Source organism: Diabrotica undecimpunctata, chromosome 7 (assembly GCF_040954645.1).
Source record: "Diabrotica undecimpunctata isolate CICGRU chromosome 7, icDiaUnde3, whole genome shotgun sequence".
Lineage (NCBI taxonomy): Eukaryota > Metazoa > Arthropoda > Insecta > Coleoptera > Chrysomelidae > Diabrotica > Diabrotica undecimpunctata.
This window is the reverse complement of record NC_092809.1, coordinates 118717118-118858046: the sequence shown is the minus strand read 5'-3', so window position 1 is coordinate 118858046 and position 140929 is coordinate 118717118. Positions and strand designations below refer to the sequence as shown.

The 140929-nt window shown below is 33.1% G+C and overlaps 2 protein-coding genes and 1 non-coding gene across 3 annotated transcripts; all 3 read right to left on the bottom strand.

Moving 5' to 3' along the window:
* Positions 1 to 32552: 32552 nt before the first annotated feature.
* Positions 32553 to 64397, bottom strand: LOC140446617 (odorant receptor 94b-like). Its single transcript, XM_072539195.1, has 7 exons — positions 63978 to 64397; positions 58054 to 58279; positions 47385 to 47598; positions 43446 to 43545; positions 42563 to 42667; positions 38790 to 38945; positions 32553 to 32603 (listed from the first exon to the last, which is right to left on the bottom strand). Exons 1-7 carry the CDS (start codon positions 64395 to 64397, stop codon positions 32553 to 32555), a joined length of 1272 nt encoding a protein of 423 aa, XP_072395296.1.
* Positions 60733 to 60836, bottom strand: LOC140447083 (U6 spliceosomal RNA). Its single transcript, XR_011951581.1, has one exon. It is a non-coding gene; the product is annotated as a U6 spliceosomal RNA (small nuclear RNA).
* Positions 64398 to 75050: 10653 nt separating the features above from the next.
* On the bottom strand, positions 75051 to 136869 carry LOC140446616 (uncharacterized). The gene is given in 16 exon segments (XM_072539194.1): positions 75051 to 75229; positions 75293 to 75448; positions 79189 to 79293; positions 87693 to 87792; positions 88384 to 88597; positions 90729 to 90954; positions 93453 to 93734; positions 93736 to 93884; positions 108434 to 109019; positions 110205 to 110246; positions 112691 to 112846; positions 119127 to 119231; positions 119394 to 119493; positions 124598 to 124811; positions 130529 to 130751; positions 136459 to 136869. Coding segments are annotated over 16 exon segments (3120 nt in total). The 3' UTR covers positions 75051 to 75178.
* Between the last annotated feature and the right edge of the window lie 4060 nt (positions 136870 to 140929).

The following is a 140929-nucleotide window of genomic DNA, read 5'->3' as shown; positions in this document are numbered from 1 at the left end:
TAAATCTAGTGGTTCGCCTCTCATTAATAGTCCAGGAGTCAGGGCTGTTTCATGGCCAATTAGTCCACGAAGTTTCATATTGTATTTTTATGTATTTTGACCAGCTAAATTCGAATGTCAAACTTGCTTTTTTACAATTTATTTGTATAAATGATTATAATTCGTAAACTAATAAGTAGATATAAATTATTTTTACAAAATGCAATTTGTTCCTTAAAAAAATCTACAAAATGATGTTTGTAAACCTTGATCTAATAATTATCAACGGAGATATTGCAAAATAAGTGCAAAAACATTAGCGCATAAAATTATTTTATTCTCCTTCGCGGATAACTTTAAATCTGCTTTATGCATTATAGAATATATTTAAACATACTTATAGTAGATAAAATGTCTTTGTAATAAAATATCCGTTTATAATTGAGGAGTCAGGAGGAAATCCGAGTCAAATCTGAGTCCACAAAAACAGTTTTTATGGAAATCGAAATTTAATGTTTCAAATTAAAATAAATTGTTTCAACTCAACCGTATAATTCGATAAATTTTTTCAGTGACATTACATTTACGTGGACATGTTTACAGAGGAAAGTACTTCATGCTTCTGCGTCACAAAATGTTTCTTCCTCCGAACTTCCCTCTTGTTTAGCACCTTGTAAATCAGTGTAGAATTTTCTAGAGTTTACATTTTCCAAATATTTGGTCAAGTGGAGACGATCTTGTAACTCAGAGCTTTGAAGTAAGCCGTTAAAAAGGTTCGTGATGATTGTGGCTAGTAATTTCTGGATTTGTGATGTTATGAGCTTTCCTTAAATTTATTTTCGGGTTTCGTTAACTTTACATTCAAACGGCGAGTTTTTAAATAACTCAGAATAGATATTCTTGTGAAAGATAAATTGAAAGCTATTTTTCCTGATTTTCAACAGTCGAATATATCTCGTAGACATTGGGCATTTCTTAGGATACTTGTTAGAGAAATGCTTAGTCCAATTCAGAAATTTGATATCTTTCCCACAGTCCAGGACTTGGAACGGTTTCAGTTTCACTTTGTTGTTGCCGAGGACTTCTCTCCAATCATCAGGAGTTTCCGTATAAGCTTTGTTATTATTTAAACTCATGTCCGGGTCGCACTCTAGAGGAACAATTACTTTCATAAACTCAAACCGTCCTTCTGTTGGAACTAGTTAATGAAGGAACCGAAAAACTGTGTAATTTTTACTTTGCCCTCCACAAGAGTCGCAAAATATTATCAAATTTTGAACCTGAGATGACAGTACGTTCTACACAAAGTGATGCATCATCGAACACACATCGTCAGCCCCCTTTTTTGCTACCGATTCGTCATAAGTACAGAAAACAGAGTACATGTACACGTTACTCTAAGAAGTTTCATAATGTCACGAACACGGCCTGTTTTTCTTCTTTTTTCAGCAGCAGTCCCCATATATACATCACTACAATCGCTACCACTACCTTCCATTTTAATCCGTATGTTCTCACTACTTTACTATTGTTCAAATAGAATCAATTGGCAAACTAGAATACACCAACGAAGTCGCTAAACTAAAAAAGAGAATCACAGAAATGCTGCACCCGTCCCGACCTGTTGAGACAGAGAGGGGGCAACTTCGGACCCTGACGGTCATTCCCTCACAGCCAGTGCTGCCAGGTCTACCGTTTTACGGTAGATCTACCGTTTTCCACCTCGATCTACCGCTCTACCGTTTTAACACCTTATTCTACCGCATTTTTTAATTTAAAGCATTTGACAAAACATAATATACTTATATTTAATTGATGATTATCTTTTTGAGATTTTTTGTTTCTAATTTTGATATTTTTTTAAAGAATAGTAGACGTTGGAACGTTTGTAAAATCCCTGAATCCTACGCGGTGCGTGACGAGACGACGATAATTCAGTATTATATTATAAAGTTATACTTATTGCACACATTCAAGTGCTCTGTGGGTAAATTATATTAAGTGTAAAGTGTATATTTAATACTTAATAATGTCTGACAGTGATAGCAGTATAAGTGACACTATCTTAGTGCCAAAGATGTGAAAAAAAGAAAATATTCCCAGGTATATAAAATCTCATGGGAAGATGAAAGTAAATTTAAAGGCTGACTTGGAAAAAATAAAAGTCATGAGTCACCACAAATTAGTTACCTATATGTAAATGTCAAATCTCTCATAAAAACTCTTTTGGACTATTTTATAAAAAGAGACATTATTCATCACTATAAAACTTCGTCATATCAATTTCGACCAAAAGCGGACTATGATTGTTTTTCCTCCTCAATTGTTATAACTTTGTTATAAATAATATTCCGATTATAATGAAGGTTCAGTTTTAAAGTTGGTAGCGTTTCCTTTAATTTGAGAGTTTGAGCTATTATAAAACGTATTTTACTCAAAATGCAGCCGAGTTACAAGTGAAAAATTGACTAAACACCGTAATTTTGCAATGTTTTTGCAATATCTCCGGTTCTAACCATTGGATCAAGGTTTGATCAAATCAACAAACATCAAGGTTTGGTGAGAATTAGATAATTCTTGGCGCATTTCAGAAAAAAACATTAAAAAGATCCCATTAAAAGTCAGTGACATTTGACGTTTTGGAATCTACAAACAGTACAGTCAGTGACATTTGACGTTTTTGAATGTCAAATTTTAAAGAAAGCGCTTCTACCGGTATATGAACGTCGCGTCGATAACCCTCATACCTAAAGCTGTTATTTTCGTTAAATAATAAACCGGGCCTTTGAACCTACTTAAGTAACAATCTAAATAGCAAAAAAAATGTATATTGTGTTCTAATCCTACTAAAGAATGCAATATCTTGCCTATCGGTAAGTATAAAGAGTAAAAGTTAAATGAAACATTTGTTGAATAGGCTGTTACAATTTCCATCAAGCTTCAAGTTCATCAACTTTAACATCAAGTTTTAGCTCAAATTCATTTACACTGCGATTCACTTCCATATATGAAATACAAGAGATATTTGTTTTGTATTAAAAGCTACTATTAGACCTGAATAATAATAATAATAAACTTAAATTATTTACGTAACAATACATGTACTAGGAAACGAAAACGTTAAGACATACTAATTTCATTTACTGAAGGTTCAATCTACATATCTCTATGTAGCCCCATATATTATTTAACCAACCTGTGTTAAGCATATGTAGACTTAATATTTACTTAAGCTTTGACCATTTTAGAGCATTAATTTTATATTTGATTATATACCATTTCGTTCTATTGTGAATAGTATAAGGGGTACTCCGACCTTTTTAATACTATTGTATAAACTGTAAACGTCCCTATTACAAGATAATAATCGTTGAAAACCGAAATATAACCACATATGTAAGTTTCCACCTTATAAACAACAATAACTTAATTATGAAAGTCAAATTACCAAAACAGATATGTGCACATATCTTTGTCGGTTTAATACCATTTACCTACATAATTTTTATTTAGGTAACTGACTGTTTTGGTAATTTACTTTCATAATTAAGTTATTGTTGTTTATAAGGTGGAAACTTATAAAAGCAAAAAAATATATATTAAATCTTCTCCTTTTTGTGCCATGCTTGTTTTCAAGCGTTACGTTAACAAGCTGCTGAAAGCTTTCTCTGTCGGTAGCTACAAGAAACAATTTGTCGACTGCTCGACCCGTCCACTGTTTAATGTTACACATCCAGGACAGTTGTTTTCGTTTGACCTAGTGTTTTCGTTCTTTTTTGCCTTGAATAATTAACATTAGCATTAAGCAATATTTAGGCCCGTTCTGTATACGGCTGTATCTTTTTCATTTTAATGGTGTTGATCAACTCTAATGCTTCTAATATATTTATCTGCTTCACTTCTAAAAAAGATGCAACCTTTTTTTCTAATTGATCACGTATATCCAAGTATCCAAGGCAAGGATGTACCTTTGTTGGAACGATCTTTACGTTTTGCTAAAGGATATTTCTAAATCTCTAATTTACTCCAGTTAACGATGCCGAAAAAATAGTCCAGCTGAGTGCATGCTTATATATTTATTGTGTCTTTATAAGGTGTATAATTTATTAGATGTTTTCTTAACATTTATTTACAATAGTTCTTTACCCTTCGTATAAATGTAGTGATCAGTTCGGTTTTATACCGTAGTATTTCTACGAATCGTTTATAGCCAAAGCCTCTCTATTTTGAAGATCAAATTCTCCTTCCTCTGACTTCTTTAGGTACCTATTTGTCTATTCCAGTATATAATAATAGTAATAACAAAAAGAAAGGAGAAAACAACCTAGTTCTAATACGGAAAGAGTCCAACGAGAGCTCAATCCTTTTGATACTGTAGGTAACTGGGATGAGTGAATTTTCTCCTTCGAAAATCTGATAAAACAGCTAAAAATCCATATAAGATCACGCCGAACGCAATGCTTCTCACATCGTCCAGGTACGTACGAACATTTTTAGGGAATATTGCGGCATACCAGCTTATCTGGAACTCGATAACAAGGTTATAATCCAAGATAATAATATTCCTCTTAGAACTCAATCCTTTTAATATCATTGGTATTTGGGATGAGTGAATTTTTCCCCTAGGGAAAAAGAGAAAGAGAGGGAGAGATAGCAAATAAAATAATATGATTTTCAAAGAAATCCGACTTATGAGCCAAGCGTTTCTATTACTCGTCAAGACCAGAAATGACTTTTAAAATTTTGCCCATCTGCGCAGATAGCAGACCAAGAAAGTATGTGGAGAGAGTAAGATGTATGAATTCCGGGACTCGACTACCTAAGTTTTAAACGTAGTTTACAGGTCGCGATTACTTTTACTGAGATAATTTCCGGTAATTTTGCTGCACATCAAGTGGGCGCGCCGATTGTGGGATTTTCAAAGTCATTCCTGGTTTTGACAAAGTATACTCTCAAGAATATTAATATTTAATAACCTACGATGTTCTATGAATACCTACGCCCAAGTTATTTGTGTAGTTTAAAGCAAGAACTGTATACTTAATGCCCGTCGGCTATTTTCAAGATTTTCTATTGATTTCAGTAATTTTAACGATTCTGAATATCTCTCGATGATTCTTATTACACTCAATGATTCTCAATCATTGATGCTCAATGATTCTTAACTAAGCTCAATGATTCCCAATGGATTCTCAATGATTCTACATGATTCTCAACGATTTTCAATGATTCTCAATAAATTTTAATGATTCTCAATTTTTTAACGGATCTCAGTAAGAATCATGCATTTGTCAGATATATCTCACTTTAGGGAATAACTGAGGTGTAGGTATAATCATTTATTTAAATTTAAATGACATCATCAAACAAAACTACAGTAATTTGACGTAACTCATTGATTATTTAAAATGTTTAGAATATACATTATGTTTAAAATTGTCCAAGAAAATTCTTGTACTTAAGATTTTAACAATTTTAATAAACATTCCAATTGGATTTGATTAGTTATAACACTTCTTTAAATCCTATAAGTATTAACAAAATGAAACATTTACTCGTGTATTTCATTCTATGAGAGTAGTGAATTGCGATTGTATCCTTTCTAGATGTAGAAACTTAATTCTTTATCAAGAGGTTTAACGGAGACGTAAGTTGTAGTTAGGCAGTAAAATTACTTACTCTATGTTTACTACTTGTTTTTAATATCTGCAAAGACAAAGCTGTTTGATAAAAACGTATAAGATGCATGCGTTCTTCCTAGAACTATGCTCATATATTTATTTTAGTTTAAGTCATATCAATATCTTGATTAGCACTACTTTATTTTATCACCAAAGTAATACACAGGTCATGCATTCAATATACTTGTACGGCAATAGCTCCCGATCAAATCAGGTAAAAATTTTTGGTATATAAGTCGTATAATTTCAAAATTGGGGACTAAATTTCTTAGACATGTGAATGCGTCAAAAGGAGAAACTTGTTGCCAAATTGTTGTTGATATTTTATGATCTATTTAATCAATTACTATCAGCAAACTAGTCGTAGGGTAACGGACGTGTTCTATTCGTTAAAATATCTAAGAGAATATAGTCAATAATGTCAATATTTATTAAAAAAATCTAAAAATACTAAATAAAAAATATCGGTTAATATTAAAATTATCACGAAGACGTTTGTATACTTGGGTCTCTCCGCAATATTAACCAGGAAACATAAGGAATAAACATAAATAAGGAATCAAATTGATTACATAATGGTGAACAAGAGATTCCGTAATGGATGCCTATCAGTTAAAAGTTACCCCGGTGCTGATATAGCGTGTCAAAAAATGTGATATGAAAAGACTAAAAGTTTTTTTTTTCAGAAAAGTTAAGTAACATGGAGCAAACATATGATCCAGAAGAATTACTCCAGAATATAATTATGTGAAACCTTTAACAAGATCAAAGAAGAACATCTAATAGAAAATAAAGAGAAGAGAAACAGTTGGATGAATGGCAATATACTGCAACTCATGGAAGAAAGAAGAAAATCAAAGAATAACAAAAGAATGTACAAATAAGAACCGAAATACCAAAGGCCAAAAAAAAATGGTTAAAAACACAGTGTGAAGAGATATAGTTGTTGGAACAAAAACACGATACATTTAGTATGCATAAAAAGGTCTTCAAAAATCCAACACAGCCAGCAAACTGAAAGATCAACAGAACATTATTACAGATTCAAATCAAGAATGAGCCAAATACATACAAGAACTCTCTGATGATAACAGATCCGAACAACCTCAGTCCTACATATGTAATGACCACTTACCAATCACATCGGATGAAGTGGAAAAAGCAATATCACAATTAAAAGATGGCAAAGCTCCTGAACCTAACAATGCATATGCTAAACTCATAAAGCTATTTAACACCGATAGTACTCAACGACTAACAAAAATATTCAATGACATATATTTAAACGGAGTAATACCAAGATCATGGCTGAAGTCAACGTTTATTGTTTTACCAAAGAAAACAAAATCCGTATCCTGCAATGATTTCCGGACCATCAGCTTAATGAGCCAAATTTTAAAGTTATTTCTAAAAATCATACATCAAAGGATTTATAGACTATCCGAAGAAAAAATCAGAAGTACACAGTTTGGTTTTCGGAACACAGTGGGTACGAGAGAGGCTCTCTTTAGCATACAAGTGCTATTTCAACGATGTAGAGATGTGAATTGCGATATTTATGCATGCTTCATTGATTACCATAAAGCATTTGATACAGTAAAACACGACAAAGTGATGGAGATATTAACAAATATTGGAATAAACACATGCGATCTAAGAATTATTAGCAATCTTTACTGTAATCAAACATCATCTATCCGTATAGAGGCAGGAGAATCCGATGATATCAAAATCAAACGTTGAGTCCAACAGGGATGTATACTATCACCCTTGCTGTTTAACATAGACTCTGAGGAAATCTTTCAAGAAGCAGTAGATGTTGCAACGTCAATGAAAATTGGGACCATTCCCTAGAAATAAAATCTAGGATAGAGAAAGCAAGATCTGCATTTCAAAAAATTGCTAAGCTATTCAAATGCCACGATTACAATGCCACGGTACAAATATCAGTACCTACCCATAAAAGTCAGGTTACTACGATGTTATATCTTTCCTATTCTATTGTACGGAGTTGAGTCGTGGACACTCACATGCGCTACCTGTAAGAAAATTGAGGCTTTCGAAATGTGGCTTTATCGTAGAATCCTGAAGGTATTCTATACCGACCACGTTACTAACCAGGACGTTTTACCAAGAATGGAAAAAGGAAAAGAGTTGTTAATCATAGTAAAAACAGCCAAAGTCGAATACCTCGGTCACATCATGAGGAACAGCGAAAGATATGGGTTGCTGCAAGTAATTCTTTAAGGAAAAGTAGAAGGAAAACGAGGACCAGGAAGGCAAAGAATTTCCTGGCTGAAAAATCTACGTACGCGGTTCAACACAACAACGACAAATCTTTTCAGAGTCGTAGTTTGCACAATACAGATTGCCATGATGGTCGCCAACATCCGAAACGGATAGGCACTACAAGAAGAAGAAGGTTAATATGGTTTTACAATAAGAAACTAAAGAGGCGAGATGCTGGCTAATTATCATAGTAGTGAAAACCTATATTGGTTTAATCCATTATTTAAAAAGAATAAAGCAAACCAAGCAAAATAGACCTGAAGTAGTCCGAATATATAATAGTCTCCCGTTTTATACCGCTTCGCGGCTTTGGGAGTATAGCAGGGTAGTCTGCTATATCTAGGGCCTACGGTATACAAGGAAGGTAACATGGCCAGTGCTACGCTTCAACCGCCTATTATTACCCCTGGTTTTACTCAAGGTACTCATTTTATTCAGGCTGAGTCGACCTGGGGCCTATAGACAATTTTACAAATGTCTAGTTGTTCTTGCCGGCGGTAGGATTCGAACTTCGGACCACCGGCGTGCGAGGCTAGCATCCTACCGATTGCGCTACGTAGTCCGAATAATAAAACGAAAAATAAAACGGAACACATACTTTAGTAACAACAAAAAGGTGATTCTACATCTAAAGTAATCCTAAACTAATAAGAGCAGCTACAAAAAATAAAAAAACTGCGTGTGGCACATGGGGAGTGCATTTATTGCTGTTACTTCTGCATCCCCATGCAAGAGATGCGTATGTAATTATTGGTAATATGATGCTGTTTATCAGTATCAGTTTTATTTTCATGCGAAGTTTACTTCTTCTACCTGTGAGTCTTCTTAGTGAAGCTCTGGCCCTTGTTGTTTTTTGGACTGTTGCGTCTACATTAGGCATAAATGTCAATGCTTGATCCATTATAAATCCGAGGTTTTTCGCTTCTATTTCCATTCGATGGTATTGTTTTACACTGTCAGCTCTTCTTCTCGATTTTCTCATCTTTTTTTAAAATTCTTCTTTTTTCTCATTTCTTCTATGTTATCCAATGCAGTCTGTAGGTTGTTTACCACTATGGATTAACCAAAATATTCACTACTTGGTTTTTGGACTTGAGCCCATATAAGGTGGAGAATTGGAAAGTTACATGATAAATAGGGAGACGGTGTCATTATAATTGTTGAATCCAGGTAAAGTAATTATATATAAACCTTATTTACGAAAGAAAATACAAGTGGGTCAAACTAATGGGTTTATATAATTATTTTATACTAATAATGTTTTAATAAAGATATCATTTTTTTATATTCTCCGTGTTGTTTATTAAAATAAACAAATTTGACAAAAAAGAATATCCCGATTTAGTACCAGCGAAAAAACTGATGTTGCGCGTTTATTGACTTGTGATAGTAAATATAATTGTTCGTTTTTACATCATGTTACAAATTAAATATAAAATTCCTAGTTTTAAACTTGGTTATTTGTTTTACTTAGGGTACTTTACTTCATCCATCAGATTTATATGTGTACTATTGATCCTATTATTATTCTAAATTGACCCTTCTGGTAAATTTCATGATTTTGGATTTCTGAGGACTCTTGAAACTGCAGTCAGAGCTTGTTAAATTCTAGCTTTGGCTGAGCTATTCAATTTGCTGTGGATTAAGATGCCGAGGTCATCTGCATAACCCAAGATCTGATGTCTGTTGTTGCTGAGTCTAACTATCAGCCCATGAGCAGAATTCACAAGAGAGGAGATAAGAGCCTCTGGCTACCTATACTTATATTATATCCTCAAGTAACGTTGCTGACGTTGCAGTATTTCTTCCACCATCTTGTCTAAATATATGAAAAGACTACTGTTCCTACTTAATTTTATATATTAAAATTATCTATTTTGGCATCGTCTTTGATGTGGAATCTTATGTGGAGTTTCAGAAAAAGAAACATGCAATTTCGTCCATAAAATAGTATATTTGGTGTCATTTTAAGGTTGAATGCTTTTTGCTCTGGTTTCAATGTTTTTCAGATTTTTTTTTAGATACCCTGAACAGTTCTCGATACTTTAAATCGCCACCCAACGTAACTATATCTAAAAACATACTTTTGTAGATAGTTTTGCAGTAGGTACAAGTAACTGTGCCTAAACCCTATCAAGAAATTTCTTGTACGCCATTGGAATCCAGAATACAAGGTCTCATCATTTCTGGGAATTTAGTATGCACAGGTTTCAAATTATACTGCGATTCCTTGAATTCAATATTATTTTACCTGATCAGACATCTCAGAGAATTGGGATATTTCAGTTTGGGAAAGGAAACTAAAATAAAAAAGATAAAAGAATCTAACAAGCAGGTATAAATTTCAGAATGAAAAATAAAGAAATCAAAATATTCCTCTATAGGGATAATGAATAATAAATAGGGTTAACAAAAACTACCTATACCACAAAAACAGAAAAGTAGTTACTATTGAAATGTTTTTATTTTACATATTTTTGGGAATTATTATCAGAAATAAACAATTTAGCAGCTACTGTTACAAATATTTTGTCAGTTTTTTTAGCAATGCGATTGTGTGATTTATTTAAATTAAAAAATGTGTATTTTTTATCACTTTATTTTATTGCTAGTCCGAAAATCTCCGAACATTAGCTCGCAAAGAATACACCTGGCTCTATAATATTGCAGCAGAAATAAGTATTTTTAATAATGATCACATATAAGTTAATATTTTTCTCGTATACATTGTATCTATAGATTCACAATTCTCCCTTTTGTAGCGATAGAAAATGACTTGGAATTATCGAACTACGTAGTGTCGATATGGTGCTCGCCTTAGGCGAAATTTGGAATGTGATATGGGATTGAATCTATAGATTTACTTTTAAACATACATTTTACCTTTAGTCTGCTTTAAAATTGGTTTTCAACTACCTACAACTTACGTTACCTAAGAAGTAGATAACTAAAAATCGATGCTGTGAGAAAAACCGTATTTTTATGGTAGAAGTATTTTTGGAATAAAATTATTTTTCACATTTCACAGATCATTTTCACAATTATAAATAGGTAATTACAATGAAAAACTTACATATTTTATCTCGTAACTTATTTATATCTAATATAAATGAAATATCGATGGAATAGCAGTAATCAGCCAGCCAGCTGCCCATCTTCTATGGTGAAATTAATAATGAATGAAACCTTTAACTAATTTTAATGACAAACAACTGTTTAAAACATATATATATATATATATATATATATATATATATATATATATATATATATATATATATATATATATATATATAAAACGTTAATAATTCTGGTCCAGATGTAGATCGGACCTTTTTGATTATATAAAAATACAATACAAATAAAAAAACTTAATAATCAATCTTTAAAAGATCTTAAGAGAATTTTCATTTTCTAAAAGTCTATAAAGATATAACAGACAACAATTATACTGAAATTTCTATAAACAGTATTTAAAAGCAACTTCTTGGCAGTATTTTGTTGACTAACTAAGACTTGCAGTAGCTAACACCAAGAAAACACATTATTGCTACGTCGTCAACCAAGCAACACCACGTAACTCATTTTCTTAAACTATACAGGAGATCAATAACAAAACAACTTATTTTTGTTGACGACGAATCCAGCAAACCAGCTATCATTGGTTTTGGTATGGAAACTGAATGAGATATGTGGTGTTATAGTTAGAAATGTTATACGTGGTGTTGCCTTATTGCGATTACAGCGAAATCTTTTCGAGATTTTTCCAAATCTAAAGTTATTCAAATATACCGCGTGGGATTTCGCAGTTTTTGCAGCTACATCTAAAAATCCGGTCACTTCGGGTCTGCATATCTGGCCGATTGACCGGTTAATCCGACGTGTACTAACAATGTGTATAGCATAATAATAGATTAATAATCTGAGTATGTACAGCTGGTTCCTAAAAAAAAACTGATACGGCTCTTAGTAAGATTTGATCATTTTGAGCAGTGTATTTGATTGGTCTGACATTATATTATATTTAATATGACAGACAAATAATAAAATAAACAAACAAACAACAAACAATTGATTACATATGTTAATTCATAAATTGTAATAATTATTAAGGTCTAAATTTTGATATTATTTTGAATTCCTGCATTTTTTAAAGAGTGTATAAATAAGCAGAACCACAGTTTTTCTAGTAATAAAAAATAGAGGGAACAAGAAACTCTCGGGAGAAAGCGAGTGTCTAGAAGACCAAAACTATACTAAATTTAGGTATGTAATTATAAAATTAATATTTTGTAATATCTCCATCAGCAATGATAAAAACTTGAAGTCTTCGGTCCATCTGCGCGAAAGAAATTATAAAATTGTCTTCTATAGAGAGCTCTTCCCAAACCTGTTGTATACCGTGCCACAGCTCTTCAGCATTATGAGGTATAAAATTACGCCGATACAACCGTTTTATAATTACTCCCCACACATTCTCGTTAGGGTTTAAATCTAGACTGTAGCTGGGCTATTGTAAGGTTTAAATGTTGTTATTCTGGAGCCACTGGTTTATTATATTTGCAGTGTGAATAGGACAATTATCTCGTTGGAGGATAAAATTATTTTCTGTATACAACTGTTCTACACTGGGAAACATGATGTTTTCTAAAATATTTAGATAAGTCTGCCCAACAAACCTGCCATCAATAACGTCATACCATTCCCATTCCTCTGGATGAAATCCATCCCCATAGAAAGTCTTTTCTCCTCTTTACCGCCACTAGTTTTCTCATTTTTCTCTGGTTCTTTGGTTCTTAAATATATGGTTTTATCATTATTCAAAAATTGATTTTCAGAATGATCGTCACATCTTAACATCCAATTTTCCACATCCTCTGGCTGTAATGCTTCTTTACCCTATAACTTTTCAAGATCGTACATAATTGATTTGTTTTCTCTTCTTCTTTAATTCCTGCAATATGCGAGATCACAAATAGGTTATCACCATCTGGTTAAATTGTTCTCTAAGATTTAAAAAACGTTGAAGAGGACATCTCTTGAAACGCTGTAGCTAACATATAAATAACGTACTTAATCTTCGTGATAACTTCTAAATGACCTACATCTTCACTCTCCCAATGCTGCAGAATTTGAGAAACAAGTTTGTACCTGTATCGTCTTTTTAAGCTTTCTATCACTCCTTGGTCCATCGATTGCACTAAGCTCGTTATATTAAGAGGAAAATATCTAATTTTATGTCATCTACATGGCAGTTATGAAGATGTATTGAAGTATTATATAATACTAGAACTGGTTTGATCGCTGACCGCTCTTGAAACAAGTTTGAATTAATTCACGCTGATTTTTGTGACTTTTACTTGACTGAAAGGGAGGACGGATTCAAAATTTTGAAGACCATCATTTCGCAGACTTGCCAATAACTAAAGAAGGTTTTTGTCAGTCCCTGTTGCATTCGAACAAAGCGCTACTCTAATACTTTCTTTGTTCTTTTTAAAATCAGAGACAGACTGTTCATGACTGCATAGAAAAGTTGTTTTTGGTAACATTTTAATGTTTAGCCCGTTTCGTCTATATTATAAACTTGCTAACAAGGTAATTTCCCTGTTTTAACCATTTTACCAATCTCTTCGAAACAGAAGTGAAAGATCAAGTGAATAGAGCTAACAGAGACGCAGGTTGTAAGAATGAAACAATATGAAAAATTAAAAATAACGGGAAAGAAACGAAATGCAGAATTTAAAAAAGCAGTCATCAGACCAATAATGACATATGTGGCAGAAACACGACTTAACACAGAGAGGACAAAAAGAATGTTAGAAACACCAACTTACTGAAGGCACATTGAAAAACAGATAGAGTTATGTATACATAAAAAAAAGAAGAAGGAAAAGAAAAAGAAGACCAATCTCTCTGAATTCTGTTGCCCTAGAAATATAAGCAGAAATTTTTTTCAACTTACATGCGCGAAATGAATTCTGTGTCACTTTTTCTTTAGATTACGCGAACTATCACTTGTCACAAAGTCGCCTCCATTCTTAATCTTCTGGTTAATCTCCATTCATTAGAATCACGACGTCTTTTTGTCCCTTCCCACAAAACACAGAGGAGTATTTAGATCTTGCTGAGTTTCATTCAAATCTGGTAGGTCTTCTCCTTCTGATTGCTCTAAATTAGAATCGTGATAATTGTTCTCCAAAACGTCATCTTGGTCTTCAGGAGGTCCACCTATCTCATCGTCGCTCTTAATTTCAGCCCATATGTCTAAAATACGCTTTATTTCTTTCTCGTAAGAACACATAACCTGCAAATAAGAAAATACTATTACAAATCACCATACACGTGACTATATTTTCCACTAAAATACTAGACTTAAGAAATATTATAAAAAGAACCACACACAGGGTTCACTTACCGTATTATTAACTGCAAAAAGCACACCTGTGAAACTGCAACCGCACCGATTACAGAAATATTAAACTGTATCTCTCAAAGGTCAAATACAAACGGAAATAATATAACGCCAGTCGGTAAGGAGAAAACCGCTTGGAGCATTCCAGGAAGCTCAGTACCACCACCACTATACAAGCGGCGTCATTATAAAATTTATCAGGGCTCAGTCCTTTCGACCGACACGCGTGTAGTCCCGGGTTAATGAAATAATTAGGAAATTGGTAGAAGCAACCTAAACTGATCCTACAACATAAGCCTATCTGTTAACAATAACAACGGTGAATCCCAGCCGAATCGCCTCGCCGTGCTGGTAAATTTTATTGCATTACCGTTCGTATTTACAGACGGTTAATCCGTGGGCCGGTAAATGAGAAGCCGGTTTAGAGGAATTATACTGTATGTTTAAGTACTTGTAAAGTGTAAAAACGAAAAGTCTTGTACAGCTTAGTTTGAATATTAAATGACGCAATGACTAAATATTTTACGAAGAGGTAATGTGAGGTATCATCTTGGTGTCAAGTTAAACTGTTAAATAATACTTCTGGTATTAGGGTGTAATAATGTTTATTCTTTATCCTAGCTCTCGCGATACTGAGTGATACACCGTCTGTATCATCTTAAATAATTTATATTGGATAAAAGTATGTAAGTTTTTCCTGTAATAAATTATAATCATTAATAAAATTACTAGACATTCGTAGATACCCAAAGATCTGTCACCAGTGCATATTAAAAAATCTATGCTTAAATTGCTTCAACTTATCTACTAAATGAGGAATTTATCGAAATTGACAAAGTTTTACAAAGTAGAAGATATTACTATAGCTTTTTGGAACTTTTTATATATAAGTAGAAAGTAGGATAGCTTACCAGTAATGTATTGACTGTGATAGACTAATATTTTTCTTGTACGACACCGGAAAGAAAATGTTTGGATAAAAAATTACAGGTAAATATTAACCGAAGGCAAAACAAGATGTTTTTATTATTTTTAAAGTTTTTATATGTTTAGAAAAACGTGAAAATTAGTTCTGTTCATTAAACATTTAATCTCAGTATTTTCCACTGATAAAACCTACCTATCTGTCCAACTAATTGAAACGTTCATGTTTTTCTTCACGAGAACTCTTAGGCAAGTCGCATAAAGTAGTATACTTTACTAATAAGTGTAATGTATTGAATTGGGAGGTCCATAACAGAGAAAGTCTAATTATTACCTCCAATAATAATAACTTAGACATTAATACACTTCGAGATATTTATAAATTATTTTGAGATTTTAGTATCTCTTTTAAAAAACCACTACCTATATAGAACTAGATAAAAATATGCAATATAACTTAACAATTAATTTGAAATGAACAGGAAATTTTCATGTTTTTAAGCGATATTTATAATCACTTAAATAATATACTATTATAGTACGTTTCTAATTGTTTTCGTCCATCTTCCGTCCTTTTATGCTATAAGATATGCTGTAAAGTATGCTTTCATATTTCCAAAACGTATCTTTTAATGTTAAAAAGACGTCTTTAAATTTTTGGAATGTGTCTTTATTATTTCGACCAAATAGATCTATTTCTATATACTTAATGTTTTAGGAGAGAAGTTACATTGCGAACTATTCAATCAATTGTATGACTTTTTTCTTGACTTCTCTGGTGGTAGTGATTAGGGTAAAGAACTCTTATTCCTTCGAGAAAGTGCAGTTTACAAATGCTTTATATTAGGAAAATACTCTACTTTTAAATGCCATATGGTCCCAGATAACGTACGAGTTCTTTAGGGTGTAGTATTTTGAGAGTATATATGTAGAGGCTTTAGTTTCTCTCTACATTGCAATCGCTAAATCTGCCACCTTCAATATCAGGTGCTTTCTCAGTAGCCAGTATCTTGTAAGTATTCCTGTTTAAAGAACTAGTCCTTTTTTGTTTAAAATAATACAATCTTTAAATCGTCTATTGTAATAGTAAGTATTTTTGAAGGTCTCATTCCTTGTAAGCCTTTTCAATGTTTGGATCTTTTGGTGTTTTTGCACATCTTTTGGCCAAATCGTCAGAAATTTCGTTTCTCTTCACTCCGATCTATTACGGAATCCAAACTAAAATTTTCTTACTTACTTCATTTAATTTCTTTAAGGGTTTTTAAGCTATTTTAAAACTAAACAAATGTGATTCAATGGTTTGATAGCTGCTTGACTATTGGACAATATAACAATCTCTTGTGACAGACATTTCTTGTTAAAATTGATCATGTCAGTATCTTCCAGTAACGTAAGATGAAAGATGTTTAACATTTTGCAATAACGCAATAGTACAATAACGTGACTCGTTATTGCATTGTAATTCAAGAAGAATTAGAAGTAAGAACTGATTTTAAATATTTTTGATGCTGTGTTTTCAAAAATGTCTTTTTTTTTGTAGTTGCTCTAGATTTTAGGATAGCTCTGGAGATAAACCTTTTGACTTTTAAGGAATAAAAAAAGTATTTCTCAACAACCAAAAAAATCTTTGTTATTTAGACTCTTAAAGTAATTGAAGATTTTGGTAAGGCCCCACTTGGTGTACTCCTCTTCCAGTTATCTAAGCATATAGTCTATATCACTCTCCTCTTTAGCTAGAATGGCTTGGTCGTCAGCGAAGTATATTGTGTACAATCTCTCGTCTTCGATTGGGATGTTCATATTGCAGCATTTTCGTCTCCACACGAAGAGCGTCTTATTCAGATATATTTTGAAGAATGTAGGTGCTATGGAGGAGCCTTGCTAACAGGAATTTCTCTAGTTAATTTGTTTCCAGGATTAATGTTTACCGTCATATTCTTGTAAAGCTGTTGTTGTACTTTCATATTTTTTTGTTTATTCCTTGATTTTCCATTGGCACCCAGAGTATGTACAGAGCAAGTGGTACACTGTCGTATGCCTTTGTCAGCTCTATAAAGACTACATAAATTAAAAGTTTGTGGGCTAATGCTTTGGCTAAAGCTTTGTTTACTCCAGAACATTTACGTGAAAAGTATCCAAACCATTTTCCATCTTGATATAAACTCTTACAAATTTCTTTATAAATCACAATTTATTTGGCAATAGGGTATGGAAAGGTGGCAATATACTTTGTTCTTTTGCATCTAAAGATTCTTCGATTATTACTTCTTTTCCTTGAATCAGGACATTTCTCAAATCTGCTGCCCAATCAAGAGAAATCTCTTTCCATCTAGTACTGAGCTTTTACTTTGGATAGATGCAATTTCTGACCAAGGAGTCAGTTCACCATTTTTTAATTCGACATAAATTACCACTGATGTTTTTCATACTTAATTTTTTTAAGATTTGTTATTATTTGATATTCCTCTTTCATACTGGTAGAATGAGCAATGGTTATTGAACCAAATTTATTAACGTTGTGTAAAAGAACACATTTCAAACTAAAAGAAATATTGGACTGGGGCCCTCTGGGAAGAAGACGGAGAGAAAGACTTGCTATAAGATGAAAAACGAAAACGTACATAGGCAATGCTAGAATATATAGAAACCTCAGAGAAGATAACTGGGAGAATAGAGTGCGGTGGAGGACAAAAACGGCGAACTCATAATGGGAAAAAGCCGAAGAAAAAGAAGAAGTGTCTTTGTAATCTTATGGGGGTGTAGGTACACTACTCATTGTTGGAATAGATATTTCTTGATAATACGGTACTGGCTTCTTTGCAACATCTCGGTCATGTCCAAATCTGCTTGTTAGAGTCGGAAATTTTATCTGCAAAATTTTGAGTTTGATCTGTAAAAATATTTCCTTATTTGTACATTTTAACAAAAATATAATCGATTCCAAAATGAAAAAGTTGCTACGAATACACGAAAGTCAAAAATATTTAAAATTCATTATTACTTCCTCTTCACCAATTTTTTTTTCATTTTGTTGGGCTATGCAATAGCAGATCATTCTCTATATATTCAACCAGAATATTCGGTGTCTTTGTTCCGATTGTTAATTTTTCCTAACCATTTTTTATACTCTTGTACTGCTATCTAAAAAGCTTCCAGCAAGTTTCAAGTAGACATTGCCCGAATGGTCTAATTTAATTAATATTGACTATTAGATTATGCAGCGTCGCGGTGTCCAAAAGTTTTCTATTTCTTTTACAAGAAAAAACTAAGTTTAATTTGCTTTATTAAAAACATCTTGATTTGCATAAAGCCTGTAAAATATACAGGGTGGGCGCACACATAAATTAATGGCACTTGTTTATGTTATATTGGATAAAAATGTTAACTTCTTTTTTACATTTTTACGTTATTTTTAAGCTAATTAATTCAACGTCTTCCAAATTTTATCGCTTTTATTTCAAAATTTATATAATGTAATGTATCTATAAGTTTATTTATATTTTTGCATATTGTTGGTAAAATATAAATATCAAAAGATATAAATTTCATTTAATTACAGGTACTTTTATATGGTTTCCTTTAATGTTTTTTCAGGATTGAATCTAGTTATATCCTTTTTTTAGTTTATTTCACCATACTTTTGCATCCTTTTTCTTCTCGAAATCTTTTCGTTCGCCTTATATCATCCATTTACGAGGATTTCATCTTTCTTTGTTTCTCTGTTAATCGACACGTTTTCTGACATATTATTCTGGTGTTAATTGTTTGGTCATTTGATACTTCTCGATTCAGTATTGTTTCTAAATATTTGTATTCATCAACAGTCGTTTTTGTTTTTATCTAGTACAAGATTTGCTGTGTCTGTTTTAATGCTGAGATCTTTGGTTTTTTCGGTAATAAGTATTATTCCCCATTTCTGATTCTGCGGCTAACTTTCTTATCGTGTATTCCATATCTTCCTTGCCGTTTGCTGTGACGACCTAATCCTCTGCAAATTGTATTGTATTTAAGCAGGTATTAGTCAATAATAATATTCCAGTGTAGGGTGTTGCCTATATTAATTCGAGATGTCGACCTATTATATAAGATTTGTGGTGCATTTATGAGCGTGTAAACTAATTTTAGGAGACCAAACTAATGTGTTTGTACCACATTTCGGCAGTTGTATTTTCTGCTTTCCCTAGGTATTTAAATTCTTTGCATTTAATTTATCTCTAATCGCCAGTTGTGGGTATCTTTCTTCGTTCTTTATTTTAAGATCCTCCATTTTGTTAATGTTGATGGTGAGTCCCCAATTTTCGTATTCGGATCGGTTAACTTTCGAATCAGATAATCCATGTCTTCCTCATCGTTTGCCATAAGCAATTGATCGTCTTCGAAGAAAAGATTTGTAATATACTTGTTCTAAAGTTGTATCTCTGTGCATTTTCTCGTCCAGATGTTTAATGTTTTCTGAATATAGATTTTGAATAGAGAAGGAGATAAAGAACATCCTTGTCTCAAGCCTTTTCTGACAGAAAATTTGTCTGAAATTTCATTCTCCATTTTAACGACAATAAGGTTCACTGTAAAGGTGTTCATAATCCGTTTTCTTGCAAACCTTTGTAAATATGTCTAAAGATTTTACCTTCAAAACAGCCTAAATGCTCTTACATCATTTAGTTTGGTAAAAAATTGGGCTTTTGCAAAAATTGGTTAATTGTCTGATGGGGCCTAGGCACCAATAACTATAAACTTCTTCTACATCCAATCGATGTTCATTTTAATAAGGTTTTCATCGATCGTTTCCTGGTCAGTTTATAAGGTTTTTCCCCATTGGTATTGAAACTGCTTGCTTTTCGTTCTTTCGGTACTCAGCTATATACATGAATGTAATCACCTCCTGTTTCTAACTTCTTTTTTGTTTCTGTGAAAACCATTATATCCAATTTGAGATCATACATTATCTTTTACTATAAGTTCACGTTTGTTATCGATTCCCAGTATATTTTATGCTGTCGTTGCCGATTTTGTTTATTGTTTATTCTGTTCCTTGTTTCGAGAATTTATTTGGGCTTATTAATAGTATTGGTGTTTAAGGTTACGAGTACTAGTCCATCGCTTCAACCTCCAACTCTGAGCCAGGTGATTTTTCTCCAGGTTCTTTTTCCTCTGGACTAATTGTAATTTAAGACTTTAGAGTTACCCCAACCATTGTGATCGAATTGTTTTCTTTTTGGACCTTTGACATTCTTTTCGTCTGTAACCCTAGACGGGGCCCTTACGAAGTTTCATCAGTCGGAGCTAGCCGAGCTTTGGTTTTTTTACGAGGTTGTTACTCCTCCCCTCCCCTTTTAGCTGGGTTTGGGACCTGCAACAAAACAGCTAAACCACTCAGTTTATCCAGCAGTGATACAGGCAGAGTTGTAATAGGGTTTTCTTGGGTATTTAATTAAACCCAGGTGCTTCCCTGGGATTGATGTTTTCCTTAATTTTATTTTCTACGTCAATATGATTATTTTAATTTTACCTTCTTATTTTGTGGGGTTTTTCCAGTTTAATGTACTATCACCTGTTAATGATATGTCCTATCTTGTCTTCTTTACTTAAAACTTTCCCTGTGAAGTCCCTTACCACACAGTCCTTTCATCTTTTCAGTATTTTCTTGACCTTCCTTTCCATTAACATCTAACAGCTCTATCCTTCGTCCCATATAGTTTTCATTTCTACGCGTGACATGACTAAACTATTGCAGTCTTTGTTTTTGAGTCTTTATTGAGATTGTAGTTACCCCAGCTCGTTCCTTAATTAAGTCGTTCCTGATCATGTCCCTTCTAGTCTTACCTAACATTCATCGTGAAATTTTCATTTCATCGTCTTTTCCTGAATCTAATTTATAGGCCACACTTCATCGACGTACACTAACGCAGGTCTCACCACACTCTTGTATATCTTTCCTTTCAGTTCTGCCCTGATTTTTTAATTACAGAGTATCCCGCTTATTCGCCTCCAGATAAACCAACCTAGCTCATTTTCCGTTTTGTAAGAGCCAAGGTATGAAAATTCTCCTATTCGTTCTAGTTTTTCTCCAAGCAATTCAATGTCTTCAACCAATTCTCTTTCTTCCAACCACATATACTCCGTTTTCGAGAGGCTTTCGATAACCTTAAGTCTTCCTCTTCAATATAGCCTTCTCCAACCCTCTAAGTTCTCCTCCAACATTCCTTTGCTCTCCTCTACCAACATGATATCATCAGCAATAAGCATTGACCGAAAAGCCTCTTCCCTTACCTTCTCTGTCAGTACGTCTATAATAAGATTAAACAGGTAAGGACTCAGTAAAAAACCTCCAGCCTTACGTACTTCTCAGGAACCCATTTCTCCCTCATACATCTCCAAGGACTGTGTCGTATGCCTTCTCAATATCTATAAATATCAAATGTAGCTGTCTTTTCTTCTCGCCGTATTTCTCTATTAACTGTCTTAAGCAAACAAGGCACCCGTTGTCCTCTTTCCTTGTATAAACCCAAACTGTTCTCCTATCGATGTCTCTCTCCTTAACTTTCGTTCTACAGTTCTCTCCCAAATTTTAATTGTGTGTGACATTACTTTTATTCCTCTATAGCTTCCTCTTTAGCTTTATACAATGATACCATATAAAATAACTAATCGTTTTTTTTGTGGACAATAAATATACTAAAAACATTCCATATCTAGTCTACTATTATTTGTTATAATATTACTATACTAGTTTAGTAGTATAAACCAGTTTATTTATGTATTTACTAGTTTCTCTTTATACTTTTTGTTGTTAGTTTATTCTAATGCTCAATTAAAACATAAGGCCCACCCTGTATAAAGTATAATTTCTATTTTGTAAAAACTGATCTCGAACTAGGGAGAAAGTATACTTTTCATTACTGGTTCTATTTTGTGTACCGTGCGCTAGCCACTCGTAGGACAGAATTTATTTCTCCCGAATATGAAACTAAAATGATAATGACGTTGATAAATTGTCGACAAGAAAATGAGTGATAATACCAGAAAGGCGGATTTCGTTCTAAGGTATAGTGCTAAACTTTTATACTCTATTGACTAATTTTTTACAGGTTTATTTTAAGAATATTCTTTTAAACTGTGCTGTCTAAAAATGTCGTAACGTATTATTTCTTTACACAATTATAAATATATTTGTTAGACGCAGAAATGTCTTAGAATTTGGCATCTTTTTATTTTTATTTTTTACTTTCTACACAAAAGAATATTTCATAATGGCGGTATTAGATTTTTGTTTCGATACAGGGCAGCGGCAAGCCGCTTATACGTATTTCGACCTCTTTAGGTCTCATCAGAGCGGTATATGCCACTGCTTTGAATTGAAACAAAATCTATCCCGTCGTAGGCCAATAATTATTGAAATAACTATTTACAGACGTAACAACGCCATCTAATAACAACAAGAGAAATCAGACGATTTCCTAAAGAAGAATAGAAAAGAATATTTATGTAAAAAAACCTTGAAATTTTTGTGTTATGTACATTCACTTGAAATTAATACACTATAAAGGATATATTAAACAGAAGCGATACTATCTTAAACAGAAGCGATACTTCCGAGAGTAACGACAAACTATAGGTAAATATTAACTATAAACAGTTAATACAATTACTAAATCGAAATAAAACCACAAAATTGTAAAAATCTTTATTATTTAAAACATTGGACGCGTTTTGACATCTTTTTCATCCTCAGCTACAAACTTAGGAGAAGGTAAGTGCTTACTTAACCCGGCATTCGGCAGGTGAAAGTTTGTAACGCTCTTCGACACGCACGGTGTGACAAACTCCAAGTTGAAAATATACTCATTCCTATATCTCGTATACTTTCACAATAATATGTAATATTATAGCTTCAAAATATATTACGGTAATCAATTCCACAACATTTGCTAATAATAGTTTACTATTGAACATATAGCCAATTATATGAAATAACAATTTTTTTTAGAGAAAAAAATGTAGATTATGACCAGAGAATCTATACATTTCGATAGAAATTAATAGTATTAAAACAAGAAACTACAATAATAGAAGGAGTATCTAGCTTATCAAAGAAACAGAATCCAATTCTTCAGATTAATTATTGAGTTATCAGTTCTTAAAGTTGGGGCAATTTTTGCAGTATGTCACACAGTGTTCTAAACACAAAAAACTTCACACGCCTCACACACGTATCTAGTTTTTCTGTCTCTATTTCTGGGACATTTTGAACATCGTCCTTGCTGATTAGGTTTCCTCTTCTTTGCAGGCGGTTCGAAATTTTTACCCAAGATCTTTCGGATACTGCTTCTCAACTCTCTATATAATCTAGGGTCACTCATTCTTTCTCTTTGATGTTATTCGATTAATTGGAAACACAGTTGCTACAGGAAAAGCCTTCTAGCAATGTTAGGACTATCGTTGTTTTGTCTGTGAATGATCTGACTATTGATTCCTGCATTGTTCATTAGAGAGAAAAAAATTGTCAAAGGCCAGCGACGACTGTTGCGTGCTACATTGTACATTGTAGATAGCTCGTCTTTGTCAACTCCGCCTTTGGTCAAATTATAAAAGGAAATAATTTCAGGCAGCTTATCATGAGTATCTGTTTTATCATGGTGAAGAGAAGATATATGTAAAACAACTTTTCTTTTCTTCTTTTGTACAGACGAAAGAATAGTGTATCCGTTCTGAAATCCAAATATACCGGAAAAAACTTTTTTTCCCTTCCCTTGCAAGAATGCTATGAGCAAATCAGGCTAATTTTTCTTGATAGTACCTACTGCAGTTAAATTATTAGTCTCACTCAATTTCACCAAGAGATCACGACTAGTGTACCAGTTATCAAACGTTATATTGCGTTTGGTCCCAGACACGAGAGCAACCAATCTTTCTACAATGTCGTTCAGGGAATTGCTAACTCGGAATGGACTTTCCGGCTGTTGTCCCACATACACCTCCATATTGAGTAAGTAGTTCGCACGTGCGTCAACTAATGCATGTATCTTGATGCCATATTTCGATGGCTTATTTGGCATATATTGCCTGAAAGCACATCTCCCCCTGAACGATTTAAGCTTCTCGTCAATTGTCAAAAATTCAGAGGGAGAATATGCAGATTTACAATTTTCCACAAACCTGTCGAAGAAAGCTCTGATATTATCTAACTTGACTCTTTCTTCACGGTTTTTTTGTTATCGAATCTTGGACATGAAATTAAAATTAGCTCATTGTGCAACAGAAAACGACCATTCCTGTTCCGTCAATGTTCCACAATTCATATAAATGACGATGGCTATTTTTGAATGCACCAGGCAGGTAAAGAAGCCCCAACACAGCCTTAATTTCTATTACAGATGTATTCCCATAATGTGGCGATTTCTTGCAACTTTCAGATTTTTCTGCAATTCATTGGTTAGTATGCTTAATCAAGTCAGCAATCATTTGTCCATCAATAAATGGCAGAAAGCACTCAATTGGTGTCTTGGCATGCTTTGCGTGATTTTTGACTTCCGGTAAATGTGTAATTAAGTTTTCTGCTCTTGTTCGAACATTTCGGTTATTGGGTTCTTTACTCCATTCCATTACATTCTTTCCGGAATAATAACAACCTTGTCTGATACTTTCTACAACAGCTTGCTGATTTCCATTCTCTTCTTCGGGATCTTGTTATATATCGGGATAATCGTTGTTGATACTTTTGATTGTCAATATTGTCTTCTGTCTCTGAATCATCTTGGTCAATAAATTCGTCTTTATTTTCACACTCTTCCCACATACGCATGGAATGAGCTTGCTCTTTTTCAGAATCGCCCATTATTTCCAAATCTACGAGAGTAAAATTATAAACAACTCAATATAAATAGTATGTATAAGATGGCTCACCAAATATGTAGGTATTCGAAAGCTATTGAAGAGCTATTGGCGTTTGGAGTAAAATTTGAACTTATAACGGGTACTCTTTGAACTCTGGGGTTTCTCACACCTCACGTATCGGATGCCGCGTTAAATCTGAAATGCACAAGAACACACAACTTTAAAAGAAAGAACTTAATAAATTATAATATTAAAAACTATTTAATTTAAAAATTTGCTACTTACGGAGTAACTATAATTAAAAGAAAAAGGCTAGGTTGCCATAGGAAATAATTATTAAAAAGGACTTAAAAAGTCCAATTGCCCTCTTCTGGATACCATTTTGAGGAGGTAGGATGAGACCAAAATTTGTGACATGTGTCAATATTGTCGTAACTACTGTCAATCGACATCCAAACTATTCGGCGATACAATCGGTAATTCTGATCTTTAAAGGGGTATGGACATTTATATAAAATCTAATGAATGTCAACGATATGTAAAATAACTACAACAGCTGTTAAAACCAAAAGTGCAGCTGGGTGATTTTCGAAAGAGAATTTAGTTGTAGACTTACATAGGCAACCAACCTTATTTTCGAATTTAACAAGAAACTGATTAAAGGGGAACGGTAGCAATTTATTATAACTAAGGATGACAGAGATGTTGAAACGCGTCCAATGTTATAAATATTAAAGATATTTTATATGTCGTTTTACTTCGAGTTAGTAATTGTATTATCTTACAAACCACATTAGAGAGATACTTTTCATTATAAAAAGTTAGTTTTTTGAGCGCATGGATCAACAAAATCCCAGATTCTAAGAGGCGGAATCGTAGAGAAGATGTACCAGACAGATTACGACTTGATGGTTTGTCAAGGTATTCGAAGTGGCAATTTAAGCAATACTTTTTGATTTTTGCAGTGCGGACACTAGATCATCATTATCATCTTCAATCAGCCCTGAATTTTCCCGTTGTTAAACATAGGCCTCTTCTAGATATTTCATTATATTTCTGTTCACGCCTCTGCTATCCAATTGGTCGCAATTCTTTCAAGGTCTTCGGTCTATCGTGTTGGGATCTTCTTCGACTTCACTTGTGGTATCCACTGTGTTTCATTCTTACAACATCTTGCTAGTTGGTTGTTAGAATAAGTGCCAGTAAATAAACATACACACACCTTCTTACATATCCCGCCCGTCTTCATTTTTGCATTGTAATACGTTGGTAATGTCTTCCACTCCAGTTAGTCTACGAGCTTCCTCATTTCTTAGTCTATTTTTCAAACTTATTCTAAACATTGATCTCTCCATTTTACGTTGGGTCCTTAACTTTTCCGCTGATGTTTTTCTGTGAGTTATGGTTTCTGCTTCGTATGCGAGAATTGGTAGAACACACTGGTTAAAAACTTTCCTTTCCAAATAGATTGGGACATTTATTTTAAACATTCATTTTCCGAATAACTTTTCATAAATTCTATGAACGATTTCTCGATTTCTATTAGCTCATTGGGGACAAGACTCATTATCATTTTTGTTGTCTAAGTTGTGTCTTATGCGAATAATGTTATCGGATTGAATTTCTACCCTTCGATGATAACACCCTTTGAACCCACTCTAATCCACTCCGTCTGCCAACTTCTATTTTCTCAGTCATGTAATAAATGCTTATAGTTGTTTTATTTTCGTATATATTTCAACTAATATTCGCATACCTGTGATCTATTCTTCTTTCTGATATTGCATTTAAGATAGCAAATGTTTTTGCTGTGTTAAATGGTCGAACTTGTTCTTCTAATTGGTAGTATACAAGGTTTACTTCCAATACGTTTGCCAGTATTCGAGTAAAGAGCTTGTATAGATAGTTGATTTACCTAATTATTTAGCTAGCTAATTTATCTCCTTTTTTAATAAAGAAGGACTGTACCCAAATTTTTCCATTTATTTGAGATCTTTTCGTTATGCAGACAAATTTGTTGGGGTTTTTGACATCAGAAGTGGACCACCTAGTTTTATTGCCTCAATGATTATACGATCTTCCCCCGGAGCTTTATTATTTTTCATATTTTTGAGAGCATGTTAAATTTTCCCCCGTGATATATCTGGTATTTCATGGGAGACTAGACAGTAGGGGTTATATAGTAAACCCTGTTTCATTAAATTGCATCGCTTTCTGTGATCTTAATAAAAGCGAGTAACTTTATTGCAAAGAAGACAGGTTAATGTCATATGCCCAAACATCTCTTCTTTTTCTGCAAAATAAACTGCATAAATATCTGCATTTGTAAATGGAAAAAAATGAAACGGCTGCGTATACCTTTTATTACACTTTTGCAATTCTTTTTCTTCCTGCAAATCGCACATTTTATAAACTGTATTTCCAATTGTATTTGATCCATGGTACATGATTGATTTGATTTATAATAATTGTATAAAATCCAAAGTGAATCTGAAAGTTTAAACTAAAATTCCCATATAAATATACTCGTTAGATGACTAGTACGGTGGGCGAGGATCTTGCGATTACGATAAGAAATATAATCTCGCGGTTAAGTGACGCTCATTTAATAATTCATATCGAAAAGCGTTAAAATACTAGACAAATATACAATCTTCTAAATATTCAAGTTAGTTTATTGATAACTATTAACTAACTATACTAAAATCACAATCAATATCCACTAGAAATAAACAAACGAAGACACTTGAATTTTACGAGGAACACTTCCAAATCATGGTTTACAATGTATAAACTTTGTAAATCATGATTTGGGATTTATACAATGTATATACATTGTAAATCATTATTTGAGAGTGCTCCTTGTAACATTTAACGTGTATTGGTTTGTTTATTTCGATTGCATCTTGATTGTGATTTTAGTATAAAGTTCATTCGCTTAGCAAATTCCCATCTGTCAACAAACGCACGTGTTGATATTCGCCGTCCCATTCGTCAAGAGGCTATTAAATATGATTTATTGCCTTAAGCCAGACAGATTCTCATGTTACAGATCCAAACTTGCCAGCATCTTTAAATTCAAATTGTATAGTTGATTTTTAAGTTAATATATTGTGTTATATTTATGTTATAGTTATTGTTAAGTTATTTACTGGTCTTGTTATTTTTAAGAGTTTAGTTTATTTGTGATTTAATGATTAAATTTCATGAAATTCTTACACTAATAGTGTAAGTACACTATTAGTATTTTATTACACTAATAGTCAAAAGTACATATTTTTAAAAATCATATGATACACATCAGTACGACCCCGTTTGGCTTTCACGTGCTTCTGTTGACAATTGGGAATATGTAAAATGAATTTAGTTTAGTTAGGTTTACAAAATTATATACCAAATCTAAATTTAATTTACTTTTTTCTATCGTTGGCTTCCTGTTTTTACTTATCGACAGCAAAGTATCTCTTTTCGACCTTTCTTATCAATTTTTTATTTTAGTTGCTGTAACTTTAGTTCTGTAGATCGAAGTATTTAGTACGTTATTAATTTTATCTTGAGGATAGGTTATTATTCCTAAAGAACCTAAAGTTGATCTCAAATCTGTAAAGTAATATAATATTTATAAAATACAGGAAAATCTTTATTAAAAATAACTTAAATTATGTCTATTTTTATATTATAGTTGATATTTAATATTTATTATTAGCACGTATTTATTATAAGAATAACTTTAGATTTAAGTCAGTTTATTCATTATACGAGTATATTACGGTTTAGCACTATAGTACTAGAGGACAACCAATACTTTATGTAACTTGTATGTAGAACTATTGGTTTTTTATTAATTATTTTTAACATATGTGTTCTATCTTTTAAAAATTTGTATTAAAATTATATTTTAAAAGAATTGTTGTTTTACTATATCCTTTGTACCAATTTAACCAAAGTACATGTGGCACGTGTATGTCACAATAAAAAACTTCTTTATACATATCGCTTCTCCGAAGCAACAATAATGTAAGTGCAATTTTTTGCAGTTTAGAGTTAAATGTGTAAAAAAAGTCAGAACGTGCCATTCTATCGGATGGAACAATACTATAAAGGTAGTACATTTATTGGCCGCTGGGAAGCAGTTGCGTCGTTGTCAAAATTATGTACTTTCGGCCATATTGTTGGAACCACAAATCACCTGTTGGAACGAAATCGCCGCAAATGTGAGTTGTTCATAGACTGTCGAACGGAACACTTTGTTTATATTTCTACAACGACATAAGTGTAGATTTTGACAAAATAAAATAAAGTTTTGGTGTAATATCAGAGGACCATCGGCGTAACGAACAGTTGTGTCATTGTTCGCGTAGAAAATTTGATATCTCTGGTGACTTGCTAGATTGTTAAAGCCGTAAGTACACATTTACGTCGTTATGGTTTTTGAGTAGTAGTTTTTATAGTCACTTAACCAGTACTTATGCCATTGTTAACTAAAATAACATTAAAAATTTGTGTGAAATAGTGTGTGTAAAATAGTCAATATAATATATTTGTATTTCAGTGAAGAAATAAAACGCGAGTATAATCTTGAATAATGAAAAGGACTAAGCTGATATTTCATTTAGCTACTTACAATTTACAAGAAGATAACAGTACTCCAGAGGAACCATCAGTATTGGAAGACAATAATATTTCAGAAACACTCAATGATGCGGTCATTTTAGCAGAATTGCAGCCAGTGAATTTAAATCCGAATTCCTCGAGTTTTGACCCTGAATGGGAATGAAGAATGGCGTCAAAATAAAGCTACACTCCTTAAGAATTCAGGAAAAAGTTATATTTCAAAAACTGGAAAAGTTGTGAATACAAAAACAATGGGACCTTCTTGCTCCAATCATTGCATTCAGAAGTATTCAGAGAAGTTTAGCGAAGACCAAAGAGCTGATTTTTTCAGCAGTATCGGAAGGAGCAGTCGAAATTGGTTCATGTGTCCTGACAGTTCTTGAAGAAATCGCTAATACACATCCTCAATCTGACATTATTCTTTATTCCTAATTCCTATAACTGCTGTGGTCAACAAAACAATAGATTTGATCTTGCAATGTATTACTACGCAATTAAGAAGTTTCGGTTAAATTCCATAACACACAAGTACCTTATCCGAGGCCATACACAGAACGAAGGTGATGTAGTCATTGTGTAGTCATTGATCAAATCTTGTCAATTATTAGAAACGCAAAGAAAAAAGAAAACCCTCTTATAGTAAAAGAATTAAAATACAATGACTTCATCGATTTGAAAACGCTTGCTACCGACATCGGCTTCAACTACCTGAAAAATATACATTCAAAGAAGATTTAAAGGAAAATGTGTTAAAATAAAATATTCATTAACTGAGAGATACATAACAAAGTAAACATTTTGAATAAAAAAACAACACGCTACAATTTGAATTTAAACAGACTGGCAAGTTTGGATCTGTAACATAAGAATCCGTCTGGCTTAAGACAATAAATTATATTTAATAGCCTCTTGACGAATAAGAGGGCGAATATCAACACGTGCTCATGTTTACAGATGGGAATTTATAAATGAATATACTTTACATAATGTATTCGGTTTCGCCAGGTAGAAATCGTTTGATTTCTCTTTTTGAATATACTTTAGTTCGCAATCACATTGATTTTCGACAGCTCTAAACATCTTAAATTCATCTGCAAACATTAAGTAAGACGAAAATTTGAGACAGCTATATCAGATCATTTAGATAAATCATATATAAAGCAACTAGAGTGGTCATAGGTTGCTGCCCTGAGGAACTCCAAATATTCCTCTGAGAAAGAATGACATGACTATTGTTAAACTTTTGTCTTTTAGGTATTGGTTGTTCAATGCATTTAAATATTTTGTCATAAAAAGGTTATGCAGCATTATTTACATTAATAATGTTTTAATTTATTTCAATATATTGATCTAATGAGATTATACAGTAGCAGACAATTACCCTTAGAATGTTCAAAGGATGAGTGAATATTGCGTTTATTTCTGTGAGCTGTACTGTCAAGTTAGGAGAATTATGATAGCTACTTATTAGATATGACTAACTCTAACTTTCTACCCAAATAATTTACAACTGAATTCATTTGGTATAGATCACAAAAAAAGTTTAATTCTCAAGCTTTACCACATGTGTTTTACCACATGTGTACATAATTGGATATAATAAAATCTCCAATAATAAAGACATCTACATTATCATAAACAATATTTTCGAGATTTACTAAAATATTATTAAAAACTAAAATAGAAACAGAAGGTGGAATATACACTCATACTTTTGTGATATTTCATTTTTACTACTAGCCATTCAATTTTAATGTCAGTGTTAAAATTAACATGTTCAAACACAATATTTTTCTTAACTGCAATGATCAGATCACCTCCACAGGATTATTATTATCTCCATCTGTTCTGGCTACATTATACCTTTTTTCAACGAGTTCGGCATCTTGGACTTTAGTATTTAACCACGATTCAGTAATTCAAATGATGTCATGGTTACCAAGATAACATACTGGTATACAAATCATGTACTTTAGTTCTTAAACCACGATAATTCTCATAATATAACTCTAGGGATCTAAAAGAGTTTTGTAGATTACTACTACAAGGACTATTTGCGCTAATAATATTTACCTTTTTACTAGGTTTTTTGGTTTTATTATGCAAGAAGATTAAGATTAAAATTGGTAGAGGTTACGATGATTATTATTTAAATTATTCAGCATTAGTCTGATTACCAAGTGTTTAAAAGATTACAGAACAACTTAGAAACAACTTAAAATGCAGGTTTAATAATAATTTCAAAAAAATATTGGCAACTTTACATGTTTGATGAAACATCAGCTTTCTTAGAAGAATAATAATTTTTTATAATAACACAAGTTACATATTTAGCTTGCGACATCTATCGTAATAGAAATGAAACATATAGGTAAGCAACAAATGACGTATATTACTGTTATTACTATACTAGGTCAGTTCTAGCCCAACTTAAAAGAGTTTCGATACATTGACCTAGTTCATTAATCAGTCGTATTATTCTTTATAATCTTCCTCGCCTATAATTCCTCGCTCACTCGCCAAGGTAGTAATATACATGATCCAGCCAGAGGAGCAGCTTTTATTGCAGACTTCCGAATCGTTTTACTTTTTTTATTTAGAACCTTGTGCCGAATTTCCAAATCTTTACTTCTATAAAACTGATAACAACAAAAGAATAAAAAAGTGTTCAAGATTTATTAGGCAACTTTGAATTCAATGTAATTGCTTATTTACTATACATTATTTTAGCTACAATTCCTAATTAGAGACTAATAACTAGATTAAGCATATATGTGGACTACCAACATCATTATTATCTGATATGTGCTCTTATAAAACTATTGTATACTTTGAAATAAGGCGAAGTAGGAAAGTGATCCTCTAAACACCTAAAAAATACTCAGAATGAATAATATATAATTTAAATAATTTGATTTAAATATTATGTTTATATCGGATTTAACCAAAATTCATTTTAATAAAAATTATATTTTTAATTGCTGTTTGACGTTTCGATTTTCACTTTTTTCACAAAAAAAGATTATTTAAAAAATTCTGCCAAAATGTATAACAAACAAGTTGTTAGTAGGTCATGTTTGTCAAAATTGATGTAGACCACTCTGGTTAAAAAAAAAAGGTGGAAAAATGTTTCGCAGATATCTGAAGCTTTTAAGACATAGGTGGGGGATACTAGATGATGAATAGATGAAAAGATACTCCTAGTTTTACCTTGCGTTTTTTTTAAGCAATAATTTATGGTCACAATTTGATTTTTTTTCTATAAATTTTTTCCCTTATATTTTAAATAAACAATATTTATGTCATTTTTTTATGTCAAGAATATCTTTATTTTCCCGTTTTTTTTTATTTAAAATTGATAAATAATTTACAGAGATATTTGCAAAAAAGCAGTTTTTTTGCACTAATTTATAAATTTAATTAATTTTTTATTAACAAAATAAAATGATATTAATACATTTAAACATCAAGGAATTACCATCTTTTAGATTTGTGCGAAATTTCCCCCCGATCAGTCAAATATTTTATAAGTTATTTAATTTGTTTAGCCCTGGGGCTAATTATTTAAACTATTGAGCTTGCCCTATGCATGATGCTAGACACATTCAGCAAATTTCATAGGATTCTTTAAGACTTAGACTATCTCAGAAGTTAAATGCATATTGAGTTTTCGTCGAAATTATTTACAAAATAAACGTTTGAAAAGGGGGTATGTTTTTTACTTATAAACAATTGTAATAACTTCTACATTTTTCAAGCTACAGACTTGTACGTACAACCATTGGATAGCTGGTAAAAAAGCTCACCTTAAAAAATAAAAAATCTTCTATGACCAATAGGAACGAAGTTAGTGACTATTTTTAAACAAATCATATCTCCATTGTTTATAAACATTAAGAAGTAAAATTTGCACAAATTTTGAATGAAAATCTAAACTTTATATTGAAACTTATAGCTATAAAATTTATCTAATTTTTCGAAACGACGGTACTTTCGAAAGATCGACATAGGAAAGTGGAGAGGATATCTGTTTCAGCTCCGTTTTTTCTCGGCATCGGAACTTCAAATTGCAACACGTAGGAAAAATATACATTATCTCGGCTTCCTTTGCAGCTGCAAGCCTCTTTTTTTTATTCTGGGGTAGCTCGTCGAAATATAAATAACTACATAGTTTTCACTGGCCGGAAAATATGGGAAAACTCGGAAAAATTGAGTCCATTTGAAATTCACCCTAAATACTTACTTTTTTTTTTGTTTGTATTTTTATAATGAACAATATTGATTTTTATTCTATTTTTCTTACAAATATGATATACAATATTAATCTAATCTGCCTTACTCCTTTGATAAAATAAGTCGATTTTTTCATCACTTGCTTATTAAATTTTGCAATGTTTATTGAACTTTACTTTTTTTATTTTCTTTACATACATTGGTTTAAAAGTTAAAATTTGGATCATTTATTCGACTTCACTGTCAGGTCTGAACCTTTTTGTTGCAGGTTGTTTGTCTTCACTTATTAACTCAGTCTTTCCATACATTAACATATTAATGGGCGATCTTAATGCCAAGGTGGGTCAAGGTAAGGTAGGAGAACAAGTAGGAAAATATGGGCTTGGAAACAGAAATGACAGAGGAGATCGATTGATTCAATTTTGCCAAAGTGAAGACTTCGTAATAACAAATACCTTTTTCAAATTACCTCCTCGACGGTTATATACATGGACATCTCCACAACATACCAAAGAAAAAATAGTGAGAAATCAAATAGACTACTTTATGATAGCAAGGAGGTATAATAATGCTGTTAAATGTACTAAGACGTACCCAGGAGCTAATATAGGCTCAGATCATAACCCGGTAGTTACTGTGATAGAGGCGAGACCAAAAAAGATTAAAAGACCACACAGAAAGGCACTAGATTTAAATAAACTTAGAAACAAAAATATACGACAAGAAACAGGAGAAGAAATAAATGAAAACCTCCGTTCAGTGCAGCAACAAATTAAGGATACAAACAACGTTAACCAAAAATTAAAGTACATAAATACAGCTATACAAACAGCAGGAAAGAAACATCTTACAAAAACAACATCAAAGAATAACGGGTGGATGACAAAAGATATACTAGACTTGATGGAACAAAGAAGAAAGATGAAAAATTACCCAGATAAATACAAAGAAATAAATAAACACATAAAAAAGAGAATAAAAGAAGCCAAAGAGGAGTGGATTAAAGAACAATGTGAAGAAATGGAAACCTATGAGAAAAAGTACGATGCGTTCAATATTCACAAAAAAGTAAAAGAGATAACAGGAAGCATAAAGAAATGCCAAATAGATAAACTTAAAGACAAAGATGGGAATCTTATTGTAGATCTAGAGAATAAAATAAAAATATGGACAGAATACCTGAATGAATTATTTAAAGACGATAGAAACAACTTAACTCAGATAATCAATGCAACTGGGCCAGACATATTGAAAGAAGAAGTAGAATACGCAATAAGAAACGCTAAACGGAAAAGCAAATGGACCTGATGAAATTCCTACAGAACTGTTGAAGCTTTTGAATGATAAATCCGTAACCATAATATTAAATTTTGCAGCGAGGAGCTAAAACAGTTTCCCCTCCACTTTCCTATGTCGATCTTTCGAAAGTAACTTCGTTTCGAAAAATTGGTTTGGATGAATAGCTATAAAATTCAATATAAAGTTTAGATTTTTATTCAAAATTTGTGCAAATTTTACTTCTTAATGTTTATAAACAATGGAGATATAATTAACAAAAAAATTGTCGTTAACTTCGTTCCTATTGTTCATAGAAGGTTTATTTTTTTTTGTTAAATGTGAGTTTTTTTACCAGCTATCTAATGGTTGTACGTACTGTAAGTCTGTAGCTTAAAAAATATAGAAGTTATTACAATTGTTTATAAGTAAAAAACATACCCCTTTTTCAAACGTTTATTTTGTAAACAATTTTGATGAAAACTCAATATTCATTTAACTTCTGAGATAGTATAAGTCTTAAAGAATCCTATGAAATTTGTTAAATGTGTCTAGCATCATTCATAGGGCAAGTTCAATGGTTTAAATAATTAGTCCCAGTAATAAACAAATTGAATAACTTTTAAACTATTTGACCGATCGGGGGGAAATTTCGCACAAATTTAAAGGACGGTAATTCCTCAATGTTTAAATGTATTAATAACATTTTATTTTGTTAATTAAAAAATTAATTAAATTTATAAATTAGTGCAAAAAAACTGCTTTTCTGCAAATATCTCCGTAATTTATTTATCAATTTTAATTTAAAAAGCGGGAAAATAAATATATTCTTGATATAAAAAAATGGTATAATTATTGTTTATTTAAATTATAAGGGAAAAAACTTATAGATAAAAAATCAAATTCTGACCATAAATTATTGTTTAAAAACACGCAAGGTAAAAATAGGAGTATCTTTTTATCTATTCGTCATCTAGGAACCCCCACCTATGTCTTAAAAGCTTCAGATATCTGCGAAACATTTTGCCGTAAAATCGATGATTTTTGTATAACCAGACTGGGCTAATGGTTTATTTACTTAGTCTCAATCGTGCAGTTAATAACTTTTGGTTGAAAACAAATTCTGAGAGTGGTGTTTTTACTCTCGGAATATCAAATTCTGATTGTTTTGTATTGTTTGTTTGTTTAATGTCTGTTTACGTAGATTGTATGTTTGTGTATTGTGTGTTGCATATATATTGTGTATAAATTGTAGTGATATGTCTCCTACCTTCCATTAATTCGCTATTGTTGGTATGTTCTTGTTGTTGACCTATTTTTTTAGTATTGGTAACCAAAGCAGCTATATTCTGCTAATGGGTTTGCTATCCATTCTGTCGTTAATTGCGTCGAGGGGTCTACCGAACCCCATTTTTTTTTGTAAGCCCATTTTCTATTTATTTTTCATTAATAATGACAAATGCTAATAAAATGTAACATAACTTATTTTTCAACGTTTTCTTACACCAGAACATAATTTTTTACAACAGAAATATAAAAAATAAAATAACTATTTCTTTCTTGATTTTTTTCGTTTCATATAAAAAAACAAGGAACTAAAATATACAAACTCTCTAATTAAAATATATTATTATCAACAAAACTGCGAACTATTTACAAGTAACATTTTTCTAATGCAATTCTTGCAAACATATGCCCTACTGTCACCGCACATGGGTCGGGAAGATTTGTTGCATATCACTTTTGTTTTTTGTCATTCTTTCGATCACAGATACCACATCTCTTTCGTTTTTGGTTCTGATTATTTTATTTTCTTCTCTCTGCTTCATGTAAAGCTTTCTTTAGTATTCTACTGATATCCATGAGCTCCTTAGGTAATCAAAAATTGAACACTCTTATATTGAGATATGGTTCTGCAAGTTGTCTTGCAAGATTTTGTAAAAGGCTTTTCTCTCTACGGGTCAGTTGTTTTTAAAACATCCGCGTAAAATGTCTGCCTTGACACTTTTAATATTCAATATTGTAAAAAATAATTAGTAGCCATCACCTAGTTCGCCGGTTTGTAGAATATGTGGTACATTTTTGATCTAGTGCATCCACACCGCTTTTTGTTTGATTCTCAAAGCAAATGATTTCTGGATTACCAGATTCTATGTCCTCTCATTTGGTATGGTGCAATGATGATATTAACACAACTGACTTCTCTTTTTTTTTTAACGTGTAGTCATTTGTAAAACCATAATTGGAAGATCTTGCAGCTCTGCTCCGACTTGGAAGGAACTGCATAGGTATTTGCTTTTTGTTTCGCTTGAGCGTACCGATGTGAATCAGCAATTGTATGACACAGTCTCAACACCACCTGTATTGGTTTCATGAAATATCTCTCCTTATTTGTTAGAGAAAAACCACCACTATCATTACCACAGTAAATATAGCCATTATAGAAATAGTGGGTACTTGCGTCTGTTAGGGCCATCATTTTCAGTCAATATTTCCGGGGTTATTAGGTATTTTCATGCGGAACCTACATCTACCGCGAAATCATATCAGCATTTCGTCGATACAACACAATTCTCCCACAGAATAACAGTCTTGGCAATTTTTTACAAAATGCTCAAATAACCAAGACATTGCTGCAGTTCGATCATTAGTTTAACGTTCTTCTCGATCATCTGCGTTATCAAACCTAAACCAAAAGCAATGAAATATTTACAGTAACTATTCAGTTAACAAAACTTCGACATGCGAGCAACACATATACTCTTTTCAAAGACGTAATGGATCTGAATATGTCTCGTCCCTGAAAACTGCAGAGTACTACAAGATAGCGAGAAATGCTCTAAATTCTTCCTTTGTTAGTTCTCTCAGTTCTGTTCTATCAGAATTGGTAAATTTATCTTAAAATGACTATATTATTTCGTAGAATTATTTCGTTTTCCATATCCTTCTTGAAAACAAGGTTCCATATTTTCAAGAGATCAGGGACATTACCACATTTTGCAGGCCCTTTCAACCGCGGAAGAACTTTTACCAGATTGTGTATTTTTGTTCTTATATTTAAATCTGGATAGGCCGGAACAGCAGCCGGAACTTGTATCGATTTTTACCAAATGAAAACTTTCCATTTATTGTTTCTGGCCCCTCTTCTTCTTCACCTATAGCCCGACTTTCTTGTGTTTCAGCATTGTCCCCCTGATCTTCCATCTCAGAATCAAGAGTTATGGTCACTCTCTGAAAAAAATTTTTTGTCATTGTAGTTCTCATAATCACTAAACTGGCTTTGTAATTCATCACACTACCGCCTTACACTTTCATCGAAATAAGGCTCTCCGAAATGCACTTTTTTGCTTGCCATTTCAGAAATAAAACACTTTTAGCGTCGTGGTACCACAGAGACTCCAAATGAACTTTACCGCTGGCTACTCAGAGCAATACTGAATCACAGTTGACGTGTGTATCGGAGTGGCTTACGAGTGCACCAACTTACAGGTAGATGGCACGGCCAGGCATAAATGCTAAATTTGCATCGGTAAAATATATATACTTACTGCAACCAAAGTAGCTAATGTAAGGCGAGAAAATTTTCCAATGGTCAAATAAATTGGTCTCTGCATTCTTGTCATAGTTAGAATTAAAGACTTTTTGAAACGTGTGCTACTACTTAACCAATCACTCTCATATAAAGATAACCTTATTAGTTCACTCTAAAATGTAAATAGTTTAGTAAGCAATATTATAAAGGTAAAACAAAACAAAGAATTCAATTAAGATACGGAAAATTTAATTTCCTCGACAGTATCCTAATAGGAGATCCCCTAACTGGAAAGATCTAGCTACAAACAGAAGTGGAATATTATTAAATAATTATGTTGAAAACAGGGAGGATACCATGGTGATTGGGCCTATCAAACCAATACACTTCCGGGGCAAAATACTTCACCCACTCATCTGGTCATAGTCAATTATAGCACTACAAGCAGAAATTTAATCGAGAAACGAAGCATCAGACTAATAAGGAAAGAAATAGTAAACTTTCCAATAATAAAACACCCACAAGATCTAGAGGAAAAAGTCCTAGCGTTTGAAAATATTATAAAATAAGCTCTAGGGAACACTGCCAATGAAGAATAACATAGGATCGATATGAAAAGGTTTAGGGAAATAAACCCGGAACTAAGAGAAGTGATAAGAGAAAATAATAGAGCCAGAAAAACAAAAAAACCAAGGAGATAAAAGAGCTGATCAACTAAGTCAAAAAGGCACTAATAGAACACAAGCCAAAAAAGCACGTGAAAGAAGTGGCAGAATGAGACCACAACATCAAAGAAATCTAGACGCTTCAAGGATAATTAAGGAATTACAGAAAATCTGTGTCACCACTCCACGGAGAAAACGGATACTCCTCAGAAAAAAGGCAGACTAAAATATCACCAAGAAGAAGTCATCAACTTTATCGAGAAAGCTGAAGAGCTACAAGCAGAAATGCCCAAAGCCCAAGAGGATATAATAACCCTAACATCTACAAGTGAAATAAGCCAGCCAATCAAGAAAAGTTTGTCAGTAAAATCTCCTGGATCAGATGATATAACAAACAGGGCTCTGAAGTATCTACCAATCAAAACCATTGTTTACTTAAAAAATGTAACAAACGCAATATTAAGATACAGGTTCTTCCAAAACTGATGGAAAGAAGCCCATGTGATAATAATTCACAAACCAGGAAAGAATAGCACGTTTACGCAAAACTACAGGCCGATTAGCTTACTTTCAGCAGTCAGCAAAATAGTCGAAAGCGTCATACAAACTAGACTCTGAATAGAAATATAGCAACTAGGGATAATTAATACCTAAAGCACAATTTGGCTTCAGATCATAGACCTCTAGTAAACTTCAAGTATTCCTCCTAATCGTATCGAAGGTTCAGGGTCCGGATAGAATAAGTCCTGTCCAAATACGGAGCCCCGAAGGCCGGAATAACTCAGGGGAAAGGTGTTTCTACTCCTACTGTTATAGCATATACACAGCTGATGATTCAATAACACCCGGAACCCTACTCAGCCTATATGCAGACGACACGGCTATAGTGGTGAAACACAAAAACGGATGTAGCCATAAGAAATCTACAGACGGCACTAGATACAATAGAGGACTAGTGTATCAAATGGAAAATAGCCATGAATTCTGAAAAAACGCAAAAAATCATCTTTAAAAATAGATTTGATAACTCAGAAGAAAAACTAACAGTGGAAGATAGACATATCGAATGAAAAAACCAAGCACAATACTTTAGATTCACAACGGATAAAAACCTAACGTTTACACCACATATAGACGCAACAACAAAAAGAACAACCCAAAAGATAGAAGCCGCAAGAACGGCTATTAGAGCACTCACAGGAAGAGAGAGCAAATTAACTATAAAAACAAAGGCGATAGTAATTAACAGCATCATTGGTACGGTTATGGTATTAGAGCAGGGCCCATTTGTAAGCCCTTCAGACACAGACCAATAGCAACATACTACCTATAATAGCAACTACTACCTAAAATAAGAAACTCAATTTGAATTCCGTAATGGCGTAGGTACCCGTGAAGCTCTATTTGCATTCAACGTACTAATCCAGAGATGCTTGGATGTGAACCAAGATATGTACGTCTGTTTCATAGACTACAACAAAGCTTTCGACAAAGTCCACCACAAAGAGCTAATGGATATCCTTAAAGCAAAACAAATACAACACAATGACCTTCGAATTATAACAAATCTATATTATAAACAGCAGGCACACGTACACATTAATGAACACACATCAAAAGAGTTCGAAGTTAAAAGAGGAGTACGACAGGGGTGTGTATTGTCACCACTACTATTCAATGCATACTCTGAAGAAATTATGAAAAGAGCTCTTGAGGGAGAAACAGCAGGAATCAAGGTCAATGGAACACCAATTAACAACATTAGATATGCGGACGATACTATCATAATAACAGACAACCTCCGAGACCTCCAAAAGCTAATGAACAAGATAGTTGAGTATGGAGAGGAATATGGATTATCAATAAACACTAAGAAAACCAAATTTATGAGGATATCAAAAACCCAAAATAATGGTGAAAGCCTGATAATTAACGGTAGTGCTTTAGAACAAGTTGAAAACTACCACTATCTTGGCACAATAATTAATCACACAAACGATTACTCCAAAGAAATCAAAGTTCGAATAGAGAAAGCACGTACAAACTTCAATAAAATGAGAAAGGTACTTTGTGCAAGAGAACTAAAATTGGACGTAAGAGTTAGGCTGGCAAGGTGCTATATTTTCTCGACTCTGCTTTATGGGATACAAGCATGAACACTTAACGCGTCGACTGCTAAAAAATTGGAAGCATTTGAAATGTGGGTGTATAGAAGAATCCTGAAGATATCGTGGACCGAGCATGTAACAAACAACGAAGTCATGAGAAGAATCAACAAAAGAATGGAAGTATTGGAAACCATCAAGACACGAAAGCTGCAATACCTGGGGCATGTTATGCGTAATGAGAGATACAACCTACTTCAATTGATTATACAAGAAAAAATCCAGGGCAAGAGAAGTGTAGGAAGAAGAAGAATCTCATGGTTGCGTAACTTGAGGGAATGGTATGGTACCGATATGGTATGGTACGGATGCACATCAATTGAACTATTCAGACCAGCAGCATCTAAGATTAGAATAGCCATGATGATTGCCAACCTCCGTCGCGGAGATGGCACGTGAAGAAGAAGACCTATAATTATATATGTATCACTCGCATGAGAACACACGTGTAAAAAAAAAGAAGATACAAGCAGCTTATAACAAATGTTTAAGAGAAATATCGAACGTGTCCATGCGTAGCTGAATGCTTTCTGTACAAAGACCGAAAGCAAGTAAGAGTACTGGATATAATGGAAGAAAAAGTCAGAATAAAATTCGCTGAGCTTGAACAAAAAACATAAAGCGTGTCGAATGGTCCCTCACACCTGAGCACCGAGATGTGCACTGGACAAGGCCTGGAGCAGGGGCTTGGCTATCAAATCAGCGTTCTGTTGGGAAGAGGGCTGATATATAGCTTTGGGCTCGAAGGAGTGATATGTATGCAATTCTCTGCAGGTGGGGTTAACTACTATTGCTTGCTTACTTACTGCAGTTTTACAGGACTGTTCAGAGCAGCGGCATAGAAGATTCGAATTGCTATGATGGTTGCCAATCTTCTAAAAGGAGACGGTACGTAAAGAATAACTATTTTTTACCAAGTATTGTCAACATACTATTCTAATTTAGACAAAAGTACTTACTGCAATAGTGATTTCATTTCCAAACCAACATATCAAAGCCAGTTCAAGTAAAATACAGATAAAATACTCAAGTTGGACAAAAAACTCTGTAGAACCAATTGGTGTCTGCAAATAAACAATAGCAACTCAATAAACCGAGTTAAATTAACGTGTGTTTCTTTTGTAGTACATGAAAGTCTTCTGTATGCTTAAACATGATAAACATGATCGTAACACGTAAAAATGATGAGCAAGTTTAAATACCTATCTCGAATGGAATAGGTAACCAATATGTAATCAATTTACCCTTACGTTTCATTCAATGTTATATTTACTCAGTCTTAAAAAAAGCTCAAGATGCTACAAGTCTTTAACATGCTTTCAAAATCTCAGTAAAGAAAGGGAGTTGATAAGAAACACAAAGAAGAGAAAAACTTTATTCCTTTTGCATGTTATAAGAAGCAGTGGAAGGAAGCTTTTGAAACTAATTCTTCTTGTTCTTTTTCTCATGGCGCTACAACGCTTTGTGAGTTTTTTGGCCTGCTGACAATGTTCTTCCATTCTGCCCCGTCAGTTACATTCGTTATTTACCATTTGATGTTTATAACTCTAGTTGCATCAAAGATACTTAATTTTTTATTAGCACAAGTTTTTTGGCCCATTCTTGTTTTTAAACACATAAATAATTAGTTAGAGTTGGACACGTCCTTAATTTACTTCTTTTCCAATACTCCACCTGATTAATAGCTTACTTGCTATTGTATTTTCTGCCTATTATAAAATCAAAAATGCTGAAAGTTTTGAACTTTAGTCATATAGTTTAAATCAAATAGTAGCAAGACTCTATCATTTACCCACTTCGACTATTATATGTCCCGAAATTTTAAAGTGAATTTAAACTTACCTTTGATATATTATAAAGTGCAGAAGAATATATAAATAAACAGGCAACTGTCTGACATAATATGACAAACGAAAACATATCTTCAATTTCATCTCTAGCTCTGCAAAATAATTAAACGATTAATATTATTAATTATTTTATTTGCCCAAACAGGATTTGTTAAGTATAAGTGTGTACCCCGGAGGTAAAGGACACTATGTCCATTTTTGTCGAAATTTAGATTATTGCACTTTTGAATATAACTTTTCTGGCTCTATACATGGGTAAATCATACTATGTCCAGAGACAATTTTACGGCAAGTTACCGACTTTTTAATAAACACCAAGTCCACTTCCAGTCAGAGGTAAACAACACCATGTGGACTTGGTGTTTACCTTGGTGGTTTACCTCTACTATATGTGTGCACCGTCATTTATCATCCGGACATAGTGTTATGTACCCTTGTACACTTCCTGTCTGGGAAATAAAACTGGTACACTTTGTTTTCCTATGTAAACCAGTGTTCAGACTGGACACAATTCGCTACAAGTTCATTGTTCAACTGAATATTACAATGTCATCAGCGTATCTTAAATGACTCAGTTTTCGTCCATGATAATGAACGAAAACTGAATCAACTTACTCCCTTATCTGCCCAGTTAATGTCTTTGAACACATCTTCAAGTCCAAGTGTGAATAGCTTTGGTGAGATAACATCTCCCTGGCGAACTCCTCTGTTGATTGGTATAGCTTTGGTTTTCGCATCAATTTGTATTTTCATTGTAGCTTTCTTGTAAATATTCTGTATGAGTATTCTTTATCGGGAGTCTATCTTGCAGTTGTTCATAGCTCTCTCTATTGCCCAAAGTTCTATGGAGTCGAATGCCTTTTCATAATCAACAAAGTCAATATATTAGTTTAAGTGATATTCATTGGCTTTCTTTCTTAGAGTTCTGACTGTAAGAAGATGATCCGCTGTACTCTAACCTTTTCGGAATCCTGCCTGCTCTACCGATTGATAGCTATCGAGCTTCGACGTTAACCTGTTAGTTATTATTCTCATAAACAGTTTGTACATTTGGGACAACATGGGGGATTGGCCTATAGTTCTTGAGATCTCCCCTGTCTCCCCTTTTGAAGAGAAGTATTGTCAAACTTTCATTTCAATCATCTGGGACTTCTCCTCTGTGAAGACATTCGTTGAAAAGTTTTTTCAATTCTTCGAGAATAATTTCATTCCCTTCCTTCAACATCTCTACAAGTATTCCATCTGGACCCGGAGCCTTATTGTTCTTTACTTGTGCTATAGCTTGTTCTATTTCGAACGCTTCTATGTTAGGGAGTATTTCTGAGTTGACATTCGTTATATTTCTCTTAAGGTCTCCCTTTGCAGTGTTATCTGGGTTCTTGTTTGAGAAATATAAATAACGATAAAATGTCTGAGTAACTTTTAGGATTTCGTTCTTTTCTCTTATTTTTTTTCCATCTTTATCCTTCAATGAGATTAGTATAGGCTGTCCTAAGTTTGATCTTAAACATTTTAGGCCTCGGTTCTTTTCTATTATTTTTTCTACCTTGTTTTCATTATAGATCCTTAAATCTTCCTTTACTCCCTTCTTTATTTGTTTATTCAATTCTTTGAAACCATTGGTGTTTCGCTTTCCTTCGCTTAGAAATGTGCGTTTTTCCATCAACCGTTTTGTTCCTTCACTTATTCGGTCTTCTTTATTTTTCGTTTTCTTTGCAACAGTCAGTCCTGCTTTCAAGAGCTTTCGTTGCATAGCATACTAACCTACATTCTACCAAATCTAAAAATAATACACTAAACTACCATCTTACAGTGAACAATCAGCGATTGAAGGTGTGCAAGGTTATGTTTTTAAATACACTTTGTATATCTAATTTAGTAGTAGTAAATATGTTGAAAACAATTGAGCCAGGAGGTTAAATAAAAGCTGATCAAAGAGGTAGACACACGCCAATCAATAAAACTCCTACCGAAACCATAAATAGTGTACATCAACATTTTAAATCATTCCCAAAGTATGAGAGTCATTATTTCAGAGAAAGGAATAAGAGCGATTATCTGAGCATAGAACTTACAATAGAAAAGATGTATCAACTGTACATTGATAAATGCAATGAAATACATGTAGATCCAAAGCTCAGAGCAAAAAAGTGGTTGTACGCTGGTTTTATTTTTAATAAAGACTTCAAGTTGTCGTTTAAGCCACCCGAAAGAGACATTTGCGATACATGCAGTACATTCACCGCTCAATTGAAAAATAATCTTACTGCAGATGAACTAACCAGTATACAGGCTGATCATGATGCTCACCTAACTGAATCTAAAACTCGGTATAACTTAAAACAATTGGACTTTATAATGGCTAAAGAGTCACCAAAATACAAAGTACTAACTGGTGATTTGCAAACATGTGTGCCTTTACCGCTAACAAACAATTGTATTAGTTTTTAAAAAAAGGAAGCATTGGACATTAAATTTTACATTATATGACGCCAGTGATTCTTCTGTACAATGTATGATATGGGACGAATCGAAAGGGGCCCGAGGTGCAAATGAAATTGCCTCGTCAATTTTGAAATGGGCTGACAATACAATTCCAGGTAGTTAAAGTAGAGGACATCACTCTTTAGACCGATAACTGCTATGGACAAAATAAAAATATAAGTATTATTATGTGTTATTTTTGGATACTGCGAACGTACCCTCAAATAAAGACGATCACTAAAAAGTTTTTACTGAAAGGGCACACACATATAGAAGCAGACAGTGTTTATGCTTTAATCGAAAGAAAAAGAAAGAAACTCTTCAATTTGACCATTTTAACACAATGAGACTGTCAACAACTAGTTTGGCAAACATCAGGTAAATACACAGTGCACAATATGGAACTTGTAGATTTCAAAAACTTCAAAACGCTTTTCGATAAGAAATTGTCATCTAATCCTCCTTTTGTGAGTAGAAAAAGGAATCTTAATAAAGACACTGTTCTACTGTCAACATGTGGTTTTTTACAAGTCCAACAAGAACACATTGGAAAACTCTTTTATAAGGCCGATTTCAATAATCAAAATGTGTATGATGTGGACTTCATGAGGTATCGAAGACAGCAAGTAATGTTTCCAGCCCAATTAAATCAAGTCTCAGTAATCCCATTACCAATCACAAAACAAAAGTACAATGACTTAATTACACTACTGCCTTTTGTTCCGTCAGTTTGTCATGCGATTTATCGTAGCCACAAACGATTACCCACAAGAAGATAAAGATGATATGGAGCATCTTTAACAATTTTGAAATTTGTCTATAATTTTACTTATTTATTATAACATTATAATATTTACCTCTAATAAAATAATAGTATAGGCTGTTTAATGTGTTTGTATTGTTTATTTTGTATACACCCTAACATGCAATGCCACATTATTTAAAAAAGTTGTTAGAGGTAAACAACACTATGTCCAACTACACATTTTTAAAAGTTTTTTTTAAATAATGAACAGTAAACTTCAGGTATATAGCACTTCATGGAAAGAAAAACGATTATACACACCACAATAATAATATATTCATCTTGGTTAAATACAAGAAACATTTGAGTATTTACTGATTACAAATTTAAAAAATGTTAAAACTGCTCTCTTGAAAAAGTAAGAAAATGGACATAGTGTTCTTTACCTCCGAGGTACCGTGAAGTATAATAAGAAACTAAGTAGTTTGGCCTTTAGATTGCGGTTCGTAGAATTCTATGTTTGTTCGCAGCTACTATATGGAGTAGTTGGATATTAAAACAAATGAAAACTTTTTGAGTGATTTGTAGAAGTCTTGGACTCTGTTTTTTTTTGAGTTCATTGCTATGATGATAATTTTACTGCTTTCTTTTTAATATCAATATTTAGAATACAAATATTCTAGTATTGATTTATTTACTTACTTTAATAAAACTTTTAAATGAGCTGTGTAGTGAGTGAGTTGTTTGTACATTTCGGATTCAATCTCTGGATGGTCTTTATCAGAAAACACCTTAAATTTTTTTGGTAAATTCAGAGCAAGTAAACTTCTGAGTCGAATTGAGCGAAAAACGTGCCCCAGGATGATAAGCTGACAGCGCAAAAAGTTCAGTAAGGCAACATATAGCCCGTCGTGACCTAAAATATTAATAAATATTAAATTAAGCACTAAATCTATTTATTTTCTGCAGCAGATGAATCACGGTGTCGTTGCAGATGCGGTCGTAGCATTTGCGATCACGGCTATTATCGTTGCATTTGCGGTCATACAAAAATATGTTGATTTTATCGTTGCATGTGCGGTCATTGCCTAATAATACAAATAATAATAAATAATATTTTTACTTTTTCTACTATGTACTACCACATGAATAATTCTATAACCAAATTTTTGTAAGATTTAAATATTATTTACCACAGACGTTGATAAGAGGAGAAAATGTTTACTAATAATTTTATTACGGCAAAAAGTATTTTGATAAAAAAAAAACTTGCTTCTTTTGAGAGTTAAGTGGGATTATGTGCACTAATTAAAAAAAATAAAGATATAGAATTTTCCATATAAAAATGCTTGCACGTCACAATTTATATAAAGTGACGTCGCTTATATTTAAAATTTCCAGAACGTCAACCTTAGAGTTCAAATTTCCTGCACAGCTAATAATACGAAACCCATACAGAACTGCTCAATCTTTCATAGGCGTCAACATTTTATGAAATATAATATAACATTATTTTGTTTATGTTTTGATTTATTACACAAAATCTGATCATAATATATTAATAAATTGTATTTATAAATACATACTAAATTTAGAGTAATAGCTTTAAAAACTAATTATTGTTGTGTATTGTGATTGTGCTATGCCAAAACAAATAAATAGTCTGTAGAAAGCTGATAAGCTTTTATATAAAATAGAATATTTTGAACAAGAAATAATTGGCGGCACGTTTTTACTATTAAAGCCCTAAAAGAGGTAAGTATAAAATTTAGAATATATAATTTTGTATTAAAATGTTTTCTTATGTATTTTAGTGTGTTACAGTAGTCTTAAAACTAAGTGTATTTACTGTTAGTATAATAGTTTGACAAATAGTTGACATTTTAAAAATTCCTTACTTACTAACTATTCTGATCTTTTTGCAACGCTGTAGGGTTTTGACGTCGTAAATCTTGAATGACGTGCAAGCATTTTTATATGAAAAATGCTATAGTTGATTTAACCTTAGTGTCACATAAATAAAATATTGTTCTGAAGCTATTTCTTTGTGGCATCTTACTATATATTTTAATGGGAAATAAGCCACAATTTATGTTAAAAATTAAATTTATTGACTGATTAAAATGTTAATTGCATCCATGCAGTCTAACATCTGGAAAAACAATTTGAGAGATTAAATAACAGCATCTTCAAAATCAAGCGTCACTGTTGTTGGTTTCCATCCGCCTAGTTTTTTTGTCAGTATTGTAAACAGCCTTCTATACGTTTTCATTTTTTTTGTTTGGTAGAAGCGCATACAATATAGGAACAATTCTTCTTTCGTCGTCAGTGCTGCACATATCAACATGCATGGTATACAGGGTGTTTCAAAAAAGGTAACCCCGTCTCTAGGGTAGGTAAAAAACTAAAAAATAATTGGGGTTTGCTTAGTAAAAAATGTTTGTAACGCCATCCGTTTTCAAGATATAGGGCGTTGAAGAAAAAAAAATTTACGCATTTTTTACGATTTTGCCGAAACTACTAGCAACATTGTAATGACATTTTATACGAATTTATTTACAATTACAGTAAGCGTTCAAAATGCCCTCCGTTTTCGCGAATACACAAGTTTATTCTTTTTTCATTATTCCATTAAATTCCATTAACCTTCTAAACGGTAGGGGATCAGCTATGATGTCATTAAATTGACGTTGAATTCTTTCTTCTAATTCTTGGCCTGAATTTACCTCTGAAGCATAGACTTTTTTCTTAATATACGACCAAACTGCGTAGTCCAAAAGGTTAAAATCGCATGACCGAGGAGGCCAATGAATCGGAGCTTCTGTACCTCTACCAATCCATCGATTCTGAAAATGATTTCTCAACCAATTACGACACCTTCTATTAAAGTGTGGTGAAGCTCGATTGTGCATAAAAAATAAAGATCTTCGCTCATTTAGCGTTAAATCTTCTAATATCTCGAATAAGGAATTGTTTAAAAAATCAAGATAAATATCACCATTTAAATTTCCAGGTAGAATATGATACTATTAATATATTAATGATAACCTATTAATTTGTTACCTAAAGTTGCTGCCCAAACATTAACTTTAAATGAGTATTGGTAATGTGATACCCTTTTGACTCGTGGATTCTCATCACACCAGTAGTGTGCATTATGGGAATATACCTTGTCGCGTAAAGATGGCCTCGTCCGTAAAAAGAATGTATTTTAAAAAATTTGGATTGTGGGCTGTCCTTTGTAGCAATGTTTCACAAAAATCCACTCTAACCGGTAGATCATCTGGCAAGAGCTCTTGGACTTGTCTGTAATGATAAGGATGTAATTGCTGTTCTTTCAGTATCCGCCAAGTACTTGAAGAAGAAGTATTTGTTTGTCTTGCTATATTTCTTACGCTAACTGTTGGATCTTGATCAAGTAAATTTAAAATATTATTTTCTTTATTAATTGCTCTTGTTGTTCTTGGTCTACCAGAATTTATTTTATTTGGTCTCACATTCCCAGTTTCTCGACAACGTCGTTCAACGGCTCTAAATGTTTTTTTATTTGGAAAGATTCTTCTAGGAAACTTTTCAGCATAACGTGTCACAGCTGCACTAGAACATTCTAAACATTCGCCTAAGGTTAACAACATGTCAGTGTATTCAACATTTGAGTACATTTTGATTTGATTTTACCAATAACAAGGTTTTAAAACTCTAGTTATTGTTCATTTATCGTCATAACAATCAATAAATGTCAGATTTCCATGGCACACTTGGAGAAAATAGAGGTATACCTATTAGAACTTTATCATTACTACCAGCATCAATTATTACTTCATAATTTTAAAATCAAAATATTCCGAAAACGGTACACAGTATCGAGTTTTACCAAGAGTAGCTTTTTCGTGTAAAATTGAATGATGTTTAAGTTTACTTGAAATTTTGATTAATAATTATACTCTTAAAAAAGTTATATTGACTAATACTTAGCACGATCCGTGTAACTAGCGCCCTCTATGAGAATCAGATATAAAACCAAATTCATGGGATGTATTAGCTTCCAAAACATATTTGTATAAAATTTCATTACAATGGTGCCAGTAGTTTCGGCAAAATCGTAAAAAATGCGTATGTTTGTCTTGCTGTATCTTGAAAACGGATGGCGTTACAAAAATGTTTTACTAAGCAAACCCCAATTATTTTTCAGTTTTTTACCTACCCTAGAGACGGGGTTACCTTTTCTTGAAACACCCTGTATATTTGTGTAAACTGTTTGGAGGAGCTCTTAAATGTACTGTCGTTAAAAAATCTGTTTTTGTTGCTAACGTTTCCTTTGCATTTAAAGTCGAAAAACATAAAATTCTTTCTTCTTCTTCAGTGTTGTCAAACCACAAGAAACTGACCATCTTCTAATGTCAACATTTTCAGTGGTATATCCATTTCAATAGACGACGCTGGTTCTGGTCCGACACCAGTTTGTAAATGTCTTGAACGACAAAGTGTAGACTTACGTGAGGCATACAAAGGAATTTTACTCACAAAATTGAGTCCTGTTGTAAATAGTTTTTCGAACTCTTCCCTATAAATGTCTGGGGTTGGAGTGTCTTCTTTTTGAGCTCTCTGTTTTGAAATCTACGTAGCCTTTTTTACTTCTAAGTGACACAGGTGACACAGATGTGTTGGTTGACTTCGAGTAATTCCGTCAGTTTTGTCTTCATCCTTTCTTTACAGTTGTGGTGACGTTCTTTTACACATACCCAAGTTACAACATCTTCCTTATTCTTCTTATATTTTCGATACTGATATCGAGCGTGAAGAGCAGAAGGTTTTCCCTTGGTGGTTTCAATCACTTTAAAATTTTCCATTATTAAAAGTTGTTATAGTTCGTCCCAAACCCTTCTTTCAGTGCGTCATAGTTGATCGAATTCTCTCTAACACATTAAGCTAGAAGTGACAGAAAAAAACGTGAGTCTGTGATTATTATACATAGAACTTAGAAAATTATTTATCTTAAAGCTAATTCTACTTACGGATGTATAATTGGTTGGAGTTTAGAATACGCTAAATAGATATCCAATCAACGATGCGCATAAATATAATTTGACGCAGATTGTCTCGATCGTGACAGTATTTTCACAATGTCAACTGATAAAATGATAACTGTCATTCCAGGTTAGCATTATCAGATATTTTACAGTGAAAATTTAATTTTGTATTTATTGTCATAAAAATATTTTAAATATGCCGAAATATATCGAGAACGAACAAAGACTAATATTAAAATTATTAAATTATTTTCAATTAGAAAAAGAGAGATTACGATTCTGCAAATGTCAAATTTAACTAAAATATCATGCAATAATTCTCGACATTCTTAAAATCCTATATGACGTCAAAATTAGTGACGCACTGAAAGAAGGGTTTGGGACAGACTGTACGTACTGCACTAAACAATCTCTCAAACTAACAATATACAAATAATATGCATTTGTTTTTATATTTGGATTTTGGTAATTCTCTCCCCAACCTTTATAATTAGGCAAATACAAACTTTCCAAAAATCCGTAATGACGGGATTATTGTGGTTTAGTCATTACTGTTTTCATTACCTATTGTTCGAAATATAGATAAGTGGATTTGCTTATAACCGGGCCTGCTAATAACTCGGGTGGTTACTAATTTACGACCTTCTTAGATTTCTAGCTTTTAAGAAAAATGTCTGATCGCAAGTGCAACGTTACCTGCCAAAATATTTTGCTTTGACCACTTTTGCAACGAAAATTACCTTGACCGCATATGCAACGACCGCATCTGGACCTATTTCATGAATCACTGTGCAACTTTTTGCATTCGATTCGGGAAAGTGTCCAGAAAAGTTTGTGAATAATTTTCATGGCGATAAAATGAACATTGCGTTTTGTGCATAGGGCAAATGTATTTCCAAAGTAGGTACATAAAAAATGAAAAATTTTCAACAGGAGTTAAATTTTTTTTACTTAGGTTTTCGAAGTCGCTGAATACGAATATTATAACAACGATGGTCCTCGAGCTACTTGGTGTCCAAGATGGACCTCGTTTTTGGAGGTTTGATACTCGATGATTTTCGAGGTCGCTGACTACGAATATTATGAATATTATTAAAAATTGTAAATAATAAATTAACAAAAAAGGAGACGAGGTCCACGCTGGACACCAGATACCTAGGAGATCATCGTGGTCGTAATATTTGTGATCAGTAGAGCTCGGGAAATATCCACTTAAAAAAACCTAAAACATGCATGCAAATGTGCACAATAAAACAGTTAAAATATGCACTAAAATATGCTTTTTATGCTTTTATGAATTTAATGCATATAAATAAAAACGCATTAATACTTGCATTGAAGGTATTTAATTTATTTTATGCTATATATCACAAAAAATGTTTATTGAAATTTGTATTATCTACATCATTATATTCATTTATTCGTTGATTCATCATCATCATTCTTTATTATACTATTATTACAGTTAAAATTATACACCTAGTTCATCAAGCGAGCATACCTCGACTTCTTCGCATGCTTCAGTAGCCTCTTTTTGTGCCCAGCAAGGACTTGTATTGCTAGGTACTATCTCTGTATTTTTGTATTCTTCTGAAGGTCAGAAAGTTAACGCTAGAGCCCTTATTGATTCTGGGAGTCAAACCTCCTTCATAACAGAGGATTGACTTAGTAAACTGAAATATTTGCCTTATCAGAAATCCGTCTTATCCATAGTAAATTGTTTGGTCTTAAATGGTCTCTTTTTGACGATTGTTTTTTCTTTACCTCCCCCACTATTAAGGTGTCAGGAGCTATCACAAGGAGGGTGATTTTGTCAATTGTAGCAAAGTGCTTCGATCTAGTGGGTTTCCTGTCACCTGTTATACTGCTCGAAAAATTGTTAGTTCAAAAGGTGTGGACGCTCCGCGTGGGGTGGGACGATACAGTTACTGATATCATAGTACTGACCGAATGGAATACTTTCCTTAAAGAGTTGCCCCACATATGTAATATCAAAATTCCTCGATACTTTCTACATCCTTTTGATACTTCTACTATCGAATTGCATATCTTTTGCGATGCCAGCTCGATAGCATACGCTACCGTGGCGTATATTCGTGCGTTATACACAAATAATTCTGTATCTGTACGGATGTTGACTTCACGAACCAAAGTAGCCCATTTAAAAAATCCCCTAACAATTCCTCGTTTGGAGTTATGTGCCATGCTTTTGGGAGCGGAATTAGCTTGTAAACTTGTGAAAATTTTCAAAAATAGAATTCAGTTGTCATCAGTTCTCAAATCAGTTCTCAAATCGCCCTTCACTGAGTAAATGGCTCACCTCAAGGTGGGAGTTGTTTGTGGCCACTAGGGTAAAACGAATTCAAGACTTTTTATTGGCATCATGTGGCGTCTAAAGACAACGCTGCGAATATAGCTTCGCTGGGAGCTACTCCCGGAACACTTGAGTCAACGAAAGCTTGGCTTTGTGGACCCGAATTCTTGTCGACTTATGATATTGACTATTCTAAGCATTCAATTAATTTAGATTTTACGAATGTAATTGGGTTAAAAGACCATAGAGTAGTGTTTTACTCAACTCAGGATTAACATTCTGGGAAGACATTTTCAAATTGTATTCAACTTTTTAATACAAGTTGGGGTCAATCCAAGGCCAATCACTCAATTGTCAAGTGATCCTAATGATTTGGAATGCCTGACACTTGCACACTTTCTAATAGGAACATCTATGACGGCTCACCCTGAGCGAGTCGTCATCAGTTTACCTAAAAATAAATTGTCCTTGTATCAGAGGCTATATCATATTTAGCAGTTGTTCTGGAAGAGGTGGCATGTAGATTATCTCAACCAACTTCAAAAACGACCGAAATGGGTAGAGGAAAAAGCAAACTTAGAGCCTGGTGTGGTGGTACTAGTCAAGGGTGAAAACACCCATCCATTGCCGTGGCCAATTGCTAGGATCGTGGATACGTTCCCTGGACCGGATGGCAGGGTGCGATCTGTAAAGATTAAAACAAGTGCAGGGACATATGTACGTCCTATAGTAAAAATGTGTCTACTTCCTTTTAATGATAGGGAGCTCGAGTCTTAACCTAGATAGTAAACTATACAATGAAGTTTTAGGTGAGCGCATATTTGCTTGTTGTTCTGTGTCTGTCCATTTAGGTTTTGTAAATTTAGTATGTAGTTCTGTATTTCTATTCTATTATCGTTTGTTGTATAAGTTTATTGTTGAATGTATAAGTTATTGTTTTTTGTGCTCTTTTGTAAATGTATAGCGTTGTAGTATTGTAACGGTGGCGTTCGTTTCGTAACCGAAGAAGTATTTACGGCTTCGGAATTTGTACAGTGCGTCGCGAGTACAAAGTAAAGTTATGTTGTATTGGCACGTATGCTAACGCGGGGAGAATGTTGCAGTTTCGCAACTGTGTATAAACATTTATGAAATATTAACAGACTTTTTGTTAGTTTTGATTCTCCCCGTGGTATATTTAAACGAGATTTGAGTGTACAAGGGCACAGCAGTTTTAAGGGCTAAATATTCCAAGACGAGCCATCTGCGAGATAACAAGGGCGAGTTCCATATGCCATATGAGGAGATGTGTTTTTGAAGTTAAGATCAGCGCGTCGAGACACTTCATTGCGGTCATGTAAGTGAGTCGAGTTTTGTCTCCTAAACGTCAGACACGTGTTTTTTTGGTTTGAGGGTTGTGCATCCTACCACAAAAACTTTGCTTAAGTCTTGTAAAAAAGGCGAGTTTTTTTTTATTCCTGAATTTTCACCGAACCAGAGGGTTCGCAATCTCATCGTGGCTGGAATAATTTCATTGGGTAAGCTACAATACACCATAATTTTGTTGCTGCATGTGCTAAGTACGTTTATTTGGTGCCCAATTATTACATATTGTGTAGCGATTTTGAACTTTTGAACTTTATTGAGAACATTAAACGTTATTACCTTTACGTAGATTTGTATATTTATTAGAATATAATAATTTCACTATTTGTTTTTGTATGTAAAGGTTGATTCATTTAGAGGTACTTTTTTCAACAAGAAAAAATAATGAAAAAAATAAATTTTATTTGAAAATATTTATTATCATACAAAAGAACTATTCTTGACAATTACTTCTTAAAGATAATTTCTTTTAAATGTTGGCCATGACTACGATTAAGTTGGTTCATTCTGAAGTTCCAATTCTCGATGACTCGTTCCAGCATTTCGATTGGTATTTTACCAATGACTCGAGTAATATTGACCTTCAATGTCTCAATCGTAACAGGTTTATTCATGTAGACTTTGTACTTTAGATAGCCTCGAAAGAAAGAGTCTAGAGGTGAGATGTCATAGGATCTAGGCGGTCAATTCACTGGTCCAAAGCATGAAATAATTAGTTCACCGAATCGTTCTCGCAGTAAAACCATGCTTTCACGGGCTGTCTGGCAAGTAACGCCATGTTATTGGATCCAAATGTCGCCAAGACCACTAGATTCAGTATTTTAGGTACCAAATAGTCTGTTATCATGGCACGATAACGATCTCCATTCACAGTAACATTTTGGCCGGCCTCTGTTTTAAAGAAATATGGGCCAGCGATTCCACCAGCCCATAAACCACACCAAACAATTGTTTTTGCAGGGTGTAAAGGCAACTCTTGAACCATTTTTGCCCATTAAGCCAAAAATGGCCCCATCTAAAAACAAAATTTTTCTCGAAAACAGTGGATCTTCTGACAGCTTATCAAGAGCCCATCGACTGAAACGGTGACGACTCGGAAGGTCGGTCGGCTTCAGATCTTGCATTAATTGAATTTTGTTTTTTAAACCAAGATTCTTACCTAAAACACGCCTAATAAGTTTTTGCATATGACAAGCCAAGCTATTGAGAACGGCAACGAATCGATTCTTCATTATTTTTGAGTACACTATCCGTTACCGCCGCTATATTTTCTTCAGTACGTGCTGAATGTGGTCTATTTGGTCGCGTGTTATACAATAATGAAAACTGGGTTTCAAACTTACTAATTGTAAAGCGAATTGTACGTTCGGTAGGCCGATTATGTGGACCATAAACTGCTCTAAGCCCACGAAATATATTCCTCACAGAACTCTTATTTTCAAAATACAACTTAATAATTTCTAGACGCTGTGCCAGGCTGTCTTTCTACCATGAAATGTCAAACAATACTGAATAAAAGTGAAATGTCCGTTTGACAGTATTCATGATCTTCATGATCTTCAATCAAATCCCTACCAAAAAAGTACCTCTAAATGAATCACCCTTTATATCATAGCGTTTACGTGATAAGTTTATTAATTGCAATAATTTTATTATTAATTTAATGTGTATTTTATTACCGAGTATACGTTTGAATTGAGTTTATTAATTTGTTTTTATATGACATATATATTCACATTTTTATGTTTTTTTTGTATATTATTCACTAAAATTAGTTCACTGCATTCGGTCAGTAATTTTTTTTAGAATCGACAGTTTTGTTTTGTTTATGGTTGTCTTTTTGTGTGTCGTTTCGTATTGACTAATATTTAAGTTTGTATATATTCTTCTTTAGTTATAATTGTATGTGTTTATGTATATTTATGATTGCTTTTACTTCTTGTTAAAATAGAGTTATACAGTCCCCTAACCTTCATTTTTTTAATTTTAATATACATTCCCAATCCGAAAGGGGGAAACTAGCGAGTTCTAGATTGAACAGAATATCTTCTCTCCCCCTTCAGGATGACCCCAATTGTTATATTGAGGTCATCGTATGTGCAGAACGCAACACTCCCTGCCTCGCCCTCGAAATATAAAATATTATAAAGAATATTAGCGATGTCTCTACATGCTAGTAAAGAATGTATAATTAGCATCTCGATTAACACAAGATAAAGAAGATACTATTTTATTAGACATAGGTATTTGAATGATGAATCTGAAACCAAGGTAAGATTTTCATAATTTTATAAATACTGCTACTTTATATTTTCTTCCTTAATATTTCAAATAGGTTTTTCATATTTCAACTATTAAATTTTCTACAGACCCATAAATTCTCTAATAAAGCAGGTATATGGATTAACAATTTCTAATTAGTTTCATTGTACCTATATAAAAACTTTCTTTTCTTTTTTCATTAATTCAGTAATTTTATACATTATGTAATGTATTTACAAGTCAAGGATAACTGTGTTCGTTGCCTAAATATAGCAATATTTAGCAGTAAATTATAGTGTTAATCTGAATTTGGCCTTATAAAATGGATATTTATGGACTAACTTTACAAACACGTAAACACCCATTGTTTTTATCAAACAATCAATATTTATATACTTACAGGCTATTAACCAAGCAAAAATTCCAAAACTTATGTCCATAAACGTAAAAGCTAATTCACATTGCCATTTCTTGTCCGTATTAAATGGAATATAAAAAAAGAATGGCATAAAATCTTGACATGTTTTGTTCGTTTCTAAAAAGTTGTCTCCTTTGATTTCAGTGTTAATAACCATCAAAGACGAAGTATGTGAAAGAATCCCAGCAAAACTATACATCACGAACAACTAAAAAAAATCAATAAATCAAAAATGTAAACATAAATCACTGCCAAATAATATATATTAAAAAGATTAAAGGAATAGTAAGCGTAGTAAACGTAGACATTAGGAGAAAAATGGAAATTGACCTTGACATAATAGAAACCGTCGAGGCCAAAAGACTAAATTGGTAACGACACCTGCAGAGAATGCCTGAAAATAGATGGTCAAAAAAGGTAGAAAAATGGACTCCACCGAAGATTGCTTCGACAGAAAACACTGGAAATTAGGATGCGAGAAACAACGCCAGCTGTAGAAGATTAGCCTATAATATTATATATTTAAAATATACAAAAAAATAATTTCAGGACGCCTACGGTGTGAAAACAATTGATTGTTTAAATGATAAGCCTAACCTCAATTAAACTTGATATATATTTCAATTATATATGTGCTGGCTTAGTGTGTAATGCCTTGGCATCCTGGCATCTTTCGGCCAAGTAGGATACTAGGCCAGAAGACCCCAAGGTAGTGTCAAATTAACCAAGATCCGGCTAAAACCTTAACCACCGTTCCAGAGATTTGGTCTTGCCACTAAATGAACAACTAAAATAAAAAAATAAAAATTTATAAATAACCATAACTATTACCGTAAATCAGAAAATGTTTCAGACGTTAGGCCATAAACTGCTCCTTCTTCTTTATCACCCCAGAAATCAGACAGTGTACTTCTCTCCATTCTTTCTCTCCTCTCAACATTATGGTTACAACGTTTCTTTCATCCAGCTCGAAACCCATTCGCCTCTCGAAATCTCCCTTCTCATTTGCCCATCTCCGGCAGTTAAAAATGTACCCCACAAAAAGTACAGTCTGCCTAGGCAGATTTGCCTATTCTATTTGTGAAGGTGCCAAAACTACCATGTCCGGTCATAAACTGCGTCAGCAAGTAGTCTAGTTTCCTGAACTTACATTCCTACCACGGCCTCAGATCGGTAATAAGCTCCTTCGTCCACCTTGCCTTTCCGCTACCATTCGCCCATTCTCTCTGCCACTCTACTATGGTTCCTTCTCTCTTATTTTCATCTATATTTACATCTATCCTCCTCGCATACACCCTCGCTCACTGTTTGCACAACAAAACGTTCGCTATCACCGCTCCAATGACATATAGAGCCTCATTTGAAACTGTCCTATATGCGTTAGATACCCTGAGGAGCATTCGGCTTTGCGAAGTCTCCATCAGCTTAGCGTATTTCGCAGTGTTTAGTATGCTACACCATACGGGGGCAGCGTAGGTTACCACCGACTGGAAAACTCCATTTAACACCTATCTTTTGGTGCCACCTGGGCCTGAAATATTTGACATCAGCCGTATCAACGCCTTCAGATTTAGGTTCGCCTTCTGTACCGTCTTTTGGATGTATACTCCAAACCTTAGTCCTTCCGATAACCAGAATCCCAGATACTTAATCGATTTAACTGGTGAAACCTCCACATCTTCCACTACAAAGCAAAGAGAGGATTTTTCCCGGCGCCCTTTTTAGAACTAACACCTCAGTTTTCTGAGGAGCTAGCTGTAGATCGTTCTCTCTGATCCACCTACTAATGCGACACAGGGCTGTGTTAGCCGCATTAGTCATGACCGTTTTCTAACTCACCTTCTTAACCAGTGCGAGATCATCGGCATAAGCTACAAGAGTGCATTCCCTTGGCATCTGTAGCATCAACACCCCGTCGTACAGGACATTCCAGAGGATGGGACCTAGTACTGAACCCTGCGGAACACCCTGCGACAAACTGATGCTGGTATCTTTTTTTTTATGGACCTGTAAGTAAAGTATCTGTCAATTACATTGACCAGGTACTCACTAACGCCTAATTCTCTCAGCCTGGACATGATTTTTTCCCATGATGCCGAATTAAAGGCATTCTTGACGTCAAGCAGGATAAGAGCCACCCATCTCTTTGTATCCTGCGTAACTAAAGAGGTTATTACTTCTGTGACCGCATCTATGGTAGACCTTTTGGCCCTAAAATCATATTGGCGATTGCTCAGTGCATGCTTTTCTTCTAGCTCTCGCTCAAGGCGGCATTTTACAAGCTGTTCGTACAATTTAGCAATCGAACTGACAAGGCAAATTGGCCGAAATCGTACCTCTTCCTCTTCACCTCTACCTTTCGAGATAAGGACAACCTTAGCTTCTTTTAACATTGTTGGAAACTGCTGTTGTTCAAGCAGTTTGTTTAGCAATCTCAGGAAAATCTGCGGTTATCTTAGTGCGGCGAGCCTTACTGTCTTCGCCATGACTCCATCTATGCCAGGTGCCTTTCGAATCTTCTACCGTCCAACAGCCTCGCCGAGTTCCAACTTAGTAAAAGGTTCCGCATCTACGAAACCAATAACCCTTTCACACCTATCCTTCACCTGAGGAAAGAGTTTCCGTATTAAACGGAGTTTCTCATCCTCAGGCAGGGGGTAGAACAATGTGGAACGCTTCACGATTTTGCGTGTTATCCTTGCGCAGGGGCCATGCTAATCTCTGTATCGTTCCAATTTTAGTATATGTACCGCCGAAGCGAGTACAGTGTGTAATGACTAAATGGATCTTCTTCTTCTTATTGCGCCGTGTCCTTTCGAAGGTGTTGGTTATCCAAATGGCAATTGTAGTTTTGTAAACTGCTGCACGAAAGATTTCTGTGGATGAGCGGTCAAACCATCTCCTCAGCTCTTTCAGCCACGAGTTCTGGCGTCTTCCAATTGATCTTTTTCCCTGCACTTTACCTTTTAACATGATTTGGAGTAATTTATATCTTTTACCTCTCAACACATGACCCAAATATTGTATTTTTTTTTATTATGCTAATCTTTTTTTTTTAAGTAATCCTTTTTGTTTACTCATGCGCTGAAGTACCTCACCATTGGTAACTTTTTGTATTCATGGAATTCTCAGCATCCGTCTGTAAATATACATTTTAAAGGCATCTATTCTTTTTTCTGTTTCATATTCCATTGTCCAACTTTTACAGCCATACAGCAAAACAGAGAAAACGTAACATCTGATCATTCGAATTCTGAGCTCTAGACTAAGGTCTGATCTTGTAAAAAATATTTTCATGTTCATGAGTGTTTTCCTCGGTTGTACAATTCTTGATAGGATTTATTTTTTTTGGTTACACTGGCTATTGATATTGGCTCCCAAATATTTTATGTAAGTTACCTGTTCTATTATTTGTCCCTTGGCATACAAATGTACGTTTGTCGGTATCTTTGAAAATACTTGAATTTTAGTTTTGGAAACATTTATATGTAAACCAAACATTTCGCTATGACGAACTACCGCATTTATTATATTTTGTAGTTTTTGTGCGTAGCTTGCTATTAGGACAATATCATCAGCGTACCTGATGTTGTCTATGCTCCTTCCGTTAATCTTGATTCCACATTGAACCTCATCTAATACTTTTCTAAATATAGATTCCTAATACAAATTAAATAATAGCGGTAACGAGACGCAACCTTGTCGTACCCCTCGTGAGATTGTGTGCTCTATTTTAATTGTTACCGTTTGGTGCCAATATAGTTCTGAGATAATTCGAAAGTCTTGTTTGTCAATTCCAGTTGTTCTCAGAATTTCGATCATCTTTTGATGGTTAACGCAGTCAAATGCTAATCGGTAATCAATAAAACATGCATATACATCTACATTCATGACTCTGCATCGTTTTGTTAATACATTTAAGCAAAAAGAGCTTCTCGTGTTCCCAATCCATTTCGAAATCCGATTTAAGTGTCACTCATCTGAAATTCACACTTCTTGTAAATTCGTGTCTGAATGATTCTGAGAAAAGTTTTAAGGACATGAGACATCATGCTTAATATTCGATAGTCATCGCAGCGTGAGGCACTGGATTTTTTGTCAATGTTACGAATGTTGATTTTAGCCAGTCTGATGGTATTTTATCTGTGTCATATATCTTATTGAATAGTGCTATTATTATAAAGTCGATCTGTCCTATATTTTTACCAATATTTGAATTATTGTAATCCTTAATTATGTACTTTTTTGCAACCAACGTTTACATGTTTTATAAGACACATATTCTTTTTAAATCTTATTATGATTTTTAATAAAGTGTTTATTATGTAAATAGCTCATCAGATAGACTTGCTAGGTCTATCTGACAAGCGAAACACGTGTCATAGCGTTGGTTTAACAGGATGATAATATTCTGTCTCGTATTTTATTTACATATAAGTGTAGTTTTATAGCAGCTATATTGGGAACCAGTTACCTCAAAAACAATTCATATTACCAGATTAGATGGGTGAAGCTTGTCTTGACGATGAAACATGAAGACCCAGTCGAAAATAGATCTTTGAAAACCTATGGGACAGAGATCACGCAGAAGAGCAAAGTAATTATTTCTGAAAGATATAAAGATAGTAATAAGAAACACATGGAGAAGACTGGCTCTAAAGTAGACAAGGTAAAAAGATCTTTTAAGGAAACCAGGGTTAATCGTAGGTTATGTAGCTTTACCGAAGAAGAAAAGCAACTTTAAATTAAAGAGCAAAACGCAGAGACAGAAAAGTTTTGAATAAGTACTCTCATAGCTAGGACACATCAAAAACTATAAAAAATATGAAAAATACACTATACAGCGTCTGCCATAATATTACAGGACTGAAAAGCGTGAATTATGGTGATGATTATTATTGTAGTGAACTAAATAAACCCACTATAAAAAACCTACTCTATAAAACTACTTGTTAAAACATATTTATTTAAGAGTAAAACACTAAAAACTTTTGTTTTCAAAACTTCCACAAAATTTATTATAATTTATTATCACTACATCTGTTTTGACAGAGCGCCTTTCTCAAGCTTGCGTAAACTTTATAGTCTTTAAATGAATACGTTAAGGAGGGGCTTTTTGTCCTAAGTTGCTCATTCAGAATTATGAATTTAATAATTTCCATCGATTCTAATAAAGATAGCTTAAGACCTTTATTTTAAATATCAAGAATTTGAAATTGATCATTAAAATTATTGAAAGCCCCTTTATGTTCTGCTATACAATTGATAAAAGTACTGCCAGTTTGACCGATGTAAGTTTTTGGACAGTCGCCATATTTAAGTTTGTATACACCGCTATGTAATTGCTTTTTCTTTTGGTTCTTGTTGTTCTTAATATATTTGCCTAAGTTGTTGTTTGTTCTAAAAGCTGCTGTTATTCCTTTCTTCTTTATGTGTTTGGCTATTTTTTTATATCTTGCCTGTATATATACCATATCTGTATATGTAATCGAGCAAAAGGTACTGAGTTCTTTCTCTGGTGGTGAAATTACTAATTTCATGGCTTTCTTATGTAGTTTTTGATTTAAAATTTTATTTATTGTTTGTTCGTTTAGTTGTGAAATATATTTACTTATCAATACCAAAACGAAGCCAAGGCTAATCAAAGTCTAGAGATCTATAACGAAGAAGAAGAGCAATATTGAATCGAAGTACAAAAGGCAGAGATAGAAAAGTTTGGAATAAAAATACTATCACAGCTAGGACACATCAAAAATTATAAAAAATAAGAAAAAGACGCTATAAAGCGACTGGCATAGTATTACAGCATTAAAAGCCGTAGATGATGATGATCATTAAAAAGAACCGAATAAACCCTAAATAAAAATCTATTGTTTAAAACTATTTGTTGAAATATATTTACTTACCAATACAGAAAATTTCGTACTTAATTTTTTTCCTTCATTCAAAAATTGAGCTGGAGAAAAATTATCTACAGTTTCGTAGTAATATTGATCATCTTTTAGCATATCCATTATTCTTTGAATTTTTTTGCGACCAAAAACTAGGATATAAAATTTCAGTATTCCAACCGTGTGTGTCAAGAGCATACCGATATGACCGACAAAGGTATTGATATTTTTGACAGTTTCGTTTAAAATCATATACTCGCATATGAGAAAGTACACCCCAGTTCCATAAAATACTGTAACATAAAAGAAGTATATGATTCTAATAAATAAATTGTAACTTTTGTCCGGAATCCATACACCTGCGAGCTTGTATATGAATTCGTTGGTTTCAAATAGATTACTTGGATAATTAAACTTATTTTTGATTTTTAACATTTTTGTTATGATTTTAAATCGTTTTAAAAGGAATGTATCGGTCTGAACGTATTTATACAATAAATTGCCAATAGAAACGTCATATTTTAATTGCATAGTGTAATAAATGGCACTTGAGGGAACTGAAACCTACTTATTAGGTAAACATTGAGGTAAATATTCACACCTTTTCGTACTATTCTAATTGGTAGTTAGATTAAAATTCTTGAATCTTTAAATTTGACTTTTCACATTTGAAATTACTACAAAAGATACAATTACACAAAAAATTAATTTTAATGAATAAAATTATGTACTGACCATACTCTCTTCTTCTTCTATATTTATATCGGCAAATAATTGCCTGTTTTTCTTTTACGTCACCTCCTACCATAATGGAATATTATTAATACATCTTTTTGGTGAACCACTTATCTTTTTTCTTCCAATTGGCGACTTACCCGCGCTGTTCTAATTACTCTGTTTTCTGCCATTCGACTGGTACAGCTATTCCATTCTCTTATTTCTTTGCACCCATTCATTATTGTTTCTTATTCTGCATAGATCTCATTACTCCTTGTTCTATCTAGTAGGTTTTCCACAGATTCTTCTTAGGATTCTCATTTCATTTTTGTCAATTCAATTTCATTTGTCTCCAAATATCTTCTTGTCGTGTCATGACAAGTTAGATTAGACTTGTATATTTGCTCTTATTATGTCATATTATGTCGTTAACACATCTCGCTGCTGCGCTTACTTTTGCCACTTATGCCCTTACTATCGTTTCAATGTTATTTTCGCTCGATAAGCTTATTCCCAGATATTTATCAGATTAATCTGACTGGTTTCCTTGGTACTACTAAGCTTTTCGTTATATGTGACGACATTTTTATGTTTAATTCATTTTCTTTAATCTTCGGATTGGTCTCTGCTGTAGGATTCATTGTGAATCATCTAGTCTCTTTGCTATTACAACTGTGTTGTCTGCATAGCATATTATCTTTATTTATTTGTTTCCCATTTGGTATTTTTTTGTGTTTTTACTTATTTTACAGCCTCAGAACCAGACGGAACCTAAGATGACGAACCACGCAAAGAAAAGGAAAACGAGAAGGAAAAATAAGACCACAATCAGATTAGCAACATGGAACATTACTTCTTTTAACAATAAAGACCAAGAGATAATAATAGAAGATTTGATACATAAAAATAATACATTTGTGTAATCCAAGAAACCAAGTAGAAAGGTAAAGGCCAAAAAGACTATAACCAATATATTAATACCTTATGAAGAACCCTTAATTTTTATGAATAACTATAATGCACAAATCGGAAATAAAATAGTTCTAGGAGTAAAACAAAGATTTAATGAAAACCATGTCAACGCAAATGGAGAACTCAACGCTAATTTCTGTGCTTTTAAAAACTGAGAATCAATAATACATTTTTCGACCATAAGCTCCAGTATAAATATACATTTGAAAACTTCAGGAGGCACAAATCTATGATTGATTTTGTAGTCACTAATAGAAAAATCCAAGAGAAAATCCAATAGAAAAGACCAAGACATAAACGATCCGGTTAAAGAACAGCATCAGCTTAGGTCCTTGCTTTGATTCATATCACAGCAATTCAACCTAAAAATTTCTTTCAAAATATTATATATATATATATATATATATATATATATATATATATATATATATATAGGGCCTGCGTAGCGCAAGCGGTAGGATGCTTGACTCGCAAGCCGGTGGTCCGGGGTTCGAATCCCACCGCCGGCAAGAACATCTAGACATTTTAAAAATGTCTATAGGCCCCAGGTCGACTCAGCCTGAATAAAAATGAGTACCTTGGGTAAAACCAGGGGTAATAATAGACGGTTGAAGCGTAGCACTGGCCATGTTACCTTCCTTGTATACCGTAGGCCCTAGATATAGCAGACTACCCTGCTATACTCCCAAAGCCGCGACAGCGGTAAAAAACGGGAGACTATTATTGTATATATATATATATATATATACAACGATTTCCACAGTTTTCACTGTATTCCTTCACTTAACCGTTTTTTCCAATTTTTCCTGTTTAGCCAGTCCCCTTCCTGTAGGTTTCTTCTACTCATTGCTTCGTCCACTTTATCTCTGAAAGATCTTCGGGGTCTGCCTCCTTTTCTTCTTCCTATCGGGCTCCACTCTGTTATTCTATTTATCCACCGATTTTGGTCTGCTCTTCTGACATGTCCGTACCAGGTTAACCTCTTCTGTTCGATGTAGTCTATTATGTCGGAGTTCATTCCCATTCTCCTTTTAATCTCCATGTTATTTATTCTATCTCTTCTTGTTACTCTGCAGCTTCTCCTTAGGAATTCCATCTCTGTTGCTCTTATTTTGTTTTTGGTTTTCTTATTTATTGTCCAATTTTCACACCCATAAGTGAAGATACTTCTTGTCATGGTATTATATATTTTTTTCTTTGTTTTCATGCTGATGTTCTTATCAGTCTCTTGTTTGTCCTAGTCTATTTTTTATATCTTCCTCCGTTGTTTCTTTGTTTGATATTATGAAACCTAAATACTTATACTTGTCTGTTCCTTTGATTTGTTTACCTTCGTCTATTTCCAGCTGTTTTATTTCTGTATTCTCCGTTGTTAGGTATTCAGTTTTCTTTAGGTTTATTTCCATCCCATTCTTTGTATATTCCTGCTCCAGTTTTCTCATCATAAAACTGAGGTCATCCTCGTCTTGAGCGATCACTATTTGGTCGTCGGCAAAACTTAGCGTATATAGATATTCGTTCCTGACTGGTATACCCATTCCTTCGCACTTTCTTTTCCATGGTTTCAGGGTTTTTTCCAGGAATATTTTGAACAGGGTGGGGGATGTGGAGCAACCCTGTAGTAGTCCCTTTGTCGTCTTAAATGGACTGCATATTCTATTGCCCGTTTTGATAGCTACTTCGTTATTCTTGTAGAGTGCTTTTACAGCGTTTATTAATCTTCGTGGAACTTCGATGTCTTCCATTGCTTCCCATAGCTTGGTTCTAGGTATTGAGTCATATGCCTTCTTAAGATCAACAAAAGCCAGATGGACGGATATATTTTTGGCCATATTTTTTTCTATTAGTTGTTCGACCGTGTAAATGTGACCTACGCATGCTTTACCCGCTGTGAAACCTGCCTGGTCTTCTCCGATTTTATTCTTTCAAAATATTCTGGCTTAAATTATTTAAAACAAATATTTAAGGTTTTAGTATTAAATTTGTCTTCATGGCAACAAACAATAAGCCACAGTTTTTCCACTACCGAGTCCTTGAGAAAACCATGAAACCTACCAGATTGATCGATATCGCTTGTCTAATTATCACTCAAACAACCAGCTACCGCACAATGCATTTTATGTTCGGTTTATAAACTATTCCTAGCGAAAGTAGGAATACAGGAGGGGTATGAGTATGGTTGAGTATTAAGTACTGACTCAATAATAATTAACATCTCCCTCTCTCTCTCTCTCTCTCTCTCTCTCTCTCTCTCTCCAATGACGTTAGAGCCCAAATTGAGCCTTGTTCTCCTCCAAACTATATCTTCAACCTTGGCGGTCATACGCCGATCTTCTCCAGGTTCTCACGACTAGCAAATTTTGCTCGTCCGCTGCCACTTCATCCTCCCACCTTTTCCGTTGCCATTCTCACTACATGAATAGCCCATCGAAGTCTCAGAAGTTTAACGAATTCTGAGATCGGTGCCTCTTTGAACAGTTTGTAGAGTTCATGGTTATACCTGGATCTCCATACTCCGTTTTTTTCGTTAAAAGGTCCAAATATCTTCCTTAGGACTTTTCGTTCGAAGCTTGAACTTTGATCAAATAAAAGGCAGATATTGAGCACAGTTTATTAATTAAATCTGGTCCAGGTACTTTTGCTTCTTAGAGCATCTTCAGGGACATTTCGTCAATTTCGGCATATCCAACAATCTGTTGAGAATGTCATAAACATCGTCAAAATAAATCCTTTTGTAGTGTAGTGTAATGTACAATTTTATGTTTAGGACATTCTCAACAGATTGTTGGATAGTCCAAAATTGACGAAATGCCTCTGAAGATGCTCTAGGAAACGAAAGTCGTTGGGCAAGATTTAATTAATAAACTGTGCTCGATATCTGCCGTTCATTTGATCAAAGATTATTTTTTGTTCACCGTATTATTTATTAATCTTTTAAATCAAAATAATAAAACACCTATATTTCAATAAATCCAAAATAGTTCAATAGAAATTCTATTAACCTATAAAATGACTTTTAATTGCTAATTAAAAATGTAAGCACCGATGTTCTTACAAACAATATTTAAAATCACTCTCATTGTGACGTAACGCGAACTCATCCCAATTTCGCACTCGAGAGTATCACACCTGTTATTCTTTGTACCATGGGAGGTGCGAAGTGCCGGCCAACCAGATGAGAAATTTCCAGGTAATAAAGTAATAAAATAAAAAATAAAATTCAATGAAATTATGGGAAAATAATGATTTATTAGAATGTACTTCAAGAACTACCAAATATTATCATTAGGAAATGAATGCAGACGTATTTGGAGAATATTTCTTTCAGATGGTTAGTAACATTCTAAAAAATTTTGCCAAGTAATGGATAATTTGAGTAAAAACTACCAACTTTGGGCGTGGAAAAAATATTAGGGCGTGGAAATAATATTAGATAGTTAATTGGTTAAAAACAGGAGAGATCTCATTTGATGATACGATGGTTAAAAAAGAACGTATCAATATCGTTCAATAACATAAATAAAAATATAAAAATATGTAATCGATGAAAAAGCTGAAGATCGCGAGATAACTGTACTTCGTTTACCCCCATATCATTGTCAACAAGATTCTGTAGAGCTGTAGGCACAAGTAAAGGGCGACATAACAAGAAACAACAGTACATTCAAATTAGTTGATGTCAATATAGTCAAATTTTTTGAACGACTCCTTAGTGTTTCGGACACTAATATAGATAATGATTTATAATTTCGGACTCTATAATGTGGTGCTGTGTTGTCAATCTTAACTAACTATCTCTTTTTTAGTGATTATATATAAGTATAAGTTATAAGTATCCAGGGAGCTTATTATGGGCTGAAAATTGTAAAGCCGGAAACATGTCGTCCAAAGTATAATAAAACCAATTTGTAAATAAGACTTTTCTAATCTTTCCTACCCATTTATTCTGTTTATTTTAGATAAAAAAAATGGCTCTTTAACTTACCTGCATTTAAAATATTTTCTTGTTGTTTAACATCTTTCGATCTGTTTGTAATATTTCTTGGAAAGTAAATTGCCATCTATCCCAGTTCTATTTGAGTTTGTCACCAATTGTGTGCGATTTATAAGAGGTATTGATGTCATATCTATGTTCTTTATCATACTACATACTACACTGTTATGTTTTCATTTTTTTATCCTTCTAGTTTCGCCTGCGATACGTTTTAATCTTTTTGTTTTCGTTATTTGTACTTTAGTTTTGTTGGTATTACAAGAATGATAGTAGTTTTGTATATTCTGACTTTGCTCTTCCATTTTATGTATTAAGATCTTGTAATGATTTATTTGCTTATAGAGGGCTAAAAAGGGAACCGAACAATTACCGGGCTTGGAGATAGGGTAAGCAAAAAAATTGAAATGTTTGAAAGCGACTAATCGTGTTTTGTTTGGAGAGCAAGGTCGTGGATAAGGATTCCTTTTTTTGGGATACTGGGAGAACGAACTACAAAAAAGATATTAAGAAATACTTACAGAGATGTTTTGGGCAACACGATACAAGAATATTTCTTAACTATTTAAAATTAGGACGATGTTTAAAAAAATCTTCTTGCTGCTTAGAAAGAAAGGTTTAAAGTTTTCTTTCCTTAGATTTGAACAAAAAACATTTTCCCACAAACTTCAAACAATCAAAATCTGACCTTTGGAAGGCACAAAATGAAGGCGAGGAAAATCCTGGAAGAAATCAAATCAAATACCAAAACTGGACTTCAGGTTATGCTGGATGATAACAATATGAGATCTTTCAAACTCAGCTGCTTATTCTCTACTTAATACCATGTCGTCTTACTAAGCCCTCAGGACGCTGTTATAAAATTCCTTAACACAGGATACAGCTTACAACATACGATGATTAAATCACAGTACAAAGATTTCCATACTGCATTTTAAGCTCAAATCATCTTCTTACCACACACTTGGAATTACGGGGCAATTTGCCGGTTTCTCAAAACCTCACAAAAATGAACTTTAGTCGCTTATTCCGTCTATTGCTTCTCTACCGATAGCTATCACTTTCCTTGACCGTAGACCTTCGTACATTGTCGTACCAGGTTTACCCCGCTGCCAATCGGATCTCTCTTGGGCTATGCTTTGGATACGAAATTAAACCCTAAAGTGCTGGGTTAAAGGTTAAACTTATTTAAAATTAAAACACAATTAGATGAGGTCAAATTTGACAATTGCGACGCTAATATTGTTTTCAGATGATTCGGCTAAAACAGTGAGAAGTCAACAGTTTTAAGTCACTGTTACGTCATCAGCCAGGGACGTATCAAATCATTTTTATATATTTAATATTCGATGTTTAAAGGAAAACAATTATGCTACAGTTTTACTTATGTGCTAAACTTATTCTCAATTTGTAGAGATCTAAAATGTAAGCCAAACTATTTGTATATCTTGTACCATTATTGTTGTTTCTCCAGTGATTATTAATACTACGATACTTCTGTTTACTTGTTTAATTCAGAATGCTGCATTACTGAAACCAATCACATAAACAATAATGGATCAAAACCAACATATTATAAATGACGAGAAAGGGATTGCGGAGGTATGGAGAAAATATTGTCAAAGTCTATATGCAGATGATCTCCAGAATGCAAATCACGACGAGTTCACTGTAGAGAGAGAACCAAACATTCTAAAGTTAGAGGTAGAAAAAGCAATCAAAAAGTTAAAAAATAGAAAATCTCCTAGCGCAGACCAGATCACCGCAGAAGTTTTAAAAGAGACTGGAGATGTTTGAGTAAATATTATGCATATGATCTGCAAAAAGATTTGGGAAACCGGAGAGTGGCCCAACGACGGGACAACATCCACTTTCATCCCTATATTCAAAAAAGAAGCTGCTAGATTGCAGCAACTACAGAACGGTAACCCTAATATCCCATGCAAGCAAGGTTCTACTTCATGTAATACATGAAAGACTAAAAGCTTTTCTATTGCCTCATATATCAGAAGAACAAGTGGGATTTGTCCCAGGAAAAGGCATAAGAGAATACATTCTGAATGTCAGACAGCTAATCGAAAAAACTCGTGAATTCAATACTCCTATGCTTATGTGCTTTGTGGATTACACAAAGGCCTTCGATAAAGTCAAATGGCAGCAGTTATGGTCCATACTAGCGGAAATGGGAACACCCCACCACTTAATTCAACTAATTAGAAGTCTATATGAAAATAATAAGTGCACAGTAAAAATAAACACCCATTCCGATCATTTCAGAACAGGGGCAGGTGTCAGGCAGGGATGCATAATCTCGCCAACTCTGTTTAATATCTACAGCGAACATATTATGCGAAAGGTATTACACAAATGGAAGGGTAGAATATCAGTAGGAGGTCAAAAAATCAGTAACTTGAGATATGCTGATGACACTTTAATAATCGCGACAAATCAAGAAGAAATGGAAGACATAGCGAGATGTCTGGAGAAGAAAAGCAAAACATATGGACTAAAGCTAGATAGGAGTAAGACAAAGATCATGATAGTAGACAGAGCTCGGAATAATCTTTAACACATTAAAGAAATTAGGGGCTTTGAAGTAGTAAATAGTTTCATATAGAGTGCAACAAATTTAAGTTTGGGAATGTGACGTAGTATTTAGCGCAGGTGGGCGGACTGTTTCTACCGGTGGCGTACGGAAACAGGTAGATTTAAAATAATTTTTTATAAGTATATCCAATTAAGTTAAGAATAAATTTGTTAATTTTGATTTTCATAGTTCTTAATCATTATGAAGTTTATAGTTAGTTGCACTCGAAAAATAATGAATAAAATATTAGGAGTACTTTAATAAATAAATTGCTCAATATTTACACTTTATTAACATTACCCCGAAGGAAGGGTTTCAATAATACAAAAAAATAAGTAGTTTATTTTAACTAATTAAGTAATATATTTATTTGTGTAAACAAGAAGTTAGTAAGTTAGTTATGATTCCTCGCATGGTTCTAAGATCTCTATTCCTGCATTTGAACCACTATCTTCATCCTCAGAAAAGCTTTCTTCGGATAAACCAGTATTAGCAACAAATTGCGTAAGTGGTCCAGTGTAGTGTCTAACCAATATTCTTTTTCGATTTGAATGTTTTTTTATTTTTGCGCGTGTTTACATATATTAATCCACTCCTCTAATAAGACTCCAGAAAATTTAGCTTTTGCTATATTTTCAACATCATTTATATTAAATGTTGTATTACGAGTTGTCACTCTACCTTTTACAAAGCCCATATTTTTTCGATAGGTTTTAACTCTGGGTGATAGGGAGGCAAACAAAGAACTTGATGTCCATGATGTTTAAGCCCAAAATATAATACATAAACAGGTGGAAAAACAACTTGTCGTACAAATTATTTTGGAGCATTTTTCGGCGAATTAAAATAATCATTGTATATTTTTGCTGAATGACCTTTATCTCGTTATTAGTTTCGTAGACAGTCGTCTGCATAATTACTTTTAAAGTTATGAAACTTTAAAAGTAATTATGGCTTACGTTACTTTTATTGTTATAACAATTGACTTTTTAATTATAAACATGCACCTGATTTAAAAATTTACACGCACATAAACACACACAGCGTTAGATACAAATCCACTCTCTTTTCCAGCATAAACAATAATCAGCGTTTTGCCCTTAAAAATCGGTTTCTTTAGATCAAAGTTTTGCCACTTTGATCTACCCAGTGATATGGTGCAGTATGGCTGCTGTGTACGTACCTATATATATCTTTCATCGATATAAATTATGGTTCTACCCTCAATTCAAAATTGAATTAGCTGTTGTAAATATTCTATTTGTTTTAAACGAATATCATAACTTTTTATTAGGACACTCCTATTGTCTTCGGATTTTCGCCACCTGCAATTTGTTCGAGATGATTTGGAGAGTATCTGTTCAAAAGTATGATGGTTTTTTTTGTTCCTTTCTTTTTAGGAGACATATTGTTAAATAACTATTATTAATAACTAAAATAAACACACTATAGATACACTAAATGACTTAATAATACACTAATTACTACTAGCAATATACTAAGCACTAATCTGAAAAAAATAATAAAATATCCAACACGATCAAATCAACAAGTCAAACACTCTCTGTGATACGTACTTCTCAAACTACGACACTGGCAAGCAGTACACTGGTCGTTTCCATGGTAACAATAGTAAACACGATTCACTGCGCATCGTCGAGGTATGAGTCATATTCCCAAACTTAAGTTTGTTGCAGTATACCTGGGGTCCTTAATAACAAATGACGGAGGGTGTGACAGAGAGATACGTAGAAGGTTGACTATTGCTAGAACAGCTATGATGAAACTGTAACAATCTGGAAAAATTCTAACATAACAATACACACAAAACATTTTTCCCATAACCACTTATGCATCCGAAACGTGGACCTTAAAGAAAGCGGATAAAAATAAACTAGACGCTTTTGAAATTTGGGTATACCGTCGCATGTTAAGAATATCCTGGATTGATAATCACCCTAACGTAATAATAATAGAACAACTTAAAGTAAAGAATAGATTGCTTAAACAAATACAACAGAGATATTTGCAGTATTTTGGACACGTTGCTAGAAGAACAGGTATGATGGAAAAACTGATAGTCGAGGGTAGAGTTGAAGGAAAGAGACCTAGGGGAAGATCTCCAAGCCGTTGAATAGATCAAACAAAAATATTCATTAACCAAGGGATACATAAAGCCGAACAATTAGCCCAGGACAGGGAAGAATGGAGGAAAATCGTGAAAAAACTGTAAAGGCCTGATGGTGTCACCACATCCCAAAAGAGATTAGGACTGAGGAGGAGGACTATCTCCATGTACTCGCAAGTCTTATTAATTTTGAATTTTAAAACTGCTTAAATCATGCATTACCAGTTCTATCTTTAACAGTTCCTGTGAAAATTATGAGTTTCTGGTTTTACTAATTGGTGTATTTTGTTTAGAAATAATACCACAAATACAATCATTATTAACTAGTTTTGTCCTTTAGAGTTATTTTTGTACACTCTATATAAGTATAGTGCAACTATTATTATGTTTATTATGAAATTAATAACGTGTTATTTTCAGGTTATTGGCCCAAGTGGTTTTTAGATTATCTCCGGAACCGCTCACCACCAATATTGGAGGATAGGCCCAAATTGGTCCACTAAATAAGAATTTTTATTTGACACATACCTTGTCACTGAGTGGAAAATATGTTTATTTTACTATAAGTATACTATAACTGTTCTAATAGTTCTATGTCCAAATATTTTTGGTTATTGTTTACATCATTGTTGAATCTAAACTCACCAAAATATTTTCCTTTCTGGATTTTAGTTTTGGCTACTTTAATTTCGTTTTTTCGTCGTACTACTATGGCTGACTAATTGTAATGATATGATAAAGCATAAATGATAATTATTTGGCAATATCGCTACCTGTTTACGTTTATCTGTTGCTAAATTCTAAAATGTGATTTATAACATTTACTGTACACTTTTAAATAGGGCAAAATATGAAAATGATCCTCTGCATACCTAAAATGTATAAAATAAATAAATACCGTTCATAGTTATGTTACCAATTGCCCTTTTACTTACAGCAACTAATGTTGTTAATGTGAGTGGAGAAAATTTTCCTATAGACACGTATACTGGACGTTGCATTCGGATCATTGTCAAAATCATAGAGTTTTTAAAACGGGTACTGCTGCTAAGCCAATCACATTCATATAGAGCCAGTTTGATTAGAGCACTCTAAAAATATTATATTTTAGATTCAGGTAATATAAATAGTATTAATAAATAATATATATCTATATAAAAGGCTGTGATGACAAGTCACACGGTTTGTCCAGTAAACTAACGACGCCATCTAGGAAAGAAATCTGAACTACCACCTTTACCCCAACTTTATGCTGGACTCTGTCTATGGTATCAATATTGTTCTGAAAATAGGGTGACCAAATAACTGAACAGTATTGCAAAATAGTTCTAACTGAGCAACATTACAATAATCTTGTTGAATCAATGGAGAAATACTTACAATTCCTAGTAACGAAACCAAAAAGTTTAAATGCCTTTATTGAAATAAAGTTTATGTGCAGTTTGTACCAATTTTGTAGTCGGTCTAAGTCATCTTATAGCAAGGCTTGATCTTTTAAGCTATATATATCTTTCCAAAATTTTAAGTCATCTGTCAACATTAGACATTTGCTATTTAGAAAAGAGAAAGTGATGTCGTCAACGAAGATATTAAAAAGCAGTAGAGAAGTGTGGTCCCCTTAAGGAACTCCAGATGTTACTGAGATACTGTCAGACAGATGACAACCTATCTTGACTCTTTGACTTCTCCCAGATGTAGAGTTTTTAATCCATTCAACAAACCTGACAAGAAAGCCTACAGAACAATTTCTTGAATTTTAAGAACGCTGCCCTTGCTATTTCTATTCGTACCCTTATCTCTTGGTCTGGATCTAATTCTGTGTTAATGTAAGCTCCCAGATATTTAAATTTTGTCAATCTCTCTCTATTTGCTGTCCACCAAGAGTTAGTTGTTCATTATTTATTGGACTCCCTGATACGATCATAATTTTGGTCGTATCTGTGTTGATTTTAAGTCACATTTGAATGCATTCACTATTTATTGCATCTAGTAAACCTTGTAGTTCTTCTATACTCTCATCCATAATTACCGTGTCATCTGAAAATCTCATGGTGTTTACGATTTCTCCACCAATTCTTATTCCCACTTTTCTTTCCCATAAGGCTTTTCTGAATATGACCTGTGAGTACACGTTGAAAAGCGTCGGAGACAAGACGCATCCTTGCCTGACCCCACAATCGGTATATTATTTGTTTCTATTATAAATAAATAAATAAATAAATTATAGTTTAAATAAATGTAGGAAAATATAAAAATAATTTAATCTAGCATTCAATTAATATGCGTCCTAAATGTAAGTTCTACTCATTATATTTATGAATGTTATCAAACCCTACCTATACAATATGTCGTAATTTTTTAAAAACGAACTTTTTAAATTTTTTTGAGTAAAATTGAGAGCAGTGGTATAATTATTCATAACTTGGGCTATATGATATGTAAAGGATCGCTTGTAGTGCTGTGTAAGCATTGATATGCTGTGATAAGGGATAGAAATGGTGTTTTTATGTCTAATGTTAATATTACGTACACCAGTACGGAATTTTATTTTATTATAGAGATATGGTGGGTTTTTAAAAATAATAATTTTTTGGAATTGCCAAGCTGAATGAAAATGTCGTCTGAGTTTCATACTTAACCAACCTGTTTCTTTAAGTTTGTAACTTATTGGTTGATTTCTACGTATACCATGTATCAAACGAAGGCAAGAATTTTTTGTATCCGATAACTATCACGTTCTGTAATACATGAATTATAAATAGTATCACAATAATTAAAGTGTGATAACAACAAGGTATCACACAGCAATTTTTTAAGCCTTTAGTCAATATATGAGGAGATTGAAATATAAATTTCAAATTTACATAACTTTTCTGCATGACCACCAAATCTTAAGTTTTGATCTATATGTAAGCCTAAGTTTTTGACAGTTGCCTTAAATTCTATCGAAGAATTTTCAATGGTGATCATATGAGCAAAATCTCTCAGAAATATTTCTCCTTGTGTCACTGGACCAAAAACTATACCTACAGATTTATTGTTATTAAGACGAAGACAATGGCTAGAAGAAAATTGAGAAACTTTTTCTAAATTATAATTAATTGTAGCCACTGCCTGTTTAAACTCATCGTTGCTAGGCAACGTGACGTCACTAGAATAGAATTTTATTTTGCGTGCTCCTTGTACAGGCTTAAAGGATAAGTAGATCTGAGTGTCATCAGCAAAATAGTGCTGATTACAGGAGAGACAATTAGCAGGAAAGTTTGAAGTATATATACTAAATAATTTGGGACCCAATATAGAGCCCTGTGGTACCCATTTGTTTGTTTTGAGATAGTTCGATGTCTTACCATTGTAATGAATAGCTTGACTTCTATTATTGAGATAACTAAATAGCCCATCAGATGCCTGCTTAGACATACCAATATACTTAAACATTAAAATCAACAGAGAATGGTCAAGCGTATCAAAAGCTTTGGAATAATCCAAAAGAATCAGCACTATAATTAAGCCATTATTGCAACCACCAAATATGTCATTAGTTATTTTTAAGAGGGCACTAGTACAGCTATGATCCTTTTTAAAACCGGACTGATTTTCTGCTAGAATTTTATGTTTATTTAAGTGAACCTGTAGTTGCTGATTTAAAATTTTCTATAGGATTTTTTAAAACGTAGATAGTATACTAATTGGCCGTATTTCATTAAAATCTGCCTGATTATTAGTTTTCGGTAACGGTACAATTTTAGCAACTTTACACTTCGATGGGAATAGGATGTGGAAGGCACGTGAGAAACTACTAATGTTAAAACTATATACACATCTGCTTCACGCATTAACATCAGAAAGTACAGATGATTAGTTAGATATATTCTATTCTAAGGTTCAGGTAATCAAAAACTATAAAACTTTGTAAAATCGTTCGACATAACATGTTTATATGAAATTGATATAAGGTTGAATGCTGGAATAAATGAACTTTAATCAAATAAAAGGCAGATATCGAGCACAGTTTTATTAATTTAATCTTGCCCAAGTACTTTCGCTCTCTAGAACGTCTTCAGGGGCATCTGTAATAAGCCCAAAAACGTTTTTTTTAACTGAAGAAATTAATTAACTTAGAAATTAACGAAAGAAAGAAATTAAAAACTCGAAGTTAATGGTTGATAAAAGTTTTTATGTGATTAACGTTTTAGACTTACTTCGTCAATTGCGGCCTATCCAACAAGAATAAAATGTTATAAACATAAAATTAAACATCACACTACAATACACAAAGACAAACACTTTAAATTTTTTTTTAAAATAGGCGAAGCTACATTATGTATGGAAACCGGAGACAGAATGGCTCCCGGTCAACGGAAATGTTAAAGTGACATGTGACATATGACAGCTTGGATGAGCAGTCAAAATCATGGATATGTGATCTGCACATTTTAAAATTCTATGAAACTAACCATTGACCAAAGGTCCAACTGACACTACTATAGGAAGTCAACTGATGAAATATGAAATTATGTAAAATATTTTTATGTAGATTGCATAATCCAGATCTCACACTCAAACCTGTCTATGATAATTAGGGTGTTAGTTTGAGAGCAACTGAAGTCGACGTAAAGTATGAATGCAAGAAATAGACTAAACAATATACTAGACAGTGGGTAGTTGACTAAAATGCAATGGTCTACCAAGCACTAGCAATATTGTAAAAAAAAAAGAAATCTGAGGGAAGAGGACTACAAAGCACATAAAACTTTAGGATGCAAGATCCGTTAGTGCATAATCAGCATTGATGAGCCAGCATTTAAAAGTGCCATATGTATATACTTACAGCTGACGTAATTTCATTACCAAACCAACATATTAATGATAATTGTACCAAAACACATGAAAAATATTCCATCTGCGCGAAAAACTCGGGTGAAGTCATCGGCACCTAAGATATAAGAAAAATAGTTAATATATGCATAAATAATCATTGTGCCGAGCTTTCGACATCCTCTTTGATGTCTTCTTCAAGGCTTTCGAGGTCTCAGTCTCCCGAGCGCCCAGACACTATTACGCTGATCTCTAACCAATGCATTACTGCTACTGGGAACTGAGGACGGTTCATTTATACCATCGATGGTGACGTGATTTGGGTGGAGGTTGGCGGGTGGAGCGAACGACATTTTCTTTATGAGAGGTCTTCATGTCGAAGGTAACCGTAAGCCATCATCTCTTTTATTGTGACAATTTGGCCTTTTTTTCAATTTCTATGGCTTCTCGGATAATTCTTGGTTTATTGAAATGGATGTAGCTATGGTTTTGAAGTTTTCAAAATCAATTTTGTGATCTGTATGAAGATGGTGTTGACCTAGAGCTAAAATTAAATCGGAATTGCGAACAGAAATGGAATGTTCATAAATCCTATTTTGCATTCTATGATTTGTTTGGCCTATATAAGATAGAGGGCAGTCTGCACAAGACATTTCATAAACTCCGTGTTGTTCATTTGGAATGTTTTCTTTGATTGATCGGACAAGAACTGAAAGTTTCTGTTGGGGGTAAATATTGTCTTTATTCCTCTTGATTAAGAAATTTCGTCGATTTTGTCAGTGAAACCTTTATTTAAGGAAGAGAAGCTGTCGTATGATGAGAGTCTAAGTCTTTACGTTAAGATTAAGTGGGAGATTGATGTCTGTGGATGCTCTTATTGATGTGATTTTGGATGAGGGCTTGTTTTAAACTAGAGAGCTCAGCGGGTCTACTTGCATCATCGCAAAGGCGTATTGATCTGGAGACAAGGGTATTAATGACTGAATTAATTTGTGTAAGTGGCTGATGAGAATTGGCTTGAAAGTAACGATTTTTATGGGTGGATTTTCGATAAACAGAGTGATGGAAACTTTGAGATTGGGTTTTCTTTATAATGACGTCGAGAAACGGTAGGAATGAATCAGTTTCCACCTCCACTGGAGACTACGACGTATACCATTCAGATGGGTTTGAAAAGACACCAAAGCATCCCCCCATGAGGCCAACTGACGAATGAGTCGTCAACTCGAAGACCTTGGAAGCTATGGAGAAGACATCAAAGAGGATGTCGAAAGCGGAATGATAATCGACGCGGTTGCACCCTGAAGACTGTTGAGTTTAATATTAATTCTTGTAATAGTATTAATCGTAACTCTAGATTTAATAGTAACCTCAGAGATCTTTTGATATATATATATATATATATATATATATATATATATATATATATATATATATATATATATATATATATATATATATATATTGAAATGATATGAATATAGGAGAAAGAAAAATAGTGTTTAAAAAATTAATTTATAAGTTATATACTAGAGCATTTTATAAAAATTATTTATATAAGGGTATTCTTAAGAAATTAGCATATAATAAGTGTAAAAAGTTTTATTTTAATAATTATAATATTGTAAATATATTTAAGTGAGCCATGTGCATAGGCAACCAACTATACATTTAAGTGACAGTTACAGAAATTAATAATTACGAATATAAGGGGGGTTATAATAATATGTTAGTTTAAAATGTTTATTTTACATATAGTTACTGAATTTAAGTTTATATTCTGATCTGAAAAGCCTAAATGTCGATAAAATTCTCTATAGAAAAGAAAGGAATTCTCTAGAATACAGAATTTAACCTTTGTTTACGGTAGAACTTTCTCGAATATGGTTATGTCTATGGACATAATCGAACATATTTATACTGTTTCGAGAACATTCATATGGAGGAAATGGAACAATTCTAATAGGATTTCTTGCCAGATGGTTCTGGAAGATTGAAAAGGTATAAATACTCGGTGATTTGGATTCAAAATAGGCAGTCAGTTAGTAAGAAAGTTAGTTACAGTTATAAAGTCAGTCGGTTCTATTTTCAAGATAGTTCAAGATAGAATACAGTCAATCAGTTGGTGAAATGTTCAATATAGTGAGTTCACTGAAGATTTAGAAACAGAATAAAGAAAATATTATTGAAGATTAAAAATTTTGTTATGTATAAATGGTGATTGGATAATGGAAGGAAGTATTAATTGAAAATTGAAATTATATAATATATTTGGTGATTGGATATTGGTATATTGAAAAGAAGAATAAATATAAATGCTGTTAAGAAGAAAAATATTTTAAATTGGTGGAAGCTGATAATTGTAAAAAGTAATTTCACAAAAACAAGGATAGCCGAAGCTGAGAACGAAGACATTGAGTGGTGATTAAAATCTTGCTTTTGGAGAACATTTTCATTTAGGCATTCAGTGAAAGAAAGGTACAAAATTTTTTTTTTTTTTTTTTTTTTTTTTTATTTAAACAAATATACCCGCATCAACCACTAAGGGTTATTAGCGGGGGGACATACACAAACAGTAAGATACATATTGTTGCATAAAAAAAATATTTTTTACAATCTGGTATATAGTTTAGTCATTTTAAGATAACTTAATAAAGACTGTAAATTTGACGTTAGTATACTTTTTAAATTATCACTAAGGGCACACGCGATTCTTTCGTTCTGGTACACTGGACACTCAACAATTATATGTTTCACTGACAACTGAGTATTGCACTTGGTACACAACGGAGCAGCCTCCTGGTTGAAGATATGCTTGTGTGTAAGGAAAGTATGTCCTATTCGGAGTCAGTTAATGATGACTTGGTCTTTTCTATTATTTGGTAAGATGAGTTTGGTTCCTACTTGACTTAGACATTCTTTGAGTTTATTAGCAGTGTGATCCCAAGTAGTTTGCCACGCTCTGTATACGTGGGCTTTGATATTTACTTTGTGATCAGTCCAAGGCATTTGATTTATGATAGCAATACTTTGGTCGGTGGTTGCATTGCTTGCCAGAGAGTCCACTTCCTCATTACCACTTATTCCCATATGGGAAGGTACCCAGATAAAGGAAATATCTTTTTGTTGAGTCTGTAGATAAGATAACTCTTCTTTGATCTTGAGAAGTATGGCGTGAGTTGTATATAGCTGTTTTATTCCAAGTAATGCGCTCATTGAATCGGTGATGATAACAAATTTGCTTTCATTGATAGAACAACATTTTTTCACGGCCTGATGAATTGCCGTAAGTTCTCCGGTATATATACAACAATTTGTTGGGATTCGTATGGTAGACTTGACGTTTTCGTAGATGTAGGCTGCAGCATGTCCTTCATGACATTTGGAAGCATCAGTGAAGATTTGATGGGTTGTTGGGTATTTGGATATTACATTTTTATAAGCTTGCTGTATAAGGAAAGGATGTGTGGAATGTTTCGGGAGTTCTTTTAAAGACGTGTCTATTTTTGGATGTTTAATCATCCAAGGAGGAACATTTACATGAATAGGCATAGTAAGACTGAACTGTTCTAAATTAAGACCAATACGTTTTATTCGTTCGGGAAATGGTAGTTTTTTTATTGCAATGTTTCTGTAAAGATCGGACGTTATATTTGTTCTGCAAAGTATTGTTGAGTAGGTTACGTTGCTGTTGTTTGCTGAAATTCTGGCAACGTAATTTAGTGATAGGAGTTGCCTTCGTTGGCTTAAGGACAGTTCATTAGCCAAAACTTGTAAGCTACTTACTGGACTAGTTCTTGTGGCACCTAAAACTAATCTCAAGCACATATTTTGAATGTAGTCAAGTTTTTTTAAAGATGTTTTGTTAGCAGTATCGTAGCATAAACAGCCGTAGTCTAGTTTACTTCGTATTAGTGATCTATATAGAGTAAGTAAGGTTGTTGTATCTGCCCCCCAAGAGGTATTTGACAGCATCTTTAGTAGATTAATTCTGGATTGACAAGAACGTTGCAGATTGGTGATGTGGGTTTCCCAGTTTAAGTTACGTTCAAAAGAAAGTCCTAAGAAATTTATTTCTTCTGCTTGTTTCAAAACAACTCCATTTAGTGTTAATTGAACATTAGGATAATTTTTTCTTTTGCTAAAAATTAAATAACGTGTCTTTTCACTAGAGAATATAAAACCCGTGTTTTGCGACCAGCTTTCAATTGTGTGTAAGGTAGTTTGCAGTATATGTGTTCCCAGAGTTACATTGTTTGTTCTTAGATAAATGACTAAGTCATCTGCATATAGGCTAGTAAATACAGGTAGTTTTATTTTATGTATAATACTATTTATTGCAACTAGAAAAAGAGTAGGACTTAGAGTAGATCCTTGTGGAGTGCCGTTTTGAAGTACTCGTCTGGAGGATGTAAATCCATTGGTTCTGACTCGAAAAGTTCGTGTTTCTAGAAAATTCTTAATAAAGGACAACATGTGCCCTTGAACATCCCATTCTTGAAGTGTTTTTAGTATAAGATGTCTCCATGTTGTGTCAAACGCTTTTCTTATGTCAAAAAACACGGCAATAAGTTTTTGGTTGTGCAGAAAGGATTCATGTATACTTGATTCAAGTGTTATTAGATTGTCTGTTGTGGATCTACCCGTACGAAATCCACTTTGTCTGATACTTATTAGGTTATTGTTTTCGAGGTACCATTTAAGACGATAATTAAGGATTTTTTCTAAAAGTTTGCAGGTACAACACGTAAGTGATATTGGACGATAGGAATTTGGATCGTCTTTTGGTTTATTATATTTAAGGATTGGAATTATAGTTGCTTGCGACCATAGATCAGGAAAGTCATGATGAATAAAAATATTATTAAAAATATCAACTAATATTAGCTTTGCATTCAGAGGAAGATTTCGTAAGAAAAGAGGGTGGATATCATCAGGTCCTGGACTCGAATTTTTAGCACTTAAACAAAATTCTAATTCTTGAAGACTTACTGGTTTGTTTATTGGATTGCCACTCTCTGTGATTTGTATATTTGAAGACTCCGTTAGTTTTTTGTGCTCTAGAAAGGATAGGCTGTAATTAGAATCACTAGAATTACGTTCGTATATATCTGCTAGTATTTCTGGAATATCTTCTTTGTTTGAATGCATTTGGTTATTATATGATAGAGTATCTATACCTCGAAAGTATTTTGTACCTTTTATTCTACGGACTTTGTTCCATATGTTGCCTAAGGGAGTGGAAGGATTTATTGAAGAAACGTACTTTTTCCAACTTTCTCGTTTTGCTTTTTTGATTAATTGTCTGCTTTGAGCTCTGAGATTTTTAAACCTTAAAAGGTTTTCGATAGTTTTATGTTTCTTGTAAACGTTAAAAGCGTGTTTAGACAAAGTGAGTGCTTGTGCAATTTCGTTATTCCACCAAGGAACTGGCTGCCTTTGACTCGATTTTGTTTTTCCCACTGCGATTGTTGCTGCAGAAATAATAATGTTATTAAATATTTCCAGGTTTTGGTTTGCGTTATTGGTTAAATTATATTTGTTTGTTTGTTCTTCTATCAGTGTTCGATATAAATTCCAGTCAGCTGACTTTATTTTCCATGTCTGGTGAATTGGAAAAGTTGATTTATCATTAGTGTTTATGGTTATCGTGATAGGGAAGTGATCACTATCATATAAATACCCCAATGTGTCCCAATATAATAAAGGAGCTAGCGACGGACTGCATAAAGAGAGATCTATGGCAGAAAATGTACCATTGTATGAATTGAACCTAGTAGATTTGCCAGTGTTTAGTAAGACTAAATTTAAATTATCAATGAGATTATTTAGGAGATTGCCACATTTGTCGGTTTTGTTACTTCCCCAAGTACTGTTGTGACAGTTAAAATCGCCTAATATTATTTTTGGGTGTGGAATTTGGTTTAAAACATTGCTTAGTTCAGTTATGTCTAAATCAGTAGGATGAGGTAAGTATACATTGCAAATATTGATTTTCATTTTGTGGGTGACTGACACTGCAACTATTTCGAGATTTGTTTGTAGTTGTATTTCAGTTGACTCTATGTCATCCCTTACAAAAATTGCTGTTCCGCCGTTTGAGTGATCTGCAACTCGGTTCCTTAGAAAAGGAACATAATTTTTTAATGTCACACTTTGGTGCTTGAAATGGGTCTCTTCTAGGCATATGACTAAAGGAAGATATTCGTGTATAAGAAGCTTAATGGATTCTATATGTGTAAAATAACCGTTGGGGTTCCACTGTAATATGAATGTGCTGGCCATTAACTCTTTATGTGTTAACTATTTATTGTTGAGAACTTGATTCTTGGTCAGTTTCGTCAGTAGAAGAAGGACTGTTGAAAAGCAGTTTCTTCTTCAATCTGGTAATATTGTTTTTTAAAGTTTTATTTTGTATTTGGGAATATATAAAGTTTAAAATTTCTTTTATTTCTTGGCTTTCATTTGAATAATTTTTAACAATGACTTCAGGATGTTTTGAGTGAAGGGAATTTGCCAGAAAATCACATATTTCATGAAAAGTAAGTGTAAAACAAGGGTTTCTATTTTCAATTTTTTCTTTAATTTGATTTAGAATAATTGATATATCTTCTTGGGTTTTAGGCTTTTTCTTAGGTTTTTGAGTATCGGGAGGAGGTAGGTCATTTTCAAGAATTTCAGGAGAGGATATTTGTCTTTTAGTTGCAGGAGTAATTTTAGTGCTTTTTCTATCGCTTTCAATTACTAAGGAATTATCTTGAAATATTTTTGGTTGATTCAAGATTTGTAATTCATTGTTTGTTTGTGAGGAAGTGGTTTGGTCTTTTGTAGCTGATGCGTGATTTTGTATGGTATTGGGTTCTGGTTCCATTAATGTTTCGGTATCTTCTTGGTATTGGTTTCGTGGTTGATCTTGTAGCTGATTATATTTTTCATTGGTAGAGTTATGTATATTCACGTGGTGGTCAGTTTCCATTTGATTAATTGAGTTGCTTGATGATGATAAAGAAGGACAGTCAGAGTCTTGATGTCCGACAATCTTGCATCTGGAGCAGTTTAAACCATCTATGGAAATGTATAGTCGATATGATGTATTGTCGAATGAGATTAGAAATGAGTCAGGAATTGATGCATTTTCTAAAGGACTTATGAACATTTGCCTCCTAAAGCTGAGTACGTGGCTGTATTCTGAGTCTTGCATGCCTACTCGTAGAAACGTCATGTTGGAGGCGGATTTTATACCCATAGTTTTTAAGTGCTCTTCAATTAAGCTATTAGGTATAGTAGGACATACATTAGATATGATGAGTCTCTGGGCGGGGGTTATAAGTCTTCTTACTTCAATCTGGTTACCATCAATATTTATATATTTGTGGGAGCTAAGAAATTGATCAACTACATATTTAGAGGAGAGGTAGATGCAGATGCGGTTGTTTGATATTTTGGATGCCCAAACAACATTTTTGGGCTGTACTATTGATCCAACAGCTTTTATATATTCGAAAACTTTTATTCCTTGTATGGTTGAAAGTATAATACCTTGGTCTTTTGAAGGATATTTGAAACTATTTAATGCATTGGAGTAAGATATATGTGACGTAGTGGGTATATTTCGTGAGGTAGTAGCTGATTCCGGTTCATCCATCTTCCCGCTGAGAATTTACGTACATTGGCACAGAGGATCTAAAGCCGGACTTGGCCACTTAATAAAATTAAACAGCAGCCTAGCCTAATTACTTGTTAGTAGCAAGAACCAGCAAAAAGTTGTTGTCAATAATCGATAAGTTGAATTGAAATCGATAAAATATTTTGCCTTTTAAACTTCTGATTTTAAGGTTATTAATAATGCAGTTTTGTACTCACAGAATTCTACGATTTTCAGTACACTGTCACATTTAACTTTGAACAGGATTTTGATTTTAATATTATTCACTAATTACACGTTCAGAACTAAAGAAATAATAGTTTAAATATTTAAATTTTTAAGAGAAACTTTGAAATGCGTCTAAACACTTTGACAGTTTTTTGACAATCCGTACAAAATTTTGTTAATATAATTTAGTTAGTATCATAAGAATTTAAATTTTAAAGATAGTTTGTTTAAATTTTACATTGTCTATATAATTTAATTAGTGTCATAAGAATTTCAATTTAAAGATAGTTTATTTTAAATTTTGCATTGGTTATGTTAGATATATATGTGTGTTTCATAATAGATATAATAAAGATAATTTAAAAAAAGTGCTTACAAACTAATTCTTTGAGAACCGCGATAAAAACACTATATATATATATATATATATATATATATATATATATATATATATATATATATATATATATATATATATTATTAAAAAACACTCATTGCTCATCATTCACAAATAATACATCATAACAATATATATATATATATATATATATATATATATATATATATATATATATATATATAGCTACAACTAGCTATAACTATATAGTTAAAACTACATTAAGGTAAAATGATTTTCTACTTACACTAGACGCTATGTAAAGACAAGAAGCAAAAATTAGTAGAGATGCAAGTGTTTGACTAAGAGTAACAAACGTAAACATAGCCTCAATTTCATCTCTTACCCTGAAATTAAAAAAAAATGTAAAATTTTAAAATAAAAAAAAAACTTGTACAGTAGAGGGTAATTTAGACTATACTTTAAAAAGCAAATCATCTGGGAGGTATAAAATAAACACTATCAGTGGCAACAGTTGAACATATTGTGCGAGAGAACAAAACTACCAAAAGGTTTTAAACCTCCATATACGAATTAGCGCGGACAAAAACCTATTAAGTTGGATAAAGCCAAAAAATGTCCTCGATAGAACTGTACTTGTTGCTGTTTTTTAAAAATAGGGATCCAACTCTCAAATGCATATTAAGTAAAACAGGCCAAATTGATAATTGTGCTAAGATGAGCCGTAAATTATTTTAATAGATAAGGAGAAAAGAATATCATGGTGACCTATAGAGGTATAATTTTACCTGCATAGGGAAATAACAGGACAATTATTTATTACAGAAATAACAGTATATTGATTTCAACTCATACATAGAAGGTTTTGAATTGCTCTCATTTCGCCGTTTATTTATATGGTCGGCGTTTCAATTCACCAAAGCCGTAGCAAATCTATGTATCATTTTGTTACTACTAAATTTTAATTAATTTATTACCTCAATAAAATTTTTAGATGTTCAGTGGAATATGATAATTGTTGATACATCTCTTTCTCTAATGCAGGACATTCTGTATCATACATGGGCTTGTAGTCTTTCGGCAACATAGCATTTTTTAAACTCCTTTCTCTAAGTGAACGAAATACGTGACAAACTATTAATAACTGACTTTTTAAGCAGTTAAGTAATGAAACGAAAACACCATCATGGCCTAAAAAATAATACTCATAATTAAAATAAGAGGGTAAAGCTCAACGTACAATACAATGCAATACAATACAATACAATACATATAATACAATTTTATTTATTTTATTTATATATATATATATATATATATATATATATATATATATATATATATATATATATATATATATATATATATATATATATATATATATACATATATATAGTGGGTCATCCATTCTCTCGCGTATTTTTCACTGTTAATTCAGAATTCGGGATGAATATTGTCAAAACCTGGGGCTTTACCTGGATTTACATTCTTGAGAGCTATAGTGACTTCTTCGCAAGTGAAAGGGCGAGAGTATTCGGTTTCTGCAGATTGGAATTTTAAATTTTTGGGCTCTCGTTTTACCTTGATTGTGTGTGGCTGGTCTTTCGGGGCCCTAGATGTCGATACCAAATGTGAGGTAATAGTGTTTGGGTTAATTGTTGTTTTGTTCCTTATTATGGGAGTTTCGCTTCCTAATCCTTTTCCAAAACAAATAAAGGCGGTTCGAAAAGTTTGGCAAGCAGCAAATGGCTGGTAAGAAATTTATCATACGAAAATTTATGCCCAGTAGGATTATTTTTGAAATTAATAGAAAAAAGGGACCAAAGATTTTATCAGACAGACTCTTTCTTACCGTTCACCCGAACTGAAAGGATGGACCATGGTTCAAAAACTGTCCACTTGGAATCAACACCGAATTTCTAAGTGAACAAAAATATCAGCTGAAAAAATTGGAATAGACACAAAAAAACATAAAATAACAAACCATTCTCATCGATCTTCAGCTGTGTCAGCCTTGTTCAAGCAGCTTTCTGAACAGGAGTTAATTAAATTAACGGGTCACTCAAATGCAAGCTCTCTAAAACCATATTTGCAGCTGGATTTCAGTCACCACCAGAAGTTGATCGAAAATCTCAGAACAACAAATGAAGCTGGACCGAGTTCCCAAATGCTACAGGTCAATAATACACAAAATAATGCTTTGGTAGAAAAGAATAGGCATAAACTACTATAGCTTATAATAATTATTGTACATTTAATATTTTTAACAAATAAATAAAGGTTATGTTACGTTGATATTATTTCATTGATATGAAAATTATTTACCGGCAAAATTTTCTTTTGGTTTTATTTAAGTTTGTTGCCCTTTGGCAATTTTTGCTTATGAAATTTTGACAAAATCACTTGACTGACGTCTCGTGATTTAACTGTAAAAATTTAATTCGCGAAAATTACCGAACATTTTCTCTCTTATGATATAATATATACTCGGTTCGCAATCTCCAGTCCGAACTGTCTAGTGAATTTAGTAATTATTTTTTTGCGAAGTTAGTTACTTTTTGACAGACTCGAAGTGGCTGGAAATTACTATACAACCAAGCACACGTATTTATAGCCAATATTAATAGTAAACAAATTAAATAGTATATAAAATAGTGTAGTGTCGTAAGCTTAGACACTACATCCCTTTTAGCGGGTATTTTAGTAAAATAAAACTATTTACCGTAATTGTCGTATTATTACAAGGATACTACAAATAGAACTTTACAAATTACCGACAATCAATATTTATTTATTTGCAAAATATGTAATAAATAGTTATGTTAAATTATAACAACTAAAATATATCTTTTAAATATATACTACCCAAAATGTTATGGGTTTAGTATGCACTTCCACTATTTAGAATAATTCTTCTTTTTTCAACGAAAGAAGTCTGCAATAGTAGTATACTTGAGCTATTAATACTGAGAAGTAGGAATTGTTGTGTTGTAGGTTTCCGACAATGAATCTGTCAAAATATGCCCGAGCTAAGCGAATGGAGTTTACGAAAAATTAATTAAGTTATGACCAAAAAACAATTTTTGACATTTTATGGAATTTTTGAGGTTATGTGTAAATATTTTGTGCTAAAATTTGGTACATTTTCATCTTTTGTGCTGCCGAACAATACCTTAAAATTTGGGATTAAGTTTCCCCTGGGGTAATTTTGACATTCTTATCCGGCTATGCTTTTTTTGGAATTTAAGCAAAATTAAAAAAGAAATGATTTCACAACCATTTTTTATCCATTTTTTTATTTGGCAGAACAAATAGTACTTACAGGCTATAAGCCAAGCGAAAATTCCCAATCCAACATCCATAAAAATAAAAGCTAATTCACATTGCCATTTAAAAAACGTACTGAAGGGAATGTAAAAATAGTAAGGCATAAAATCTTGACAGGTTCTATTGGTTCCTTCAAATGTTTGTCCCTTAATTTCACTGTTTATTATTAGTTCTGAAGAAATATGAGCCGAAACACCAACAAAACTGTACATTACAAATACCTGCAAATATTAAGAAACACGTATTAAAGTAAAAATACTTGACAGATCGAAATATTAACCCAGCATCAATGTCGTTAATTTTATTACACCATCACTGTCGTGTTAGATTTTATCTAACATTAGTGTTTTTTCAATAAAACAATTTTAGTTTCCCAATAACTCATTTTAATAAGCAAAAACTGAAACTAAATTATTTAACACATTCAAACTTAACATAATTATGGCAATAAAACCGAAAAGGGTAAGTTAAAAGATAAGAAAAAGTAAGTTTTGGTAAGCAAAGTATTCCCTGTTTCGCTTAGACTCTGCGAACAATTGCTTAACGTTATTCTGTCTCACTGCCTAAAAAAAACACAAAAAGGGAATAAGTAAGCTAAAAAGGTAAGTAAACAAAAAACTTACAATGATTTAATTTTCATCATTATCGTCATCTGTGCATTCCGTGCATGTATAACTTGTTCTCTGAGTGTGTTCTTTACAAATTGGGCTTGTGCAAATATTGCAACGATGTTGGGTAAAGCGGTTTTTTCTTACTGGGCAGTAAAGGCATCTTGGTTTTTCATTATTTGCTGTTGACGGTGCCGGTTGAGGTTTGATTCCAGCTACGTTATGTATTTTTTGACGAAGACTTGTAGATAACCTTGGTATAGGTGCTCGACGAGTTACATGGGGTAGTGCAAGTTGTTTTGCTAAATCCGTAATGAAAGCTCTTCGTTTTAAAATTACATTAGCATTGCTTCTAAAAATTATCTAGTAAGGGACAGTAAGGGGCCAACGGTTACTTATTCTGCTCACAGAATACTCTGATTTTAGCCGATCAACGACATCTACACCTCCCTTCGTACTGTTGTAAAAGGTAATGACCTCAGGTTTCAGATCTTGGGATGAAGGATCTATGGAATCATCGTCATGCAATGTTGATAACATTAGTACGTTTTTGTTCTTTTTTGGTACGTAAGAAGCTAATATACAATGGTTTTTCGTATTTCCTTCTTTGTCACCATACAAAAATATGGAACTTTTTATTGGCCGATTTTTAACATCCAGTAGCATTGGAGGAATTTGGGCTTTATTTTTTCGTATTGTACCTACTATAGTTAATCTGTGGTTTTCGTATAAATCATTGGCTAGAGGAACCGATGTAAAATAGTTGTCCATAGTAACATTTCTTCCTGAGTTATTAATTGGTTGAATAAGTCGTTTTACTACACTACTCGCATCATTGGGCTTTTGGAAAGGCCCATCGGGTTGTCCGCCAGCATAAATTTCCATATTAGATGTATAGAACATTCTAGCATCACAAAGCGCATATATTTTAATCCCGTATTTTGCCGGTTTATTAGCAATATACTGTCTAAATTTGCATCTACCCCGAAATGCTTCCAACATTTCATCAATTGTTGCGTATTCACTAATTGTGTAATTATTCAAGCATTGTTGAACAAAGGCATCAAAAATGTGACGTATAGGGGCTAAATTGTCAAATTTTGCTCGTTCCTTCCTTGAATTGCTGTCGTCAAATCTTATAGCTTGAACCAGAATATGATACCGATATTTTGATAATGTAGCCGCAAAAAAGTCCGGTGCGGTTCCATCGGTGCTCCATAACTCTGCGGTATTCAAATGCTGAGCTTTTTTAACTCCGGCCAGATAAAGCAAACCCAAGAATGCACTAATTTCTATAAAATCGGTTGGCGCGCAGTTTTTTGAATTATTGTATGATGGCCTCATTTTATCTAATTTTTGATTGGTGCAATCAACAATATAAGAAATTAGAAATCTCATCGGGGAAAAACAATTTCCAGCAATCTAGAGCTGTTTTATATCGTTTCGCTACATTTTTTACGCCTGGCAACTTCGTAATTATATTTTGCCGGGAAGTTTTATTTCCGAGATCAGTTCTTTTGTGATGAAGCCACTCTGTTTTGTCTTTTCCTCTAGAGATTGGCACATCAATTGGCAAAATAGTTATATTTGAAGCACTTGTGGATGGAACCTGCTCACTTTCAATTATTTCCTCACTCTCACTCAACCCAGATTGTTCTGTATCGGAACAGTGTTCACTATGCCCAGATGGAGCATCTGAATTCGAGTTATTATCCATTTCCACATCACTCTCACACTCCTCGAACCATTTTATCAATTGTTTTTGTGTTTTCTCATCCATTTTAGATAATAAGTGTAAAAGACGAGCGTAAATAATCTCGACAGACTACACGAAATAAACAACAACCTTACTCGACAGCCAGTACGCGATCACTGTCGTGTTAGATTTTATCCAACGTGCACCGCGCAGTCCGCACCTCCCAAGAATCTTTAAATCATAACTACCCGAAAATCAAAAATATAAAGGTAAATTCGAATTTGTTAGATTTTTTCTAACATCGACAGTGATCGCGTGTTAAAGAGACCCATGCCAGAGATGTTTAATTCTTATAAAAATCTGAGTAGTTGTCAAATCATGGCTAATCACCTGAATATTGCAAATGAAGACTTACCAAAATAGAAAATCTTGAACTTGTAATTTTTTCATTCGACAAGAATTGTCCAGGTGAGAAATCCTTAGTGGGTTCATAATAATATTGAACATCCTGTAAAGTATCCATTATTCTTTTCAGTTTCTGTCGTCCAAAAACCAAGATACAAAATTTCAAAATTCCAACCAAATGAGTAAATAACATTCCTATATGGCTGACCAGCTTATTAATCGTTGTTATGGTTTCATTAAATATCAAACATTCGCATATTAAGAAAAACAATCCGGTGCCATATAGAAAAAAAAAGGTAAATGATGTACAATACTCGAAAAAGGAAACTGTGTTCTTGAGTTGGAATCCACATTCCAGATATTTTGGTAATTATTTCGTTTGTATGGAAAAAGTTTTCTGGGTAACGAAACCTTTGGGGAGTATCAAATTTCTCCATTGTGTCTGTAATTCGTAAATTTAATTAGACAAAGTACTCCAAATTTTTGGGATGTTTTTTTGAAGACGCATAAACTTTTCGAGAAAAATGCTTTGTCATACAGAAGCAGGTTTATGCATATATTTTATATAAATACTCGTAAATACATAACAGCCATGTCATAAGTAATAGGTAATGGCGCCAGTCAGTACCTAAAACAAAGTAAACAAATATTTCAAAAACATTAGTCCTAATAATTGAAAGTAGTGAATCTTTTTTTTGGATCTTCAAATAAACCTTTTAATTGTTTAACAGTTATACAAGGTGTCTAGAAACTCCCCTGACATACCAAGACCGGAGATTTCTCAGATAATTTGAAGACAATTTTACCCAATTCACCTAGTCCGAAAATGGTTTCTAAGGGAGCTAGAACTTTTTAAAGATGGCGCCTTGTATGTAGTTTTTTTAGAAGATCCAGAACGCTTCTACTTATAAAAACGAAAACTGTTCGTCGAGTTGAATCGATTCCATTAATTTCGAATTTCTAGTATAGTTTGTTTCACGAAAAATGGTTGAGTGCTTAATGGTTACCTGAGTTGATCCTATTGTGTATACAAGCGTCTCTCAATAAACTACCGAAGTACACAGGGTCGCACTTCAGAAAGTTTGTTATTTAATATATTTCATTGGTAGCTGTGTAATACACGATTATAAAAATTTAATAAACTATTTCATATGGTATTTTCAGGTTGTTCAAGTGAATATACTTGATAATTGAACAATTTTTAACATGAAGAAAGTAGTTTTTTTGTTCTACGTGAATAATTGTAGTATATGGATCTAAATTCAGAAAGGTACTTTCCTTCACACTTTTTACAGGCTTAGGACTTTCATAAAAAAACTGGCGTGTTTAAAAATTTTTGCTCTTTCTAATCGGATATCGTTAAAAATGTACAGTAATAATAGTTCTATTTACAGTATATACATACAAACGAATACATAATGTACAAAAAATAGATGAATTGAAAAAAAAATATAGAAAAATATATACAAGTTAATATTTACAAAAAAAATACCAAAAATAACCAAAATATATTAATGAATTCCTAAATACCTAATTCTGTTTCGCTGTCGCTATCCTCTCCAAGATTAATAACAATTGGTTTAATTATGTGATTCAAAGTAACATATGAATTTTCTACGTTCATTACATGGCGTACTAAATTTTTCCAACTTTCTGGGGAGATATCATCAACACATTTCCTTATTAATTCGACTACACTACCACTTAAAGTCGGAGAAACATTTTGTGACCCAACATTTGACTTTAGTTGGTGCCACATATGCTCTATGGGATTAAATAAATAATAGTAGGGCGGAAGCCGTAACACTGTATGTCCCATGTCCTCGGCCAATGCGTCACAAACATATACTTTTTTAATAAAAAATGATTTTAACACTTCTAACAGTTTATTTTTTAAATAACTTTCTTCAAAATATACATCGTTTTCTAACAGGTAGTTTTGAATTTCAATTTTCGTGTTATTTGTACTTGGAGACTTATGTAATTGACGACTTTGGTAACTTGCATTATTCATTACTATCACACTATTTTGAGGAATAAGACCATTCTTAAACCATTGCTCAAAAAGCTCTGCCGTTGTATCCTCATGGTAGTCCACGCAGAAGTCTTTAATGTTCTTTGCAGAAAGCCATAAGGCATTTGGGACCCTACCATTTTCTGATCCTGCATGTAAAATTGTTATTATTTTCCCTTTGTTTGATGGAGCTTTTGTTTGACACCTGTTGGAAGAATCGGACCATCCTTTGGATGGTGTTTCATGAGTGTCAAACCATGTCTCGTCCAGACAAATTATTGGTCGATCTTCTGTACGGTACTTTCTTATGGAAGTTATATATTCAGTACGCCACTTTTGTAAACGATGGGACTCCATAAGCACTTGCCTTTTGTCAATTGTACGATATCTGAAGCCCATTTTAGACAAAATCCTCCAAAGACTAATGCGGCTACAGTTTATTTGTATTTGTGTATCATCATTAGTAAGCCGTTGTTTGAAAGCATCTAACGTAGGTATTCGTTGCTCTTCGTACATTGTGTAAATTTTTCGTCTTATATAAAGTCCTTATCACTTTCGTCAATACATTTGGTAGAACCGGCATCCTTACGCTTCCTTTTTGACTTAATGGGATTTGATGTAATTCTTTTGACTGTGGTTAGAGGTATTTTCGTTAAATCAGATATTTCACTGGCAGCAGTATTGACAGTAATTCCTTTTGTAAGTAAAGAACTATATATTGTTTTTACGATTTCTTTAGCGTCAGCAGATAAATGCTTTTTCTTTGCTGGAACACTGGAAGAAGCACCATCAAGGTTTTTCCACGGACGCCACATAATGCTGTTTTATAGGTATAAATAGGTATAACACTGGTAACACTTTCAACTAAATGAAACAAAATGTATCGCACCCTTAGTATTGAAAGGGCACATCTCGAAAATTAGGGTTTCTGAGTTTTTGGCATAAATGGGCACAAAACTACTAGTACTACAACTTGGCCTTGACAGAAATTGAAAACGGAGAATATAAAGCAAGTCCCGATATAATGTGACCCTTTCGTACTCCCCTCTCCGCCAACACATCTTCCCGCGAGATAGACCCATTCAGTAAGGTGCCGATGTCTGTCGAAGCAGGTGTGTTAGTGAGCCGTCTCATTACGAGTTGAGCCCTTCTATTACAAAACTTGAGGTACGTGTTGTTTTATATTTTTTGTTTTATAAAGGCACATTAAGATTAAATGCTGTATATTACTAAAACTTCCGAAAATTTATGGGTTTATTTAAAAAAAGTTCTTTATATTACTAAAATTATTGTATGATTTTTGGAACTATATCTAAAGGATTCTTGTTATTACAAAAATATCTGTTTGATTTACAATATCATTGAAAGTTAAATCCTTGTAATACTAAAATAATTCAACGAGTTTCTTAGTTGTGTCCATAAACTACAAAGTTTTTTGGTACTAAGGCCTTAATTATTGTTATTATTTTATGTACTAACAAGTATTAAATACTCTGCCATTACAAAATAATTTTTTGGTTGAGACTAACACTGTTACTGCAACAACATCAAAACATCGTCGAGATCGTCATCTAGTAGTTCCAGTTCGTCTTCTAGCGTCAACAGTAGCAGTTCGTTATCTTCTAGCAGCAGCTCTTTCTCTCGATGTTATTCACTGGAACAACGACGATTTGTTTCCCATATCCTAAAAGATAAAGAAATTGGAGCCCAGCCTCAGTCTTTATTATCTAGAACTACTTCACCTTCAATACTAGAATCCGTAATTTTAACACCACGAACTCCAGCTGTACATTACCGTATATCGCCAATGAATTCAGAAGAGAGTGATGCTGATATTAGTGACAATGATCCCACTTATAATGAACATCAAGGTAGAAAACGTTCGCCAAGCTCATCTTCAAGTTCCTCTGATGATGGTACTTCTGAAGTAGTTGCAACATCGCCCAGGAGATTAAAGAAACGTAAAGCTGATGCTACTAAATGGAAGCAAAATAACCAAAAGATAAAACGAAATGCAGGAGAACAATACATTTCTACTAAGACTAAAAACGTTGTTCCTGCGCGTCAAATGAAGAGTCCATGCAATCAGAAATCCAGACTGAAATGCAGCGAAAATTTTGGTGAGGCTAAAAGAGTTCAACATTTCAAATGTTTTTGGGCACTAGGAGATTTGCAGTTATAGCGTATGTTTATAAAAGCAAAAATGGCTATAGTTGAACCTAAATATAAGTATTCTAACGCTCAACATCCCAGAGCACCAAATGCTGCTTTCTACTTGTACGATGATAAAGCCAAAATCAGAGTCTGCAAAACATTTTTTATCAATACGTTGGGAATAACATGTAAAATTATTCGCACGGTAAGATATAAGACTAACAATTGCAATTCTGTTGAAGAAGATAGAAGAGGCAAACATAATAGTCGTAGACGCGTGGATGACAATCTGAAAGAAGATATCATTAGATTTATCAATCTAATACCACGAATTGAATCGCATTATTTAAGAGCGTCGACCTCAAGAGAGTTCATAAGTGGATCGAAAAGTATTACTGACTTGTTTAGAGACTTTCAAGAAAAACAGAAAAATAATTCCCGAGAACCTGGAAAGTTTCATTTGTTTTATGAGATTTTTACTACCCATTTTAATTTGGGTTTTTTTCAACCCAAGAAAGATCAATGCGATCTCTGTTTACAGTATAAAAACTCTTCTGCTGATCAGAGGTTTGCTCTCAAAGTCAAATATGATACTCACCTAGAAGAAAAGGAATTAAGCCGAGCAGAAAAAAAGAATGAGAGAATGACTCTTGACAAATATAATTTATGCGTTTGATACGATGTTCAAGCGATAATGCAAAGTCCCAATGGAGAAACATCATCGTTTTATTATAAATCCAAATTAAATAGCTACAACTGTACTTTGACTGTGTTAAATAAATTACCAGAGAATGAAGACGATTTTAAAAGCTATGGTGACGTGCAATGCTATTTCTGGGACGAGACCCAAGGAAAAAGAGGTGGAGTGGAGATTGGAAGTTGCGTTTTAGACTTTTTAAAGAAGGTGTGTGAGGATGCAGGTGAACATGAAGTTAACGTAACATTTGTAACAGATAATTGTTGTGGTCAAAACAAAAATAAATACATAGCTTCTTTATACATGTTTGCAGTCACTACTATAAAAAACTTAAAGGGCATAAATCACAAATTCCTTATAAAAGGTCATACGCAAAATGAAGCCGACAATGTACACATGCTGATACAGAAACAAATATCAAGAGATTTAAAAGCTGGTCCAATCTTTACACCACTTCAATACAACACCGCAATTCAGAGAGCTAGAAAAACGGGGAAACCTTTTATCGTTCATACTTTGAATCATGATTTCTTTTACGACTTGAAAAATTTACAAGTCAAGTGGGGATATAATTTCAACGTTGACGAAGAGAAGAATACCATCGTATGAAATCACATCAAAGTTATGAAATTTACGAAAGGAAACCCATTCTCTTTTCAATATAAGACATCATACAAAGACGCGTTTAAACAAATAAATGTTAGAAACAAAAGAAAGAAAATGTTGGATAATGAAGAAATATCTATCAAAACAGTTTATAGTGCGCCATTTGAGTTAAGTTTAAATAAGAAACAGGATCTCAAAAAATTAATTTCTAAGAGACTTATTGACCCTTATCATGCCTGTTACTATAATAATATGTTAATGTAGGTAACTGTTTTCTAATTGTAATTTTTAATACTTTGTTTTATTTTTGAAATGTTTTATGACTATTACTTAAAACTTAAGCCTGCTGGCTATTTTATATTTCATAGTTCTTTAGCTACTATTCTAGTAGTTAGCTATTCTATTCTATTCAAACACAACTGATTGTAAAAAATGAATATGATAGATCTTAAGCGCTCGCACAAAAGAAGAATGATTTTATGTTAAGAAAATTTGTTAATTTTTTTGTCTAGTAAATTCAGTAATTTTTTGTGAGAACTATTTTAGTTTTGTGTTACATTATAAGCGTTAAGACAATTCTGGTTTTTTTTATATGACTGCCCCAAAAAGAGTGTTATAGTTTTTGTTATTGGATTTGTATGCTATATGCCTATTACTTCTTGGTTTTTGAGAATAAAGTTATTTTTTGTTAATCTTTTACGATTTAATGTTTTATTAATTCCTTTACAAGAGGCACTTTTATCATTGAAAGTAGTTAAACATTATTATTACACAGCCATATTTAGATTTGTAACTTAAAAACATAGTGTATATTGATTCATTAAAAGGCTTAATTCGTAAGATGCCTTCAAAGTTTAAAGAAAATTAGTGGGAGAGGGGCCTATCTTGGGAGAGATTTTTTGAAACGTTTTTTTTTAATTAAATTATTTTTTTTTTAATATTTCGATTATCCATTATAGAGTACAAATACTGTAAATTGTATACCTAGATTTTTATTTATCTGTCTTTTTAAATAAAAATGTTATAGGTGAGTAAATGAAAATGATGAAGTTGCTTAATCTTTAATCTCGTTTTCCCAAAAGTAACGATTTTCGAGATGTGCCCTTTTAATACTAAGGGTGCGGTATATTTAAAGATTTCTCATCGGTTTTATATACTTTTACAAATTATACAGAATAGAGGGAACCTGTATAATTATTCCAGGACATACTTAACGATCAACAAATTTATTGTGGTCATTAAAAGATCGACCATTGATAATGAAACTCACTGTTAAAATGTTTACAACTTTATGAAATAAAATGTATTCTAATCGTTTTTATAATTTTATACGATTTTTTAATCGTTTTTATATTACCAGGAATTTATTATACAAACAAGATAACGACACTCCACAGTAGCTTCAATTTTACCTGAATACTTACCTGCTCAACTAATGTTGACTATGCTGGGGTACTTGCGGTCGGATTTTATTGCAATCATTAAGCACTCAACCATTTTTCGTGAAATAAAATATACCGGTCATGGGCGTTTGTTTTGGATAGTTCAACGGTTATTTGAACCCATAACTTTTTTGTCTTTAACTTTTAAGCATTCGCTATACTAGATTAATAAATTTTTAGGTATTCTAGTACTAAAAAGCACTCTTACCTTAAGTCGGTAGGATACACCATTTTCTAGAAATATCGATTTGAAAATTTTTCGTTTTTTCGTCATCAAAGTTATATTAATAGGTACCTTAATTAATTTTATAAATTACCTTTTGTTTCAATTTTATTTAAAGGGTTTTAAAAACAAACTATTTATTACGTTGAAACTAAACTAACACAAAAAAACAAGTATTAAAAGTACATAGTTACAAAAGATGCTCGATATTAATGGTCATTAGTCTCTATGCATAAATTTGCGGTTTTGCTTAGACAACGCTGAATTCTTGCAAAAATTCCATAGTTATTTATAAATTCGTTGCAAGCATCTGTTCTCATACGTTCGCATTAACTGACCAATCGGCGTGCGGAAAACATCTCCAAACACGGGAAATTTGTTCATTGGTTGGAATAAGGGTTATTCCAACTTTTGAGCAATTTTAATTTCCCATTGGTCGATTTTACGGAAAGTCCACTTTCATACGTCATAATTCCTCAAGACAAAGGAATGTCTTGTATAAAAGAAGGTGGATTTTCTGTAGTCGGCCAGTTCGAGCTCACCCTCGTATTTAAGACTGTAGGTTCGGTGCTAGTCATCCACCTAGAATCTGCCTTTTTATTTACCTTATTTGCTGTTGATTTATATTGATATTTTATTTGCTATATTATTATAGCAGTTTTGATCTGTCGAATACATTTGTTGCGATATTTCTCCTCGTGGATCATACGCTTGAATATATTCTCATCTGCTATTTTATTATTGCTATTTTATTTTATCTGTTGAATATATTCGTTGCGATATTTCTCTTAGGAGATCACACGCTCGGTGTATCCCATTTTTACTATTTTATCATTGCATTTACATTGTTTTAAATATATTCATTGCGATATCTCTCCCTACAAGACCATACGCTTTGAAATATTTGCATTTCTATTTTTTCTTTGTGTCTGAGGTTTATTGTGGCATTATACCGAAGTAATCACGCACTACAAACTACAGACGAACGGAATTGTGACAGTTTCAAACGGAAACATAAACGATTCCTCCATATCTCCAATAATATAATCTCTAGCTACACGAATTGTTAAGAGAAGAATGGTGGACACTCGTGGAACATATAGGTCCAATTCTACGGACCGAAAAAAGCCCGTAGAGCAGGAGACAGGCCAATCTGGCGCCCTCCACGCCTCTCGGCAACACATCTTGTATCTTTAGCCATAGTTGTGCACGATTTTGTATCGGAACGGAATAAAAAAATGCTTTTATGTATCTCCAAACACAATAATCGCAATGATCAAAGTTCGGCAACCTTGTTGGCCAAGCAACTGGACCGCCTCTTCCAATCCAGTAGTCTTCGTAGTAATTATCAAGAAAGTCTGGTACATTCCTGCTAAAGTAGGCCGGACAGCCGTCATGTAGAAACCATAAACATCATCTAACGAATCAGGTAAAACATTTTATAGAAAATGTAAATAATTAGCACCATTTAAACGACCAGGCAATTCCACAGCACCAAGTAGATAATCGTTAACTACTCCTATCCAGACATTTATGCTAAACCTATGCTGATTATTAAATTCTTGAACAACGGTGGGATTATCAAGCTCAAGCGTTACCTCTCATTTTGCAATAACCTAAAGCATATCAGCGTATTCCTAATTAGTAAAAATGTAGATAAAAAAGTGGATAAATAATCGCACCCGTTTTCTTTTTTCTAAATAAAAACGTTCTGGAGGTATTAAAAAAAACTTATTACAAGGCGCCATCTTAAAAGAGCTTTAGCTCCCTTAGGAACCATTTTCGGACTAGGTGAATTGGGTTAAATTGTCTTAAAATTATCTGAGGTGTCTTCTGTCTTCGTTTGTGAGGAAAGTTTCTGGACACTCTGTATACACGTTTTCTGTATATGGAGAGCATTCTTAAGTCAAAACAAGCAGAGCAAAAATAAATCGACTTTCCAGCAGGACCTATTTCTTGATATTTTGGCCTTACGTCTACCGCTAAAGACCGAGTGAATAATCTGAGAATATCAGACTATCATAGAGTATAGTCTAATACCCCCTTTACATGTGGCTCACATCCGCGGCAATGAGCAGGGAATTGAGCAGGGAAGTTGATAGCTTGAGCATGTAAATGGGTCGCTCGCGCTGCCATTACTCATGCTACTGACGCTGTCGTACACTCCATTCCTTGGCGGTTTTTTGGCGGAAATCAAAGAACTTGCAGTGCGAGTGACAGTGACTGTTTACATGCTGCTCGCTGTCCTATCGGTACACGGACTTATTTGTTTATTGTTTGGTAAATTTTTCGTTAACTAGGGTTGAGTGCGTTAACTATGGTATGCTAGTGAGAGATTGTTGTGGGATTGCGGTTTGTTCTTTAAATTTAAATTTGGTCTTAAAAACGATATTAATTGCTTTACAAACTTCCGGCACAATCAGCGAAATTGCTGGTGATGATACTTTAAATAAATAATGCAAACTTTGGTAACTATCCCCAGTGGCCAAATAACTTAATGTTATTGCCAAGCTTATTTTTGGTGGTATTGAAATTCTTATTTTAGTCTGTTTTTTAATCATGGGCTCAATTTTCCGAAGCAACAATTCAAAATCTATGCGTGAGATTCTGTAAAAGTTAAAAAATTCTCCAGATTCCTCAAAAGTCAGTTCATTCAAAAAGTTGGTCATATTTCGTCTGTAAAAAAATGTATGAAGCCATTTTTAGATTATTATCCAAATAAAAGACTTTTGATATCGACGTTTTTTCTTCTACTTGTAAACTTAAAACACACAGAGCTGTCGCCGCAGTAATTTCTATGCCCTCCATTGCTGATGGTACACTGATGCAGCACTGTGGTAGCTGTATGTAAACATTCATTTGCCTTTAATGCTGCCGTGGAATTATTTCGGACAGGAGACAGTGGGCAACGCGAGTATCAGCATCAATGGCTGCATGTAAAGGGGATATAACAAGCTAAATAAGAGAGTCATGAATATTCAGTTCAGCGAGGTGCTATTGCTCCGAGGTGTGTTGATTTAATAAATTTATGAATGTTTTTATTTTAAGAACGATTTCCGAAGTGGAAGTTGAAACGTCAATAAACTTATTTTAACCTTCAATTGTGGCTTATTTCCAATAAAATAGTAATTATTTTTTCCCATTGTCACAAATCCTATTAAAATAAAGGAAACAAAGAATTAAAAAAAATCTTAAAAACGTTTTAATTTGATTCTATCCTGGAAGTATATAACAGTAGAAATTTTTTTGGCAGTTAAAAAAAATTGGGCAGTACAGGGTTAAGAGCTTTATAGACACTGATTTTATTTGCAATAAAATGCAAAAATTGCAAACGAAAGCTGCTGTCTTCGCTTTTAAAAAGAATATTTAGTTTTGTCGAAGGGCCACTCTTATTAAAGTATATGGCTTTTTTATCGTCGAGTTGATAAAAATTTTATTTAAAAAATTATTTCGTACGCATAATTGTTATTCAAAATCGCCTGTCGCTTCAAGCATTGTTTCTGAGAGAATGGTTTATTCTACACAAAAAGTGCTTATAAATATTTTTGTTAAAAATTATTTCAGCTACAGTTTTATTTCAACATTTTCCGTTTTACGTTTTCCCCCTCTACGAGAGGGGTTTTATTGGGAAGGCGGTGAGTTATAAGTGGCAAACCTTTTTGCACCTTTTTTGGGATCCCAAATTGACTTTCTCAGCAAAATTTAGCTGGTTTGTGGTGTTTTAGAGATCAAATATCTGACGACTGGATTATTATTTAACAATTTAAATACATGTAGATAAACTCTGAGACATTCTGAGTGAAATACTATACCTATTGTTTATTTATTAAAATTATTGGAAATTTCTAATCATTTTAAAATTCTTCGTTACTGATTTATGACATTACGTTAAGGATTATCAGCTGTGAAATAAAATCTGTGCTATCAATATTTTCAAATAGAGGATAACTGACTATCCTTTAATACAATTTTATAAAAATATACAAAGTGTTTGCTGCAAGTTATCATAAACATTTAACATGTACTTACAATTTGTTCAAATTTTCACTAAATAATCGTACATATTGATAGTGCAAGTGACAATTTTCTCTTTATATATGGTCAAATTGTCTAAATATTTTATTACTTCAGGTCGTGGGAAAGTCACCAAAATGACTTGTGGATTTAAATAAATAAGTGAGAAATCTGATCAAAAAGTCAAGACTAATTGATTTATGATAGAGCGGATATTGTAAGTATAGCTTCATCAACGTCAAGAAAATTGTAGACTATGTAATAAAAGATTTTATGTCTTACTTCTGAATAATATCTTGAAAAAAATTAAGCAGTTCAAACTATTGTTTTGTGGATTTTCGCGAAAAATTTAATTCTTAGAATGCTTTTATCAACTGAATTATTGTAACATATTTATTGATATTTATTGTTTTTGGAAAGTGTCAATTTTTTTATTTATTTGATAGTTAGAAATTAATTGCAAATGTATAATTATATACTGGTTTTCTTTTATACAGGGTGTTTCATTGGGAAACGGATGTTTACGTTGTTGATGGCTCTTTCGTAGGAATAAAGAGGACATTCAATCAATATATGTTGAACAGTTATTGGACATTCACAATAGGAACATTCAGGTGGTAGTTCTTTTGTTATGAGATGCTGGTGAGTTAACGTTGTATGTCCAATTCTTAGTCGGTTGATAATTAAGTCGGTTTTCTGGAAATTGTAGTTTAGTGCCAATCCTAGTTTTAACGTTTTTAAGGTTAGCCTTATTAGAATTCCACATTTGTTGCCAATTTTTTACACAGTGCTGTTTAATAATGAGCTGGATATCACTGAATGGAATTGTAGTCATTATTTCAGTTTGCTCATCAGTAGCAGCTTTCTTTGCTAATTCATCTACTTTTTCATTTTCTGCGATACTTGTATGTGATGGTACCCAGAGAAATTTAACGTTCACGTGTCTGTTTTGTAGGTGATAAAGTGCTAATTGTATTTGTTGCAGGATAGCATGTACTGGATATATTTACCTTAAGCTCTGAAGAACAGATAAAGACTCAGACTTTCCTAGAATAAAGGCCGCTGCATGTCCTTTTTCAGTTCTTGACGCATCAGTAAAAATCTTGTTATAACCAGTGTATTCTGATATCCGTTCTTGATATAATTTGTTAATGATTATGGGATTTGTGGTACTTTTTGGATAGGCCGTGAGGGATATATCAATAGTGGGAAAATTAATAGTCCAGGGAGGTATAGTTCGTTGTGTAAGATAAGAATGTGTCAGCTGCTCCATATGTCAAAATCATATCTCGTTAAACGTTCTTTAAGGGGTGGATATTTAATTTGTTGATGGCAATGAGCAGATGGATATATTTTGTAAAGAAGTGGATAGTTTGTGTTATTAGGGTTGGAAGACAGTCTCGAGGCATAAAGAAATGTGTTGTCTTCGTATTGATAGGGGGATTCATCTATAATAACCTAATAGTAAGCACCCAGAATAAGTGTTAAACATGTGTTTTGTATAATGTCTACTTTTTTAAGAATATAATTACTCGCAATTGAATAGCATATTGCACCATAATCTAGTTTACTTCGGATTAATAATTGGTATATATGCAGCAATTTTAGGGTGTCCGCTCCCCAAGATCGGTTTGATAGTATTTTAAGGAGATTTATTTTAGATTGGCAGGATACGACTAGCTTTTTAATATGTTCTGCCCATGTTAGCTGACTGTCCAGTCTCAGGCCAAGAAAGTCAATTCTCTCTACTTGTTTTAGGTTGATACCATTTAGAGTAAGTGTTGTTTTGCAATCAGTTTTTCTCTTATTGAGTACGATGAAATGAGATTTATCACCTGAGAACGTAAAACCAGTTTTCTGGGACCAGTCTTCTAGTTTATGCAGACATGATTGCAAAATTTTTGAGGCTAGTGTAATATTGCAGCTACTAGTATATACAACTAAGTCAATTCCATTCACACGTACTTGGAATACTCTATTATTCATGAAATGTTTTACAAAACCAAGAAAATTTCCCTGGATACCCCAGTTAGACATGGTTTGTAAAATGTTGTATCTCCATGCAGTATCAAATGCTTTATTTATATCAAAAAATATGGTAATTACTTTCTGGTTATTTCTAAAAGACTCACATATAATATTGTCAATAGCTACTAAGGCATCATGAGTTGATCTGCCTTTTCTGAAACCGCTTTGGATATGGCTTAATAATCGGTTTTTTTTTCAAGAAACCATATTAACCTGTTACTTAAAATTTTTTCTAGTAGTTTGCATGTATTATTTGTAAGATAAATTGGTCTATAGGAAAGAGGGTCAGTTTTTGATTTGAAAGGTTTTAAAATGGAAATAATTGTTGATTCAGACCAGATTGATGGAATTTTTTTATTAAGGTAAATGTGATTAAAAATGTCTAAGAGAATTAATTTTCCTGTGTATGGCAAGTTTTTGATAAATATTTTTGGTATATTATCAGGACCCAATGAAGTGTTTTTTGATTTATCTAGAGCGTCTTCAAATTCTTGAAATGTGATGGGAAAATTTAGTGGATTATCACTATCTACTATAGATATTGCTGTCATTTCACGTTTATTTTTGAAATCTAAAAATGCGGGATCGAAGTTTGCATTGCTTGAATTTGTCTTATATATATCTGACATAATATTTACTAATTTCTTGTTTGGAAGATATTAATTTGTCTTTATAAGAAAGAGTGTTAATGTGAATTGAGTTTTGTTCACCTTTTAGTGTACGTACTTTATTCCAGATTGTAGTCATAGGTGTTGATGCATTTATGGTAGAGACATAATTTGACCATGTTTCTTTTTTACTTTTCTTAATAAGATATTTGGTTTTTGCCCTAAGTTTTTTAAAGTTGTTAACATTTTCTGTTGTTTTATGTCTTTTTAAAACATTGAAAGCATGTTTGCTAGATTTCATAGCTAAAGCTATTTCTTCATTCCACCATGGTACTGGTTTTCGTTTACAAGGTTTTGTTTTTCCCACTGCAATATTAGCGCATTTTAGTATAGTATCTTTTAGTATAGAAATGATGAATCTATGCTATCTTCTAGAATAAAGTTCGTAAGATAATTATTTATTAAATCTCTATATAAGTCTCAGTTTGCTGAGTTTAATTTCCATTTTTAGTAAACAGGAATATTTGGTTGATCATGCCCAATGGTTTCAATTGTTAGAGGAAAATGATCGCTATTATATAGATAATCAAGACTATTCCAAGAAAACTTGTAGCTAATGAGTGATCACACAACTAAATATCGATGGCAGAAAAAGTACTACTGTGGGAGCTAAAATGAGTAGATTTACCGGTATTCATTAATATTAGATTTTGATTATCTATTAATCTCTGAAGAAGTCTACCACATTTGTCTGTTTTTATACTACCCCATGTAATATTATGACAATTCAAGTCACCAAGTATTAGTTTGGGAGCAGGAATATCATCGATTAAGCGCTGTAAGTTTTCAAGTACATTTTCATTTGGATGAGGGAGGTAAATGTTACATATGTTAATAAGTCTGCAGTTGATATTGCATGATATAGATACAGCAACGGCTTCCAAATTAGTGTTTAGGTGAATTTTTCTTGCTTCTACACAATTTTTTACGAAAATACCTACTCCGCCGCTGGCGTGTTTTGTGTCGCGATTTTTGAGAAAGTTAGTATAGTTTTTAATATGTAAGTTTTTAGTTTTAAGACGTGTTTCCTGTAAACAGATTACTAGGGGAGACAATTCTTTCATTAAAATATTAAGAGATTCTACGTTGTTGTAATATCCGTTTAGGTTCCATTGTAAAATAAATTTATTAGCCATTTTGGATACGTGACTGAGAAACAGAGATATCACTTTCTATATCCGATGAGGAATCAGTGATATTGAGTTTTAATCTTTTTCTTAGCTTTGTTGATTTGGATTTTATACCGCGGTCTAAAATATGATCATGTGCAAATAATAGAATATCTTTAAATGACATCATATCCGTTGTGTAGTTTTCTACAATGGAGTTAGGGTTTTTTGAGTTTAAGCCATTTTGTATCGCATCACAAATAACATTAAAATCAAAAGGAAATTTTGGGGACCTAGACTCAAATTTGTTTTTAATGGTCTCTAACTCTTGAGTAATATCAGAGGATGAGGCTTTTTGGCGTTTCATTATGTGTTTAGGTTTTGCAAAGGGAGTTGTGGCAGTTGATGTTTCTTGTATATCAGGTAAGGTAGATATTTGTCTTTTGGTTGTGTGGGGAGGTACTTCGGTATTTAATGGAGGAAAATTTGTTTCATTGGTTTTTTCTGTGTACAAAGTGTGTTTTTCTAATGATGATTGATCAGATACTAAGGTTTCAGTGTTAAGAATTTGAAGGTTGGTGTGGTCGGTATCCATTAGGGGCGGTTGTTGTGGAATTATAGTCTATGGTTGATATGGGATATTTATGTTGAGGATCGTTTGTTGACATGTTGATGGACAATCAGTTTCTCGATGTCCTTTTGTTGCACACTTAGTGCAATTTAAGTTGTCGAGGGTAAAGTATATACAATAGTTGGTGTTGTCATAGTAAATTGTAACAAAGTCTGGATTAAGGATAGTATCATCAGGAGTAACAAACACTTGGCGGCGAAAGCTTAAAACATGGCTGTATGCAGTATCCGGCATGCCTACTTTCAAAAAAGTTATTCTAGATTCTGTTTGAAGTCCCAGCTTTTTCAGTTCATCTTCTATTAAAGTGTTTGGGATGGTAGGGCAGACATTAGAAATGACGAGTCTTGTGGCTGGGGTGATTAATTTTCTAATTTCAATTTTTGCATTGTTCAATATCAGTGAATTATGTGCTTGCAGTAAGGAATCCACGACATTTGTACGGTTGAGGTAAATACATACTCTATTGTTTGAGATACCTGAGGCAAATAGAATATTTTTTGGTTGCACTAAATTTCCCACAGCAATAATGTATTCATGAATTTTGACGTCATTGATACTAGAGAGAACAACAGCTTGCTTTTTGGTCAAATATTTGAAAGAAGTAAGGGCACTGGAATATGTATTTGGTTGGTTGGTATGGTGAGAAGCCAAAGCTTCTCCATCAGGATTTCCATCCATTTTTGAATTTATTCCGCATACTTCTCCAACTCGATCCTCGAGACGGCCATGTCTCGAAAGTCGGTAGGAACAGAAAGTAAGAACAAAAAGTGGTTTATTATCGATACTCTTGGATATTAAGTTTTGAGGTTACAGTATTATACAATAGTTAATATTTAGAGATATGCTACTCACAGTTGTTATTATTTATAGCACAAATTAGCACACTAACTATACTGGTTTCACTGATATACTTAAAAAAAATATATTTGGTTAAATTTTTAGAAAAATATTATTAATTCAGGAGAAGACTTAGTTGCTGTATTTCAGTACTATCTCCAGGACCGGAATGATATTTTAATTATACTCTTATTGCTTACAACATCTTTATCAAATACTATTTTGTGATCTACAATGGACTTTGTGCATTAACAGTATAACTTAATTTTTTTAGAGAGTTTGAAAATTTCATTTAAAATATTGGTAATTTCAATAAAATTTAAAACAATATTATTTTACACTCTTAAATACAGCAAAATAGGAAAATGATCCTCGGCAGACCTAAAAGAAACAACATTAAATTAATTAGTATTAAAAATAACTGATGGTTCTTATATTATTGTGTGTCAACTACTAAGATATTCTATAAGAAATATTGTTTTACTTAATAGGGAGCCTTTTGCATGTTAAAACCTTTTATTACAGTGCGGCTGGAAAATCATGCAAAGCTAAAATAAAAACCAAGTTATTGTGTAATGTGATTGTACTATTCATCTCCTTGAGCTGATTTTCCCGGCGGGAAGGTACTTAAAATACCCACTTCTGCCTACTACATAAACTCTCACATTTTTTTTTGTATTTATTAGGTATCTATATATTAGTTTTTCCTTTGTATGTCCCTTTGTAACAAAAATATCAATAATTGTAAAGTAGTCCCTCTCAAATTTTAATTTTGTTAATATCTCTTCATTTATATGTAAACAGCTTTCCCTTCTAGGTGTCCACTTTTTAATCTAGGTAGTATATGCGTTTTTATCCTGTAGTGGCTTCTCATGAAAGGATTTCTTTTGGTTATCGGCTGTAAAAGCCACAAGCTTTTTTGATATGTGTCAAAATAAACTCTCAAAGTAAATTCATTTAAACTTTCTCAACGTAGTCTACTCTTTTGTTGGAATTCTCATATATTCTTCGTCTTGGTAAACACATTTATCAACATAACCCGACGAGAGCAACTCTATAGCATTCTATTCATTTAAGATTTTATTTTTTTTCTTTCCACTTAATACGTCATCAATTTTTTTTTAAATTCTTATGTCTTGTCGTAGTTTCGTCCCATAATAATTATATTTTGTTAATGAACTTTATATAACCTTTACTTTCGCTAATAATGAAGAACTTAGTTTCTTCTTCTTCGTCTTCGTCTTCTTCCTCTTTATAAACAATTCTGCTTGTTCATTGGCGGATTAATACCTCTATGAAAGGTTGTCACTCCATCTTTTGTGCGGCCGTCCGATACTTCTTCTGCCGAGGGTGACTTATCTCTTACTATTTTGATGATACGGGTCCCCCTTCTCCATTCTGCTTATGCGGTTATTTCTTTTTTTTTTATTTAGTGTACATCCATTTATCTACTGTACGTTACATTTTTTTTTAATATCTTCACTTCTTGTTTGATCTCTCAGCGTATTTCCTGTAATGTTCGCAGTACTCTCATCTCTGCCGTTTCCAGTAGCCTTTGTGTTGTGGTTGTGTGGGGTCTTGTTTCCAAGGTATATATCATTATTAGTCTTACTCTGGCTTTATAAATTCTTGACTTCATCTCAGTGTTAAAGTTTTTTGTTTCTCCATAGAGTGATATTAAGGCATCCTGACAATCTATTTGCTTTTTGTACTTGATCTCTCACTTCTTTGTACAGGTCTCCCTAGATTGACGGTGTAACTCCAAGGTATTTTATTTCCATTACTTGTTCAATATTAATGCCATCAATTTCTATTTCAGATGTGCTTGATTCTTTGCTGATTACTATTACATTAGTTTTCTGGGATCAGAATGTCATATTAAATTCCTTTGCTCTTATGTTAAATTTGTGGCCTAGTCTTTGCAGACTATCTTTCATCCCCATTTTGTATCCTCTTTTTTTGTTAACGTATTTGATGATTTAATGCGTGACTAAATTGAGGAGCATAGAGCTTAAACAATCATCCTGTCTTATTTCGCTGCCTATTTTGATGGCTTCTGTACGTTTTTCATCTATTTTGACTTCCATTTTGTTGTTTTGGTATATGTTGTTAATAGTTTTTATAATATTTAGGTGAACTACTCTATTATACAGAAGATGGATTACATCTTTGAGTTTTACTCTGTCAAATGCTTTCTTTATGTCAATCAGACACAGAAATGCTGGTCTATTATACTCTGGTGATTTCTCAGTAATTTGCTTTACCTATTAGGTACCTGTTAGGCTAATTAGCTGTTGTTCACCTGCTAAACTTATCCTGTGATTCATTAGTAAGTTTTAGGGTAGTATTTAACAAGTTTATACCGCTGTAGTTTTCTGGCTGTTTTTTATCTCCATTTTTGAATAGTAATTTTAGTTCGCTTTTTCTCTATATCTCCGGTATTTTATTGTGTTTTATAATTTTATTAATTAATTTTGTTAATTGTTCTGTCATTGCTGCTCCACAATATTTCAGTAATTGGCTTGGTATCGCGTCTTTACTACTGCTTTACGAACTTCCTTTAATTAACATTAAATTCTTCATTTGTGGTAATGTCTGGTGTTTCTGGTTCTAGCGTCGTTTGTTCTAAAATCAGTTTCTGTGCTATTAAAAAAGGATATTGCAATTATATTGTTTATGGGCACTTTTTTGGATATTTGTTATTTTAGATTTAAAGAAAATTATTCGAGGAACCCGTCTAATAGTAATTTTGATATATAAATTTAAATCACACATAAACGAATCTCACGATCAAAGAAAATCTTGTTCATAGATATGATACTTACATTTACTAGTGTTGTAATTGTTAGAGGTGTAAATTTGCCAATGGACAAAACAATTGGTCGTTGCATACGAATCATAGTTAATACCATAGAGCTTTTAAACCTTTTAGTACATGAGAACCAGTCGCTATTATATAAAGCCTCGCCAAAATCATAACCCTACGAATAAAAAATATTGTATTTGTGTTCATATTTTATTTAAACTATTGTTTCTACTTTTATTATTAAATATTTTTTATGTTTTTTTTAAGAAACCATCGTTAAACACTAGCAGATGCTGATAAGAGTAAGGATAAATAGATCAAGTCAAATATTGATCCGTTCATGAAATCTCTTACTAACATTAGAAAATTATTTTATTTAAATTTAAAAAAAAATTATTTGTTTATTTTTAATCAAGCAAATTTTAAAAAGTGTAATCTGAATGTAGCCAATCTGACAGGGTATATCATCATCATTCAATCTTCGCTTATCCACTGCTAGACCTAGATCTCCCTCATAATTTTCCATCTATTTCGATCTTGTTCCTCTTGCATCCAATTCCTATGGCAACGTTTTAGATCGTCAGTCCAACGTGTTGGTGGACGACCTCTGCTTCGGTAGGCATCATCTCTTGGTCTCCATTCCAGTATCCGCTTTGTCCATCCATTATCTGTCATTCGAGCCACGTGACCTGCCTAGTTCCATTTCCGTGTTGTTACTCTCTCTACTGCATCAGCCACTTCTGTTCTTTGTCGTAGCTGGCGATTTGGGATCTTGTCTCGTAGTGAAACGCCCAACATCGCCCTTTGACATACACGGATCTTTTGAACTGTTCTCCTTGTCATGGTCAACGTTTCCGCACCGTAAGTTAACACTGGCAAAACACACTGATTAAACGTTTTTCTTTTAAGGCATATTGGTATATCAGACGATTTGAAAATATGGTTTCTGCTTGCTGAAGGCTGCCCAAGTCAGTCTTATACGACGGAGAAGCTCAACGGTTTGGTTATCTTTTCCTATGCGAATCTCATGACTTAGGTATTTATAGGCCATTACCTGGTCTATGGATCTTGTTCCTACGCATATATCTTCGCTGACTACAAGATTTATCATCATCTGGATTTTAGATATATTTATTTTCAATCCCCCTTCTAGCGAGGAAAGGTAGAGCTGATTTAAAAGTTCTTTGGCCTCATCTATTATATCAGCTATTAGTACAATATCATCTGCAAACCTTAGATGGCTAAGCTTTTCTCCGTTTATGTTTATGCCCTTGTCGGTCAGTTTTGCCCTTTTACATATATATTCCAAAAGCGTAGTAAACAGTTTCGGCGATATGGTGTCCCCCTGGCGTATTCCACGTTGTATCAGAAATTTCTGGGTTTGACGATCTCCCACTCTAACACTGGCTGTTGCGTTTTGGTATATGTGTTTAATTATATTTATATACCGATAGTCAATTCGGCATTCTGTCAAGGCTTCCAACATTTTTTGTTGATTTACGGTTTCGAAAGCCTTTTCATAGTCGACAAATATTAAAGCTAGTGGTTTATTATATTCAGTGTATTTTTCTATAAGATTTTTTATTACCAGTAGGTAATCGTTTGTTCCATAGCCTTTTCTAAAACCCGCCTGTTCTATGGGCTGATAAAATTCCAATTTATTTTCTAGTCGTTTCGTAATTATTTTTGTAAATAGTTTATAAATATGTGAAAGTAGACTTATGGGCCTGTAATTCCTGAGATCGGTAGCATCCCCTTTTTTATGAAGTATGATAACTTCTGCGTTATACCACTGGGTTGGTGTTATTGCTTCCTGCAAACATCTAGTGAATAGTTTGGCAAGGACCTGCCATAATCTTTTTCCAGCCACTTTCAAGGCATCTGCCACTATTTCATCGCCTCCAGGGGACTTATTGTTTTTCATTTCTTGCACTGACCTTCGAACTTCATTGGGTGTTACGTCCGGTAAAATTTCAGATCCCTGATTGATTATCTTTGGTAATGATCCACTCCGGTTACATTGCTGTTCTTTGTATAGTTGTCCATAAAAACTCTCTATCGTGTTCATAATTTGAACTCTATCCTCAATGATTTGCCCCTGTTCATTTTTTAATTTGTGGACGTTTTTTCTTCTAATAAACATGCTCTGTCTAAGTACTTTCAAGCTTTTGTTTTCTTCTATTACTCTAGTTATTTCCATCGTATTGTAGCGTCTCAGATCTTTTCTAACTTCCTTTTTAATTTTCTTATTCAAAATTCTTAGTTAATTTTGGTTATGATCCTGATTTTCCCTAAGTTTTCTTCTTTCCTCTAGAAGATGTTTTGTGTTGTGGCTTAATTTTTTGTTATTGTTTTCAGGAAGAGGACAGTATTTCTTTTGAGCTTCTTTCAATATTTGAGTAATATTATTGTTCATTTCATTGATGCTGATATTCTCTAAGTAGTGTGTATCCAAACTAGTCTTAATATTTTCTTCGTAAAGTGTTATATCTTCTGGGAACAGCCACCTTCCACTTTTCTTTTTGAGGATCATTTTTGTTCTTTTAACTTCAGTGTTAAAAGTGGTTTTTAATCTAATTAGTCTATGGTCGCTCCCTGTTGAAAATATATTCAATATTGTTACATCCTGAACAATATCTTTCCGATTTGATATGAAGAAATCAATCTCATCTTTTGTTCTTTGGTTCGGACTCTTCCATGTCCACTTACGTTGGGGATTCTTTCCGAAGAATGAGTTCATCACAAAGAGATTTTCCTGATGTAAGAAGTCAAGAAGCCTATTACCTCTCTCATTTCTCTCACCAAATCCAAAGTTTCCCATAGCAGATTCTGCATCATCTTGTTTGAATCCCAATTTGGCGTTAAAATCTCCAATTATCAATGTGTAATGTGTTTTTGAAGTTTGTATAGCTGCTCTGATATCTTCATAAAATTGATCAACTTCCTCATCCGGGTAGCTTGTAGTTGGTGCGTAAGTCTGTATAATTTTAAGTTTGTATCTTAGGTTTAATTTAAAAATAAGATAAATGACATATACTTTTTATTGTGATTATGTTTGGTACCTATTTTTTATGGATTAAAAAACCCACTCCTCTAACAGATGAATCTTCGTTTCCTCTGAAATGGAACATATTTCCAGACTTAAGTATTATTTGATCTTCTTTTCGACGCCTAACTTCACTTATACCGATTATATCCCATTTTATGTGTTGTAGTTCATTCTCCAGTTCTATCATTGATGCTTCTGTTGATAAAATTTGTACATTGTAGGCAGGGTATATACTATAATAATAATAGTTTCAATATTGGCTCACTTTTCTTGCGAATTAAAATGATCTATCTATAATGTCATGCTGATACAAAAACCTTGTACAAATGAACAAGATCCGGTGACTAAATTTTTGGTGATTTGAACTGATCTTGACGTTTTGAACGAGAGAAATAAATATATCTCATGGTAATCAAAAGCCGAATAATTCATAAATCTGAGCCTACGCTTATTAGGGATTACGGTTTTGATATCTAACTGACATTTGTCAGGTTATATATGTTTTTAAATAAGCTTTGTCAAACCATAATCGAGATTGTATCCCTCCAACAGATTCAAAAGGACTAATTGGGTGTCTTTTAAGAGGGGTTTAAGAGAATTCAAAAATATTAAACTACCCAAGGAGCTTTATTACGATTGATCTGGCTATTAGTTGGTTGTAAAAAGCAAAGCCGCAATTATCGACTCACAGGATAACTCCCCATTATTACAGTATGACTCGCTAAGTTAAAACACCTGGTGGAGTAGAAAGCATTCTAGTCTCAGATGAGAAAAAAATAGCCCCTTAATAAGGTTAAGACATTTAAACAATATAGATATTTCCTAAACTCCTTCCTAAAGAGGGTCTGGAAAACATTTTGGGATCCGCGATCTAAATATTTTAAGAAATTAAATATATTTGCTACACCTACCCATAATCATAGAAATCTATAACTCTAATTTGTTTTATATTTGTGGAAAACATCTTAATCGATTATACAAAGAATATTAGTTGAGAAAATCCACAGGATCTACTCCAATAGGCTTATCAATCAGGGAAGATAAAGAATGCTACTAACACAATCTGATGTAAAAACTCGTAAGGAGCTTACACTCGAAATAATTAGCCTTGTAGTATTCTTAAACATTGAGTGTGACATCGACAATACTTCTATTAGATGTATAAGTAGTGCACTAATGGGGAAAATATTAAATGGCACCCCATACAGGTGAATTACTAGAATGCTTCGGAACTTTAGAAACTTCAAGGTAACTAAAGGATATCTTTAAGGAGGATGGGGCTTATGGATAACTGGGGCTTATACTAGGACACGTAGTTGTTGATGATAGTATAATATTAATTAGAGGAAAACGCATCTTTTTTCTGATTGAGCTTCATTACACAGAGACATGGCGTATGTAAGAGAATCTTTTTGTTAACTCATTCAAAACCAAACTAGTAGCCCTCACAGAGAGACGAAAGCTGGTCAGATTAGGTAAGATGAGTCTATTTCGAAAGGGACTAGTTAGAGACAACGAGGTTAAGTATCTTAAAATATCTTCTAACTTTAAGATAACATAAAGAACTAGGAATCCTATAGGGCTACGAAACGATGAACTGTTTTGAGAAACCTATCTTACATAGGTGTGTTGTTGATCGACCAGGCCTAAAACCACTTTGATATTCGCCAAAAAGCTCCTCTGAATATTCACTCAGGCGACCATATAAAATACTCGAAAATATTTTGTATGCTGTATTAAGGAGGGTTATTCCCCTATAGTTTCTACATTCTAATTCATCGCCCTTTTTGTGTAGCGGGCAAACGATCCCAATACACCACTCTTCTGGGATTTGTTCCCCATTCCAGGATCTCTCTTTGTGGAAAACATCTTAATCGATTATACAAAGAATATTAGTTTAAGAAAAATCCACAGGATCCACTTCAATAGGCTTATCAATCAGGGAAGATAAGAAATGCTACTAACACAATCTGATGTAAAGACTCGTAAGGAGCTTACACTCGAAATAATTAGCCTTGTAGTATTCTTAAACATTGAGTGTGACATCGACAATACTTCTATTAGATGTATAAGTAGTGTACTAATGGAAAAAGTATTAAATGGCACCCCATGCAGGTGAATTACTAGAATGCTTCGGTACTTTAGAAACTTCAAGGTAACTAAAGAATGTTAAGGACGAGTACTGGGACTTATACTAGGACAAGTAGTTTTTGATGATAGTATAATATTAATTAGAGGAAAACGCATCTTTTCTCTGATTAAGCTTCATTACATAGAAACATGGCGTATGTAAGAGAATCTTTCTGTTAACTCATCCAAAACCAAACTAATAGCCCTCACAGAGAAACAAAAGCTGGTCAGATTAGGTAAGATGAGTCTATTTCAAAAGGGACTAGTTAGAGACAAAGCGGTTAAGTATCTTAAAATATCTTTTAACTTTAAGCTAACATAAAGAACTAGGAATCCTATAGGGCTACGAAACGATGAACTGTTTTGAGAAACCTATCTTACATAGCAGAACATGATGACACTAGAATTTATTTTTTACGAAAAAAGTCATAACATCTAAGAAACAAGATATATCTTGCTCCAATGGAAATTTAATATGGTTTGCTGACAAATAAAAGTCTGCAAAGAAATTATGGATCTTTGAACAGACAACAAAATGAAGAATTTTGTGGACTTGCTCAATAGTAGACAATTTTTGCGTTACACACGCAAAAGAGCAAGGTTTATGAATATTTACATATGCTAACGGTAAATAATCAAACCCAAAACCTAAATCAAAACTAGTAAGTAATTGGTCTTCTTAACTAATTGGTACAAAACAGTATAATACTTTTATATATGTGCCGTGGTATAAGAAGTTACAAGGGTACAGAAAAGCAGTTTAGCTACCATTTTAAGATCATGTTGGTCCTAGAACCGTTCTGTGTCACTTAAAAGGCTGCAAGGGTTGAGGCACAAAAGTAGCTGCACACATGCTGTAACACAACAACAAACACATAAAAAGAAACCAATAAACGGTATTAATAGGAGACCCTCCACCAATTTGACAAACTTCAATGAACTAGACATAAAAACTGCCACAAAAATAGTGATTGAGTACTGTTTCAGATATTACCTATATAAGTCAAATAAGATATTGCCTTACGCATCATTTATGATTCACTGTAATTTAATGTGATTCCCCTAGTGACCTAAGGCAGAAATACACCGACCAAACAAAAATTAAACCAAAAAAGGCCCTTAAAACTCCCAGCAAAGAAGCTTCTGGCTTGCTTTCGTCGAAAGCATTGGACTTACCAATAAAATGTAATGGAAGAACCTGGTACAATACAATGGTCTTACTATTAAGTCCCAGAGACTTTTGTCTCTTGCCTGAGAATAAAAAAGAAGAACTTACTGCAGTTGTAATTTCATTTCCAGACCAACACATCACAGCCAGTTGTACGAGGACACAACTAAAAAATTCCATTTGAGCAAAAAAATCAGGAGACGTCATGGGCACCTAAAATTTTGAAAAATATATAAAAAATAAATATATATATATATATATATTATATATATATAAATATATATATATATATATATATATATATATGTAAATATATATATATATATATATATATATATATATATATATATATATATATATATAAAGTTTACTTACAATAGAGGCAACGAACATGCAGGATGCAAAAATAAATAAAGAACATAATGTTTGTATCAATGTCACAAATGTAAATAGACTTTCTACATCATCCCGAACCCTAAAATATAAAATAAATACATTTTATCACATTATATCACTTAGGTTAGTAATTAAGTAATACTACAAAATTATTAAAGCTGAACAAGACAGCAGGCAATCTAGAATCTATAGATCTCTTGGCAATAACACATTACGATTATGAGATATGCCTCCAACCAACAATTGAAATGGACCTTCTCAGGGCCAAGCGACGAAAGGACTCGGACTAAGCATCCGAATCTGCTAATTAGGTATAGAAGGTATTAGTAGAAGTAAATGTGAGTACCTCATTGAAAATAATATCTACGTGGTCGCAAGTCAGGAAACCCATGTAGAAAACAAAGAACAAATTCTCGCTAGAGGAAGAATTCATGGCTATGATTTATTAGGTGCAACTCACCATCCAGCTATATGTTCTACATGAGACATAAATAACATTCATACGGTTACTATAATACAAATTGGCGAAATTACTGTTGGCAATATTTATAAACTTCCGGCAGTCCTGTGGCTTCCTCATGTTATTCACGCCCACCCACACCCCTCAGCTTATGTTGGAGACTTCAACATTAATCATGAATTCTGGACGTATAGGCACAGTGACCAAAACGACGAGGCTCTGCTAAACTGGAGCGAAGAGGCTGACACTTATTTATTCTTTGACGCTAAAGATCGGGGAACTTTTCGATCTACAGCCTGGAGGCGAGAATACAACCCAGACCTATTTGTTGTTTCCACAAATGAAAACAATCAACCATTGGCAGCTTCACATACAGTGTGTAAAAGCCAAATGGAATAAATTCATTATTTAGGTTACTGTACATATTTATAAAAAATCCCGAAACACGTCAAATTTAAATTATAACTTGACATTCTTTAACGTGAAAATGCAACCCCTACCTTCAACCCCCTTAGAATGACAGGTACAACCCACAATTTTTAAAATAGGAAGTATAGGCTTCTGATATATCGTTTGAAAGGTCTTTTCATTCTCCATTCAAAAATGTGGTAGCTTTCAAGTTTATTAAGATTAATTAAGATAAAATAAATTAAAATCATGTGGTTACCGAAATTCGCTAAAATATACTCAAAACTTATTTCTAGTTTAGATCTTGATAATGAGAAAGTGAACAAAAACCATAGCAATGTGGTTTTTAGATGGTAACCATTAAAAAACTTTAAAGAATTTCCGTGGCAACGTTATTTTAACACGCATTAGTAAATTGTTTTATTTAAGTTGTCAGTATTTTAATTTAAGTAAAAAGTTCGTTCAATTCAATTCTGAAAAATGGTTAGATTAACGGAAATGCATAAAAAAACAGTTTTACAAATGATTGATTACGGAGATATAACCCGAACACAACAGGAAGTAACTCGCCTATTTCATGAGAAATTCCCTAATTTCCGTCTATATCCCAAGGAACTATAAGTAAAATAGAGAAGCAGTTTCGCGAGTTTGGTCTTGTAAGGCAGATAAAAAAAGCAGCTGCTAATGCACTGAGTAATGAACTCAAATTAGATGTGTTGCTTGAGTTTCAGGAAAATCCACATACCTCGAGTAGACAGGCATTCACTACATTCAATGTTAGCCATACATCGATAGTAAACATATTAAAAGAAAATAAATTGCATCCCTATAAGATGATACCTACTCAGGAGCTCATGGAAGACGATTTTATTAGGAGTTTTTTTTTTGTGAGCAAATGGTGGACATGTTGGATAACAATATTATCCAATTAGAAGACGTTATGTTTTCTGATGAGTGTACTTTTTCACATAACGGTCATGCTAATCGGCAAAATTGCCGCTACTGGGCCACGGAAAATCCTCACTGGATGAGAGAAGAACACACTCGATACCCTCAAAAGGTTAATGTTTGGGCAGGGATTGTAGGAAACAATATCATTGGTCCCTTTTTCATTAAGGGCAACTTGAATGGCAACAAATATTTGGCACTACTTCAAAATGATATCATTCCAAAGTTAGCAAATTTATATCCTGATCCAGGAAACCCTCAAGTTCCAGCGAATACGATATGGTTTCAGCAGGATGGAGCACCACCACATTACCAACTTAATGTTCGGCAGTACCTCGATACAATATTTCCCAATCGGTGGATAAGGAGGCGAGGATCGATTGAATGGCCAGCGCGATCATCTGATCCTACATTATTAGATTTCTTTTTATGGGAATATGTGAAGAGCCATGTGTACAAAACTAAACCTTCTGATTTAAATGACTTAAAGAATAACGCTTAAGATTAGGTCGATCACGCCTGTTATGTTAATAATGTTAGAAGACAGTTTTATTTGAGATTAGGATGTTGCCAAGACGTTCGCGGTGAACATTTTGAACATCTACTTCATTAACATTCATAGTTCTTTTTCGTGTTATAGATTTTATAACGTTTTGCATTACATTTTAGTTTTTGATTGTATTGTAGCGAATTTCGTTAACCACATGATTTTAATTTATTTTATCTTAATTAATCTTAATAAACTTGAAAGCGACAACATTTTTGAATGTAGAATGAAAAGACCTTTCAAACGATATATCTTCTAAGGTGGTTAAAGGTAGGGGTTGCATTTTCACGTTAAAGAATATCAAGTTATAATTTAAATTTGACGTGTTTCGGGATTTTTTATAAATATGTACAGTAAACTAAATAATGAATTTATTCCATTTGGCTTTTACACACTGTATAGTACTTCTAAATTTTCCACATAGCCAACATAGACCAGTTGTAATAGAAGTTGTTATCAAAATACCAATAATATTATCTTTCCCTAGACATAGGGAAAACTTTCAAAAGGCAGACTGGGCGACTTTTACTGAGAGGTTGAACAAATATCTGGGCTGGATTACCCTAACACGTGCAAACATGAGATTTGTTGGCAGAGTTATCTCTACAGCGAAAAAAACTATACCCAGAGGATACCGTAAAGTGTACGTCTCAGGATGGGATAAAAAAATGTGAGAAATTGTAATAAGAATACAACGAAGGCCAAGACCGAGAAATTGCGGACAAACTACTGCACACTTTGGATGCAGCCAGACGACAAAAATGGATGGAAACTGTGGAAAAATTAGACTTTGGTAAATCAAACAGAAAAGCATGGTCTTTACTTAAAAAAACTTAGTAGTAGCAGACTCCCAACTAAAGACAAAGTACCAATGGCTACCAACAGAAAGGCCTCCCACATTGTAGCCACCTTAAAAGCACCTAGAGATCGTAACCACACCATAAAAATAAAACAAGAACTAAAAATACTAAAGTCTGCATGCCGCCTACATCTAAATTCTCTGAATACAGACCAACTCGTTTTAGTATTAGAGTATTAGATTTTATCCAATGTCACAATCGACCTAGAGTCACCATATAATTTAATTTTGGAATGATGTAAACCCATGTATGGATGCCAAGGCCACAAATTTATTGTTAGCTGCAACTACATAAGGCACTGAGGATGATCTGATTAGATCAAAAACGTTATGCTACTGTATAAATTGTGACGACACTTTTAAAAGTTTTAACTTATGTTTTTATGTACCTAAATACAATTGTGAAGTGTTTTAACTTCTGTATGTTTTTTTAAACGATGGTTTTACAGCAAACTAATGAGATTTTCCCATTATTTTTTTTGTAAATGGAAAACTAACGCAGTGTATATCAGTATAAAGCGGAGTCAGACAGTGTGACTTCTCTTTAATATAATAATGGACGAAATAATACCAGCAGTACGTAAACGTCATGGCTACAGAATGGGGAACAAAGAAATCCAAATATTATGTTATGCACACGATGCCGCATTAATCGCCGAGTCAGAAGACGAACTCCAAAGATTAACACACATCTTTAATACAACAGTCAAGAAATACAATATGATAATATCAGCAGAAAAAACCAAATGTATGACAACATCTAATGATGGGAAAATAATAAAGCAGGAAGCAAGGTTTAGATTTCTGTGAATAGATATAACTAGTTACGGAGATGTTGAAGAAGAAGTACGACAACAACGCTTAAAAGCAAGTAAAGCAGCGAAATCTCTTAATGACATCATCTGAAAGAACAAACACCCAAGACAAGACATAAAAACAATAATCTATAAAGCAGCAATTAGACCTACATTAACATACACGGCGGACACAAGACCTGACAGATCTAAAACGGGACGACTACTAGAAACAACAGAGATGAAAATACTCCGACGAATATCAGGCAAAAGTCTGTTGGATAGGGAGAGAAGCGAAAACATAAGAAGAGCATGCAATATGGAAGACATAAATGGATGGGTGAAAAAACGGAAACAGAAGTGGAACGAACACATTAGTAGAATGGCAGAGAATAGGATAGTATGAATAGCACGACATAATTCACAAGATGGACGAAGAAGTATTGGCAGACCAAGAAAAAGATGGTGCGACAATTTAAACAATTTAGGAGGCTAATATTGAAGAAGAAGAAACAGGCTTTAAAGCCTTCATACAAGAAGGAAGAAGAAGAAGAAGAAGAGCGATTTTTTCCGACCAAACTTCATAATTAAAAACATTTGATTCATCATTTATTGTAATTTTATATTAATTGAATAAACAAAATATGTTTTTAAACTTATCAAGTCTTCTTTAGCTTGCTCTAAAATTTTATAACAATGTTTGGGCCTTATCTTAGTGTCTTATTTTTTTAGTTCTTCATGATAATGAGGGCAAAAGATCAGTAGGAAGACGCCAGAACTCGTGGCTGAAAGACCTGAGGAGATGGTTCGACCGCTCATCCGCAGAGATCTTTCGCGCAGCAGTTTCCAAAACTACAATTGCCATTTGGATCGCCAACCTTCGAAAGGAGACGGCGCAATGAGAAGAACATGATAATGAAATAATATATACGAAGAGAACTTTTTTCAAAAGACGTAGAATTATAAATGAAACTACCATGTAAGTCAGCAATATTATTTGTACACTTACAAATAGTAATCAAAGTCACTCTGTGATTTGGCTTAATTTTTTTTAGGGAAAATCGCTTCATGTATATATTATATATCCATCTAATAAAGCAAATATTTTAATAAAGTAAAAAAAAACAGTTTCATTTTCTATACAAATAAATAATATATTATAATTACTCAAAAAGTAGTTTAACGTGTTCGATGACATGTCCTAGTTCCTTGTGCAGTTCTTTCTCCACTTCTGGCTTTTCACTGTCATGCAGTAACTCCAGATCTTCGCGTAGTTGTAATTGCTTCAAACATCGTTGACGCAGTGTTATGACAACATGCCCAGCAATCACTAACTGAACTTTTAAACATCTTAGAATAGCTACAAACATTCCGTCGTAGTCTAAAATAATAAAAAAAAACATTTTGAGCAAAAATTATGAGATTTATATTTTAAATATTAAGTAGTAATGATTGTAAACTCTTATATAATAAAGAACTGACTTAACCCTTGAGTGCCCAAGAAACTAAAAGTAGCTTAAATGCCTAAGCGGTGCGTTAGGAACCACAGCGAATTTTGATGTAAAATATCAACTCTTTATCAAATTATTAACAAAACTTACTTTTTATTATTATTTCAGATAAATTTAATTGATCTAGATATTACTAAATCTCTTAACACTTTGTAGTAATAAAGTACAGTGGAGGTTATATATTTTTTTAATTTCACGTTATTGGTAATTAAAACAGTTTCCATAAATTATGATTGTTGCTTTCGATGCTCACCACATAAATTTTTTTTACACTAACCACAAATTGTTTTTACAGTGGTGTTAAAAAGTCCTGCATCACTTTACCAAATACACGAAAATAGAAGTTTAAGGCATGTACCTTAAATATTTTTTAACCATTTACTATCTACATCAAACAAGCACTTAACCATAATATTATAAAATGGAAACACAGCAAAAATTTTAATTAAGAAAAAAAATGTAGTTCGGAAAATTTTATATTCAATATTACAAAAATTAGGCTATTTACAATATTGTACATCGCATTGAAGTAATTTAAACTAATTTTAATATTTAATTGACCAGCCCTTGTTTTTAATCACTAGTTCACATCTTTTGGGCATGGAATTTATTAATTTTTGCAGTTCGTCCATGGAAGTACAGTGACGCCAAGCGTCGATTACAGATTTGATTAATTTCGTTTTATTTGTGGGTTTGCTTTCGGTAATGATGTTTGATAACCTTTACCACAAATTCTCGATGGGATTGAGGTCCGGGGATTGCGCTGGCCAGTCCATCCCATCAATTTCATTACTCTCCATCCAAGCTTTAACCAATTTTGCTCTATGGCAAGAAGCATTATCATCCTGAAAAATTAATTTTTTTTCGCCAAACAGGTTTTTTCCACTACGCAACATCTTATTCTGTAGTATCTCAATGTATCTGCTAGCATTCATTATCCCAGAGACAACGTGTAGGCGACCAACTCTTCGAGCGGACATGCAACCCCATATCATACCTGAGGTTGGATGTTTAATTGTGGGAAGAACGCATTTTGGAAAAAAATTTTTCACCAGGAAATCTTTTGACGTAGGCATTTCCAGCATGATTATTAATATTGAAAGTGGATTTATCACTAAATAGTACACTCTGCCACTGCTATACTGTCCAGATTCGATGTTCCTTGGCCCATTTTAAATGGTGCAATCTTTGCTTTTCTGAAAGCAGTGGTTTCTTCCGTGCCTTACATCCTCTGAGTCCAAAACTAAGCAGTCTTTTTCTCACAGTGGAAGTGCACACGGTTACACTTGTAAGTTCAGACTACAGCTTCGTCAATTGGGTGGAATTAAGGCTTCTGTCTGCCAGGCTTGTTCTTCTTAACGCAGCGTCATCCCGAACAGAAGTTTCCTTTGGTCGGCTACTACGCGGTCTGTCGTCGATTTTTCTTTGTTAAGCCATTCTTAATTACTGTAATTACTGTAGATTGATTATAGTTTACTGCGGATGCTATTTCCCGACTAGATTTGTCGTTTTTATGGTGAAAAATAATTTCAAAACGCTTTTCGTCCGATAATTTAGTTTGTTTGGTCTGGGATAACATTTTTACCTTTTTATCAAAATTCAAAGAGCGAATAAATGTGTTAGGGTAACTACAGTGTTTATATAGTCAAAATATGTGGAAAATTTGTATTTAAGATTCAATTTAATAGTACTTTAACGACTTAATAATCACTTCATAATTAAAAAAACATTAGTAAGCATACGGATAATGCTAATTACAAGCACAAACTTAAAATGAGTTAGCGAAAATATACAAAAAACTTGTGTTAAACCTCAAAAACTATAAGGCGCTTAGGTGATGCAGGACTTTTTAACACCACTGTACCTTTTTGTCAATATTTGGTGGCCAATTCGCGTCCCTCCTCTGTTATGTTTACAAGTATTCCGCAGTTACTCAAAGCTGTTGTTACATATGAATGATGATTCGTGCATGTGGTACGCTTGTTCATGTTGTTCAGCAAGTTCATCTCCTAGTAGTAACAAAAACATTCGTCGACGAGAACGAATTTGTTTTTTCCAGCTAGAATCTTTTTCATTCGCCATTTGCCATATGACAAATTAATTCAAAGTACAAATATCTATCATATTTGTGAAGAGTCTGTCGGACCATCTAGAAGTTCTTCGACTACATGAATATTCTCGTATGAGTTTATCATTGTTGTCGACCCCACCTTTGGTCCTGTTATAATCTCCTATTAATCCTATAATAATATCATAAGAGGATTGTTATCTCCATTTTTTTTTCATAATATCGTCATTGTGTCAGAACATATATGACATCTTGGAAAGATCCTTTGTAAATGCAAATATTGATGATTGTGGAGATCTAGATTTAATGTTGAGTAATAATGGTGTACACAGTAAAAACACTGTTAAAAAAAAATGCACCGAGTATAATGTTCCAATTCATATGGCGTTCGTCGATTTCCATAAAGCATTCGATTTCATCGAAATATGGGCAGTGCTTGAATCCCTAGCAAATGCACTTATATATTCAAGATACACTAACATAATTAAATACATATATGAAAATGCCACCATGCAGATAAAGCTGGACGAAAGCACAAAAACTAATCCCATAAGACTACAACGGGGAGTAAGACAAGGAGACACTATCTCTCCCAAACTATTTACCCTTGCTCTAGAAGAAATTTTTAAGAAACTAGAATGGAACAATAAGGTATCAATGTCGAATGATCACACTTAAACTACTTGCGATTCGCAGATGACATAGTTTTAATAGCCGATAATATCCAAGAACTAAATGATATGTTACAACAATTAAATGCAGTTTCAGGAGCGGTAGGCTTAAAAATGAACTACAGCAAAACAAAAATACTGAGCCGAGACCAGACAAATATAACAATACAAAATCATACGATAGAAAATGTTGAACATGATGTATATCTAGGTCATGTTATCAAACTAGGAAAATCAAATCAAGATGCTGAAATTAAACGAAGAACACAACTGGCATGGGGCGCTTTCGGCAAATTAGCATATATCTTGAAAAACACCTCCATTCCTGTAAACTTAAAGAAAAAGGTGTATAACACATGCATACTACCAGTTTGTACTTACGGCTTGGAGACAGTAGCCCTCACCAAAAAATCTGCTAAAAAATTAGAAACAACGCAAAGAGCAACAGAACGATTCATGCTTGGAATATCACTAAGAGACAAGATTAGAAACACCGAGATAAGACGTAGAACGAAGATTAGGGATATTGTGGAAGAAATTACAAAAATGTAATGGCGCTGGGCAGGTCACGTAGCCCGATATAATGACAACAGGTGGACACGGAGAATTCTAGAATGGAGACCAAGGACGACAACAAGAAGCATGGGAAGACCTCAAAAAAGATGGGTAGATGACATAAGAACAGTGGCAGGCAAACAGTGGATTAGATTGGCGCAAGATAGAGAAAGATGGAAGCAATTGGGAGCGACCTACATTTAGGAGTGGATGGAAAATGGTTGACAAAGAAAGAAAGAAAAATAATGGTGTAACTGGTTTGTTTTTGCGAATGGTACGTAGTAAAATTATTTGCTTTGTTAGTAGATAATTGGCTAGTGAAACGGTAGTGAAAAAGTTATCAGTGTATCAAAAAATCAGTTACTATTCGAGAGCCTTGGTTTTTCTCTAGTTGGCCTCCACAATTCTTGCCAGTGTATATTTACAGGTTGCACAAATAAGAAGTTTTGGTATAAGCAGCTACCCAAATGTTAATGCTATACGGCCCTGGTTCATCAATTGTAATACATTTGTATGGCTCGAAGGCCTTTTGAGAGTTGGTGACAAACATATCCCAAATATAGAAAGTTTATCTGTTTCTTTCCTTTTTTATCGGGTGGTCTTTTCATTAAATCTCAAAAATACCGAAATTTGTTCCAATCTGTCCCTGGACATGGCTGTAGTGAAAGAAGATCGACACATAGATGTGTCAGTAGACCACATCTCTCTTTGAGACTATTTTTTTACCTCTGAGGTCACCTGGTTTGTTAAGGACACCAATAAAACAGTCCAATTCTTCTCTTGTAAGCGGAGTCCATTGTTTTGGATTAATAGGTTTTTTCATTCCAGTCGTCAAAATATATATCTGCTTTTTTATTAGTGTAACAACAAATGATGTTTTTTATTTCTGTTGTTATAGATAAATTAAATACTTCTATAAATGTATTAGCACTATTACTAAACTAAGTGATACCTGGACGAGCATCAGCTATGTTTTTCAGTAACCTGCTTGTTGAAGGAAAAGGACGACAAAATCATTACATTCCGGATTTTGCGGTTAATTTGGAGACTGCCTCATCTATGTCATGTTGATCAACTTCTGGTTCCTGGTCTGAGTACTCTTCACTTTGAATTTCTTGCCTTCTGTTTCTGAACTCACATCTCTAAGATCCTATCATCTTCGTTTTCTACATCTTCATCATAATCCATTTTCGAGTCATTATTCCAATTTTAAATAATGTTTTCTAACTCCTCATGCGTTCACGATTTTTTCTTGTCAAACTTACTTATAATAAAAAAAAAACTCAACAATCAAATACCATAATTTAGAAACGTAGGTAGGTGTCTTAGTGCGGTACGAGTACTGGCGGAAATCTAGCGCACTTTTTTCGTCGTAAAAAACAACCAACAAGCGACAGGTCTCAGCTCAGCACAAACAAAAAATAAGTGAAGAGGATTTGTTTCAATGCACATCTAGACGCGTTGTTGCCAAGTTACGCAATTAAAATATATATTAAAGAAAATTTATTAGTGGGGTTCCTGAGGTACCCCGCTTAGGCATTCAAAGGTTAATATGAGGATAATTAGGATATTGGTCAAAGTAGCTATAAAATTTTACAAAAATTTTAAAACTTAAAAAAAAAACACGTAATACGAATGCCAAACTTTAAAAATCGCGCATATCGTTAAAAAAACTAACTAGAGGAACACTTGAGGGAAGAAGAAGCAGAGACCGACTGCGAAATGAATGGTTGGATGAAGTTGAGAATGACTTTGTAGGTATTAAAAATCAAAAAGATGGCAACAAGTCGTCAGAAATCAAACAGAATGGCGACGAATTTTTGGATATATTTTCATATACATATTTATGATCATGTTGGAGTAGCGATAATCTTTTCTGCATTGCTGTAATGGCTTTAAAATAGCGTCAATGCTCACTGCGTCGAAAGCCCTGCGAAAGTCCATAAAAATAAGCATAACGGGTCTCTTATATCAGATCATTTTTGAATTAAGTTTTTGAGATATTGCAGGTGATCATTTGTACCATACCGTGAGGAAAATTCAGCTTAGCAATAAACTAAATGATTGTTTTATCATTAAAATACGATCTTTAATCCTATTAATGTCACTGCAGCTTTCAACACAACTAGAGGGTAAAAAAGTAAAGAGATCGGCGCTCCAAACCTACATTATGTAGACCGAAGCAAAGAAAAATGGAGTAACATAGAAATTCTCAATTTAAGATATAATCCTTTTGTATATTTACCACAAAAAGAGATAATAATAAAAATATATTATAGTTGATTATACTCACATGATATAACAAAAGCCCAAGTGGCAAAGCCAATATCCATAAAAGTAGCTGCTAACATACACATACCCTTTGTTTCTGCGGGGAATGGAATAACAAAGTAATACGGTAACACATCATAACAAGTTGTGTTACCTATAAAATAATTACCGTCTGTTTCTTTGTCTATAGCCATTACAGTTGATACATGAGCAGATGCGCCAACACCACAATACATACTTAGGGTCTAAAATGTAAATTGTTATTAGTTTTTACTAATTTTTAACTAAGCGGACTGCCTGCTATAGATATTGTATGTATGTACTGTAGTTATTAATATTACAAGAATATTATGGCATTTATAATAATCGTGTATGTTGCCACCGTACGAGTAATAATCAAAGCTTTCTTGCATCATTGATATAATTGTCTTATTCTAATTGTGTTTTTTTGTATAAAAAGTTTCAATATATTTCTTCGAGGAATTCGGCATGGAAGAAGATGCTGAGGTGTCTGCAGACACTAAATCAGCAAAGCGACGAATGAAATTATATCACTAGAAGCATTGTGATAGTATAATTCATCATCTAGTGAGAACAACTGGTGAGAAAAGTCAGTATTCCGTTTTTTGTGGCCATAATTTTCGATGGTATGAGCACCTTTAAAATTAAATAAATAGGCTACAAGCTACTCGTATAGTGCATTGATAAGAGTTATTAAAAAGAAGAGCCTAAAGTAGAAAAGTAAAAATTCGTACACAACCATTACAAAGCAAGTAGATGAATATGCGCACACCTGCAGATGAACAGTTTTTAATGATGGAATTTCTTTTTCATTAGAATTTTGAACGATGTGGTAAAGTCATATGAAAAGTAAAAAAATAAAGAAAGAACAGAGTAAAGTAGAATATCTAAAGTAGAAAATTTTTTTACTAAATTCAATAACAAAACCTTGAAATACTAAACAAATTTTTTATAACCAATTCTTACCAAAACACATTTATTATTAAGATCTTCTTTAACACAGTCAATAATAAAGACTTAACATCTTCCTCCGCGACTAACTCTGTTGATCCTGATGGCTCAAGCAAGATTTCTCAATACCTCATATGAGCCGTCTAGTTTCAAAACCAGGTAAGTCACTTTTTACAAATTGTTCAGAAAAAAGAAAAAACTTATAACTAGCTTGTGTTCTATTTATTTATTTTTTCAATATTTTATAGAAATTGGTCGTAGATGATTACATCCTTGACTGTGTTTTCACTTTTGACCAATAATTAGTTTTTGAAAAAAAAATATTAAATTTTGGATCTACCTGGTTTTAAAACCAACTTTAGTAATGTATCTGGTTTTGCAACCAATGTTGTGGATCTATCTTGTTTTGAAACAAACTGCAGCTGATTTATATGGATTTGAAACTAAGTATCAAGAAAAGAAGTTTTTTGCATAAGTTTGAGCTATTTATAATATTAAATTAATATATTAAATTCTTAATTTATAAAAAAAATAAAATAAAAATAAAAGTGCAATTTTTATATCTTTCATTTTGTTTATTGAAATGGAACAAAATCGACTGGTTAGATTACTAAGCCGTCTTCTTCAGTGAGGTGCTGGCAAATGTCGTCATCGTTTTGTTTGTCGTCAGCTGCCAACTGATCACCTTCTACGATCCTTTTGTAATATTCAAGAGTGTCTGCAAACCTTCAATCTTCCCCGAAATGTTTTTCCAGTAACTTCCTCACATCTGCGGCTTTTAGCTCGAAAACTGCCCCTGTTATTGTAGTAGTTTTGATCATTTAAACCTTGAAAATTACTCTCCTTCTAATAAAATTTCTTGTATTGGCACAAATCTGATCTATCTTTAATCTCTCCTTTAATAAGAACATCGTTGCCCTTGGAACTTCGTTTGAAGTGGAACCTTTTTGAAGGATTGAAGTGGAAGTGCCACTGGGCAGGAGGTCGCACCATGTCGAAGTTTGATTTCCAATCATAGTTTTAGCCATACAGTGGAATCACAGTTTCATAGTGAGAAAAAACTTCAACGTATTCAGCTGATTCAATGATCACTGGTTTTCTTCTGATATTATCGATTCTACCAAATACCCGATCGGGAGCAAAGAATGGCCCACTATAGGAAACACAAACTCGGCTCTTTCCACAGTTGCAGGAGCTTTTCTCAACAGCCAAACCGCTGTCATACTCATCATAAAATAATTTTTATTTTGCCCTCCACATCCGTCGGAGGCAAGGCGGATAGTTTTCACCGTTTCAGGAATGTTCAATTTCATTAGGCAATCAAAAACAGCAGTTGCTATTTCATTTGCACTTTTTCCGTGTTGGTCTTCTGTTCAGTAGTATATGAATACATTTTCTTTGGTTTGGTTGCATTTTATGTCACCAACTACAATGGTTAAATTGTAGATGTAGAGTTGTCTTGAGTAATAAGCGTTTTGGTCTCGCACTTTGAGTAGGACTTGATTTTTTGACAATCGAAGGATATCGTCAATAAATCGTCCCGTTTTTCTTTTAAAAGCTGATAGAAAGCCTTTGTTTTTAACTTGTGCACTTTCTTTTACGTTATTAAGTTTGTTTAGGTTTGTACGTCATCAAAATGCTTAATTCTTTCATCCAAGGAAAGGCATCAGTTCTTAAGCTAGCAAATCCCAAGTTAAAATTTGTATTACAAACATATCTAAAATACGATTCTTTTACTCGGTCCTCCTCTTGGGTCTCAGCTTTGTAGAGCCGCCACATTTTCTTAATGTTCAGATCTGAAGTCAGATACTGACGAGAAGTAGTTTTGGATCTACAATAATGGCTTTCGCGTACATTAAACTTTTTAATAAAAGTGATAATTGATTTTCTTTTTCCTAAAAATAAATTGCGGTACCGATTGCCGCCCCTTTTTTCTTGTGGCAGATCACCGGTGTTATGACTGCGAAAAATTTAGTCAACAACTCAAACAAGGTGGCCAAGATGAGACAACAGCTGCTGTTCGTAAGAAATATGAAGATCATCTTCCCGACGCTGACATGAGGTAATAAAAAGAAAAATAACAAAATATCAAGTAAATTATCAGTCGATAAAACCAAAGTTATTATGATTGACTTACAAAAATGTCTTCCAACCCTAACAAATTTACAACCCTTTACCTGACAAATACTCAAAGCTTTTATTCCGTAAAGTTATGAACATTAAACCTGACAATTTATGATTCCACCACAAACAAGGCTTACTACATGCTGTGGGACGAATCGAAAGCTGGAAGGGGTGGACATGAAATTGCTTCAGCATTATTGAAGTAGAGTGAATTTGTTCTTTCACATTCTACGGTAGAACATTTAATTATGTGGTAGGATAATTGTCAAAGCCAAAATCGTAATATAATGTTATTTTTAGTTACCTATGGCAAATAAAAATATGTCCAAATTTAAAAATAATAGACCACACGTTTTTGTTAAGAGAGCATACCCACATGGAGGCAGACCATGTTCATGGTTTAATTGAAACGACATTAAGAATACAAGCAACTATAAAAATCGTTACGCCTTGGAACTGGCAGCCGTTAATCCACTCTACCGGTGCAACTGTGTTACCATGTATTGGCAAAAAAAGAAATAACGAAAAACAAGAGTTTCTCATTTTAACTGTGATGCACTTTCAAATTCGCGCTGCGTCACCGTTAACAATTTTTTATAAAACAAACTTTACAAACCAAAAGTTTGAATGTCTCAAGATCAGCGAGGACACAATTACCATTCCCTGATCAATTACCAAAATCAATTAAAAACATATGAACATTTATTAAAGCTTTGCAAGTGGATCCGGGTGCAATTTCATAATTTCTACCAACAGTTGTCAATTATTTCAAAGCAGCAAGCAGCTGCCAGTGACAGCGACAACTAAAGTTAACATATTTAGGTTTTATATATTTTTTACTTAAGGAGGTATTTTTTTGTTCCAAACATTGTGATTTGATTTTTGCATTTTTAAATAGGGAATATATTATTTTTTTAATCACTTTTTTTATTTTGCGTTTTTAAAGTCGTAACTACCAATATCATACACCAGGTAAAATAATTTCTTAACAATACTAATATCCAGTAATAGACTTCCATTTGTGTAGTATAATATACCAATAATTTTGACTTCAACATAATGGAAGTACAACATTTTTTATAGTTTTTTGACTAGTCTGTATGTTTTGCGCTTTCTTGCAAATGTATACATTATGGATATACGATATACGATGGATAAACCAGCAAAGTCGACCAATAGTTAGAAAAACGTACATTTTACTTAATATATACAGGGTCCTTAAGTAATTGTACAAACAGAAACTGTAGATTCTGCACTTTAAAATATTAAGATTTAAGCCAACTTGCTTTTATAAAATGTTGATATTAAGAAAGATACAGGGATAAAATTTAAAATTTTTCGCTATAACTTTTACGTTTGTAAATATTTTTGGACAAAAGTTTACAGTTGGATGCTTTTGAGTAGGATAAATTATAATTTTATACTTACTTTAATGTAACTAATAGAGGGCACCACATATGACACATGTGTGGCATAAATTTGTGCTTAAGTTTTTTGCTCTTTAAGTTGTGTTATAAAATATAAAAGATACATTATTTTTACAAAGAAAAGGTATATTTGTTAGTAACCTGAAAATTAAACCGTTTTCGAGATAAATGCATTTTATAAGTCAGCTGCACAATAATACTTAGTTTGATATTTGTGCGGTAAAGCACTGAATACCTGTAGATAAGCATAATTTATAGTTTATTCTTATAAAAACAACTCAAAGATGATAATGTAATATCACAAAATGCTTTGTTATGGGTGCTAAATATCTTATTGAAGAAAAGATATTTCATCTTCTTCTTTAGGTGCCGTGTCCGTATTCCGACGTTGGCCGTCATCATGTATACAATTTCCCTTTTCTATCGCTTCTTAAGTTTCTATAATGGCGTTGTATTACTTTTTCTCTATTGTAAAATGCTAAAAACCCAAAATATGTGGTTTATGCATGATGGTACACCACCACATTCTAGAGAGAAGGCAGTCAGAACATAGTTAAATACAACTTTTCTGAACATTGGATTGTTCGTGGTAGTCATATTCCTTGGCAATATGGTGAGATATTGATATAATTCTTTAATTGTATTATCTTTAATTCTTTCGTTGCCTGGAGTAATTGCCTTAGATCAGAATTATGCAGCTGAATTTTAAAATGCGATTATCTCGAAAACTATTGAGTTTTGAAGTTATTAACAAGTATACCCTTTTTTTGTTAAAATAATGTATCTTTAATATTTTTTATTCCAAATACAGGTAACTTAAAGAGCAAAAAAGTTAAGTACAAATTTATACCACATATGTAGCATAAGTGGCGCTCTCTATCAGTTACATCAAAGTGTGCATCAAATTATAATTTCTCATACTTAAAAGTACCCAGTTGTAAATTTTTATACATAAATGTTTACAAACATGAAAGTTATAGTGAAAAATAAAATTTTAATTTTGCACTTTAACACCCTGTATCTTTCTTAATATCAACATTTTATGAAAGCAATTTGGCTTAAATCGTAATATTTTAAAGTTTAGAATCTACTGATTGTTTTTGTACAATTACTTAAGGACCACCCTGTATATTATTGTTTTTTGAACATGAATGTTTACTTCAATATGCATAGAAACATTGCATGTTTGTAAATATGTGGGTAAATGGGACATTAAAAACCCTTTCAACTGGATGTCACACGATATTTCGTTTTAATTAAGAATTTTTAAGTCAGAGGTGAGTAATTTTAATCAAAACGTGTAATTTTGTAAATAAAAAATGAACTTGTTTTTTCCAAAAGGGTTTTTCTAAAAAACTTATTAATAAATGCAATAATTGATATATTTCATTAATTTAAACTGTGTTATGACAAGAGTATTTGTACTTACTAAAAAAGCAACAGTTGAACTGATCTTCATCTCAGCTGCATATAAAGTGCTGGGTCCATTTTCATCAAGAGATGTATATTTAAATCTATCATCTTGTAAATTATTTCGGATTTTATTAACTCTTCGTTGACAGAAAACATATATACTTAGTTTTATCATGCCCAATGTATGAGTTAAGCACATTCCGATATAGCTCAGCAATTTGGAAATATTGTTAAGCATTTCAGTAAATATCATATACTCATACACTACGAATGCGAAACCAATAAAATAAATAAAGAATACATACAGATAATATACGAAACGTATGACCAAGTTAATGTTTTTTCCTGGACGTCCAAGTCCTGCAACATATTTAACTACGTCATTGGCTCGAAAAAAATTGTCGGCATAACCATACTTGAGAGCCATTGCTTATATTTAAATATGACTTTTTATGTGACTTTTTTTCTGTATTTATACAAGTAGATTTTATATAATTATTAGGTTAACTGTTTATCATATGTAATTTTAGGGTCTTTTCAAAAGTTTTGTGTTTTGTTGGTTATGTGTTTCTGTCATTGGCGTACAGATTTGGAAACAATAAAAATTTAAAAATAAAACTACATATTAGTAATAAAAAAGTAATTATTATATCTTAAAAATAAGTATAGTAATTATAATATGATAGAATGATTTCTTCTAATCTAAGAAGACTATAAAAAATGAATTGGTGGATGTTATAAGATGAGAAGGTTTACTATTCATTGCAAAAATAAAAGAGAAGAATGGTGCAGCATGAAGATAAAATAGTAAGTTACAATAGAATTTGACTTTTAGAGATGTGTTATCTAGCCTTGAAAGTCCACTGTTGAACTTAAACCTCTTGATCGTGTTTCCAATCCCATCTATTTGCGTCGATCTCATCCAGTTTTTATTTAGTCTTCTTAAATCGTCAGTCAATCGTATAGGTGGTCAACAGACGTTTCTCTAATCTTTAATCTTCATTCTAATAATCTCTTTTTCCGACGCCTCTCTATCATTCTAACTATGTGTTCTGCCCATCTCCATTTTAGTCTGTCTATCCTTTCGATGAAGTTAATCACCATGGTTCTCTTGATCTCTGTTTTGTAACAGAATTATTCTTAACATGGACCACTCCATGTAATTCTCCGTGTAATTCTCAATTTGGCAGCTGAAGCTTTTGTTAAGGTAAGGTATGTCAACACTAGTAGAACGCATTGTTCAAACACTTTTCTTTTCAGGCAAATGGAAAGTTTTTAAAAGTTTGTCTCAGTTTTTCAACCGTTACCCACCAAAGACCAATTCTTCTCTTCAGTTTATGGGTCTAATTATCCATTATTATTTCGTGTCCTCGGTATTTATATTTATGCACGAGTTCTTTTTTTGTCCACCAATACTGATGTTCTGGTTGGGTACCAAATGTGTCAGTATTTTTGTTTTTCTTCTTCTTCCTCTTTATAAGCAATTCTGCTTGTTCATTAGCGAATTAATACCTCTATTGAAGATTGTCACTCCATATTTTGCGCCGTCGTACGATACTTCTTCTGCCGATTGCTGCCGGTGACTTATCCCTTGCTATTTTTACGATACAGGTCTCCCCCATTCTACTTATGTGGTTATTCTATTCTTTTTTCTTTTTAGTGTCCATTGGTTTATATACTGTACGTTACATTTTCTTCTAATGTCTTCACTTCTCTTTCGATCTCAACGAATTTCCTGTAATTCTTGTCAGTACTCTCATTTCTGCCGTTTTCTGTAGTTATTTGTGGCTGTGTCGGGCCTTGTTTCAGAACCATAAGTCATTATTGGTCATACACTGACTTTATACATCAATTCTTGACTTCATGTCAGTGTTAAGGTGTCTGTTTCGCCATATAGTATTATTAAGTTATTAAGTCATCCTGCCAATATATTTACTTTTTGTACCTGACCTCTCACTTCTTTGTATAGGTCTCCATAGCTGGATAGTGTACTTGTTCAATACTGATGCCATCAATTTCTATTTTACATCTGGTTGGTTCTTTGCTAATTATAATTGTTTTAGTTTTTTGAGATGAGATTGTCAAATTAAAATATTTTGCTTATATTAAATCTGTGGATCAGTCTTTGCAGACTATCTTCATATTGGGCTATCAATATTGCCTCATCTGCGTAACAGGGTACTTTTACTTCTTTGTTCCCCATTCTGTGTCCTCTTCCTTTGTTAACGCTTTTGATGATTTCGCCCATGATTAAATTGAAGAGCATTGTGCTGAATGAATCCCCGTGTCTCATTTCGCTGCCTTTCTATAGGTTTTGCAAGTTGCCCATCTATTCTGACTTTCATTTTGTTGTTTTGATAGATGTTTTCAATAGTTTTATAATATATAGGGGAACTTCTTTATTATACAGAAGATGGATTACATCTTTAAGTCTTACTCTGTCAAATACTTTCTTTAAGTAGATCAGACACAGAAATACTGGTCTATATATTATACTCTAGTGCTTTCTTACTTATTTGCTTTATATTGAATATTGCATCTGTACACAATTTTCCACTAGGACAACCCTGTTGCTTATCTGTTAAACTCAGCCCCTAATTCATTAGTTCTTGTAAAATTTTAGTTGTAAGTTCTAGGGCAGTATTAACAAGTTTATACCTCTGTAGTTTTCTGGCTGTTTTTTTATCTCCTTTTTTGAATAGTAGAATTAGTTCGTTCTCCATTCTTCCGGTATCTGATTGAGTTTTAAAATCTTATTAATTAAGGTTGTTAATTGTTCTGTCGTTACTGCCACACAAAATTTCAGTAATTCGTTTAGTATCCCGTCTTTACTTGATGCTTTTCTGTTCTTCAGCTTTACAAATATTTTACGAACTCACTGTATATTTATATATCCGGTATATGTATGTATATTCCGGTTCTAGCGTCGTTTGTTTTTCCTCTGCATAGAGCTTTTTTTAGGTAGTCAATCAATGTAGCCTTTTCTATGTGTCTATGTTCTATTAGTTCCTTTACCTTCGTTCTTCGACCTTAAGTAAAACGCCATATTTCCTTTTGCAAGCCATAAAAATCAAGTTGTAACATGTGTTTCACTTGATCATATCAAGTTCATGTGTTTCGTTTATAATTATCTTGTAATTATGATATGCCTCTTGTGTTTAGGTTAACTTGTATTTCAGGCAAGCTTTTTTCTTTTCTTTACATTTTTCCTTCACTTCTGTGCAAAACCAAGAAGTTCTTCGCTTTGGGAATGATTTATTTATATTTATATTTCTATAACCAAGAACTTACTATGTCAAGGCTAAGATACTAGACTTAATTTTTGTCCAGCTTTCTTCGATCCCATCCTTTCTGTGATATATATGTTTCTGCTTTTTTCATTTATTCTTTTTTAAAATAGGTATCACATGGAGTCATTCTGTCAGCGTTTGACTTTTATCTTTGTGGTGTATTCTAGTGTTGTGTTTTCGTTCTAATTTTGCATAATACCAATATGTGATCACTTTCTATTTCTGCTGATATTAGTGCTCTTACATCCAAGATTTGAGAGGGCTGTAACTTTCTATTCAACAGAATATAGTTTATCATAGATCTTTGGCCTCTAGTGTTTTCAAGTTTTTGAAATGTTTATATTTAAACCTACATTTTCTGCAGCCACAACAAGTTCCTGTGCCATCTTTACTACGAACAGCTAAGTGATGAATACGAACGTTTACCCAAACTTGATGTAAAAGTAATAATAAGTGATTTAAATGCTACAGTGAAAAAAAGAAAAAAGCTTCTGTACACTGCAGTAACTGGCAGTCATAGTGAACATGAAGTATAAAACCATAATGGTCAAAGACTTACTGAATTTGGTCAGAAGCACATAATTTAAACGAAAAGAGATATAGAAAGTTAAGTGGGTCCCCCCAGATAAGGACGGTGAACCAGAAATATGAATAGTAAGAAGTATGAAATGAGTAATAGTACGAGAAGCTGAAATTATTTTGGACCATTACCTCGTTATCAAGTCACATGTGATGAGAGGAAGGAAGGAAAAGTGAAAATGAATAATATTTCGAAGAGAACGTACAGTATTGAAAAATTTAAGGAAGAAGAAGAAATAAAAATGAAGTATGAGAAAAATATAAATAAAATTATTCAACAATGTGACCAAAATTTACAAACAGAGCAAGCCTGGGAACAAATTGAATTTACCGTAATAAGATAATTAGTTTGACGAAGAGTTTCAGGCGAGAGCAAAGGAAAAAGACCAGACAACAATTATTAAAAGATAAAGGAGATAAAATATTAATTGAAAAGGCCAACTAATATCAAATCCCAATGTATATGGCATTTGTAGACTTTGAAAAAGCATTCGATAAGGTGGAACATTGGGCAGTAAAGAAGTCTTTACAAAATGGGAGAATAGACTATAGATATACGGACTTAATTTCCAATATATATGATCAAGCAACAACATCCATCAAAATAGTTGAACAAAC

Coding starts and splice junctions, on each gene's coding strand:
- LOC140446617 (XM_072539195.1), bottom strand. CDS start 64,397: ATGTTAAAAATCAAAAATAAGTTTAATTATCCAAGTAATCTATTTGAA. Junction 38,946..42,562: donor GAAATGAAATCACTATTGCA/GTAAGTACTTTT, acceptor TTTACATTTTAG/AGTGAACTAATAAGGTTATC. Junction 32,604..38,789: donor CATTAGCTACTTTGGTTGCA/GTAAGTATATAT, acceptor AGTATTTTTTAG/GTGTTTAGAGGATCACTTTC.